Source organism: Jatropha curcas, chromosome 9 (genome assembly GCF_041381405.1).
Source record: "Jatropha curcas cultivar XTBG-Jc1 chromosome 9, XTBG_Jcur_1.0, whole genome shotgun sequence".
Lineage (NCBI taxonomy): Eukaryota > Viridiplantae > Streptophyta > Magnoliopsida > Malpighiales > Euphorbiaceae > Jatropha > Jatropha curcas.
This window is the reverse complement of record NC_143159.1, coordinates 23,639,103-23,781,893: the sequence shown is the minus strand read 5'-3', so window position 1 is coordinate 23,781,893 and position 142,791 is coordinate 23,639,103. Positions and strand designations below refer to the sequence as shown.

The 142,791-nt window shown below is 32.1% G+C and overlaps 11 protein-coding genes and 1 pseudogene across 16 annotated transcripts in view; 4 read left to right on the top strand and 8 right to left on the bottom strand.

Moving 5' to 3' along the window:
- The first annotated feature begins 13,656 nt into the window (after positions 1-13,656).
- Positions 13,657-14,383, top strand: LOC149493853 (uncharacterized; annotated as a pseudogene).
- Positions 14,384-35,499: 21,116 nt separating this feature from the next.
- On the bottom strand, positions 35,500-37,458 carry LOC105640103 (phytolongin Phyl1.1). Its single transcript, XM_012224328.4, has 2 exons — positions 37,323-37,458; positions 35,500-36,927 (listed from the first exon to the last, which is right to left on the bottom strand). Exon 2 carries the CDS (start codon positions 36,562-36,564, stop codon positions 35,728-35,730), a length of 837 nt encoding a protein of 278 aa, XP_012079718.1. The 5' UTR covers positions 36,565-36,927; positions 37,323-37,458; the 3' UTR covers positions 35,500-35,727.
- Positions 37,459-41,694: 4,236 nt separating this feature from the next.
- Positions 41,695-46,783, bottom strand: LOC105640104 (RING-H2 finger protein ATL7). Of its 2 annotated transcripts, none has more exons than XM_012224329.4 (4): positions 45,880-46,783; positions 45,686-45,768; positions 42,797-43,248; positions 41,695-42,230 (listed from the first exon to the last, which is right to left on the bottom strand). In XM_012224329.4, the coding sequence occupies exons 1-4, from the start codon at positions 46,102-46,104 to the stop codon at positions 42,226-42,228; spliced, it is 765 nt and encodes a 254-aa protein (XP_012079719.1). In that variant the 5' UTR covers positions 46,105-46,783; the 3' UTR covers positions 41,695-42,225. The 2 variants fall into 2 exon arrangements, with proteins under 2 accessions (XP_012079719.1, XP_012079720.1); XM_012224330.4 differs by having other exon boundaries at positions 42,824-43,248; positions 45,880-46,778.
- A 2,634-nt stretch (positions 46,784-49,417) lies between these two features.
- On the bottom strand, positions 49,418-54,373 carry LOC105640106 (uncharacterized). The gene is made up of 5 exons (XM_012224332.4): positions 53,888-54,373; positions 53,343-53,413; positions 51,352-51,457; positions 50,964-51,096; positions 49,418-49,801 (listed from the first exon to the last, which is right to left on the bottom strand). Exons 1-5 carry the CDS (start codon positions 53,962-53,964, stop codon positions 49,634-49,636), a joined length of 555 nt encoding a protein of 184 aa, XP_012079722.1. The 5' UTR covers positions 53,965-54,373; the 3' UTR covers positions 49,418-49,633.
- A 9,129-nt stretch (positions 54,374-63,502) lies between these two features.
- GDPD4 (PLC-like phosphodiesterases superfamily protein) lies at positions 63,503-68,909 on the bottom strand. 2 transcript variants are annotated; one of them, XM_012224333.4, is made up of 9 exons: positions 68,582-68,909; positions 68,396-68,482; positions 68,209-68,306; positions 66,472-66,532; positions 65,979-66,059; positions 65,204-65,296; positions 64,648-64,737; positions 64,003-64,130; positions 63,503-63,895 (listed from the first exon to the last, which is right to left on the bottom strand). In XM_012224333.4, exons 1-9 carry the CDS (start codon positions 68,792-68,794, stop codon positions 63,727-63,729), a joined length of 1,020 nt encoding a protein of 339 aa, XP_012079723.1. In that variant the 5' UTR covers positions 68,795-68,909; the 3' UTR covers positions 63,503-63,726. The 2 variants fall into 2 exon arrangements, with proteins under 2 accessions (XP_012079723.1, XP_089582577.1); XM_089726451.1 differs by lacking the exon at positions 65,979-66,059.
- A 900-nt stretch (positions 68,910-69,809) lies between these two features.
- Positions 69,810-73,361, top strand: LOC105640140 (stromal 70 kDa heat shock-related protein, chloroplastic). The gene is made up of 8 exons (XM_089726200.1): positions 69,810-70,512; positions 70,608-70,860; positions 71,043-71,122; positions 71,212-71,354; positions 71,448-71,546; positions 71,679-71,868; positions 72,057-72,455; positions 72,686-73,361. The coding sequence occupies exons 1-8, from the start codon at positions 70,048-70,050 to the stop codon at positions 73,052-73,054; spliced, it is 1,998 nt and encodes a 665-aa protein (XP_089582326.1). The 5' UTR covers positions 69,810-70,047; the 3' UTR covers positions 73,055-73,361.
- A 48-nt stretch (positions 73,362-73,409) lies between these two features.
- LOC105640108 (D-isomer specific 2-hydroxyacid dehydrogenase family protein) lies at positions 73,410-79,448 on the bottom strand. Its single transcript, XM_012224335.4, has 10 exons — positions 79,230-79,448; positions 78,958-79,091; positions 78,703-78,847; positions 78,477-78,604; positions 77,560-77,631; positions 77,001-77,127; positions 76,804-76,928; positions 75,941-75,982; positions 74,124-74,336; positions 73,410-73,754 (listed from the first exon to the last, which is right to left on the bottom strand). The coding sequence occupies exons 2-10, from the start codon at positions 79,066-79,068 to the stop codon at positions 73,686-73,688; spliced, it is 1,032 nt and encodes a 343-aa protein (XP_012079725.1). The 5' UTR covers positions 79,069-79,091; positions 79,230-79,448; the 3' UTR covers positions 73,410-73,685.
- Positions 79,449-93,207: 13,759 nt separating this feature from the next.
- Positions 93,208-96,193, top strand: LOC105640109 (F-box protein CPR1). 2 transcript variants are annotated; one of them, XM_012224337.4, is made up of 2 exons: positions 93,208-93,510; positions 94,683-96,193. In XM_012224337.4, the coding sequence occupies exon 2, from the start codon at positions 94,709-94,711 to the stop codon at positions 95,951-95,953; it is 1,245 nt and encodes a 414-aa protein (XP_012079727.1). In that variant the 5' UTR covers positions 93,208-93,510; positions 94,683-94,708; the 3' UTR covers positions 95,954-96,193. The 2 variants fall into 2 exon arrangements, with proteins under 2 accessions (XP_012079727.1, XP_012079728.1); XM_012224338.4 differs by having other exon boundaries at positions 94,678-96,193.
- An 8,525-nt stretch (positions 96,194-104,718) lies between these two features.
- LOC105640110 (amino acid permease 8) lies at positions 104,719-109,104 on the bottom strand. The gene is made up of 6 exons (XM_012224339.4): positions 108,936-109,104; positions 108,596-108,829; positions 107,592-107,685; positions 106,279-106,642; positions 105,898-106,119; positions 104,719-105,213 (listed from the first exon to the last, which is right to left on the bottom strand). The coding sequence occupies exons 1-6, from the start codon at positions 108,973-108,975 to the stop codon at positions 104,785-104,787; spliced, it is 1,383 nt and encodes a 460-aa protein (XP_012079729.1). The 5' UTR covers positions 108,976-109,104; the 3' UTR covers positions 104,719-104,784.
- Positions 109,105-117,854: 8,750 nt separating this feature from the next.
- On the top strand, positions 117,855-123,893 carry AMK2 (adenosine monophosphate kinase). 3 transcript variants are annotated; one of them, XR_002285115.3, is made up of 9 exons: positions 117,855-118,286; positions 118,364-118,459; positions 120,229-120,357; positions 120,457-120,591; positions 120,827-120,973; positions 121,107-121,181; positions 122,867-123,031; positions 123,568-123,626; positions 123,698-123,893. XR_002285115.3 is itself a non-coding variant. In XM_012224340.4 (7 exons), exons 1-7 carry the CDS (start codon positions 118,053-118,055, stop codon positions 122,969-122,971), a joined length of 921 nt encoding a protein of 306 aa, XP_012079730.1. In that variant the 5' UTR covers positions 117,855-118,052; the 3' UTR covers positions 122,972-123,144. The 3 variants fall into 3 exon arrangements, 1 of the variants encoding a protein (XP_012079730.1); XR_001047152.4 differs by having other exon boundaries at positions 123,568-123,893; XM_012224340.4 differs by lacking the exons at positions 123,568-123,626; positions 123,698-123,893 and having other exon boundaries at positions 122,867-123,144.
- Positions 123,894-126,693: 2,800 nt separating this feature from the next.
- CCR4 (CRINKLY4 related 4) lies at positions 126,694-129,495 on the bottom strand. Its single transcript, XM_012224341.4, has one exon. It carries the CDS (start codon positions 129,263-129,265, stop codon positions 126,926-126,928), a length of 2,340 nt encoding a protein of 779 aa, XP_012079731.1. The 5' UTR covers positions 129,266-129,495; the 3' UTR covers positions 126,694-126,925.
- An 8,615-nt stretch (positions 129,496-138,110) lies between these two features.
- Positions 138,111-142,791, bottom strand: part of LOC105640113 (Leucine-rich receptor-like protein kinase family protein) — a 5,377-nt gene continuing 696 nt past the window's right edge. Inside the window, exons 2-4 of the mRNA XM_012224343.4 lie at positions 142,771-142,791; positions 138,742-141,353; positions 138,111-138,663 (exon numbers count right to left, since the gene is read on the bottom strand). The exon at positions 142,771-142,791 is cut by the window's right edge and continues 29 nt beyond it. Of these exons, the coding sequence (XP_012079733.1) occupies positions 138,293-138,663; positions 138,742-141,286 (2,916 nt within the window). The 5' untranslated portion in view covers positions 141,287-141,353; positions 142,771-142,791 and the 3' untranslated portion in view covers positions 138,111-138,292. The remainder of the gene's footprint in view (positions 138,664-138,741; positions 141,354-142,770) is intronic.

Here is a 142,791-nt window from a genome sequence, read left to right as displayed (position 1 = left end):
TTAATTATTAAAGTAATAATGCTTATATAATAAGAAATTTAACTAATTAATTAATAATTAAATTAAAACTTTTAGATAATATTTTTATTCTATTTTTTAGTCAATAAAATAAAGGGTAATATGTAATGTCCTTTTTTTCTAATTCCAATATTCTCTTTTCCATTCATATTTATATAATTTAATATCTTTTTTTTTCATGTATTTACTCGTTACTCGTTATTTAATTTATAATATTTTATAGTTTAAAAGAATGATGTTTATTGTTATTTTCATTTTCTGTAAAAAAAATCAATAAAATTAGAACTCGAACTCCAAACATTTGACAAAGAAATTTTTTATTTTATTTAATAACAAAATCCAGGAAAAATTTTATATAACCAATGATTAAATCTGTGCAATAGACTCGCTCCACAAACCTAAAACTATTTCAATTCTCCCAAGTCAGGAAACTAGGTTAAGATATACAATCCAAACTCAAACATACCAACGAAGTGAAAATCATTTAGCATTTACTAAAATTTTTTCACTTGGTCATCTAACTCTATTTTATTGGGATCAATATGCATCAAAACGAGTTGCTTTGAATGGAAGGGCCATGCATGGTCACCTCAAGCAACTGATCTGAGTTGTTTTATCTTCCCTTTTTTTTTTATCTGAGTTGTTTTATCTGAGTTGTTTTCTCTTCCCTTTTTTTTTGAAGTAGTTATGGAAACTTCCCCGTATTAAAGTGCAATATCTCCAATTAGAAGTATTTGTTATAATTACTCTTTTTTCTTTCCCAATATATGGCAAATCTGTGCCTATATAACATCAGCATATCAGTAACCAAAGAGCATATTCATATAATTAAGACTTTCTTTTCTTTTTCTCTTTTACAAAATTGTTCTTAGAACTAAAAAGATGGCCCAAGTGAAAGTTTTATGTTGTGTTCTTATCGTAGCCCTAAGGTATGTGGTGATTTGAATGAAGTAGCTGATGCTGGAATATGCTGCGCTGAACATTATGAGCTTGGAAGTTGCATTCCAGGGATTGATGATAATCCTGAGAAAAACGGAAAGTGTTGGGTGTTTTGCGTTGCCGATTGCACCAGAGGAGGCGTTTGCAAGCAAACTTCTGGGAATAACCATCATTGCCATTGTTACTGTTGATTATCTTATCATAACTATTAAATAAAACCTAATAAGCATTACTTGTTACTGTTATTATCGTTAATAGTGTTGATCTTCCTTTCTTGTATCTTAAGACTCAAATTCTTTTAGGGTTTGAGACGAGAAATTTATAAAAGGAGAGAACTATATACTATTTTTAGTATTTTCTAGTAGTAAAATTATTATTGTTACTTCACCGATCATATTGTTAATCGTATTCTTTATCCCGAGTGATTTGATTAATTAATCAGTTATTATGTATTTTTTTTTATTTATTGAGAAGTCGATCGGCTCAAATAACACCTCCGGTAATACAACATGATTGAAACTCTCTGGTGGTTGAAAGGAATCAAACTTGAGACCTCATAATCACACTTCTCACGGTTTAGAATTATTATTGTTATTTCTCTAATCGTTTTCTTAGTCGTACTCTTTATCACTGGTTATTTGATTAATTAATTAGTTATTATATTTTTTTAATTTATTGGGAAGCCAATCAGTCCAAATAATCCTTCAGGCAATATAACATGGCTCAAACTCCTGTAATTGAAACGACTGAAACTCGAGACGTCATACTCCTCATATAAGTGAAAAAAAAACTTACATTTCTCATAGTTAAGAATTAATTTTTCCTATTGTATGGGCTACAAATAATAAAACATAGTTTGTATTTTTTAAAATAATAAAAATATTTAAAAAACATAAATTCAAACAAACTGAAAATATCAATTTGATTCCCTTTTTTCTTCTCCATCTTCAACTATGGGATTGAGATTTTTCTTTATTTTTCTTTTAATATTTTTAATTTTCAAATATTTTTGTTGTTTTAAAAGTAAAAAAAAAAATATTAATATCTATTATTTTCAAAAAACTAGGTTAAAGTTATTATTATTATTATGTTATAACCTATCTATACTATATATAGAAGTGAGAATGAAAAGAGAATAATATGATTTTCTAAAACATTTTTAATGAAATTTAATCTTAAAATATTCTTAGTTATTCGTTATCAATTGTAATTGAACTTTCAAATACTTTAAATCTTATTTTGTGTTTATGCGTAAATATTATATTATTGAGTGTAATCATCATTTCATATATTTAATTTTAATTAGTGCCCACTCAAATAAGTTGGTTTAATTTTATTTTTATTATAATCACTATTATTTATTTTTTTAACAGAAAATCATTATTTTCCATAAGAGAACCATTATTATTATTTTTATTGTTGAGTGGATATCTTCTTATCTATAATACAATTAAATTTTATAAATTGTTTTGAAAGCTTTATATTTCTAAATAGTTTTACTTAAATATTATAGAAAGAACATGAATGTAGAAGAAAACAAATTATAGTTAATGTTTTATTTAATTTTTTGTTAATATTTAATTTGAACAATTAATTTAAAAAATTAAACAATGAAAATTTGATAAAGATAATTAGGTTTAAACAATAAAAGTTTATCATAATCCGATTTAGTTATTAAATTCCTTTTGTAATTTTTTTTAATTACAGTAGCAGGATAAAGGTAATTATTTTTAATAATTTCTAATAATTTTTAATTTGATTATATATATTATAATTAGTATAAGCTATATCTTATTTCACAATAAATTAACTATCTTTATTATAATAAATATATTTTTTAATTGGCATTTCAAAAAAAATCCTATTATAAACAATATTAATTGAATTATAAAAGCTATCTTATTGCATAAGGAATTAGCTTCTTTTTACATAAAAATATCTTATTTTCTTTGGCAATCAAAATTTTATTTGAATTTTTTCCTCAAAAAAAATTTATTTGAATTTCGCTGCGAAAAATGTTAGATTCGGTAGAAATGATATATGGAAGATTTCTTACCGTAATATCGGTGTTCAATATAATAAATTTTAATATTTTTTAATAAATTTTCTGTATTTTAATCAAACAATAATAAATAAATTGTGAAAAATATTTTTCAATAATAATTTATTATCGAGAAATAAGGGGAACTTTAGATTCGCTATCTTTTTGCACTTTGTGAAAGAACAATGTCGCTATTTGATGGATAGTTGCTACATAGAGATGTAACAATGTCGCTATTTGATGGAAATTAAGAATTTTAATGCTTTTCGCTCAGCAAGTTGATTTTCTATATTTAGTTATTTTTTCCTTTAAAGTTGTCAAATACATGTTAATTTTTCTATATCTGATTATAACATTTATCTATAAGAAATTTTATAATCTTCACTCAACAGGTTGATTTTCTGTATTTGATCGTATCATTTCTCTATTACTTCGATAAGAAATTTAGTATTTTTCAGCGACATTACAAATTAAAGGCGGATTAGGATGATATTCAAACCTGGAAATAAAGGATATTTTGCTTTGGCTGTTAGGCCAAGATTTCATTGTTTTATTAAGTTATGAGTTCATTGACATTAAAACAATTAATATTTTTAAGTTAATTCTAAATTTCATTATTACAATCAAATTATAACATTAAATGACTAATACTTAAATTTAATGGCTGAATAAATAAATTGACCTCTGAACTTTACAGATGACCTATTGTGTACTTCTACTTATAAATTTTGATAATATTACATACCTTTCGATACTAATATTAATAATTTTTAAGATTTTTGGATTTTATATGTAAAATTTCAACTTGATTTGTAGTTAGCATGACTTATGGAGCAATAATTTTCATAAATTTTAACTTTTTAATGAGTATTTAATTGATCTAATTTTGAAAATTGAGGTGTTCAATAAAATAAATTTGAAAATTAAAGTGTTTAATAGGTGTAACTTTATAAGTTGAAGTGTTTGATAGATCAAAGAAAAAGTTGAGGGCACCACAAGGTTAAAGTAATAAAGTTTAGAGGTGAATTTATGAATTCAACCCAAACTTAATTGTTATGATAAGGAATAATATTTGTATCTAATATTAAAAATTAAAAAAATGATATTTCAATGTTAAAATTTAATAAAAAAGATAGAGATTATTAATATTTAAATTCAATTGCAAATGCCGGTATTTAAATTTAAATTTATTATTAAGAAATACTAAATCACAAAGTATGAACACAAGTAGATATAATTGCAAAGCACACTTTTAAACTAGTTTTTTTTTTTAAAAAAAAAAAGGGTAAAAAGTAATCTTAATTTAAAATATGAGGATTCTATAGATTGAATTCGTCAAGCTTTGAAGAAAGGTAGGCATAGCTTTCACTTAAGGTCTATTTAGCAAAATTAATTATTTTGGTATCTGTTAGTTGTTTGAGTAGTTTTTTATAAAATACTAAAAACTAAATGTTACATGGGTTAATCTTTTATAAAACGCTACCGTAACCTCTAAAAGGTAGTTTAAAAGTTATATTATTGAATACTATAAAAAAATAATATTTAGAGTTTTAACTGGTCAAAAAGCTAAAAGCTATCTAAAATGTTGTTGCCTAACACAACATTAGCCTATATGAAAAGTTTTGCCTTTTTCTAAAGGCCTTTTCTAGTGTATAGAGGTTAAAAAATTTCTGTATAGATACAGAGTTATATTGAAGTGACACCTCAACATATCAACTTGTATTACTAAGTAAGTCATTCAATAGTCTTCTATTCTTTTCTTTTTTTCCAAACAAATTATGTTATTAATTTTCTTTTATTTTCTTTAGAATAACTTTTATTTATCTTTAAGACTACATATATAATTCTAAATATTTTTTTTATTGAAATATAATTCTAAATGTATTCTTTATTCAAAAAAATCATATATTAAATTGAGAATATGAAATACTCTATTATTATATAAAAACATAAAAACCAATTTCACTTCAAATTAGATGATTGAAAAATTAGATGTAAATACCATAAAATTAAGACTTTAACAAAATATATAGATTAAACAAAAATATAGAAATAGAAATATGTATATATAAAGAGAAATTTAGAAAGTTGATAAATGAAATTTTAGAATTATACAACTCTTTTATGAATTGAAAGTAAAATTAGTTTCAAATTAAAAATTGATATTTTGAACTATTTTTAATGGTTTATTAATTAAAACTTTTATTAGATGCATAAAATTAGTATTTAAATACTTCTTCAGAAAACATTAATATTTAAATAAATTCACAATGAAAAGTTATACATCGATATTAAAATTTTCAGTTGGTTTCTATAAATTTATTCTTTATATGTTCATTAAAAATTGATGTCTCTTTAAATCTCCAAAAAAAAAAAAAAAAAAAACAAATGAATATAACTTGCTTCAAAGGTGGAAAGTCATTTAAATATTTTTAAATCTATGGCTTATATTCAAAGTGTTAAATCTAATGATAGATATGTACTTCTTTATTGGTAAAGAAAATTTTAATTCTGTGCAATAGTTTTGCCCTTTTCCAAAATTGTTTTTGTTATAAAATAATGGATATTATACTAAATGTCAGTTTTTAAAATTTAATTTTTTAAAATATCATTTTGACTTTAAGATTTAAATTATTATCATTTATCATATAAATTTACTATTGTGCCCCTTTTTTTTGTTAGGGTATTAATTTGTTAATATTTCAGTGTTTTAATATGTTAGTGTTTCCTTTTATTTTAATTTTCTATTTCAGTATCTTAATATGTTAGTATTTCCTTTTGTATTAATTTCCTATTTTTACTGTTGTTTTCTTTTTTTTAGTATGTTAATAATATTTTTCTGTTGCCGTTTTTTCAACCTTTATTATTTTCTGATTGTTCTTTCTCCTTTTGCTGCCGTCCATTATTTTCTTATCGTTCTTTTTCCTTTTGCTATCGTTCTTCTCATTATCAGTGTTGTCACGATGTTGTTTGTTGTTAATAAGGTATGTTGATTTCTATTTTTGATATGTTGTTTGTTGTCGTAGATATCTCTGTAGCGATAAGGTAGAAATCTTAATTCTGTTTGGATTGATACGATACAATATATATGTATACACTGTATTTACTTGGCTTGATCCAACGTGTTAATTGGTGTATGTATATCTATTATGTATTTAATCAATTTTGCAATATTTACTGATACAATATATATATACACACACTGTATATATCGTGTATATTGTATTTATCGTTACTGTTGTCGCAGTTGCCAGTTGCGTTATCGGTCATCATTGTAGTGGTTGAATTATATAAGCTGTATAATGATTTGCTTTTATAGATTTTGTATTTCATTGTATTTCATTTTTTATTATTTCTTTTTTTTTTCAGTATTTCCTTTTCTTCCGGTGTTTTCTTTTTTTGGATGTTTCCTTTTTTCGATATTTTCTTTTTTTCTATGTTTTCTTTTTCTAGTGTTTTCTTTTTTAGTGTTTCCAGCGTTTCCTTTTTTGTAGTGTTTCTCGTTTCTCTTACAAGGTCAGTTTTGATATTATTGAAATTTGTTTAACCGAATTTATTAGTATCTTAATAAATATTATTTTATGACATTTTATTAAAATTGAAATCCCATATATCATATTTATTAATGTGCCCCTAAAAAAATCACAAAACCCAAATTCCAATAAACAGATGGGCTAAAAATTTTATCAAAGCCCAAGAACAAATAGACAAAGTAAAACACATTGATCATTCACTTGTTGAATTAGAAAAGCCGAATATAAACCAATAAATTTAATTTGCTATCTATATTGAACCTAGAAAAAAAAAATTTAAGTTGGGGGGCATGGCCCCCTCCCCCCTCCCTTCATCCTTAGAAAGCTATGATATCCCTATGAATCCTCAAAAGACTAATGGTCTGTTTGACAAAATTAACTATTAGTTGTTTGAGTAGCATTTAACTATTAACTGTTTGAGTAGTTTTTCATAAAATACTAAAAGCTAAATGTTATATGGATTAACTTTTTATAAGACGCTATCTTAACCTTTAAAAGCTAATTTAAATCCTATGTTTTTAAAAAGGGTTAGAAGATTAACATGGTTTTCAAAAGGCTATTACTGTCATTTTAAATTAATTCTCTTACCTTTCAATTACTTTTTGACTCATTCTAAAGAAGAAGTGTGAAAAATATGGAAGGAAGAACCAACTAGTTAAACGAAAGTAAACCTCAGGAGCCACTAATGAATTGCCAAATAGTAGGGATGAATTGATTAATTTGGTTAATGTCAGGGACGAAATAATCATTTTCTCAATAAATAATACTCCCTCTGTTGCACCTTAATAGCAATAAATGGACATTTTATTCACTTTGTTTCACTTTAAGTGCTCATTTAGGATTTTAAGAGTATATTAATAATTTTATTTTCAATTTTACACATATTTATTAGGTATAATTTATATTTATGCTTACATTTATTTTCTGTTTTTTATCATTACTGTAACTGTTGTTAAATTAAAATTTTGACTACATAAATAACTACTCCCTCAGTTCCACTTTAATAGCAACATTTGCTTTTTTTCACAAGGATTAAGAAAATGATTGAAATTTATTGATTTTCTAAAAATATATGGTACAATGTCTAAATTGCTTTTTTTAAATGTAAATATAAAAAATAAATTATACCTGATAAATATGGGTAAAGTTGGAAAAAAAAAACATTAATATAGTTTCAAAATCCTAAATGAACACTTAAAGTGGAATAAGGTAAAATGTCTATTTGTTACTGTCACGACCCGAAATCATGGGCCGGACCAGCACTAGGGCCCAGGTAAGCATAAAGCCTCAATGCTCGTAGTAAGCCTGAACCACTAAAATTCAACCATATCATATGAATTTCAAACAATCAACCCATATTGTCATACATAATAAATCTCATATTTACATTGTACTTTGGCCCAAATCTAGCATATCAAACATTTTTAGCTCGGCCCCAATTATAATGCAAAACATTCATAATATGGGCTAACAGATTCATGCATTTACATAAATGAATAACTAAACATCCTCATAAGTTTATTGGTTACGATCCTACAACTGCGGAGTTCACTAATAGATAGATATAAATAAGTCCTTGTACATATAGCTATATAATAAAATTATTATTGAAATTAGAAAATTTCTTTTCTAGCTCTGTGGTGAAGGAAACAGAGCTTTAGCCGGGACAAAGAAGAATCTACTTCCTGGAAAAATTAAACAAAGAAATGTGAGTTTAATAAATGAATAGTAATTATTGCATAACACAAGCATTCACACAAAATGCTTCCTAATGTAATAAAATGAACACATAGCCGGTCAAGCATATGACACAACATCAGCATCCACAAGTAATTGCACCTTCAGGTAATCAAACAAGTGGAAATTGGTCAGTGGCAACATCGAAACCCCTGATGAGCCGTCCTCACACACGGCCCATCCTCTCATGACGTGTGCACCAGGGAGCCGATCCTCCATACATGGCCGACCGGTCTAATCCTCACGTGACCAGTTCTCTCATTTTTTTATACTTTCTTTTTTTTCTATAGTAATAGGAGGCCACCCTGTGGTTTTCCATATAATCCATATCATCGGATGCACACGGGGGCCGCCGATCTCCCCATATATATGGCCAGCAGTATCGAAGACTGCCCTCACAAACCCATGGTGACCTACTTCATCCCAATTCCACGAAAGCAAGGCAAATATATGCACAACACAAATAATCAAATAATGCAATTAAATGCAAGCATATTAAATAATTAAACACTATCATGCATGAGCGCAAATAAACATTCATATACCAACTTAAATGAATATAGGAGCATTAAATAATAATATAATATAATAGGTGGTACTCGAAAATAAATAAATAAATAAAGCCAAAGCTCTATATAGAATGAATTTATGTATAATGCCAATGGTAAATACTATCTATTATTATGTACTACACTAGATGGGAAAAGACTCAAGTTTCGATTCTAACTTGTCGAATCAGTGAAACAACTAGAGTGACTCTAGTGAAATGAAATTCGAAGGAGAGAAAAGAATTAAATTAAACATTCCCCAAAATAATAATACAGGATTATCCTAAATAAATCCTATAACCTATTTACAAGTAAAACTAAATTAACAGTTATCTAATTAATTGACCAGGTCTTTCTAAGGTCACGCTAACTGCTATTTCATCCATTTCTGCAATTTTTCAGTTTAGAAGCCTATATACCAAATTTGCATTACTTTGCAGTTTATTAACTATTCTTAGTTTATTAACTATGTGTCCACGTATATAGAATTAAGTAGCTAAAAAATTCTACGTAGTTTCTGATTATTAGCTACCTTATAACAAGTTAGTTAAGCAATATAAGGATAACTGAGTTCTGGACATTTTTTATTTTAAAAGTCTATACACAAAATATGCGCTAATGAACGATTTAATTATTAATCGAGGTTAGTTTGCAATTCTAATTGTATATTCGGAATCCACATGACAAATCAACTTAATCAATCAATAATTTTAAATTTGGAATTTATGCCAAAAATAAGGAACTAGGTCTTAGAGCATACCAATCGAAAATCGGGCTACGATTCCACGATCCGCGTGAGGAGAAGATGATTTTGCCTCTTGGGCCTCATCGACCGGTCACCAGACTGCCACCATCGTCGTGTACGGTGGTCGAAAAATCAGCCTCTGTTGGATTTGAGCGATTCTTACATTCCCAAACTTGAAAATTCACAAGGAGTTTAAATCCATCCTCTGTTTGCATGTTTCGCAAGCCACCTGGCTGGAATTAAACTCGACAGTCGTCCCTTCACTACCTTCAATGGCGCCTCCACCATACAGGCTCCATCGTCGAAGTCGATGGAGATGAAATGTTCGCACGGGGGAGGGGAGTGGATCGGCATATACATTCACACTGGGACCACTAGAAATGGCATGGATCGCCGGAAAAATGAATCGGTACGGTGCAAAACTTTCGAGCGCCAATTTCTCTTGTTTTAGGCATTTGTTGCGTGAACAGAGACCATGGATGAGTTCCTCTCGTGGAGCACTTGAAGTTTAAGTGCTTGGTTGCTGGATTCCATGGCTAGTGGCCGAGAAATGGAGAGAAAGTAAAGGGAAAGAGGTGAGCAGCACGCGCGAGAGGAAGAAGAAGAAGAAGAAGAAGAAGAAGAAGAAAGAAAAAAAAACTGGGTTTCCAGACTATTGCGATTCGATTCGAACCAGTTTGGTCCAACTCAATGGTCTAGTTCGGTTGCTGCTTGATTTACGGGCTTTTCATTTGATTTCAGAAAGTTCAAACTGACTTACAAGTCTGTTTAGCAATAATAAAATATTTTTTTGCTAAATTTCATTGGTTAAAATTTTCAATTAAATTTTTAAATGAAAATTTTTTTGAAAAAATTTTCCGAGTCGTTTCAGTTACTCACTTTGTTCTCTTTATTTAGAGAAAATTATCTTTTTAAGTGTATTTTTTATATAGAGAATTTTACTCTAACAGTAACTTTGGGATGCAAGCAAGTCAAAAAAACTAAAAAGCTCTTCGAGTATATTTGTTTGTTTTAAGATTAAAGTTTAACAATCAAGAAAAGTAGCAGATATAAAAATTTCCAGCATTTAATGCACGCAAGGGACAAGTTATCAACTTACTTTTTCATTTCTTTTTATATAACAGGTGATCATTTTTATAAATTTGGGCACAAAATTAAAGTTCTGATATTAAAAGTCAAAATAATAGCCACATAAATACAGAGCTAGCCCTTATTTGTTTGTTTGATGAATATATTCCACTTTTATCATTGTAAATTTGGCCACAACTATTGACATCAACAACAAATATATGTTATGCTTAGTTAAGTTTTGAAAATGACCACATTTTGTTTTTAAAAGTGCAGATGTGTTTTGATTATTAAAAAAAGGGAGAAATTAGAGTTAGTAAGCCACTTAGTGCCTTTTATTTTTAGTAGTTGTGCACTTTTTCAATCGTTTTTCTTTCTTTGTGTTAGATAACAACTGTGAAATTCTGGAAGTTATTTTGTGGTCTTTTTTATTATTAGTCGTGCACTTCTATAGTTCATTTTGTAGTCTTGTTATTATTAGTTGTGCACATTTTCAGTAGTTATTGTTTTCTGTGTTAGGCAATATTTGTGAACTTCTGTAAGCCATTTTGTGGCCCCTTTTTATTAGTCGTGCACTTATGTAAACCATTTTGTAGCATTGTTATTATTAGTTGTCCAATTTTTCAATAGTTATTGTTTTTTGTGTTAGATAACATTTATGAACTTTTGTAGGCCACTTTGTGCCCTTTTTATTATTTATCGTGCACTTCTGTAAGTCATTTTGTGGACTTATTATTACTTGTGCACTTTTTCAATAATTATTGTTTTATGTGTTAGGTAACGTAACGGTTGTGAACTTTTATAAGCCACTTTGTGGCCTTTTGTTCTTATTAATCATGCAGTTTTAAAAATACAGTATTTTTCTTTTCAAATCCTTGTAATAATTATACTCTTTTGTAAGACACTTTGTGGCTTTTTGTTGATAGTAGTTATGAACTTTTGTAAGCCATTTTGTAGCCTTGTTATTATTAGTTGTGCACTTTTTCAATAGTTATGGTTTTCTGTGTTAGGTAATGGTTGTGAACTTTTGTTATCTACTTTGTGGCATTTTGTTATTATTAATCGTGCACTTTTAAAAATACAGTACTTTGTTTATTTTTTTCAAATCATTCTAATGTATGTACTCTTTTGTAAGATACTTTGTAGCCTTTTGTTAATAATAGTTGTGAACTTTTATAACTCATTTTATGGTTTTGTTACTGTTAGTTGTGCATTTTTTCAATAGTTATTGTTTTTTATGTTAGATAACGGTTGTCAACTTTTGTAAGTCATTTTGCGACCTTTTATTATTATTAATTATGCACTTTTAAAAATATAGTACTTAGTATTTTGTGGCCTATTATTTCGTTTCTGGGCACATATTATGTAACATGTCTTCATTGTAGTAAAGTGTAATAGAGTTAATAAAAAAGGTTGAATGACGTCCCAAAGGATGCAAGTAGGCAATACATGCACTTCTTGAGACTGCCTTTTATGTCAGCTATTTTGTTTATAATTAATGAAAAAATGAACTCTTCTTAAGGGCATTTTAAGGAGAAAAATTCATTTAATTAACTTTTTTAATCTAAGATTTTTTTTTGTTTTCTCTAAATAAAGAGAACAGAAGGAGCACTATTAAAGTGGAATGGGTGGTGTAAAAGTTTTCATTATATCATGCATGAAAAAGTGAAATGGAAGTACTACTCTAACAGTGGTGCTTTAATATGAGACAAAATTAGCATTAATTTTGTAGTAAAATTAATGAGGACTTTAAGAAGGGCAATTTAGGTATTCTATTATGTATTTCTAGAAAATCAATATATTCCAATTATTTTCTTAATTTTTGTGAATAGATGAAGGGTATGTTCGGTAAATTTAGCTGTTCTAGCTGTTTTAATAGCTGTTAGCTATTTTACCAGTGTTTAACTGTTAAATATTAGTTATTACTAGTTAACAATTATATAGCGGTTTAGAATAAAAATGTTCGGTATAAATAACTGTTTGATTAGCTATTTAATATAAAATGACAAAAAAGATATGAAAGCAAGGAATAAGTTAAAGATAAGTGATGGGTATAGGTGTCATAAAGAAGTCCAAATGTTGCTATTAAAGCGGTAAGGAGGGAGTAATAAATAATGAACACAAATTCTTATTACCCAATCAAATTCCTATTGCATAGCTCCTATTATATTTTAACGATTAATTTTTAATTCATGATCAGCCAACTAACAACGGATTCATTATAGAATAACAAAATATATCAAAATCAAAACTTTAATAGCGAAAACAAAAACTTCTTGATAGCCAAATTCAAAAAAAAAAAAAAAGAATTTTGATTTTTAGTAATATATCAAAATATTATAAAATTAAAACTAATACATCAACGAGTGATTGATAACAATAAAGTGATGAGTTTTTGACATACTCTTATGGCCAAAATAAATAAAATTTAGTAATGAATTTTTTTTTTCTAGATAAAGTAATATATATATATATATATATATATATATATATTGATAATTATAATTCCTAACTAAGAGAGGATAAAATTTATAAAATAGAGCAATATAATTTGTACAATATAATAAATAAAATATATAATATCAGTGTTATAATTCTTGTATAGGTTTTATATATGCAATTAGTAATTGTAAATTAGGTCATAAAGTTTTATAGTCCGGGTATGAATATTATTAGGTGAAAGTGTTAATATGTTAGTATAAATACATCTCAAATATTTAGTATGAATAAATAGTGTATTATAAATAAGAAGTTATATTGTCTATCATATATGTAATATAGAAAGTTATAAACGAATAGTGTTGGAAGAAATTGCTTGAGTTTAGGATTGTTGAATAAAGACCTATTCTTCTGAGTTTGTTAGAGATTTAGCTATCTTATTTCAATCTTGTTATCCAAAACCACTTAACGTAATATGTAGTCGCAATTTTCTCTTTCTTGTTAGATGTAAGGCTATATATAGCCAAGAGCTGTTTCAATAAAATTATCACTTAAAATTCCAATTGTTCATGTTTCTGTATTAGCTATTTTGCTGTTTTAATACTTTATAATTGGTAACAGAGCTCCAATTGGGCTTATACAAAAGAAGTAGTAGACTTTGAGTGATCAAACACTGAGAGGATGAGTGAAGACAAGACTCTGACGAAGATTCCTCACTTCGACGATCATTATGATCACTGGAGTGAACTGATGAAAATCTTCTCAGGGCAAAAGGCCTTTGGAGCTTGGTGGAGAATGGTTTTGAAGAACCAATAGTAGGAAGAGGCTGACTGAGGTGCAATAGGCACAGCTTGATGATGCTAGAACTAAGGATCACCAAATCAAGGATTATCTATTCCAGGCAATTAATCAAACTGTCTTTGAACAAATCCTGGATCGTCACACAACCAAGATTGTTTGGGACTTAATAAAAAGAAAGTTTGGAGGAAATTTAAAGGTGAAGAAATCTCTTCTTAACTTATTAAGAAGAGAGTTTGAGGCTCTCGTAATGAAGAAAGATGAAACCATTAATGATTATTTTGCAAGAGTGATGATGGTTTCCAACAAGATAAGGAGTAATGGTGAAGATATGTCTAACACAAAGATTATTCAAAAAATCCTACGTACCCTAACTGAGAAGTTCACATATTTTGTAGTGTCCATCAAAGAATCAAAACATACTGACAACATGTCCATTGATGAATTACATAGTTCATTGGTGGTGCATGAATAAAAGTTTCAAGGACAAGCAATGATGATAAGGATCAAGTTTTGAAGGTAGAAGACCGATCTGGAACAAGCAACAAAGGAGAGCACCTTACAGAGGAAGGGGACGAGGAAGAGGGAGAACAACTTTCAACAAAGCAACTGTTGAATGTTATAGATGTCACAACTTAGGACATTTCCGATATAAATGTCCAAAGTTGAACAAGGAAGCAAATTATGCAGAGTTAGAAGAGGAAGATGAGCTGTTGTTAATGACATATGTAGAACTACATAAAGCAAGAGGAGTGATGCGTGGTTCTTAGTTTCTGGATTTTCAAACCACATTTGTGGGAATCGAGATATGTTTTCAAGCTTGGACACAACTTTTTCTCACACTGTTAAGCTTGGAAATAATACTAAAAAGATTTATGACATTATGAAGCAGTTAATTTCATGACACAAGCATGCAAATTATGACACAGTTACTATGCTTTTATTTTATCTATTGACATACCATTAATATGCTCCATTGAGGTTGGGTAGAAACCACTTAGATAAGGCTATGTCGCGACATAGGATAGCAGATCTGCGCCCCATACAGTTTGGTACTCCAGCTACAGGCCGTTGAGTGGATATGATTATATAATGGCCATAGCAGCCCAGTCATACAGTATTCATCCAGTTTCATACAGTTTTTCTTATCACTTTGGTTTCACTATAACCTTATGGAGCTATACAGTTATATTGACTACAAATTGCATAATCATACAGTACAATGAGCAGCAAGTATGATAATGAAAGTATCATGATATGTGTGCTTACATTCCATATGTGAGTACATGTTTATTTCTACATATGTATGTGCTTATATGTTTCTTTATTCGTTGCGATATTCACTGAGTTTTCATCACAGTTGCAGAATTCATACAGCATAAAGAACATCAGGTAAGATCATGAAAGTATAATGCTATATATGCTTACAAGTTTATTTATTGAATCTTTGAGGAGCCATACAGTCATGAGATGTTATTAATCATAACTTACATGATGTGACTAAAAGTGCATAAGTCATACAGCATAATGAATAGCAAGTAAGACAATGAAAATATACTGTTATGTATTCTTACATGTTTATTGATTTCATTCATACAACATAATGAACAGCAGGTAAGATCATGATGGTATCATGATATGTGTGATTAAAGGTTTATGTAAAGGAGTTATGAGATAATTTGAACTAAATTATTTATGTTATGCATTAGAAGTTTATTCTTTACTATAAAGATAAATTGATGTTGAAATTTACTGAATCTATGATTTTCAATGCTTTTATGAAATTTGTATCTTAAGTTAGTTGTCATCGCACATTGTTAAGCATGTGAATTATGAGCACCACTGAGTTTTATACTCAGCACGTTGATTTTTATCACGCGTAGGTTGAAGATCGTGGTTGCTACTTGAAGACTTGAAGAGTACTATCAAAGCAGAAGTGATTAATTTGGTCATAGTAGATTGAGAGTTGTATAATTAAGAATTATGGCATGTATTAAGATTTATGGCATGTATAATTATTACATTTGTTAGAGCTTATGTGATTGGAAATATAATTGAAGCATGTAATTATTTTGGTGTAAGTATTTGGAGATAAGAATAATACTTATGAAATGATTGAATATGAAATATTTTACTATAGTTGGTATGATTAGGTCATGAAAACTTGATATAGATCATGAATGCAATTAATTGCTGGATATTAAATGTTATTGAGGATTTATACAGTTATGACTATACATATAGATAGTGTTATTGTGTTATGATGATTAGTTGGAGATATTGGAAGTTTGGAGTTTAATTGGGAGTGTTTTGTATTCATATTTAGCATACAGGATGATATCAGCATGACAACACATAAGTTCAACCAGATTGTAGCGTCTTGGCTCGGTTCATTCGGGTTAACGGGTGGACCGGGAAGGGATGTTACAAGGCGTGAAGCGGAGAAAGCCATCAGTCGAATATTTTCAAGTTTTTGGATGTGTGGGACATGTTCATATTCCAGATACTAGGAGAAGCAAGCTTCAAGATAAAAGTGTGAGTTGTGTCCTATTTGGGGTTAGTGGTGAATCCAAAAGGTACAGAATGTTTGATCCAATTGCTAATTTTAGTAAGCCGTGTTGTAGTTTTCAAAGAAGATCGTGTGTGGGATTGGAATGCAAATTTTGAAGGTGAACAATTAATGGAATTAGAATGGGGGGACAACATTGAAAGGAATGCAAAGGAACAAGAATCAATAGAGAACATAGCTGAAGAAGTAAAAGTCGCAGATGAAGCCGAAATTAATTCACTAGCTGCTGCAGTAGATTTGATAGCAAGGGAGGGCAGAAATCGATGTCCACCTATATGGTCGACAGATTGCACTTCCAGTGAAGGTTTATCAGAAGAAGATGCAGTCAACTTTGCAAACATGGCACTTTTGATGACACCAGATCCTGCAAACTTTGAGGTAGCTGTCAAAAGCCTGAAATAGAGACTGGCTATGGATGAAGAAATCAAATCCATTGGAAAAAAATCAATCCTGGTGCTTGGTGGAACTACCCGATGATGCAAAGAAAATAGAAGTAAAATGGATTTATAAAACCAAGATAAATGAGCTTGGAGAAGTTGCAAATACAAAGCAAGATTAGTGGTGAAAGGCTACACTCAGTAATATGGAATTGATTATACAGAAGTTTATGCACCTGTGGCAAGGATGGATACAGTGAGAATGATTATATTTTTGCGGCTCAAAGAGGTTCGAAACTCTATCAATTAAATGTAAAATCGGCTTTCCTACATGGGGATTTGAAGGAAGATGTTTTTATAGAACAACCCAAATGTTATGAGAAGAAAGGAAGTGAACAGATGGTATAAAAGCTGTAAAAGACCCTTTACGGACTAAAACAGGCACCTAGGGCTTGCTTTAGTCGAATAGAGTCGCACTTCATCAAGGAAGGTTTCAAAAGCAATTCAAGTGAGCATACACTCTTTGTCAAGAGAAAGGGAGGTAAAATTCTCATTGTGAGCATTTATGTTGATGACCTATTATTCATTGGTGATGATGAAGAAATGCTGGATGAATTTAAATATTCTATGAAAAAGGAGTTTGATAAGACAGACTTAGAAAAGATGATATTTTTTTCTTGGAATTGAGGTGATACAAAGGTCTGATTGTGTATTTATATGCCAAAGGAAGTATGTAGCTGAGGTTTTGAGTCGATTTGGAATAGAGAATTACAATTCTGTTTGTAATCCTATTGTTCCAAGACAAAAGATTGATAAAGATGAAGATGGCACAAAGGTGGATGCAACTCAGTACATGCAGATACTGGGAAGCCTGATGTATTTCACAGCCACTCGCCCTGATCTTATGTTCGTTATAAGTCTTATTAGTCATTTCATGGCAGATTTTGCAGCAGTTAAAAGCGTCTTAAGGTACTTAAAAGGGATTGTGAACTATGGTGTGTTTTACAAAAAGGGAGGAGCTAGTGATTTGGTTGGATTTGCTGATAGTGATTATGCTGGAGATGTGGAGGATAACAAGAGTACTTCAGGTTATGTGTTCATAATGTGTGGTGGAGCAATAGCTTGGTCATCTTGAAAGCAACCCATAGTCACGTCAACCACGGAGGCTTAGTTTGTCGCAGCTGTTGCATTTGCTTGTGAAGCTAGATGAGGAGGATACTGAAAGAAATAGGTCATATGTAAATAGAAGGTACTATGTTAGTGTGTAATAATGCTTCGACTATAAAGCTGTCCAAAAATCCACTTTTACATGGTCGATCCAAGCACATAAGGGTAAGATTTCATTTTCTTAGGGATCTTAATAAAGAAAGAGCTGTTAATTAACTATTTTGCAGCACTCGAGATTAACTTGCAGATCTTATGACAAAGCCTCTCAAGTTGGAAGCATTTCAGAAATTGCGTGAAGAACTAGGCATGTGCATTGTTTCAGATTTGAACTAATTCTTTGACAAGAAGAATAAGTTCAAGGAGGGACTATTGGAAGAAATTGATTGAGTTTAGGACTGTTGAATAAAGACATATTCTTCAGGGTTCGTTAGAGATTTTAGCTATCTTATTTTTTTCTTGTTATTCAAAACCACTTAACGTAATATGTGGTCTGAATTTTCTCTTTCTTGTTAGATGTAAGGCTATATATAGCCAAGAGCTGCTTCAATGAAATTATCACTTGAAACTCCAATTGTTCATGTTTCTGTATTAGCTATTTTGCTGTTTTAATACTTTACAAATAGGAAGCTATAGAATCTATAATATATGTAAGTTTTTTGTCCAATGAAATTTAGATTTAAGTAGAAAAATAATATAGCCCAATGAAATTTAAATTTAAATATGGAATTAGTATAATATGACCAATCAAAATTAAATAATACTCATTCCTTAGATTTTGCTTGTACTTTTTAGAGCTTAAGTCTCCCTTATTACTCAAAAAAAAAAAAGTATTTATTTTTTCAACCAATAAATTAAAATTTGTAGTATGTATAAATTTTTTTTTATCCAATAGAATTTATATTTGCCAATCAGGTGTGGTCTGATTGGTCTTCCAATCTCTCGTAGAAGATATAGGAAATGAGAAATCTTGAGTTCGAGTCCTCTCCACCACAAAAGTTATCACTAATTTAGTGAATGTTATTCGAAAATGAGGGTTATATAGCCCACAATATTATTTCGGTCCATTGGGCTTCCCATGTATCAACAAAAAAATGGAATTTATATCTAAGTAGGAAATTGATATAGCTAACAAAAATTAAATTAACTTAATTTTTCTGACTGATAAAAGTAAAATATTTAAATATATTTTTATCAATCCATAAAATTTAGTAGAGTTTTTTGAAATCCCAAATATTACCCTCCATATTTTCACTTATATATATATATATATGGATAAACGTAGAAGAATTGTATATTAAAAGGGGCTAAATTAGCCTCACGAGAATATCTAAAGATGAAGGAACTTCCTTAGTCCATATGAGCTCCTCATAACTAGAAGAGAAAGTTTCCTTAGTTAAGAAATGAGCTACACTATTACCGGCTCCGTACAATTTGCCAAGCTCCTTTGAGCATTTAGCTGCAATAATAATTATAGATTATTATTATTATTATTATTATAGATTATATATAGATATAAATTAGATGATCTCCTATTAAAGTGTCATAATCCTAATTAGGTAAATTTTCTTTTTTACGTATTTAGAATAGGAAAAGGACACACTTCACAAAATCACAGCAATTATAATCCCAATTTGAAAACACTAAGTAGCATTGAAATTATGACCTAATTAATGATCAAATTATGCCTATATAACATGCAATTTCCACAAAGAAAGAGCAAATTGGCATAACCATTGTTATTTTCTTCATAAAATCCAAAAAAAAAAAAAAAAAAAAAAAAAAAAAAGAAAAAGAGAAAAAGATGGCCCAAATGAAAGTTGTCTGCTGTATTCTGATAGTAACCCTAATGTTATGTGCTGATATGAATGAAGTAGCTGATGCTGGAAAATGCTGTGCTGAACATTATAAGCTTGGAAGTTGCACTCCAGGGACTGATGATAATCCTGAGAAAGACGGAAAGTGTTGGGTGTTTTGCATTTCAGAGTGCAATGGAGGAGTTTGCAAGAAAGTTCGCAATACACATCACTGCCATCGTTACTGTTGATCATCTAAGATCAGAACAAAACTATGGTTATGGTTATTATTATCGTTCTTCCTTTTCTTAAGTCTTAAACCCTAATTCTTCTCAGATTTGGGATAAGAAATTCGTAAAAGAAGAAAAATGTTCTATTTGTAATCTTTTCTAATGAGAAATTTTTATTAATAAATCATTATTGTTTTCCATTAGTTGTTATATTTGTTTTAATCTGGATTTGCTTGTTCTTGATTAATATATCTCCGCGAAATATATAATTCATATGCTTTTAGGCTCGTTGAGTTCTACAGATGGCATAGCTAATGATATCAATGTAGTCAATTTTGTGAAATTGAACCGAGAATCAGATGATTTGTCGTTTGATTATCGATAAATTAATTAATCAGTTATTATTTATTTTGTTGCATAACATGTAATTAAAAAAATCGAATTCTGCCATGGCACAATGGCATTACTTAACAAAAAAAGAAAAGTTATGACAAGGTTAAATTTTTTTGCTCATATTGTATTTGCTATAAGAAGGTTAAATGAGTGAGGACCAACGTTCGATTTGAGACTAAAATATTTATTGGATATTTACTTTGGTTTGAATTTATTTTTTAATTTATTTCAGGAAATAAAATTTTGAGTTCAGAATTTATTTATCTTAATTTTAGCCAAATTGTATCAAATACAATTTTTTTACTTTAAAAAAATTATAAATGACAAAAAAACTAAAAATAATTGCATATTTAAAACTGTTCATTTTGATTCCTGTCCTTTTTTTTAATCTTCAACAACGAGATTGAGTTTTTTTTTTATATTTTTATTATTTCAAATTTTAAAATATTTTTATTATTTAAAAGTAAAAGTATAATTTTTTTTTAAACTATCTGGTATCCGGCACCACAGCCGACTAATCCAGTTTCGATTTCATTATGGGAATGACCTTCCCAACCCAGTTTTTTCTATTCACAGCGCCAAGATTCGACCTCTAGACATTACTTAAAGGATCCAACGCCTCATCCCACTGGATCAACTGGTAATTGAAAAAACATAATATTTTTTTTTCAATGATAATATGATTATATATTTAAAAGTAATCTTCAATTAAAATTTTATATATGTCTTAAATTAAACTAAAAGTAAACACAATTTTACTTTATATCTCCTGAGTTATTTTTTATATGGGCTGAGGGTTTGTCAGCCGTTATTTCCAAATATGAAGCGTCGGGTTTATTGCATGGTTTCAAGGTTTCTACAAAATCCTTCCCTATTTCACATTTATTTTTTGCCGATGATTGTTCGTTTTTTTGTGAAAGCCAATATTTTAGAAGCCATAAGATTGAAGCATTGTTTATCGGTATATGAGCAATTTTACAAAATCAACGGTCTCTTGTTAGATTATTTTAATAATCTGAGTTGCCTAAAGGGCTGGTTCTAATTAAGGTGGTCCAAAATGATGATTATTAGGCTTAATGGAATGAGGACTAGTTAGGGTTTTAACACCCTTCCTCTGCCTTATAAAAGAGAAAGTAAACCAATAGTGTAGGTTAAGAAAATAAAAAGAGAGTGTGACGGCTACCTCAAAAACATACGGTAATAGATTGTTTGAGAGAGTGTGAAAAGAAAACTCTCGTGCTGTTAATAATTCTCTGACCATTAGGAGAGCATTTATGGACAAAAGGCTAAAGTGAAGAAATATAGATCTGTTGTTACGGTGAAAATCGAATTGTCACAACGAGGTAATCAATAGCTATGGATCAAGATACGTTTCCGCTTATTGTGTATTCTTATTAAACAAATTCTATGAACTATGACATTTAGGCTATATATTAAAGTTTATTTAACATGTGGTATCAAAGTCTGGTCATGTTCTAGACTTGTTTGATAATCTTTTATTTGGCTTAATTAATGGAAATTAATTTCGTATTGTGAAATTGATTAATCTGGTATAAGCGAAGCCAAAATTATAGAAGTAGAAAACCGTTTGTTTTCTTTATGCTTTATAAATTATTTTACTATGTTATTTATAAAGAAAGGGTATGACATCTTATTGTATACTCTCATTAAAGTTTTGAGATCTTAATTTAATCTCATAAAGTTTTGCATGAATCAATGTTTAATGAATGGAAAACCTGTTAGTCACCAAAGTGGCCTTGTTTGGATTAGTTTAGACATTGATTATGCGGCTTTCAATTGTTCATGTTTATGTGATGACATTAAATTAAATGAAAGATAAAATTTTACAATTGAGATCATTGATTATAATGTTGTTAGGTTACCTAAAGGTAGACCATTATTTATAATCAATAACATTAAAAAGATAACATGAATGTATATCCAAAGATAACATCCATATTGTATGGAGCATTATTGAATAATTAAAGATTAAAAAAAAAGAAAAAAAAAAAGGTAAACTGGATTCCAGAAAGGAGCATGGTTGTGCTGCAATGAGCACGGGCGTGCTATGGACTCCAGAGAGAAGCACGAGGCGTGCTGTAATGAAGCATGGGCATGCCCTGACTTCTAGAGAGAAGCACGGGGCATGCTGTAGTTAAGCACATGCGTGCTTCTCTCTAACTTGCACAAAGACTCGCAAGTTGCTCCGCGTCAATGAAAGTCTATTAAAGTATTTTTCTTCTTGGCATCATTATTGATTAAAGCTATGCATTTAAATATTACCCAAAGGTGAATCTAGATGCATAATTAAGGCTATTATTTGTTTGAATCCATTTGTGTTCTCTCAAAGTATTAACGTATGAGTATATGTATAATGTTGCAGTTTCTTCTACCATGTTTGCTATGGGCATTAGGCTGATTAAGTTTAATAGATTGAACTATGCTGATTGATCTGAACAAATCCATTATCAGTTAGGAGTTTTGGACTTGGATTTGGCATTAGTCTCTGAAAAGCCAGCAACCATTACAGAGACCAGCACTGAAGCTGACAAGTCCCATTATAAGGCTTGGGAGCAGTCTAACAGGCTGAGCTTGAACTTAATGAGGATGACAATGGCTGAAAATGTTAAGCCATCAATGCCCAGAATAGACAATGCTAGAGAGTACATGTTGAAAATAAAAGAGTACTCCCAATCGGACATAGTTGACAAGTCAATCGTAGGATCCTTGATGAGTGAGCTAACGACAAAGAAGTTTGATTGGTCACAATCCATCATGATCATGTGACTGGCATGCAGAATTTGGCAGCCAAACTGAAATCAATGGAAATGTATGTGAGTGAATCCTTTTTAGTTCAATTTATTATTAACTCACTTCCTCTCGAGTTTGGTCAGTTCTAGGTGAATTACAACACCCTCAAAGGAAAATGGAACATTCAGGAAATCAAGGCCATGTTGATACAAGAGGAAGGGAGATTAAAGAAATTGAAGGAACACTCTATCAATCTTACATTTCATAATGGAGCTAGCAGCAACAACAACAAATCAGGGAAGAAAGGCAAGAAAAGAGACAAAGCCCTAATGAAGGGTAATGAGGGCCAAATCCGTAAGGAGTTGAAGTGCTACTTCTGTAGGAAGAATGGTCACTTCAAGAAGGACAGACTTAAAAGGAAGATTTGGTTTGAAAAGAAAGATATACTTTATGTTTCAGTATGTTTTGAATCAAATCTTATTGAAGTGCCTAATCATACCTGGTGGTTAGATTCTGGTGTAACTACTCATGTGTCTCACGTTATACAGGGATTCCTTTCGATCCAACCCATAAATGAAACTGAAAAGTTCCTATACATGCGGAACAGAATGAAGGCACGAATAGAAGGAATTGGGACTTATAGATTGATCCTGGACACTGGTTGTTATCTGGATCTTGAAAAATGTCTCTATGTTCCTGAATGTGCTAGAAATTTAGTTTCTGTAAGGAGGTTGGATAATGTTGGTTTCTGTTTTAAGATTTGCAATGATGTTTTTTCATTATACAAACATAAGTACTATTATGGTTTTGGTACTTGGATTGATGGTTTGTATTGTTTTAATCTTGATGCTGAATTTATTGAATCCTTGTTTAATGTTGAACACAATATAGGTAATAAACGTAGTGCACATAATGAATGTTCTGCTTTCTTGTGGCATCAAAGGTTAGGTCGCATATCCAAAGAAAGGATTTTGAGGTTAGTGAAAGGTGAAATCTTCCCTCAATTGGATTTCACTGACTGGAGTGTGTATAGATTGCATTAAAGGTAAGCAAACTAAGCACACATTAAAGAATCTTGCCACAAGAAGCAGTGAATTGCTTGAACTTATACACACTGATATATGTGGTCCTTTTGATATTCCCTCTTGGGGTGGTGAAAAATATTTTATTACCTTTATTGATGATTTCTCATAGTACGGTTATGTATATTTACTGCATGTAAAGTCTCAATCAGTGGATATCCTTAAGATATTCATTAATGAGGTAGAGAGGCAGTTAAATAGAAAAGTTAAAGTGGTGAGATCTGATAGAGGTGGTGAATATTATGGTAAATTTAATGAAAATGGATAATTTCTAGGTCTATTTGCAAAGTTCCTTAAAAGTCATGGCATTTGTGTAGCTGAAAGGCAGCATCGTACTCTTATGGAAATGGTTAGAAGTATGCTGAATAATTGTACTGTACTTTTATCATTATGAATGCATGCATTAAAGACTGCTGCATATTTACTTAATAGGGTTCCTAGTAAAGCAGTTCCTAAGACCCCTTATGAACTGTGGACAGAAAGGAAACATAGTTTAAGGCATCTTCATATTTGGGGTTGCCCAGCAGAAGTAAGGATATACAATCCACATGAAAAGAAGGTTGATGCTAGAACGGTTAGTGGATTTTTCATAGGATATCCTGAAAAATCAAAAGGGTACAGATTTTATTGTCCTAACCATAGTACGAGAATTATTGAGTCTGGTAATGCTCGGTTTATTGAAAATGGCCAAATTAGTGGGAGTAATGAACCACGTAAAGTGAATGTGAAAGAGATTCAGATTGAAAATCCAACTCAAGTGGATTTTTCTAATGTCTCTTCTTCGGTTATTGTTCCACTTGTTGTATCACCGTTTAACAACATGGTTGAACAACAAAACAACATTTCGAACCCACAAATGACCATGTAAATAATGAACAATTCATGAATGATCAAGTGGTTTCACAAGAAATAGCATTACGAAGGTCACAAAGGCAAAGAAGGCCAGCTATTTCTAGTGATTATGTGGTTACTCACTTGAGCATGAATGTGAATTAAGCATTGATAAGGACCCATTCTCTTTCCAAAAAGTCATGGAATCTGATAATTCTGAAAAGTGGTTTAATGCCATGAAGGAAGAAATGCAATCAATGAGTGATAATCAAGTTTGGGATTTAGTCGAGTTGCCTGATGGGTCAAAACAAGTTGGTTGTAAATGGGTTTTCAAGACCAAACGGGACTCTAAGGGCAGCATTTAAAGATATAAGGCTAGACTTATTACTAAAGGTTACACTCAGAAGGATGGCATTGATTATAAAGAGGACTTTTCTCCAGTTTTCAAAAAGGACTCTTTAAGAATTATTCTTTAGTGGCTCATTATGATCTAGAGCTTCACCAAATGGATATAAAGACAACCTTTCTTAATGGTGACTTAGAGAAGGAAGTATATATGGACCAACTAGAGGGGTTTGTGGTCACAGGAAAGAAAAATTTGGTGTGTAAGTTAAAAAAATCAATATATAGACTGAAGCAAGCTTCCCGTCAATGGTATCTTAAGTTCAATAATACCATCACTTCATATTGTTTTATAGAAAATACTGTTGATCGGTGTATTTATATGAAGGTCAGTGGGAGCAAGTTCATCATGTTAGTCCTATATGTTAATGACATTCTTCTTGTTGCGAATGATGTTGGGTTGTTACGTGATGTAAAGGATTTTCTTGCTAAGAACTTTGAAATGAAAGATATGGGAGAGGCATCCTTTTTTATAGGAATAGAAATATTCTGCGATAGATCATAAGGACTGTTAGGATTGTCTCAAAGAGCTTACATTGATAAGGTATTAGAGAGATTCAGAATGGAAAAATGCTCCATAGGAATAGTTCCAATTCAGAAAGGAGATAGGTTCAGCGAAATGCTATGTCCTAAAAATGATTTAGAATGTAAAGAGATGGAGTCTATTCCATATGCGTCAATAGTTAGGAGCTTAATGTATGTTCAAATATGTACTCGACTGGATATTAGTTTCACCGTAGGAATGTCAGGGCGATATCAAAGTAATCCCAGGATGGACCATTGGAAAGCTGCAAAGAAAGTACTTAGGTATTTACAAGGCACTAAGGATCATATACTCACTTATAGAAAGTCCAGTCATCTAGAAGTGGTGGGATACTCGGATTCAGACTATGCCGGTTGTGTAGATTCGAGAAAGTCTACATTTGGCTACTTGTTTCTCCTAGCTAGAGAAGCAATATCATGGAAAAGCGGAAAGCAGTCTGTCATTGCTACTTCCACAATGGAGGTTGAATTTGTGGCATGCTTTGAGGCCACTGTTCATGCATTGTGGTTACGGAACTCTACCTTAGGTCTAGGTATTGTCGACAGTATAGCTAGACCTTTGAGAATTTACTGTGATAATTCCGCAGCTGTCTTCTTCTCTAAGAATGATAGATACTCTAAGGGTGCAAAGCACATGGATTTAAAGTACCTATCTGTGAAAGAAGAAGTGCATAAACACAAAGTGTCAATTGAGCATATCGGTACTGATCTGATGATAGCGAATCCATTAACTAAAGGCTTACCACCTAAAATCTTCACTGGCCATGTTGATAGGATGGGCATGATAAATAAGTCCTTGTTAACATGAAGTTTAAACTTGTATGTATATACATATGGTTATTTTGCTCATATTATTGTGACACTTGGGAATTCAATTAAAGATGTGTTTTTGCTTATTTATGTGTTATCCACATTATAGATGTATACAATAATGGTTTGGGTGAGATAACAATAACATTGAGTGTAACAATGTATTGTTTGTTGAATCGTTTCTCGATTACAGTTATTATGGATTAAGATGATTTGTGATGTATGGAAGGAATCATGTCGATTAATAACTTGTGAACGCCATAATCCGATCACTTTAATTCTAATTAAGATTAACATGATAGATTCAAGAAATGCACGTGGGCCAAGTGGTCTCTTGTTAGATTATTTTAATAATCTGAGTGGCCCATGTAATTAAAGGACTGGTTCTAATTAAGGTGGCCCAAAATGATGGTTATTGGGCTTAATGGGATGAGGACCAGTTAGGATTTTAATACCCTTCCTCTGCCTTTTAAAAGAGAAATTAAATCAACAGCGTAGGTTAAGAAAAGAAAACAGAGAGTGTGACGACTACCTCAAATACATATAGTAATAGGTTATTTGAGAGAGCGTGAAAAGAACACTCTCATCTTGTTGATAATTCTCTGACCAGTAAGAGAGCACTTATGGACAAAAGGCCAGAGTGAAGAAACATAGATCTACTGTTGCGGTGAGAATCAAATTGCTGCAACGAGGTAATCAATAGCTATGGATCAAGGTACGTTTCCGCTTATTGTGTTTATTTATTAAACAAATTCTATGAACTATGAGATCTACGCTATATATTAAAGTTTGTTTAACATCTCTTTCAATCCTAATACAAAGGAGGAGGCTAGGGAAATGATTATACAGCTGTTGGAAGTTCAACAAGTAGGTGACCATGGGAGTTACTTGGGTATGCCGTCAGTTATCTCTCGGGATAAAAAGCATATTTTTCAGTTCATAGTTGACAAGGTTGCTAAGAGAATTCAGGGCTGGAAAGGAAAATTTTTGTCACGTGCGGGCAAGGATATTCTCATTCGTACAATGGCACAAACGGTACCCAATTATTTAATGTCCTTATTTTTACTTCCTCTAGATATTTGTCAAAAACTTGAAAGTATGCTTAATTCTTTCTATTGGGAGAGTGATAGCAAATCTACTGGAATTAAGTGGATGCGATGGGAACGTCTTTGTTTGGACAAGGAGAAGGGCGGTCTCTCTTTTTGGCGGCTGCATGATTTTAATGTGGCTCTTTTGGCTAAACAAGGTTACAATATCCTAGTTCTCTTGCAGCTCGAGTTTTAAAAACTCATTATTTTCCTTCGATAGATTTTTTTGATGCCAAGCTAGGGTCGAATCCAACTTTTTTGTGGAGAAGTATTTTGGAAGCTCAATCCCTTCTTCAACGTGGTTGTAGGGTGAGAATTGGAAATGGTCAATCGACTTCTATTTGGACAGCGCCATGGCTACCTGCTATTGATGATCCAAAGGATGAAACGGCTACTATAGTTGGTAGGCAACATGCAGTTGTTTCTAGTTTATTTCTGGCTCAACCTACTCAATGGGATGCAGTCTATATTCAACAACACTTTTCTCCACGTGATGCGGAATTAATTTTACAAATTTCATTATCAAGAGTGGACACGGAGGATCGGTGGTTATGGAGTTGGAGAGCCAAGTATATACTCGGTACGTAATGGTTATCGGTTGGCTGTGGATCCTTCAACAAATGCAAACACTACTGTTTCTCTAGTATGGGGTCTAATTTGGAAAAAAAGGTGCCAAAAAAAATTTTGCACTTTGTTTGGCAGGCTGTACAAGAGGTCTTACCTTGTCGAGTGAATTTGTGCAAGAGGAGAATTGATGTTTCCTCTCTATGTCCTTTTTGTGGTTTATATGATGAAACAGCCAAGCATGTGCTACTGGAGTGTTCTTTTGCAAAGGACTGTTGGCTTCTCTCTTTGCTAGGATGGCGACAGGCTGCATCTATGTCAGATTTGATTTTTACTGTCGCTGTTGCAGGTCTAACGAATCTTAGGGAAATGTTTGTCTTGTTGTGGAGTATTTGGTGGTCCTGAAACCAATTGATCTGGCAGCAACGCCCCACTTCTGCTAACCAAGTGCGATTTACAGTTCAGTTACCGCATGAATGCCAGCAGGTACAGTCGCCTTTATCTTCAACTCATGCACAGCAAACCCATCTTACAAAATGGAACCTACCATCTACTGGTACACTTAATAAATGCAATGTTGATGTTTCTCTCGCTAATAATCATTTTGGTTTTGGTATGATTCTAAGAGATCATTAGGGTTATTGTTTAGGGGGCAAATCAATGTCTATTTTGACCATGTAGGATATGAAATTGGGTGAGGCCCTTTGTTTTAGGGAGGCTCTTAGTTGGTTGAAGCAGAAGGGTTTCTATGATGTTAGCATTGAGATGGATTGTTTCCTTCTAGTTCAGGCATTAAAGGCAGATAATCTGGATCTTTCTTACTTTGGTTCGATTGTTATGGATTGTAAAGCCCTTCTTAGTGAGCTTTCATCCTTTACTTATTGTTTTGTTAAGAAATCTGCGAATCAAACTGCTCATGCGATAGTTCGGGCAGCTGGTACTTATGCTAATTTTGAGTGGAGGGGATGCCCTCCTTTACTTTTGTATGTATTTGTGGCTTTTGATTCCATCAATATAAGCTAGCCAGCTCATTTTCTTTTAAAAAAAAAAAAACACAATTTTACTTTTCCATAATTTAATATATCAATCAAATACAATTATTGCAATGTTAAAGTAACTTCATTAAAACTCTATTTACTAAGAAGTGAACTTTCCGATGACTACGGCGATTTAAACTAAACCCGGTTTTAGATATTATACAGAGATAAGTATTTGATTGAATTTATTAAGATAATTGAACAGTTGAAATCTAATTAATTTGATGGATTTTTCAATCAATAATGAGATTCACTAAGTCAACATACTTTAAATAAGAATAGTATTCAAGAATAAAAGAAAGATAAACTTGGAGGGTGAAATGAGGTTAAATAAGGCACAACTGGTTCTTATTAATTTTTAACATTGCAATAAACAACTGAAATAAATTTCTAAAAAAACATATTAAAAAAAAATTTTGGAAAAATATTTCGAAAATAAATGATTTTTAAAAAAACGAACTCAGCCTCAATCATTCCTAACAAGTCAGAATATCACAGCATCAATAAAACACTCTAACAAGTCTCAACAAAATTGTCAATCAGGTAGTGATCTGATTGGTCTTTTCACTTATGTGAAAAGTGGGAGATCTCGAAATCGAGTCCTTTCGACCATAGTTGTTTTTACCAATTTGGTGAGTTAAGAGGAAGGCTACTCTTGTATAGCTTGCAGTGTTATTTCAGCCCATAAAAACCTCTAATAAATTTAAAAAAAAAAAGTCTCGACGAAATTAATTGAATTCTTAATTAATTCTCATAAATAAAGATGTTCTAATACGGAGGGTACATTTGAATAAAAGTTAATGGAATTAATATTGGTTAAATACATAAATTTATTCGTGAATTCTGCAACTTTAACTCTCACAAGTAAAGCTATAAGAATATCCTCAATTTTTCAACTTTTTATAAAATTATTCTATTTTGACTTTTATGTTTTCCGTATCTCCATTTTGAAACTTAGATATATTAGCACTCTGAATACATTTTATGGTTAAAGGTTTAGTATTAAAAAAAAAAAAAATTTATTAGGGTCCATAAGTTAATCTCGGTTAAACTTAACCCACTACCATTAAACACCCGTTCTGAACCCACCATCACATACACTTTCTCTTTATCTAGACATCTCTTTGAATATCGATATCGCACATCTTCTAGAGTCAATCTGCAGGCCAATGATTGAATTTCTGTCCAAAACAGTGCCATTTTTAAATTAGTTCAAGGTCCACAATCACTTATCAAAACAGTTTCACATCTCTCTTCCACTTTCTCTTTCTCTAACTTGGAAACGCATATTTTCCATGGCCGAAAATTACAATTGTTAATGTGTTCTTCTTTGTTTTGCGGTGGACATGGGCGAAGCTAGACTTCAAAATTTGGGGAGTCAAAATAAATTTTTCAAAAATTAGGAGACCAAAGTGAAGAAAAAAATTTATACTAAATTATAAAGTAAATTAAAAAAAAGGAGTATAGAGGGGCCCGGGCTCTCCAGTCCCCCTCCCTCCCTCCTGCCGGATTAATGATCATTTGTTGATTTTTATGCTTTTGCTGACTATTTTGTGCTAGCAAATTCTTTTATTAATTTCATGTTGAGAGTCTTAATTTTATGTTGGTAGATTTAATTTCATTGATTTGTTGATTTTTATACTTTTGTGGATGATTTATGTTTTTTTTTTTCTTTGATTAACAAAACAATGAACCTCGGTTTTATGTTTTTGTTGATTTATTGATTACCATTCACATATTATGCTGCCATTAAAGGATAGTTGAAGCTTTCATAAAGTTAGGGATTCAGCTAGGAGGTAAAAATAGAATGGAGAGAGAGTGAGAGAGAGATCAAGCGATGGACAAAAGAGAATAGATGGTTTATTTTGTTGTGTAAAACGGTGCCTTGAGTTAAGTTAAATAAGATTAACTTATGGATCCAATAAAGTTTTTTTTTTTTTTTTATTTCAAATAAACTACATCCTAAATGCATTTTGGCATGCTAATATATTTATGTTTCAAAATAGAAGTGTGGAAAGTACAAAAGTTAAAATAGAGTAATTCTATAACTAGTCCAAAAGTTGAGTATATTTTTATAGGTTTAGCCGTGACAGTCTGAATTGATGACCAATTATACAGTTATAGATAATTGCAGTTTGAGCAATTAATAAAAGGGAATCTTGAAAATTCCAAGTTTTCTTATAAATAATTATAGTTTGACCAATTAATAAAAGGCAATCTTGGAAATTCCAAGTTTTCTTATAAATAATTATAGTTTGACCAATTAATAAAAGGCAATCTTGGAAATTCCAAGTTTTCTTACAAATAATAATATTTTGATCAATTTTACGTAGGATGCTGAGAGCTCTATTTTTCTATTTTCTCTCTAATTTTCTAACTCTAGTTATAGTTTGGGACCGCCGATATTGATCGGTGGTAGCCCCTATCTTATACTTTCTACTATTTCTTTCGTTTCACTTTCTTTTGCTTTTAATTTTATTCTACTTTAATAAACTCAAATATGTTTTTTATATAACGGATTTGTCTTTTTTATTATGTTATTATTGGTTGTCTCTATATTTGGAGTTTTTTTTGTCGCTTCTTTGTGAGGATAGTCCCTTCTTTATGAGGGTTAATAACTAAATAAAACTATAATATTTGATTTTATTTGATTCGAGACTTTAGATCTTGATTTAAAGTTGTGGATCTTTGATCGATGGAGCCTATTAATACAGCATATTCCTTCATTGGTGCTATTGTAGCATAGTAGCGGAAACTCATATGTATTCGTCATATATTGTAAGTTATTGGAAAAACAATCTAGTTATAGAAGATATAAAGGAGTTATTATTTTGACATCAAAATCAATTAACGGACCAGTTGCTGCTATGAAGATTTATATCTTTTGTCAAGATCAACTCCAAGTAGAAAGATCTAATAGTTTTTTTAATTTTCATTTCATTGTTCAAAAGAATATAAATTCCTTTGTTTTATTAAAAGATCAGCGAACTCTATTAACTACTAATAGTAAAGTTTTGTATTTGATTTATATACTTATTTGTAATTCTTGATATTATTATTAATGAATTACATTTCGAAAAAAAAAAAAAAAAAAACAGTTTGACCAACTAACGAAAGAGTACAATTTGGAGTTCATTCTTTTGAATCATCATATTGCACTTTAGGTGCTATCAAACTGGGAAAAATATTTATATACACCGGATCTATAGCCTTACATATGATGAAAATATAATTTTTTTAAAAATTGATCATATATTCTCTTTTTTTTTTCTCTGTTTATAATTACAAATACCTTCATTTCAACAAAAATTTTATTTTTATTGATTTAATCCATGAGTGGGACCATGGATCCAATTTGGATAAATAAATCCCATCAAATAGAAGACTGATATTCGACAATAGGAGCTTGCTACAGTACCTTCAATGAAAAGTAAGGAAAATTTCCTTACTTTTGCCTTGAGTTATATAAAATTACCACTTACAAAATATTAAAAACTTGACTTATTATAAAGTATTATAAAACTTTTTTTTTTTTTTGAGATTTAAAGTATTATAAAACTTGACTTATTAGAAAGAATTATAAAATATTAATAACTTACTTATTATTTTGTAATTTGGTAAAAAAAAAAAAAATCATTTTGTAGAATTTGTCAAGAAGTATTACAAAATATTGCAATTGAAACTATTATTGTGTAATCTGACAACTTCAAAAAAAAAAAAAAACAACTTTGTATAAAATATTGAGAATTATTACAAAATATTAGTAATCATAGCTATTATTTTGTAGTCCAACTTTACAAGAAATAGTCATTTTCTACAAGATATTTAAAAATATTATAATACATTTACAATCATATTTATGATTTATAAATTATCACTTTTCACAATAAACATCCATCTTTTTACAAAATATTAGTGAAAATATTTATTATTTTGTAAAAATTATTTTTTACAGAATATTATGAAATATTTTAAATTATTATAAATTATTATGTATTTAAAATTTTTAATTTACTATAAAAATTTGATCGTTTTGATTTTCCATCAAGGCAACGTAGAAAACGCCCCGACAATACATTCTATTAGATCCAAATCCCTTCATACTTTGTACCTCTTATACTGCCCAGCATCACCAATAGGGGAAAAAAAAAGCGGTTTTTGATATTGGAGATTTTCTACCTAAACTTTTTAAATCTGAATCCGAGACCTTTCAACTCACAAAATTTAAAATTAAAAAAAAAAAAAAAATCAAAGATCCAAAGAAGAGAAATTGCTGGCCACAAGTTGTACAGACTCGTGACTAATGCAAGTTCTGCCTTGCACATTCAACCTTCTATCCGAGTCCTCTATCCTTGTATCATGTATGAACAAGTCAATCCCTAATATACCATGCTTTGGGAAATGAACATTTGCCTATTTCTCACAAAATTATACCAATTCATATTCCAAAAGTTTTAACAGGTCTGCAACTCGATCTCAAAACATTATAGTTATCAATCCATTACAAAGAGAGAAGACATACATGGGTGTAACTTGATCATCAAATGTCCACAAAATGAACATATATGTATTATTCATTTCCATGAGATTTTATTATACTCTCCATACAATCCACATGCTCCTTTATATTGCGTTTGGACAGAAAAATTGAAATGCGAAATTTGAATTTGATAATGCACACATTTTCCTTGATTGATGACAATCATGAACTTGATTTAGCTTTATGAATATGAAATACCCTATTTGAGTGTATTAAATCTACTTCAAAAGAGTTTGCCACATTCAATGAATTTAGAAACTAATACTAAATCAAAAAACAATCATTCTATCCAAATATAGCATTTGTGAACTTCAAGTTCATACATTTCTAAATCCTGTCTTCGATTTTGCTTTCTCTTTCCAAATTTAATTCTTCGAATACAGACTAAACTAATGATGCAAATGCTATCTCACATAATCAGTCAAAAAGAAATGGTTAGAAAACACAAAGAAAGTAAGATTGATACGGATCCACCACCACTCACCAATGGAAGCATGGAGAACAACATAAGAGATCCATTGGTACTTCCTAGTGGGCCAATTACACAAAGCCGTGCCAAGCACTATGGGGCAGTTATGTCCTCATTTGTTCATGACCAAGTTTCACAAGAGCTTCATGACCAAGTGTTTAACAAGTGTTGTGTAGGACTTGAAGGCACGTCTAGGCTTCTTACATTGTTGGAGGCATGTACTAATTGAGTAGCACGCCCAGGGAGTGCTGGAGTCTACCTCTTGGTAGCACAGGGATGCTAGGAAGCATGCCCAGGGGGTGCTAGGGCCTCACTTGGACGTGTCATATGCCTTAATGCTTTATTTGGCTTAGCCCATTTTGTTATCTTTGTATGAGCCTTTTGTTAATGGGTACCAAGCCTTTTGTTAATGGGTCTATTCCATAGGATAGCCCAATTATGTTTAGTTTTTAGTATAAAAACCTTTTGTTTTCTTTGTAAACACAACTTTTGATCAAATTAAAATACAAAATTGTTCATGGTTTGCATGTCATTTTACTTAGAGTGATTGTGAGAAATTGTTTTCCTCTAATTGTATCAAGAATTAGGTAAACTTATCAATTCGTTATAGCGTTTATCTAATTCTCTTTCTCGATTATTGGTGTTTCCGTTTTTTTATAAACATGGGATGTCATAGAGACCTTTACTCGATTATTGGTGTTTCCGTTTCCTTATAAACGTGGGGTGCCATAGAGAGGAATTTATCTTGATCTTTGATCTGATCCACTGGATTATGGGTTCTAGGAAATCATTTCCTTTGGGTTCCACGTCAAGGATGCAGTAAGCAGAAGAAAATGTTCACAAATTATGTTTCAATAAATAACTTTTATACATGAAAAAGAAGAGGCTTGTATTAAAAATGTTTAGATACACCACTTTTGATAACGTATCTATAACTAGAAATATAGCATAAACACAAGAAGCAGCATAGTAGCACTCCAACGAATATCTAGATAAACATATAAAATTCTCATGTATATACCAGAAAAGCTATTGAACTATATGGACAATCTGTTAATATGTTTCCACTGTCTAATTTCAAGCACATACCTCTGTAGCAGAATTTTAAATTAACTCGTGAGGTTGATGTTGATATATCATCCATTGATTAACAGAGGGAAAATTGATTCTTATATACTCGTTTATAGGCACTCTATCAAGTTTCCAATTTTAGGATCAACGAGTGCATCCAAAACCTCCACAAATTGACACCCAAATTATGAATAGTATCAAGCAAACAGCAGCATCAATTGCAAGAACAATCCTTACTTGGCGCCACCACTTTTTTCGAATGTTTTGAGAGCTCGACCTAATCCTCATTGAACCTAAGTCCTTTTGCAATGAAATTGGAGAAGCTACTCCAACTTGATTACTTGAATCCAATGAAGTTGAGTCAACTTTAACTCCTCTATCAGAGGATTTTCTATGCTCCTCCAACTCGATATCCCTCATTACAATTACATGATCCTTTGACTTCTTCTTCTCTTGCTTGTTAGATTTCCCCAACAAAGGAGCTTTAGTGGAGGTAAGAACTTCAATTTGTCCATTTGCATCACTTGGCGATGGAGAGAGGAAGGAATTGTCAGATGAGGAAGTCTTGGCATTCCAATCATTCCCATTTTGAGATACATGTTCCAATGAAGTTATCAAACGGCGAATAATAGGCACCAGCTGTTCTTGTACATTGATAGAGCTCAAACCTGAAAAACTTCCTCTTGAACCGTTTCTAGCCGCCTTCTTAAATTCATCTCTCACATGCTCTAGAAACTGAAGGACAGCTGGGTTTCCAAGACCTTCATCAACAATTGTGAAATAAACATAGCCATCTTCTATCAAAAACCCAAAAGTCCTCTTGCCAATTGTCTCAAAATACCACTTGTGATATGCAGGAGTCCTTTCCAATGACAATGCCGCCAAATTCTCGATTTCACGATCCCCCCCATTATATACATACAATGTTCGATTTGCTCTAGATACACTACAATAATGAACAGTGTTTTGAATTGAACCCATCTTTCTAAGACTAGTTTCCAGAAGTTTTCAAACCTGAGTTACCCCTTGTTTCTACAGTCCATCAATAAACTCAAATTTCCAAATTCAATCAATGAGCATTACCAAGAATCTAAAAGACTACAATTTGGAAGAATAGAAACCCAATAAATTCCTCAATGGAAGTGGCAAAAATCAAACATAACGCAAGAAATTCATCAGCAACAAAGTCAAAAGCCTCCAATAAATACCAAGAGAGTCCTTCAGCTAAGTATTGAAAGTCAAGAAAAAAGTCCCTCATTCCTTTCTCAGACCCCCACCAAAATTAGCAAGCAGAGCTAAATTGTACTTGAATGCAACGCGACCATCATATTACAAATTCGTAATCTGTCAAGATTGGAAGCAAACCCATAAATTAAAATCTCATTTAAGGTCAATAAACTATAAAATGCACTCAAATTTTAGGGTTTTCCATGAAAAGCATAGCAGCCAACATTATCCAAAAATACAATCTGCATATAAACAAAAACAGACTCGCAAACTGAAACTCCAAAACAAATTCAAAATTCTGAGAAATCCCAATAAAAATTATCAAATAAAGTTAAAGATCCAGCTAACCAACACGAAGTATATGTCAAAATAAAGAATGACAATGAAAACTGTTTGGAAGCCAAGAAATCTAGAGAAAAGATCAAAACACATGCAAAGAGAGCGTAAACTAAACAAAAAGTGAAAATTCGAGCAGATCATAAGATAACTTCCTGGAAGGAATGAATAATTACCTGTGAAGTATTCTCAGAGGCTTGAAAATAGAGGAAACTTAGGTCCGCAGAGAGAGAAAGAGGAAGAAAGTTTCTTTGAATACGAATTGTCAAAAACACTAAAAATAAAGAAGAGTGATTTTATGTTATGCAGAGGGTACAGTTAGTATTAGTATGGATTTTCTAATTTTCTACCGTAGTGGGGTTGACCGTTTGACCCTCCAATCAATCACTTTGCTTTCTTCCTAGTTCAACTTCTCACATAATTACTTTCTTACCCTTTTTTGTTTTTCTTGTTTTATTTGAAATTAAATGGCTTTCAATTTTTACTTTTGAATAAAAATTACATAGATACAATATAATATATAATTAAAAAATATACGCTCAATAAATAAATTTATATAATTCAAAAGTTAGAAATATTTTTTCTAACATTAATTCAACTCCATAAGGTTTTGAATTTAACATCTCTCGAGTGTCAACTATCAAAACCATCCTAAGATTGCATTTTTTTTTTTTAATAAAATATAGTTTATTAAAATAGTCCATTCAAAACTTTGTTTACTTTTAAATCACTTATCTTACACAAATTATTAATTTAATTGAAAAATATTTGTGTATAAAAGAACAATAAAAATAAATTTACACTATTAAATATGTTTTAATTGTTTTTTATTTTATTTTTTAATCAATAGAATTTTAATTTAAATAAAAAATAATATTACCTTTATTTTTTTCAACTAGATTGAAATCTTTAAGATATTTTTATTAATATATGAATTTAGTAGGGTTATTACAAATCTCAATGTTCCCTCATTATCCTCACTTTTATATATATTAATATTAATATCATAGATTATAGATAGGATCAAAATATAAATTATTTTATAAATGCATTTCATTAATAATTTACATGTTTATATTTACATACCACTAGTTTTTTTATAACGTGTGTTGCATGTTGATTATATTTATTATTAGTACTCGTTCAATTCTTTATGTCATTACTTACTTTTACTTATTATTTATACTCATTTTTTTATATTAAATATTGATTATAATTTTTATTTTATATCATTTAGATTTTTATTATATAGTTATTTATATAAAATTTATTATAATTGTATATGTATAATCTAAATATTACCTAATAAATACGTTTTAAAATATATAGATACATAGATATAATAATAAAATATTATATATATATTTAAAATTAAAAATTTCAACTATTCATCATTTCACACACACATATAAATTTTAAAAAATAAAAATTTTAAATTTTAAAAGGCTTAATTATATATATTCTATTTAAAAATTTATTTTTTAAAAAATATATCCAATCAATTATACAAACATAAAGAAAATAATAACATTATAAAAGAATTTACTTTTTTGTTTTTTAATTCTTTCCTAAATAGAATGTTTTAAATTATAATAAAAACATAATTAAATATTTAAAAATATATTCGAGTTGTTTTACGACGTGCGTTGCACTGTTGCTCGTCTGATACTTTTAGTTTATATTTGTTTATTTTCATATACAATATTAACTATTTATTAAAATTTCTCTCTTATATTGTGTATATCTTTTTAATGTTAAAACTTCATCTTTTTATTGTGGATGCATAAATAGTTAAAAATAAATTAAATATTTTAATCAAGTTAAATCTACTAGAGCTTAGATAATTTATATTTAAAATCATTGATTTTAATAATTTGTACATTTTAAATTTAAAAAATTATTTATAAAGTTTATCAATTTTAAAAAAAAATTAATTCAAATATAATCAATTTAATAAATAAAAAATTTAAACTCAGTAAACTTTTACTTATATTAAATATAAAAAAATATGAATTTATATATAAAATATGGAATTCATTTAGACCAAATAAGATTCAAATACAATTGTTAATATTTTATAGAAATTGTGAATAATTATAAGAATTTTAATTTTTTACATGTTTGACCAAATAAGAAAATCATTATATATAATATTGTAAAGAAATTTTGCTTCACAATCTTTAATCAAGTGATTTTACTTAATAAAATGATGGATAACTTTTAAAACTAATTTTAGGTAGGTGAGCATATACAAGCACCTTAATTTGAAAAGACACCGAATTAAATCAAAATTAAAATAAATTTTCAAAATGAAAATAGTCTCAAATTAAATATAGTTCAAAACGTAATTAGTTCAATTGATTTTATATGCACTTTTAGGTTGGTCAATTTAAGCCTTTCACTAAAAAAAAAAAAAAAATCGAATAACAAAATTTCAACTTATCCATGCAAACTAAAAACTAATCTATATCAGTTTTAATATCCTTAAAATTAAAAAACATAGCTAAAATTGCAAAAGAATATAAGTTCTCTTTTTTTGGAGAAATCTTAGACCATTAATTAATATAATATTTAATTAATTAATCTAATAACAATATTTTTGAACATATTAAATAACTCCAACTAAGTGCAAAGTAGGCAAAGTATATTGTACAATTCCTTTCTACTTACTATTTATCATTCTCTTTCTATCTTTATTTTAAGGTATCTGATATGGAATAAATGATTAAACGTGTGTATATATATTTCACATAAATATATTCAGGAGAAGATTAAAAAAAATATCAAATTTCACATAAACTATTAGATCAATTAAATATTTATTATTATTATTATTGTATAAGATTCTTTTTACCTTTATTGGCATACTTGATTATTTCTAAGAATATTATAAAAGAAAAATATCACATATTCTTTTCTATAATAAAAAAATATTAGGTAACTATTTTTTTATCTTAGACAATCGTCTATAAGAAAAAAATTAATTAAATATTCTCATATACACCATTTTATCATGAAATTATATTATTTTTTTATTGAAAGAACTAAAAAAATTAAATATCAGAATATTTATATATTATATAATTTCAAAAATTTATATTTAAAAATTTATTCTATTTGAAAATTTATTTTTAAAAAATATATCCAATCAAATTATAACAACATAAAAAAAATGAATATTAATAAAAAAATTTCTCCCTTCTAAATAAAATACTTTAAATTATAATCAAAATAAAATTAAATAAATAATAAATTTAAAAAATAAAATATAAAAATTTTCAAATGTCTAATTATCATATATATTTATTAAAAAATAAATTTAAAGAAGATAAAATTTAAAATTTTGAATGCTGAATTATCTATATGTATTTATTATATATATATATAAAGAGAAGATTAAAAGAAATATCAAATTTCACATAAATTATTAGATCAATTAAACATTTATTAATCTTATTATTTTATAATTTTTTTTCACCTTTATTGGCATAATTTGATTATTTCTAAGAGTATTATAACAGAAAATATTACATATTATTTTCTATAATAAGAAAAAAAACTATTAGGAGACTATTTTTATTTTAGATAATTGTCTATAAGAAAAAGAAAGTGAAGAAAAAATTAATTAAATATTTTCATGTAAACCACTTTATTATGAAATTATATTATTTTTTCTATAGAAAAAACTAAAAAAATTAAATATCAAAATATTTATATGCAATATAATTCTGAAAATATATATTTAAAATTTTATTCTATTTGAAAATTTATTTTTAAAAAATATATCCAATCAAATTATACAAAAATAAAGAAAAAAGAGTATTAATAAAAAAATACATTTTTTCTATGTTTATCTCCCTCCTAAATAAAATACTTTAAATTATAATCAAAATGAAGTCAAATAAATAATAAATTTAAAAAATAAAATATAAATATTTCAAATGTCTTATTTATCATATATATTTATTAAAAAATACATTTAAAAATAAATTATATCTAATCAACTAATAAATTTTAATTTTTTAATTGGTCATCGTTAAAATATCTGAGAACATTTTAAATTTCATTAACAGTGATAAAGGTAATTCCATTATTCTCTTCATTTACACTTTTATATATAGTATTGATATAGTAAAACTGACATTGTGAACCCAAATCTAGTCTTGCTAATTGGGTTTTTTTTTTTTTTTTTTTTTTTTTAATTTAATATCAATATGGGTAAAGTTCCACTATATATATATATATATATATATATATATATATATATATATATATATATATATATATATATATATATATATATATATCAATGTGGGTAAACTGTACTAACGGTAATCAAACTTTTTACTTAGTTTTTAATGGCTGAACTTTAATTTTTATTTCAACGTGAAACTCACTTGCTGCCAGTATCAGAAATGGCCTCCCTCATTGAAAAGGTAAATCACAATTTTATCATGCAAATTTTGTTCTACCAAATCCGCTTTTGTTAAGAAAAGAAAACAACTATCAACTTTGAATTTATCTAACATGACTTCATCACTCGGCAAATTATACAAAACATGGGAGAATTTAGATCCAATAGTTAACATGAGCCTTGTTCAAAAAAAAAAAAAAATCAGTTAACATGAGCCAACTACATCCAAATTGTCAAAACATAAGACATGATCACTTCTTGTTCAATTTTATACTACATGCACAATTCATAACTAAATTACAATTTACAAAGGTACATACAACCAACATATCACAGCAACTATATGTAATGCAATACAATAGCAACTATATGTAATGCCATTTGTCTATCTCATCACACCCACCAATTATTCTTTCCAACGCAAGGATACCTTCGTGAAGCTGCATCAAGGAATGATTCTCTCGTAGCACCCGATGCAACGCTGGTCGGTCATTGATCATATGATTACTTTCTCTTCTTCAAGAAAAGAAGGACCTCAATTGCAATCTGAACATCATCTTCCAGGTCTTGTGCAACTCAACTTGTTGCTTCGAGAGCTTTGAGCATGATAGTGGATAGATTCATGAAGGCATTGTCAACTCCATTGTATCGGTTCTTGTCTGAGATTACACTGCAAGTGCACAAGGGATAAAGAGAAGGATTTCAATAACTGAAGATTGCCCACACTATTCCAATTAAGAATAAGACTTAATTGTTTGCTAGAAATACAAAGAACTTAGGCCTATTCTTGTACAGCATTGCAGACTGGATAGGCGATAAGAATCCAAAACTTTATCATAAATATTGATTAAAAGTTTAGGCTTATTTGGTATAAACAAATTCCACAAAAATTCATAGAATTTATTTAAAATTCCATGTTTTCGTGGTTGGTACAAACGGAAAAAAAAAAAATGTTCATTTCTGATAAATTCAATCTCATTGAATTCAACAAAAATGAACATAATTCTAAGCATTTGTAAATGAATTCTATACTTCAAATTCATTTATACCAAACATGGGGTTAAAACATATTAACATAATTAGGACCAATATGATTATGCATATAAAGAAACAGTTCTGGCTTTAATTTCCAGAACCACAGTCATGATTTAAAGTGAAATTCGAATTGGTCGAATAATAAAAAATTATGAGTGGAAACATCTCCCAAAATAGAATAGCCAAAGAAAATAAGCAAACCTGGTAGAAAAAGGAATTTCAATTTACCAGAAAATCTTCTGCTGTTCTCATGCTCTTCTGGTTCATTTCTCATATTTCCAGATTCTCTCCCCTCATCAGCACATTCAGGACTTCTTCTGTCTTCCTCAACAGTGTTATGGACAGTCCTCAAGTCTTCATTCTTTGGTTCAGGGATTTTAGATTGTGACTCTTCAGAAGACTCTGGCCCTGATTGAACAGATGTTTCACCACCATTCCCTGCCACAAAAGATTCCTGACCAGTTTCTACTTGTTCACCATTTGGCGATTCACTCTGAACTTTAGCAGATGCAATGAGGGAAAGACGGCAGATAGGGCAGGTACTGTGATTGGCAAGCCAGCGGTCAATGCATTCCATGTGAAATGTGTGACCACAAGCTGGCATCTGTTGAAGCCTATCCTCCGCTTGGTAGTCCCCTAAGCATACCAGGCATCTATAATTATAAAGCAAGCACATCATTAGATAATATAAAAGCTTAGAAATGGAACAATTCTATGACCTAATATATGAATTTATCTGTTAAATTGCCAAAGGCCTAGTAGTCTAGCGGTCAAGTGTATGGCTCTTGGTCTAGAAAGTTGGAGGTTTAAACCCAAAAAAACAAGCATGTCATATAGTATATTTATGCCTAGAATTCATTATGTATGTGTACTGTAACAAATTTGGCACTTTTGTTAACATAGTCCATGCTTAACCACAAAGCTGTACAAGGATTATGCTTCTTTTAGTATCGCATTGAGCTTTTTTATGACATCAAGAAACTGGCTAAAAGAAAAACTGAATCAATGAAAATGAGATTCAATCTTCTAATGTTTAACTATGATTTTAGTGATAACTTAGGTTATTTAGATCCTGTCCAGGAAAACTTAGTTCCATTTTTGCCATAGGATTCAAAGAACTAAGGTGCAGTCTGGTATTATGTTACTAAATGCAACAAAATATATCTTAGTTCATTATTTTAATGTTGAAGTCCACAACTTCTAGGTCAACATAGACCACCGAAGCATGAACAATGTCATTTCATGATAACTTAATGAAATAACAGTTCAACAACTATCATAAAAATAATTCATGCAAGTCTTATGTTCAGAAATTTAAATGAATTAATCAACATTGATTAACTTGGTAAGGTTTTGAACTTCTTTTCAAGAAAAGAACATTGATTCTGTCACAAAATTATATTCATATACAAGATATAATATTCACATAAACTAAAATACCTAAAGTTTTCTTTTGGTTATACAAAACTGATTTCAACAGTCATGAAGCCCTCACATTTCCAAGGGTTAATTTAAAACAAAGTCAGACCTCATGCAGCACAGGAAATACTCCACAAATCAATTTTTTTATTCAATTGATATAAACTTGTCACTATCTATCAGATCAAGTATGATGCAAATAAAAAAAAATTATAACCAAAAAAATATAAATGTTTTGAGATCCAACGCATGTGTATGTGTTGGGGGTGTGTGGGGGGGGGGGGGGGGGGGGGCGTGTGGGGAAGGGGATAAGGGAGGGTATAGTATGTAAACTAACCATTATTCAAGTCTCAGCCAACTTCAGTAATATAGATATAAAGCATATGGCATACATCCTTTCCCACAGGTAGCCATTATATTAGGGTAAACTATCTTGATGTCCATGCATTGTCTAATAATAATATGCTATTTCATAATCTTCGCATAAATAATGGTTCTGATGAAAAATGGTCTCATAGGATCCTAATAAAAAATTAGAAGTTATTTATTTTTAGGAGCGAGGACAAAGAATCATTTTTCCTGCAATATTCCAGAAAAGAAACAACACTGGCAAATAATAATACCAATGAAAAAATTTAGGAACTTTTTTACAGTTAACAGGCTTAAAAAGAAGTCCTTATTAGTTCAAATAGCAGTAATATATGGAAAGATTTTGATATGTTGGTGCAAGATATCATCCCTCAACCAGCAGAATCTGACAATAACAATCAAAACTTATTCCTAACGATAAAATTCCTGTCTTTTGTCTTGCCTAACTCTATTTCATTGATGAAGCTACCATAGAAATCCTGGACGAAATTCTTCATTAGAGATGCCACAGCATGAATAGTACTCGATAGAAAACTTAATAAACAAAATCATTCGAAGCTAAGTAGTAAGATTGCCATAAACAGTCTATTGACATTAAATTGTTACAGTACTATCAAGCAAATGTTCTCAACTATAGAATGATATATTACAATCGAAAAATATAAAGGGGTATGTGCATATTCCAGATAACAAATTTTTTGATGAAAAAGAAAATAAAGAAGTTGTTCAGAATTTTGCCTGCTTCAACAAGCCAGTCAAGTCTCCAAGTTAAAGTTAGCTTTTATTAGCTTTTACAGAGGTTGGTTATTTACTTTGTTTAATGTAGCAAAATAAATACTATAGAATCTCCCCTACAAGATTATTAGAGTGTTTTCTCTAATGATTGTTTCACTTGTTTAAACAGAACTCAAAGTGACATTTGTATCTACAGGATCCAGTCTCTAGGAAACCTAATTCAGCCTACATAATAATCAGCTAGGAATCCAAAAAGGAAATACAACTGATTCTTCTAAAAATTATGATCAACTAGGAATCCAATGTCTTTTCCTTTTCTTTAATAAAAAATAAAAGCTCAGGTAATTTGAATCATTACCATATGCTGATAAAAAAAAAGAAAAAAAAAATTATACATTCTGATTTAAAAGGAGATGGAAATAAAAACTGGCAAAGAAGCGTGGAAATTCAAATCCCACATCCAATAGATAGACACACCTTATAAAATAATCAATAGTCAAATAAGCATGCAAACGATTAGAAATTTAAAAATAAAAAATATAAATCAAACAAGGGAACTCCACTCACTGTGTCTCTCGGACAGAGAAGCTCTCCTTGTATACAATAATGGGTAACATCTCTCTCAGTTCTTTCTTCAAACCCAATTCAGCCTGTTAAACCACAAGCAATAAAGATATAAACATAAACACAAACACATAAAAATTTATTAAAATATCACATTAATTTAACAGAAAAAAAGCTGTTAAAATGAAAGATCTTACTCTAATGATATCGTTGTTGTCTGGTACATTAGCTCGCATTCGAAGAGAGGCCCAATCAACTCTTCTACGGCGAAGATAGAACAAGTAGAACAATAAAAGGAGAATGAAAGTGAAGAAAATTGGCACAGAAAAGATGAAAGCTTGATATAGCTTCAGTTCAGTAGAAGCTGAAGAAGAAGACAATGTTGAGCAACAACTAGGAGGCTCTGATTTGGAATGAGACATTATCAATAATATACAGGACTCACTAAATTATTGAACACAAAATTAAAATCTCAAATGAAATATGCAAGTTTTATTAAAACACCCAGATCAGAAATGACACTTTCAAAAGAAATTGATCTGAAGAGAATATGCCAAATGGAAAAAGTCAAATTGAGAAAGAGAGAGAGGTAATTTTATAGTGTCTGCAGCTGTCAACAGTTTGTAATGTTGTAGAAACTAAAAAGATCAGACAGACAATGCAAGTATTTTGAAGGAGACCCAGATGAGAAAAAAGTGAAAAATACAAGAAAATAACTTTAAAATGGGAAAATGAGAAAAATAGTAATAAACCCAAATAGGAAAAAAGAAATCCAAACTTTCTTCTGCTATGGACCAAGAGAATGAAGCAATGAAAGGAATAAATTAGATCAAAGAAAAAGAAAAGCTGTGGAATAAGGAGAGAAAGAAAGAAATGGAAATACCCTTTGAGTTCTGCAAGAAAGAAAGAAAGATCAGTACAGGCAGGTAAGAAAAATTAAGGTTAGGTAGGTAATGATTTATAATTCACTGCTTGGTATATTTTAAGAAAAATATCTCTAACTATAGAAGAAACGTTTTCAGCCTTTCAGGAGGTGAAGTGAAAAATAAGGTAGGTAAAAGAAGAAGGAAGACAAAACTAACAACTGAAAGAAATTGGCATGTGCAAACGAAAAAGAACAGAAGAAAAAGAAGAAGAAAGGTAGCAATAACTATATAGTTGAAACTTGAAAGGAAAAATAATTTGACTCCTGAATTATATCGAATTAATATATACACTCTATTATTTTCAGAAATTAATTTAATGTGAAATGACACTTATTAAACCTATAATAACAATTTTATTTGCGTTATCCATACTTCTCTTTAATTTTAAAATTTAATTTATTTATCTCAATTTAAATTAAATCGATTTAATTTTCGTTTTAAAATTTTCAATTTATTTGATTTACACTAATTAAACTGGGGATTTTGATAAAAATATTATTTTTGAAAAAACTATTTACTAATCTAATATTTCTCATCTCGTGAAAAGAGAATGTTGCACTAAACTACAAACTCAATTTGACGATTTTAATACAATAGAAGAAATAACTCATACTAATAAGCAGTCAACGAAAAATATTTTAATATAAAAATAATTCATTTGATGGTTTTAGTATGAATACACGAAAAGAATAGTATTTTATAGCGAGTCCAGCAAATTTACTAATAATTTCAATAAAAAAATATTTATTGACTCAAAATAATTTTGGTGTATAAATAATAAAAACATAAATTTCTTTAAACAGTTATAAATCACCAAGAGTAATATTTATTAATGATTTAAAAGATGACCAAAATTCGAAAGGGTCAAATACAAAGATTTGTTGTATGATAGGAAAGTAAAATCGTTTTCACGGTATAATATTAATATGTAAATGATAGGCTTCCAATCCTTAGCTTAGGTGACAAATTAAATGTTTTAATTAGTTAAATAAAATATGTTAAAAGTCTATATCTTTAAGATTTTTTATGCGGAGATTATTTGTAGCAAACTTAATCCTTATCTAATCAAACGCCTCCTTTGTCAAATTTGTCTCTCTCTATTTTATTTTCCCACATTCCATAATTTAATGCTCTCAAGAATCATGTGTTTGTATTAAGTTTTATAATAATAATTATTATTAGTTATAAGCCTGGTCTATGTTAGATCCATATACTTACTTATCGATTAAACCAATTAAAATAAAAATTTTTAAAATTATTCTCATTTTATTAAATTTATTTTTTATTAATTTGGTTCATAATTGCGTGTATAAGCCTGGTCTATGTTAGATATGGACAAATTATTTTTTTTTTCTAATTTTACCTTTATATGTATGGTATAGTTCTTCGTATAATTTTAGCTAGAGAGGCTCCAACCGGTAATTTTATAGATTTCTTAATTCTTTTAAATGGTTTTTGTTATTGAGCTACCCTTCAAATTAATACTATAATTACTTATAGTAGAACATAGAGTGGTTTTCAAGATGAATTACTTGGCAAGCACCTTTGCCTCCGAAGGCGAACGGAAATTAATTAAATTTGTGGACCGTTAAAACAGATACCGATTAAATAACATCCGTATAAAAAAAATTGCTATTTTTTCATTTCATTTTTTCTATTTTTAATTTCTTAGTGTGAGAGGATATTTTTTAGGATATTCTTTTAGCTAAAAAAAGTTATTAATATTTGCAATTCAACATACCAGCTGTCCATCCATATTATTGTTTTATTAGGCAGGTAACATGCTTCCATCTTCCCAATTAGTCTTTTCATGCCATCCTAATCTTAATCTAATTGCAACCTAATTATAGATTAAAATCGTTTTATTGATTGAGATGTAGATTAGCTATTTGCTCACTTGCACGATACATGACTATGGAAAATACGTTTATTTTTGCGTATTCAAATAAAATCCTTTTAATACTACTCATTTTAGGTTTTAAATACCTAATATTTACCGTATTCGGTAAAATTAACCATTTAGCAGTTGTCAGTTTTTCGCTGGCTGTTTTATTAGTGTTTGTCAACTATTTTATTAACATTTTTTTACCTCCAGTTTAACAGATAGATGAAATACCAATCCCTTCCGGGGCGAAGAATGATTACGTTAAAAGCTCTCTTTAAGATGCTAACTCTACGACTCGGTTCTGAGATCACCAAAATGGAATTTAGTGCACTTCAACAACTAAACCAAGTTATATAGAGTATTGTATTTTATTAATATATTTAAAGCGAGTAGCGTTTCATAATCTACTCTCTGGAGCCCTAAACACTAATATTCTACGGACAATTGTTGGCTAAATTTTCCATTCACCTTGATGAGTTTTCTTTTTTCTTTTTCTTTTTATTTTTATTTTTTTTCTTAGCATTCAAATATCCAACCAACATGGGTTTTATTTTTTATTCTCTCTAATAAATTTAACACGGTCTATATCATGCCATTGACTTTATATTATACATAACATAAATATCTTTTATAAGAATATTATAGCAAGTCATAGTCTAAACTACAAATGAATTATTTATTTGTTGATGAGTGTAGCCATTGATTCTTATCCTTATGGCAATGCAAATTTTGATGTCCACTTCTAGTATCCCTCAGGTGAGAAGCTAACTTATATTTAGTTGGACAAGCGACCCACTGAAATTTATAACTTGTAAAAATTATATATAAATTTTAAATAGTTTATGTTATTGGTCTTATTAAAATTTTTATTTTCCTCCTAAAAACTAGGAGTATAAGTTATATTACTGACCTAACTAAAATAAATAAATAAATAAATGCCTCTGATAATATTGAAGAAATCATAATTTCATAATAACATACAAGGATCAAATGGAATACAACAACATAACATTTATATACAGAAAAAAAAATTGTTTTAAGTTTTATGTACATGGATTATAATTATGTTAATCAGTCGCTGCTTTTCCTTCCGAGGAAGATGATGATGATCAAAGGAATTGGATGCTTATACATTGTTAATCAAACATCTCTTACCTTAAGCTTGATTTCTGTAAATGAATTGGATGATTTACTACTTGGGCTTAATGGAACAGAGGTGAACTTGCGAACCAATACCTTGAAAAATGGAAAAAATAGCATGCTGAGTACCGCCAAAATAAACGGTGCTGCAACTAGCCATCCCAGTAACTGCAAAGTCAATGCATTATTAACCAGAATGTTCATTAGAATGAATAAATATCCGAGTTAATGACAATCATGTTAAAGAAAATAGGAACAAGAGATTTTATGTAGTGTCATGACATCTCTAAAGAATTTTTATCATGCTTGAGTACCTACAAAAGAGCCTTGTAATTTAGCCTCTGTGCTTGACTAGGAACTTTATGATGAAAGGAAGATAATAGTAACAAAGCTCATACACTCAGATTGGAATAATCAGTGACCTTATTGTCTGTTAGCAAGGGAGTATTTCTTATGTTGTGATAATGCCTTGTTCAGCATCAGAAACTAATGTTCATGTATCTGGTAATAAAGGCGCTGTGCTAGCAACACGAGTTGCAGCCTAAAGTTCAATTTTCTTGTTTCAAAAGAGATGAAATACAAGAACATCAAAGAAGCAGGGCTAAATTACACGAATATTGCGCTCCTGAGATTTCCATTTTCTTATTTTTCTAATAGATCTAGTCTCCTCATTCTCTTTTGATCTCCTTGCACAATTTTAATTTGCATGGAAATCTGAACTCTTTGCTCGTTGCACATTGCTTCCTCATTCTATAACAGAGAAATATTAAAAATGTATTTGGTATGCAATCTCATCCAATTTATTGATTCCTTAAAATCTTCACCAGCTGAACAGAATTTGTATCAACTATAACAGTTACTCTATACGCCTTCAGGTTTTTAAACCGTAAAAGACCTATCTTTGAGTCTACTCATCAACCGCCCATCGTTTTCCGTGTACACAACCATTTAATCCAAAATATTAGAGCCATCTTCTGCATTGCCACTGCCACTGCCACTGCCACCAACAGTTCCTTAAGGGGTCAAATATTTAGTTCTAATATTATTCTTCAAATTGTTTGGATTTATTAATTCAGTTCCTGATTCTGAGGTGCAGTTTACACAAAATGATTATGTAGCAACATACAATGATATGTAAACCATAAAAGAAATGACAAGTCAGTGGTTTTGCTAGCATTTGCTTTAGATAAGGAGAGGGAAGAAGAGGATGGTTCAAATAAAATAAATAAATAAGTAAGAGAAACAGGAAGCAGATTTGAATACTGAAGATGCACATTTGAGATAAAGCAAGTGAAGAATGGATTTTAAATGTCTCAACTTGGCTACTTACTGCATGGGCAATGCTTATTAAGACATCATGTGAAGCTTGGCCAGTCAAAACCTTCTTCAAAGCATCAGATGTCAATGGAAAATGAGATCCACCAGAGATGACTTCACCAAAGCGCAAGAAGGGTACCACAAGACTTGAAAGCAAAAAATTGATTCAGTATAAGAAAATGAACTTTGTGTGCGTGAGGTACTATGTGGACATGCTTGAACACCGCAGTTAAAAATTTTAACAAATTGGAAAACTGTGAAAGAAAATTAAGCTGTCCAGCATCAAATACTATCACATTTTCACAACATCTCTTCAGTTGTGTAAATGAAAAACTGAAAACTCATATTCAGCATCCATGATAAAGATAAGTCAGCAACAATGATGTAGAAGCAGAAAATACCTCAACTCTATAGGAGTTGCAATGAAATTAGCTAACATCACAGTTGGAGCATGGGAAAGAGGCCCAAGCAATGCAATAGCCATCGCACACAGCAGAACAGTGACCCCTGAGAATGACAACGTCAGGATATTCAAGAAACTCTAGTTGTATTTAGTAAGTCTTATCTTCCCAAAGAATTAGAATCTTTATAACACAAGCAGTAGTAATTACTAGTATTGGCCAATCCACACAACCACTTAAACTTGCCACAGATAATCAAAGACAAGCACCTAAAATCATAACGCAGAAAAGAAGGAATCCCAAAAAATATTCATGGTATAAACTATCACAAGATTAGGGTCTTGTATGACATCCAGCTTATAGATCACAATTTGTCATGGCATATTTATTTAATTTGCAATTGCACAATACTCCAACGGATTCATATTTGCTTTATAGAAAATCATTTTTTACCAGCATAATATACAACTAATAGCCATTTTTTCTCAGGAACTCTATTCCTGTTTTCCACTTAAACTGGATTGAGGGAGCAACTTACAATCTATATAGTGTTCATCATCGCCTTCATAATCCATACTATTGCCTGCGACTATCCCCATTATTGTCATGTAACAGATGTTTTTCCAGATACGGAAAAAGAATGTCACCCATTCCTTGCATATGACAATTGCACTAATTATTCAAACAACAGCTAGAACTGTCATCTCATAAACCAGTCTTGTATAATTGGATTACTAAGGGGTTCATTTAAGAAGAAAATTTTCACGTATTAGATGATATAGAATGAGAAACGCCCAAAAAATTCAGATTGGTTGGTCAAAGATAACAATTGCAACAAGAAGTAGGGTGCAGAAGCAAGAACCTTCAGAACTGAGAGCCAGTAGAGACACAGATAATATTCTATAATGCAATTGTAATTTTTGTTCATTTTTACAGAACCTATCCAACCATTTGGCAAGCTACCTGTTTTCATGATGTTGGTTCCCCGTCTGAACCAAGTGTGCAACAACAAAGCACTCAGGAGCTGCATCCTAGAAAGCTAATATAAATTACTGTTGAACTGTGTGTTTGGAAGCCAATTGCAAGCAAATTATTTTCTTCAATTTATGTCAAACCGAATTACTTCAAGGATAAACCACTTTGAATAGACAAACGTTTACAGAAACATGGCTGAAAGAATGGTCTCTACTGAGCACTGTGACAGTGATATAGATTCCCCCAATGAAATTATAAATCAGGCACAAAGTAGCAAAGGAAGCTATCAAGCTTCAAACTGATGAGACCTGAAGATTCCCTGCCCACAAGTAGTGGAAGCTACCACAATAAACTTCACTGCTACAATTGTTACTAAAATCAAACCTTAATATATTTATAAGAAGTAATCCAACAAAAGTCCTCATTTGCATGAGTCCTGTCCTGTGTGTGGAATCCCTTTTCCAAGTTTTTACTTTTGAGAGAAATGATATGAAATCTTTCTTTAAGGATTCATAATTAGCATTAAAGAACCTTTTCACTAGTACTTACTTTTCTTTTTGATTCCCCCTAGTTTCCACTTTCGATTCTATTCCATATGTTGCATGATTTCAGCTGTCAAGGAAAGGACTTAAAGAAGAGCTTAATCCTGGAATCGAGTTGCTCATAACTCTAATGGAACAACTCATCAATTTCACATTCAAAATGAAGTCTCTTTACAAACCTAACAACTAATCCAAATTGGTGAATATCTGAAGCATATCTATCGATAAGGGCCATAGAAAGGCATGTCAATGAAACTAACCCATCACCAGAAAGAGGAAAGGAAAAAAAAAAATTAAAAAAAAAAATAAACCAGAGAAAATGTTTGTTCAAGCAACAAAGAACATGAGGCACAGTAGCACTACCTCACCAACAAATATTTCTGGAACTTCTAATCAATTCAGATTTAAAATAATAATAATAATAATAATAATAATATAAACTAATACTTTCAACTGGTTTTAAGAATTCCATACCACATATCGGAAATATTCCCAGAGTAAATCCAAGAGCTGCAGAGAATGCCAGTTGCTTTGGCTCTGTACCCCTGCAAAAAGCATAAACAGCAAATAGTTACTAAACCAACAACTTTTCTGAACAGAAAAATAAAACGACAATAAACAGCTACAACCTAACATAAAAAGAAAAATCAATCCTAGCCTTACCAACTACGGCCTGCCCAGAAATTGGTAGTATAATCACTCCAAAGGAATATTTTGAAAATTTTTCTTTTTTTTGAGAAATTCTACCCTCAAGCACTCAAAAATTACGGAGTTCGCAAAAATCAGTATCTTGAAAGATATTACTCCACGAGAAAAAGTTATTCTACAATTGAAATTTTCATGTTCAGAACAGACTGGAAATATTATTCAGAAAAAGAAATCATCCATTAACATAACCATTAGGCATAAATAATTCCAAGTTGATCAAACTTTAAATTAATGCATCAATATATTCAAAATCCAATTGAAGAGGAAAAATAGAACTATCGAAACAGAAAAAGATCGGAAAAAGATAAAACCTGCTAAGAATTAGGTAGAGAGGATCGAGGATCTTCTTCTTAAACCAAGCATTCAGTCCCATCATCGAAACCGCCATTTTAACATGAAAATGGAGCAATTTTCCACTGGTCTTTCTCTGAAATCGAGTTATTTATTTCAATTGGAATAGCAAAAAAAAATTCAGAAAGAAACAATTTAAGCTTCCCTCACTAAATCCTCAAAAAGACAAATTAATTTAACTTTTGGTATTTTATCTGTCTCCCTACTCCTCCTCCTCCTCAGATTACGAAAACGATCAGAGATTCCTTTCTTGGATTCACAAATCTCAGAAAAAAAAATACTAAATAAATATAATATGAATTTGAATTTGTCTTTTACTAGTAATATATTTATTCTATTTATTTATTTTTGGCACACTGGAATTTTATTTAGTCGTCATCTGAGGAAGGAGAGGTGCAGTTAAGAGGAGATAGAAGCTATTACTTTCTGTTTCGCAGATTCAAATGAAAGGTAGATCCCACAAATAAATACAAGAGTAAAGTATTTTGTGATCCCTAAATTATAATCAAATTAACACTTATATCCTCCTATTATTAACAAATAACTTTCATGTCCTTAAATTACAATTCGTGTCATATTTAGGTCCTTCCATCTATTTTGACCCAAATTCACGTTAACTTTCAAAAAAAAAAAAAATCTCGAATACATAATTTTCCCTAACTTTTTCAAAATGTCATTTGTGCTTGTCAACTTTATGTGACCGCTTTCCTTTTAAATTGTGTTTTTTATAGCTTTTATACCCCTTAGCATGTTGTAAAAAACTACGTGAACTAAATGCAAATAAGAGTGTAAACCGCTTAAATTTTGTCCAGTGTGATAAAAACGACATGATTTTACATTCTTAAAATCATAATGACTTCATCTCTCATCCTTTCTCTTAGTTTCTCTCTCTGTTTTTCTCCTTCTCATTCTCTCAACAGATCTATCTCGCTCTTCTTCTTTTTCTCCTCTCAGTTTCTCTATCTATTTTTCTCCTTCTCATTCTCTCTATTGATCTATCTCATTCTTCTTTTTTTTTTTTTTTTCTTCTTCTTCTTCTTCTCCTCCTCCTCTATTTCTCTATAATCAAAACCAAACCAACCTGTTCTAATGATTTTATGGTTAATAAAATCAAAACTATTAATGCAGGTGTGTATGATATTTTTTTTCAATTTGTATTTTTTTCTTGATCTGATTTTGGGTATTTATATTCTCTAGATTATATTGTTGGTATTATGAAATATTTTATCTTAGATTTAGCGTTGATTTCATCACAGAAAACACTTTTTAATTTGAAGTTTAAAATCTGTTTGTGTTTTTAAATTTGATTTATTTTATTTTTATGTTCTTATGTTTCTTTTTTTTTTAATTCTAGAAAAAAACAATATAGTTAAATCATAATTGTATTTTGCGAGAGAAAGGAATTTCAACAAGGTGGAGGCTTGAGATTTTTTATTTTCCTCTCAATTTGGGATTTCAGTTTATGGTAAAGAGGAGTTAAGGTTTTTCTTTTTATTTAATTTTTCGTTTTCTCTTTTTCTCTTTCTCGTTATTTCTTGTACATCTGAAAACTAACATGGTATATAAATTGATGGCAAATCAACTGCTTATGGTACGTCAACGGAGTGTATTTCACACAAATTTTCAATTTGTTTAGGGTACAAAAGTTAAAAAAACGCAACCGAAGGGGATAAGCGGTCCTCCGCAAAGTTGAGGAGCACAAATGGCAATTTAAGGATAATTCAAAGGGAAAATTATGCATTCCGCCAAAAGAAAATATTAAATAAGGAGAGAGAAATATATCAATTTTCCAAAATGCCCTTGTTCAACTCATTCTTCGAAAATCCAATCTTTAATTAATTTTCCTGCCTTTGGCATCTGATTTTTCTACAAAAATAAGATTCATGCATCAAAACACAAGAGATATCTACTTCGTTATAGGTTAAAAAATAAAAAGATAATTTTTTTTTTTTTTTTTGTTTTCTCTATCTTCTTCCATAGCCATAGATGTGTTCCAGCAAAAATCCGAAAGCTTTATAGAGCAATTAGAGCAGTAAGTTAAAAAGTAAAATGATAAAAATTTATTTTTTTTTTTCTTTCTATCTTGTTCTACAGCCATAGATATGTCTAGCAAAATTCCAAAAGCTTTACAAAGCCATTAGAGTAGCAAGTTAACAAAATTAAAAAGATAAAAATTTAATGTTTTTCTATCTTCTTCCATAGCCATAGATGTGTCCAACAAAAACCCAAAGCTTTACAGAGTCATTAGAACAACAAAATCGTAAAAGAAATATAAAAAGCGCTAAGTTTTGGGCTATGATTGGGTGGATATCAAGCCGAAAAAATGGCCGGAAGAGACGCGGTGAACGAGAAATGGAATTTCGTTGGAAGAGATTCATATATTTATCTGAAATTTCAAGCTGGGCCGAGGATTTGTTTGGGGGAAGAAATGGCTTTCTTGCAACTGAAGAGAGTGGTTGTCGGTGTTCTTAATATGTTTAAGGTGGTGCCAGTGGCGGAGATGATTTTCAGTCTGAGGTAATTTGACGAGTTCAAGAACATTAGTTCCGCCGCGAATCAAATAGCGATGACAACCCTTGCAAAAATGGCAGGGCTGAAAAGAGACAAGATAGTTAAATCCCTTATTATCCTTTTTTTTTTTTTTTAATAAAGGTTAATTTTGACACTTTATATCCTTTTAATGGTGAGTTTGAATCAAAATATATGGAATGACCTAATTATAGACATGAAAGCTATTTGTTAATAATAGAAGGACGTAAATGTTAATTTGACTATAATTTAGAGATCTCAAAATATTTTACTTTAAATACAATGTCAAGTCCACTATTTCCCCCAATTTAATATTTTATTGCATTTTTCCCTTTTCGTCCCAAAATATAAATTATTTTGTCTCAAATAAAAGTTTAAAATTAATAAATTATTTTTCTTTTAATTTTACCCTTATTTATTTTAGACTAGATATGATATAATAATGATGAGGGATAAAATAATTAAAGTGAGATAAAGAGTAATTTGGTCAAATTATTTTTAGTTTTGTAATAATTTAAGAGAATTAGTTGCTTTGTTAATCTCCACTTATATTTTAGAATAGGAGTAATTTTTATTCCTACTATGAAACAAAGGAGTAATTTTTCAATTACCAAAATCACTCGAATCCTCTTTTTTTTTTTTTTTTTTTTTTTTTTTTAAGAGAATGCAAATATATAAATGGGAGAAATAATAAGACATCAAGCAATTGGGAACAAACTCCCAATGATGGAAACTAACATAGTTATAAGAAGCTCATGCTAGAAAATGAGCTCTTCTATTTACTTGTCTTTTAATCCGATTAATATTAACATCCATTCTACCTTGCAAAAGAAACTTACAATATTCCGCTATAATTCATACATCAGAAATATTTTGGTGTGACAAATAAAGAACAAGTAAAACATTTTGAAAGTCAATAAAAATGGAATCCAATCTTCAGTGACGGAGTCAGGAATTAAAATTATGGGCTAAAAAAATTTCAAGAGTTAAAGGACAAGAAAATTGAAAAAATTTACTATTTTAAGGGGTAAAATAAAAAAAAATTTAATATTTTATAGGTAAATTCTTAAAAAAAAATTTTGTTGGGGTGGAGGAGGCCACCCTTAGACCTCCCTAGCTCCGTCAATGCCGGTCTTTGGCATATTTTCAGCAATCTATTACAAGGATGAACGAAAAATCAAAACTTCAATCTATGTTGGATCCCCTAATCTATGGAGCAAATTAGAGATGACAATCACTCAAATTGATTTCAAATGGTGGTTTTGTTAAATTGACAATTTAGTTGATTGTAAAATTTTTGAGTCGATTCGATTTAATAGTTTTATAATCAAAAGTGTTAGAATCAAATCAAATCAATATTTTATATATTTTAATTTTATTTATTTATTCATTTATTTTTAGCTGTGAACCTGAACCCACTTACAATGATAAAACATTTTCCAAATTAAACTAAATTGAACAAATTTGAATATTTTTTATAATTTGATCAATATACATTTTTTTATAAATTGTTATTAATTTGATTTGTAAATCTTCAAATTAAACCGTAGAGACCGTTACTCAAGGGCAATGAAACTAGATTAATTATTTCCAAATCTCAAGAATACATCCACTTTTTTTTTTATTTTTTATTTTTTTTTATAGAAGGGAAGGGAATAAAAACCCCAAAGAAAGCAAAACAAACTCAAGAAAGCCCCATAATGCGTGGCCAAGCCACGTCCTGCATGTTCCATCTGAGAACTTCAAGAACTTCCATAGGAGGGTCCTGCAGCACAAAGCTACATTTATTACCAAACACAGCAAGGTTTGCAAGAATATCCATAGCCTGGTTAGCTTCCCTAAAGCAATATCTGATGACAATCAGCCATTGGCGGTGAAGGAGGTTCCGGATACGCAACAGAACATTCGTGAACTGGAGGTGAGTGTCAATCTTGGAGGATATAAGCTGATTAGCGTTCAGTTTCAATATCAATAATATGCAATGAAAAGAGAAAATTATAACAAAATATTATATACCAACAGAGATCCGTTTAAATGATTAAAGTACTAAAATTTGTTTAGAAGAATACTTTTGAAATTTTGATCTACGCTGGCTAGATTATCATAAACCACAAGCCGTCCAAGTGTCTGACATCTAGTAATATCCACACGAATAGACAATCGAAAAACTCTAAATCTATTTTAGAGAATTGAGAGATTAGAGTGTATGATGATGCTAGCTATTATACGCTTTATGTTTAGTTTTGTGGCTATTAGCAACAATAGCTAGTTAGACTGTATCTTAAATTTTATATATGAAAACCTTAGATCATAAATAAATAAATTATAATTATTTATTTAAACTTTTTAAATAAATAAATAAATTATAACTAAAATATATATGCCTATTTATTTATTTAAATAGTTTAAATAAATAGATCATAATATATATGGTAATAGGATTTTCAATTTAATCAATTTTATTTATTTATTTAACTATTTAAATAAATAAATTATAATTAAAATATTAGATTTATTTAATCTAAAATTTATCTTAATAAATTTTAGACATAAATCAATTAAGTGAATACTTAATAATTTAGGTAAAATTGTAATTAAATATAAATTACAATTTTTTGCCCTTACTGTCCCAAAACTAATTTGTAATCAAGTCATACTTGATTCAATTTCTCGTTTTCACTTTATCATATCCATTTTTATATGTGTGACCTTTTAGGTTCCAAATATATAGGCAATTAGAAATTAAATTAATTAATTAATATTTAAAGGTTAAGTACATTGTCTAGCAATATTTCAGACTACCCAAATATTTGAAAAATCAAAGTGATTTGACTTTACTTTTCAGTGCATGATTTATCAGTATAATTAATGTTCCTTTCATCATTAATGTTTTGATTTAGTAATTAGACATGAAGTGAGTCTGCTTTACTAAATCATGTTAGTTTTCTTAATATTAGTTATTGATCATTTGATTGAACTTCCAAATTTAATTTGCTAATTTCATTCTATTTTGCGCAAAGATTTCTTAATCAAAACTAATAAAAATCAATTAGAATATTTTTTTCTTATTTACTTAGGGTGATGAAACCTCTCTTAATTACACAAGTATCTCCATACAATTTCTACTATGTCCAATAAATCATTACTTATTATTTATAAAAGAATAATACGAACGAAAAATCAAAACAGAGTCATCCCAATACAACATAACTTAATAATTTCAAGTCAAAGGATCACTTACACAACCATCACTTGACTATTCCATAGACACAGGTAATTCTCCGTATGAAATTCTCATGCAGGTCAATTCAGTGGACTTATTTAAATAACAAGCACCTACATATTAGTTCTAGATATCACATATATCTCTTCTTTAAGGAAAAAATATAATATGTATCAGTCTCAACAACTCTAATCATTATCCAATAACGAGACAAACATTAACCAGAAGTATTTAGAAATATTGCTTTAATACAAAATAAAACTCATAATTATAACCATATTATAATTTATTTTATAAAATAGTATTGTTTACTTTATCTTTTACCAAGATTCAATCAGTAGAATATAAAAGATAAATAAATGCATTTTTATTAATAATAAAATACTTATTACATGAAATATTAAATCGTCATATAACTAAACACTTAGAAACTAAAGAATCCATTTCCACCTCCAGCTTTCGATACCCAGCTCTCAAGCAAGATTTAAACCTAAGCATAGGGCCTGTAATTCTGCCTCCATGGATGAACAGATCCCCAACCGAGTCGTGTAACCAACCACCCATCTCCCATAATGGTCCCTTATCAATCCACTCATATTACTTGTGTATAAAACATCAATAATATTTTTAAAATGATGCACAATAATATTAAATTTTGATGACTAGAGAAGGAACACTTTTCTTTTATATATAATGCCGAAATAAAAAATATTTTAAAAATGTTGACTTGATGCGTTTCTTTTTCAGCATTTTATATTTTATTTTTTTATAAATATTTGAGCTTTTCTTTTTTTTTTCTTTACATAAATATTTTTTAAAATTAGCATTTTTTTTTTGAAAATATTAGCATTTTATTATATATTATCTACGTTAAATTACTTAAATTGTAAAGATTTATCTTCGGCTTTACTTCTTGTAGCCTAATTATCTTTATCTTTTATTTCCATATAAATATTTTAGCGCATCAATATATATATATATATATATATATATATATATATATATATATATATATAAAGCAATCATTTTCTTTTTCAAAAAGTTAGACACGTGTCATTTCTTAAATGAATATCCCTTTCTTATTCTTGACACATAAGATTTTTGGTGATGATACATGAATTCACAATGCCACATAGGATTCATAAATTCGTAGAAGAAAGTATGATTTATTTGATAACTGACAAGGGAATTTATTTGATATGCGAGTGCTTGCTTGCTTGGAAACCAAAGTAGTAAAAAAAAAAAAAAAAAAAAAAAAAAAAAACATTTATCTAAATTGTGCTTTTCTTATTCGGTATTTCCTTTAGATATAAACCATTGCTATTTTAGAAACGTTGCTATTAATTATTCCTTTCACTATTTAACATCTTTTAACAATCTCGTTAATTACAGTAAATTTCATAGAATTAATAAAATTAAAATATTAATTATTTAATTCATTTTCCAAAAAATACATTATGGATTAGGTTAAATATTGAAATTAAATAATTAGCTAAGAACAAGATTTATAAAAAAATTAGTCAAATGCCAAAAATATATTTATTTTTTCATTTTCCATTTCTTAACTGCACCTTGCCATTAACATGCAGCATCAACTTCTTTCATCATATGCATGAGTTTGTCATGAAAAAAACATTTATTATAATATATGGAAAACAAATCCATTCTATAACTATATAGAAATGGTAATATTGTTTTATACTTTTTATATAATATTTTAGTAATGAGCTAAAAAACTAAAATGTTATTAAATTGAAAAATTATCTCATTTTGATAGAAAATTGAGATGTTAGAGCAAAGCAATTATAAAAATAAAAAAGCTAATCAAATTTTCATTTTGTATGGATTGAATGAATGAAAGAAAAAAAAAAAAAGAATTGAGAGTTTTGAAACAGAATGAAGTGTTGCTGAACAAATGAAAGAAACTAATTTTGAGTCTGAACACATGATATATATTATTATATTACTAAATAATATAATATGAGTATACTAATTCATCTCTCTATCCCAATTCTTTTTCAAAGAAGCGTTGTAAACCTATACGCAACGATCGGATAATTTTGAGTCATTCATTTAGAGCATTTTGGAAAGAAGGTTTAGAGCCGGAGAAATGAGATATTTTCCATACTCTGCATTGCTCTTATTTCTATTTTGGGATAACAATGGATAGGGTTCGATCGAGTTTGAATTTGAGATACGGGATTGAATTTGGGTTTATAATAGTAATATCCACACCCTACCCTTATTCAAAATAAAACTTTCGAATTTTACTATACCTTACTCAAATCAATCAAAATCTTAAAATTTGAGTTTGATTGGGTTCGAGTTGGGTGCATACCCATCGGATCAAGTTGATTTTGCGATCTCTACTGCTATTGTATTTTTTGTATCTTTTGCATTTTTTCTTATTTTTAAGATCAAATTTCAAAGATGGGTTTTGTCTTTCTTTTCTTTCTTTTTTTAGTAAATATTTTTGAGTTTCTTTACAAATACCCCTCCACTAGTTTTGCAGATTTGTGGATGCCCTTCTCCTTTCTTCTATTTTCTCATATTTTTTGTTAACGACTTTTTTAATCTACAAAATTAAAAAACAAAATCTTTTTGTTTGCTAATTTTATATTTTATAGATTTTCATGATTACTACCATGAAATCGTAAGATTTCTTTTATTTCTAAATTAGATTATATTTTATTTTAATATTATTTTACTTTTTTTATTATTTTGATTTGTTGATTGAATATTTCGTTGATTTTGGTTTAAAATTGTGAAGAAATTTTATGATGATGTTTAGCGATGACAATAATCAAGAAGGAATGGTTTGGTAGAAAATCAAACTGTGAGAAGAGGACAAGGGTGTTTTTGTCTCTATTGACTTAATTGCCAAATGGGACGAAATGAGATGGACTGAAATTACAGAGATTTCAAAAGACATTTCTAAAAAAACAATGATTTAAATAGTTGTATTTTAATATACAGAGATGTAATAATAATTTTTGTTGGTAATGTGAACACATGATATATAAAAATAATTAATTATGGTGATTGAAGCATAATTTGATCATAAAATTAAAATGTACCAACTAGAATTTTCTTAATTTTCAATTTATATCTAATTTATCATATAACATATTGAGTTCCTAAAACGCTCGTATTAAGTTTATATGTTAACAAAAATACCATTGGAAATATCATTGAATTTTTATTGGTTGAATCCGGTTTTTGTCCCATTCGGTTTTTTTATTAAATCAGACCAGATTAATAACCAATTCATGAGTTAATCCATCCAACTAGCCAATCCAATTCGATTTTCAAAACTGATCAAAAGAAAATTATAAAAAACATTTTTTTTTCAAAAAATAGATATAAAACTGTAAAAGTTAAAATAAAATAGAAATAAAAAATAAAAAAACAGATGAATTGAATTAATGCTTATGCTTGATGTCATTTATAATAAAATTATCTTTTTTAAATATGCAACCAAATGTATTTAATTAAAAAAATCTCAATTCAAATACTTAATAGGCAAAAAATAAAATCATACCAAACCAAAGTTCACACCGCAATTATAAAATTATTTTCATCTTTTCTATGAAGGCTAAGATGTCTTATTTATATTACATATTTGATCATAACAAATAAATTTATTATTTACTTAATTTCAAATCTTTTACTTTAAATTCTATAATAAAGAGAGGAAGAAATTATAGAGAAAATTTGAAATGAAACTATTTCACCACATGTTTAGTATCTGCCTAATAGAAGCTTCGGTAATGTTATTTATTTATTTATTTATTTTTACGGGTATACTCACACTCTTTGCATATGACTTCTACCCAGAAGAACCATATTTTAATAAATAAATAAATAAATTCTGATTGACCCAAAAACTAACTTTTGCCCAACTATACACATTAAATTAAACAGTGGTTTACAAAATGGAAGACTCAATTCGTGAGGGAACTTGAATCCAAATATCAAATGGAACCTTGAAGGCCACATAAAGTAATCCTGTAATAACCATAAACTTGGAAAATAAAAAAATGGGTATCACCTTTGCCAAGAAAAACCTTCTTCACGACATTGAGTTCTGATATCATGCATAAGCTGTTGTAGTAGACTGGGGTTACTTGTTATGACAGCATCTACACGCTCGAACAACATTCTTCGCATTGAATCCGCATCATCAACAGTCCAAGCATATACCTTTTTGTTTCGCCTGTTATGATAACCAATTGTCAGGACTAAATACAGGTTTACGGTTATGGTTACACACACCAACTGGTCTGTAAAATTTTGACATGGATTTTATTATGCCATCCATACCCATGCAGAATTCTCACAATCTTTTCATCGATCAACGGATGATAAACACCGACCACCCCAGCTCCCTTCATCCTCAATAAATTTGTTCTAATTCCTGTACTGGGATCCACCATGACAATATAGCCCACCTGCATGAAGACTCGACGTCACCAAATTTTTGAAAAATGTTCTGTTACATCTGGTTTCGATGTTCCTTGTCAGAATTTAAATAATAGAGCATTAATAGTCAAACACACTGTTTTAGTGAAGGATCCACTCAGGTGATGCGTTTTAAGTTCAAATGTATAGCTGCTATAAACTACCAGTGGACTACTATATTAGCCAAAAAAAGTCCTAAATTTGCATAAGTTCAGCAGAGGGTTATATTAGAGCTTTATCCTGCAGCTTGTAAACATTCATAGGTATACCATGAGACATTTATCTTCATGAAATGAAACATGAAAACCACAACACAACAGAGGAAGCCTCCAACCCCTAATCACATTATCCAGTAGACAAGATAATTAAAAACTCCCAAGTTTGACTCCCTCACATTCATAATTAAAAAATAATACACTTATTGCAAAGAAAAATCACACCCTACCCCATCAGAAAAGTCATGAAGAAAATTACCATTTAGACATGAAAATAGTCAAACTGAATTACCGTTACATCAGATGATAGTTTGATTACATCCCTGGCTAAACTGTCACTTTTAGCCCAAACCAAGCAATTCTTACACTCTGCTTTCGCAACCTGAAAAACTCAATGACAAAAAAAACAATGTTACGTGCATCAAGTTAGAATGCTTAAATAATTTAGAGTTCCACTGAAAATCATCTGTAGGAACTTTGGTTTCACTGGTAATACATCCATACTACTCAACAACAGCTGTATCACTCAGAGAAATTGTTAGGAGTTAGCTGTTCTACTTCTCATTGCAGGAGAAATTGGTTTCAACTTTCACAAGCGTTCAGTTGGAGCCAAATGTTTTAACTCATTGATATCTAAATACGTGAAAGGACTCTGCTTAATAGTTGCCAGAGTGCATAGATAGAGCATTCAAGAAATACAAAAAGTAAACAAGGGTGTCAAGTCAGGAAACACTTTGTTTGCAAACACCAGGAAGACAATAGTGCATGAGTAAAATGCATGAAAAGAGAAAAGATAATGGGAATCCAAAAGAGAGAGAGTGTGAGAGATAAAGGAGAAAAAAACTCACAGCAGAAAGAATATCCTTTGCAAGGCCCTTTTCATATGATGGAGGCCCAACCTTAGCATCTAGAATAACCTGCCGAACTGAACCTGATACTGACTAAAGAATATGTGAACCAGTAGTCAGTAAAAACTTCGTAATGAGGTTTTGCAAGAATATATAGAGATAATTGGTGCACAGAGTATAAATTTTGATTCAAGTGATATTAGAAGTTGACAGACCAAACGTGTCAAAATAAAGTGCTGAAGCACATCTATCAGAAATACAATATCAATAATTTCTTTGGGAAAAAAGTGGGAAAGGGAAAAAAAGGCCGAGAAATAAAATGAGGCAAAGAATGCAGGGAAAAAAAGAATCTCTCTCCCTCTAATGTTGTTTGGAAGGTGGTGCAAAAATGAGGAAGTTAAAAGCTAGAGGGAAAAAATTTGAAATCATTATTATACCCTTCCCTCCCTCCAGTAGAGAACAAAAGTAGAGGATATAAATGTCATTGTGCTTAAAAGCGCAATTAAATGAGCAATTTTCTCCAACTTTCCCCTCAAATTTGGAGAGAGTTTTTTTTTTTTTTTTTTTTTTTTTTTTTTTTTTTTTAATTTATAATTTTGTGAGCATTGGAGATTATTCTTCTGTTTATTGCCTATTCTCATACTTTTCTACACCATTCCCAGATTGTGGAATCACAAATCTCAATACAGCTCTATCTCCTCCCTTTCACTCCCCTGGTTTTCACTCTTTCCAAACAGCCTGAGAGAGAGAGAGAGAGAGAGAGTCCTCAAAATACCTTCAAAGCATCTTCAATAGTTGGGATTTTTTGAGCATGAAACTCCTCAATAGACTGGTGAGACACATTTAGTTCTTTAATCTACAACCACAAACTAACAGATAGTCTCAATCAACATCACTCGTATATTGTTAAAGCCAAAAAAGCTATATTACAACCTTAGAAAATGCCTAGAAATTTTAAAAGTTGTTATATTGCTATGGTATGTTGCCATTATTCAGAACTGTAAAGTAGCATTACCCACAAAGTGTCGAAGACTACTACAATCTTACTTGTTATATTGATGCCAATGAAGGCACAAATTTTTGCTAAAGAAAATTTTAGTATAAACTCAGTGTTATTGAAGAGACATAATGGCACAGTTAAATAACTAGGAAGGAAGAAATATCTGGTTTCAAGCCAAAAGTGGTAACTAAATCCTCGAGTAAATGGTTATTTATTTATAATAGTGATTACAGATACTTAACAATGTAACGAAGTCAGCAATTCTCACCTCTTTCATATTTAGGTACCCCACTTTAGAAGTATTATTACCAGAAATCCGCTGCAAATCCCTACCTGTGTCATGAGAAAATCAAGCCTCCAGGCAGTGTAAAAATAATTTTACATAGAACCACCTAGGTTCATTTTAATCTAACAACGACATCAGTCACATGACCATGGTCATTGTGAGGATTTGAATGGTAACATGGAATGGTTATTTTGCATATTTTAGGGACAGATCAAGATATATCATGTTTTAAACATTTATGTTGGCATCAGTAAACTAGTAGTTATAAGGGAGATGGACAAAAAATCGAGTGCAGGTAATTTTTTACATGTGAACTATGAAGAGATCCTTGATGCACAGGCATATTACATTGTGGCATGCAATAAGAGAAGACAATAGAAAGCTATGAGTTGCTGTATAATTATCTTTTGCTTGTCTTAAACATTGAGAACTAGATTAAAAACGTAATAATTTTAGGAGCTGATAGCCAATACTGTACAGCATTATATTAGTTGAATGATTAGATTATTAAAGCAAATTATGATGGTGATAATGAAGGTAAAGTCCAATACAAAAGTGTAAGAAAATAAAAATAATAATAAAAAAAAGCTTTAGAGATTGTTACTATACATGGTTTTCCAACCATTTGGAGAGGAGGGAATAAACAAATTTCATTAAAAGTTCATTCTGAAACAATGTTAGTAAAACAAAGAAGTTCAAAAGTGCAAAGCATTCTTTTATTATGCTTATTCTTTTTGCAGGAAACTTGGAAATATTATATGCAAAACAAAAAATGAATAATTCTCAGTTGACATTTTCCAAAACATGTATGCAAAACATTCTTTTCTTGTGGTTGTAAGAAAAAAGCAAGTTGAGATTAATTTCTAGTGTTTAGAGCACACAGTAAAAAATAAAATAAAATAAAATAAAAATCTTGACAAAGAAGAAACAATAACATTTTCACCTACAAGAACTTCATAAAGTCTTCATTGATAGCTGAATAAAGCAGAAAACACACAAGAATGGACAAACAGCAGTGTTTGTAAGTGGTCAGCGGTGGCCAATGGGGTTAAGCTCACCAGTTGACTACAGTGGTCTAATAGACTAATGGCTACATGCTTATGTGATTCCCTTCTATGCATTATGAGTTCATGAATGTGCAAAAAAATGCCTCAGCATTTAAAATCCAAGAACTTATTCTCCTTAAACTGATGTAATTCCTAACCCCCACCCCCTTTCTCTTTTCCCCCTCACCGTCCCTCAACCAAGAGATCATTCATAGTTGAACAATTACTATGCTTAGAAATTACAGCCCACATATATAGAAAATTTTCCAGGAAAATAGAATTAAATTCAGTCAAAATATAAAATCTATGCTTTAGCAATCAAGTATCAAGCCGATCTGGTGCTGTTAACTACAAATTCCCCTAAGCTATTTTGCAAAGAGCACTCTTACGCTCAAACAGACAATACAAAGTTTCTATCCTAATTCAGAGTTTTCCCACCTATTCCCTAACATAATAACAGAATTATAGAAATTCAAACTCTTAATCCATACGTGCTTAGCCCATTTAGGTGTTAAACCTCATTTTCAAGCATGAAAATTGCAAAGCCCCTGGTCTATTATAAATATGACAAAAGCACTATAACAATGTAGAACCCAGCAGATATACAATGAAAATATATGATTTGTACTGGTGATAAAAAAATTTCATAAAACAAGAAAAAGCCGAAATATACCTGTCATGAAGAGCAAACAGAGCTCCATCTAAAGAACGGGAAACATCAATCTCAATACAGTCTGCTCGCGAACGAAGTGCTAAATTATACGCAGTCATCTGCAAAGAGTAACAATGAAATGCCAAATATAACATCAAAGGGTTAAAAATAAAATAAAATTAAAACCTGAAGAAAAGAAAATACTAACAGTGTTAGGAAAGGCATTAATCGAATCACCGCCATGTGCACAAACAAGAGGCGGATTACTCAACCAACCGCACCTTCTCAATTGCATCTACAAACAAAGGAACAATCAAACAACCAAACTTTATAAAATTTATGAAATTTATAACATAATTTGCAAAAATATGTTTAGATCGATTGAAAAATTTACTTGTTGGAAGTGGCGGAGTCTGAAATGGAAGAAAATGGGAGGAAAAAGAGCAATGAAGGCAAGACTGATTATGATCAAACGGAAAGTTTTACGAGAAGAGGGAAGTCTTATTGAGAATCGGTTACTAGTGATGCCTTGAAGATCATTATTGTGTCTCAGTAACAGTGGTGGTAGCCGTCTTCTTCCTCCTCCTAGTCTGCCGGACATCGCCATTTGGAAACTTGACGGCGAACGTTAGTAAGGTAAAACAAGAGTCAATTTATCAATACATCCGTATTTCTTCAGTAATCAACTTCCTGTTCCTGAAGTATACTAGAAAGGTATTTTAGTCTCCTCAATATTGTTAGGTTGTGAAAATAAAGGTTACCTAAAATAAAATAAATTTATTTTTCAATTTGTTAATAAAAAAATTGAAACCAGTTCCAAAAAATTAAAATTATTTTTGCATTAATCCATATAATTTTATCTTTTTATATATAAGAGGCTCAATAAACCAGAGAATATATAAATTATACGAGAGCAGCAACCTTGATAAATTATTTCCGATATACTAATATTTTCTCTCTTTAGTAATTTGTTCATAGCTCCCCTTGTGGATATTGGATTGAGGTGATTTAAAATGCAACTGAAAGCTAATATATGAGGCTACAAATTCTATGAATGCCACAAAGTATAATTCAGTTATTTTGGGAATAAAAAATGGATTGCAAGTTTAGATTGAAGTTCTATACAATGTAAAATTTAAGTTATTTGATTTGTTTCACTTAAAAGGGCGAAATTGAATGTTTTCAAATTAATTTAGGTCAAATTGAAGGCTTTTAGGATTTTGCAGGAAAAATTATGTATAGAAATAAATTAAAAGAGTTTAATTAATTATAAGGTAGAAAAATGAGTAAGTGAAAAAAATTGGATATTTAATTGATATGTTTTATGAAAATACATCAAAGTATAAATATAAGTTTGTGAATAAGTTTAGATTAATTGAATTTATAAAGTAGATTTTTTTAAAGTTAATAAATAATTATTTCCTAAAATATATTTGAAATTAAAAATAGAATTATTATCACGTGTATTGCTCCTAAAGAGTACTTGTTGATAACTAATATTGGTCGGGATGAAACGGTTGAAACTCCATTTCTTTTAAGCAAAATTCTTGAGTTTAAAACCTTAGATATAGAAATTGAACGACTTAACGTATAAATTTTATTTTAGATTGATTTCAGCAATAATACACGCCCATCTGGAAATAAGCACAATAGTGCATTAAAGATCGCATAATCTCCACCACCACCTTCTCGAATTTGCGAGAAGTTGGGAGCGTGTACTTTCGCCCTATCCCTCTCTTTTCACGAACCAACCATCATTCAAGAAACCCCATTTAAGAAACAAGAATAAACAAGCTCTAACACGTCAAATTTTTTAAAAACAGAAAAAACCAGGATCAAAGTTATACGTAGAAAAAGACCATGGCTTGTTTCTTGGAAAGCCGGTTTCTCGGAATTCCCTATTTTTCCAAGAATCCAAACAAAAGTTACCGCCAGGTTCATTATAACAGACCAAGAACGTTAAGAATTAAGTGTGAGAAAGTTGTGGGGATCGACTTAGGGACAACAAATTCCGCGGTAGCGGCAAACGAGGGAGGAAAGCCTATAATAGTAACAAACGCGGAGGGGCAAAGAACGACGCCATCTGTGGTGGCGTTTACAAAAAATGGAGATAGGCTGATTGGGCAAGTAGCAAAGAGACAGGCCATACTAAATCCAGAGAATACTTATTTTTCTGTTAAGAGGTTTATTGGAAGAAAGTATGAAGAAGTTGAAGAAGAGGCTAAGCAAGTGTCCTATAAGGTGGTTAAAGATGATAATGGAAATGTTAAGCTAAATTGCCCAGCTCTTGGAAAGGATTTTTCTCCTGAGGAGATTTCTGCCTTGGTAATTCTGAAATGGGAATTTTATGTAAGACTGTTCTTATTCTTTAGAAACTCAACTTAAATAAGTTCACTATATATATATATATGTTGAATCAGGTCCTAAGAAAGCTTAGTGATGATGCATCAAAATTCCTGAATGATAAAGTTCGTAAAGCTGTGATTACAGTTCCAGCATATTTCAATGATTCCCAGCGAACAGCGACCAAAGATGCAGCTTATATTGCTGGTATAGAAGCTCTAAGGATAATCAATGAACCTACTGCAGCTGCATTAGCTTATGGGTTTGAGAAAAAGAACAATGAAACCATTTTAGTATTTGACCTTGGCGGCGGCACTTTTGATGTTTCAGGTACCCAAATTGCTCTGTTCTTGCCCATATTTACTTTCTAATTCAATGTTAGATCATGCACCAAGTTACCACTGTAATAATGCTAGACATCATGGTTGCTATGATAATTGTAGTGGCATAACACTTGAATATTAGACACATTTATAATTATAAATTATCAATTATAAAATTTTCCTCTACAGTTCTTGAGGTTGGAGATGGAGTATTTGAAGTTCTTTCTACATCAGGTGATACACACTTAGGTGGCGATGATTTTGACAGGGTAAGTACGAATTTTGCATTTTCCATATCTTTTTTGTTACAGATAGATTGACAATGAGTAATGAGTTTGATATTCATAACCTTTAACAGAGAATTGTTGAGTGGCTAGCTGAAATCTTTAAGCGAGATGAAGCAATTGATCTTCTGAAAGACAAACAAGCTCTTCAGCGTCTAATGGAGGCTGCTGAGAAAGCGAAAATAGAGTTGTCATCTTTGAGCCAGACCAATATTAGGTGTATATCTTAATTGTACATCTGCTCTTGAGTGTTGACTGTGTATCTTCCTCTCATTATGCGACTGATAAATTTTTGCGGTTAAATTTCCAGTTTGCCTTTCATTACTGCTACTGCAGATGGCCCTAAACACATTGATGTGGCTCTTACGAGAGCTAAGTTTGAAGAGTTGTCTGGAGATTTGTTGGATAGGTAGGTTTTTTTTTTTCTCCCCCTTTCGAAGGTAGACAGGGAAGTAGTGATCTTGGACAAAGAAAAGAAAAACTAGTATTTGTTTTTGGTTTTAAGCTTAGTAAGTAATGTCTCCATTGTATTGTTGTGAAGACTACAAGCTCCAGTTAAAAATGCCTTGAAAGATGCAAACCTTTCTGTGAAAGATATAGATGAAGTCATCCTCGTAGGCGGTTCAACACGAATCCCGGCTGTTCAGAATCTGGTGAGGAAAATGATTGGAAAAGAACCTAATGTAACAGTCAATCCTGATGAAGTCGTTGCACTCGGAGCCGCAGTTCAGGTTGTTTTTCCTAGTTGTTATTCTTCCATGTTTTTCTTTAGGTAATCCTTATAGTATCATTTATTTTCTGTTAGCTAGGCTCTAATCGGGGGCGTGACTCGTAAAAAATCCTGGAGACAACTTCAGAACTCTTACTGGTCTATAACATCATATTCACGATGGTTTCATATTCATGATTTGAATTGCAGGCTGCTGTTCTGGCTGGAGAAGTGAGTGAAATTGTGCTTCTAGACGTGACACCACTCTCATTAGGGCTAGAAACTAGGGGTGGCGTAATGACGAAGATCATTCCACGAAATACAACCATACCTACCTCCAAAATAGAGGTGTTCACTACTGCTGCAGATGGGCAGACAAGTGTTGAGATTAATGTTTACCAGGGGGAAAGAGAATTCGTGAGCGACAACAAACTTCTTGGAAGCTTCCGATTGGAGGGTATCCCTCCTGCTCCGCAAGGAGTTCCTCAAATTGAAGTTAAGTTTGACATTGATGCCAACGGTATCCTCTCTGTTACTGCTGTTGATAAGGGAACTGGAAAAAAACAGGATATCACTATTTCTGGCGCTAGCACTCTGCCTAGCGATGAGGTATGTGCTTGGAGAATATACTGAGAATATACTGATCCAACAAAAATTTTCAGAAACTTCGTTGTGCAGTAGGGTTACAATGTATTGTGTTGCAGCTTACCCTAACATTGAATCGCAATCTGTTAATTAGTATATTGAGACATACCAAAAAAAAAATGAGCTGATATTTCAACTTCTTGATGAAATTCTAATGATAGTTTCTTCTGCTATGGCTAAATAAATGCTTGCAGGTGGAAAGGATGGTGAGGGAAGCAGAAAAATTTGCAAAGGAGGACAAAGCGAAAAGGGATGCTATCGACACTAAAAACCAGGCAGAGACTGTTGTTTACCAGACTGAAAGGCAGTTGAAGGAGCTGGGCCAGAAAGTACCACTCTCGGTTAAGGAGAAAGTGGAGGCTAAGCTGAAGCACCTCAAGGATGCAATCTCAGGAGGGTCAACTCAAACTATTAAAGATGCAATGGCTGTTCTGAACCAAGAAGTCATGCAATTAGGGCAGTTTCTTTACAATCAGCAGGGGACAGAGGCTGGTCAGTCGAAATCAACTAGAAAAAGTGATGATGGGGATGTTATTGATGCAGACTTCACTGAAACCAACTAATTGGTTTAGATTCTCACTTTGAATATTTGTGCAGGTTACCTTTGTGTATAATAGATTTTATGAGATTTCAGTTCAATAGAGTATGTCTTAGAAAGATTTGGAGTTCTATATTTCCGAACTTCAGGTGCTTTATTGTCAACTTACAAAGTCTGTATTGTCAACCGAAGAAAATTTAGGCAGAGCTACAAACAGGGAAGATGATCTTCATTTGGTGGAGAAGCTTATATGCCCTGTCTGTAAGTACTTTGGATCATGTCTAATTATTATAATCTTTCAGAGTCAAATATAAACACAGCACTTTCCATCATATCTAATTAGTAAAGCCTTTTAGTGTTAAATAAAAAAATGATCAATGTCATACCAAGAACTAATTTGATTGCGTGCAGTAGAGGAACTTTGCATGAAGTAAAGCAACTTAAACAAAAGGCTATGCCTGGCTAAAATAAGGAGAGAAAAAAAGTAGACTAAACAGCAATAAAAATTTAGACCTAACTATGAAGCACACATCGCGATGTACCTTTCTCCTTTTTTTTTTTTTTTTTTTTTTTTTTTTTGAGGAAATCTTGTAAGTGCCTTTAAACATTGAATGAAGGTCAAAACTCTATGAAAATCATAAGAATTACATAATGAATCAGTTAACAATCTCTATGCCTGTCCAAGGAGTGCCTGCATGAAGTTGAAGTGCAACATCTCCAACAACCTGTAATTATGAAATTAGCATTTAGCAGAAATAGATAATAGAGATAAATAAAGCTTTTCTTCATTGGCAATATGTTTTTTGCATCACTTAGGGTTCAACAACAGCTAAGAATTGCTTTAGCCCTAAGAGTCAGGGATTTTTAGACTAGAAAATTGTAGGTCTATTTTCATTTTTGGCAGAATACAGCTCTAGTAAATGGAAAAAAAAAAAAAAAAAAAAGATGGCCAAAGATGTAAATCAAAATTAGAAGATTTAGAATTAGTTTAAAAGGTTGAAATTTTCCTAAATCTTCAGGATTCAATGTTAAAAACCAAGTAGCAAACTCTTATTTAATATTAACTTAAAACTAAGGAAATCTTTTCATCATACCTTCGCCATGGATCTGTAAGAATTTTCTGTTACACCAGCAACATGAGGAGTGATTAGAACATTGTCATACTTTAGAATTGGATCGTCAGGATCAAACGGCTCAGTCCAAGCAACATCAATGCCTAAGCCTCCCAAGTGACCGGACTTAAGGTTCTGTGCAACAGCCTCATAGTCTAGGAGACCTCCTCGAGCAATATTTACCAAGAGAGCACCCTGAAAGAAGACAGACACATCAATCATCCATAAACATAACCACTCGAACAACATGCTAAAACACAGCAAGAATTTAAAGCGAGTTACAGAATTCATTGCAATAAAATTTCTAAATTAATTCATCATAAAAGTTAAATGGATAACCCCAACCCACTCCTCTGCCCCAAAGGGCTCCTTGATGTTTCCAAACCCACACTGAACGAATTTAATTTAAGGTATAGTAGTTTCATCAATTTACTGGAAAACTCATTGCGATTTGCACTTCATAGGAGTTTTTAGGCCTAAAAAAAGTGATTTGCACTACTTGTGATCAATCAAATGGATCTATTTGTGCAAGTGCGATCAGATCTACTTTTAAGAAATCCCACAAAGTGAGAGCAATCCATCGACTCTTCCCGAGAACAAAGCCTAGAGAGTTCAAAGATTTGATCTTGGAGATAATGAATGAAGAATATATTTGAAAAGCAGGAGATGCTTCTTATTCTTATAGGAGCTTAGGAAGGATATTTCAGTGACTCATTCAGGCATGGATTATAGGGTGTCCATATCTCAATGTTGCCAATAGTGCATTGAATCAACCATACCTTTAACACATGATGAGCATAATGGTGGCATATCTAGTATTTACATTTGATTTTCACCTAACTTTAGTCAAGAGAGTTGTGTTAATATCACACAAAGAAGGGTTAAAGGATAAGTATGTCATTGGATTTAGTCTCTATCCTGCAGTTGAACTTAAGAATTCCAAAGAAAAGAAACAACATAGCAGCAAAACCAGAAATCTTTTCCTGGTGTTATGTAGGCCATACTGGATCAAGCTAGGAATTGCTTTTCATACTCTATTCTGGTTTCTTAAAAGAAACCATGGTTCATGGTTTGCTAAGCCTTGACTATTGCAGACAGTTTTCCGAAAGCAGCCTATGGTGCAGAAGGCATGACTATGAGACCTGCCGCCACCATGATATCAAATAAGTCTAGCAGACAATGCAGCCATGAAAAAAACCAAGCAATCCAAAGTTTATCCCGAAGCTTAAAACCAACATAGGAGATTCTTAGTAAAACATTAGTTCAGGTCCAGTGCTAGCAGTGAAAAACAAAGTCCCCATCATTGTTGTAACTTGCAAGTGCAACCAATAAGCTAATGTTTCGAAAGCCTCGAGGAAGAAAGCAAGTCTTCCAACATCCAGTCGAACTTTGCAAGCAAGTGTGCACATGTGAGCATGTAAACACCGTACACAAGTGACTGCATGATTTCCTAAGCAAACCGAGACCGTAAAATGCTGCATGAACAATGCCTCTCCTAGCATATCAACTAGTAAGTTGACATAGTTTATTCCGGTACTATTTGTAAAAAAAGAGTAAATAGACTCACATTTACTTCAATACTAAATAGACTCACATTTAATTTCAATACAGATCAGCATGTATTAAAAATACCATTTCCTAAGTAACCTACAAATGAACCATTTGCTAAAGGTAATCCCACTTAATTTTTCCATTACAGTTATGCATGTTTGCAAAAAGTATCCAGGTCCTAAAAAGACGGTTCAGCACTACGAACAAAAAATATATATTCTTGCATGTGTATCTCATGGGAAACAAACCTTTCTCATTGAAGAAATGAACAATTTGTTTACAATTCCTGCCTGAAAGTCAAAAATCAAAATTTTGGTTAGAAGGTGAATCGCTGAGCCTACAAATATAGAAATAATAATAAAAAGAAGCTAAGAATTTTTGTTCTTTTTTTTAGTTTTTTCGTTTTTTGGGTTTTTTTTTTTTTTTTTTTTTTTTTTTGGAGGGGGGGGGGGGGGGGGGGAGGGTTTGGTGGGTGATGTTTTGCTGCCACATTTCATGTAATTGGCTCCAAAGAATTATCATTAATTTCAAAGATCAATGCCTTTTTCAATAATTTTCATTGGATGAAATTTTTTTCTCACTTGACCAAGGTGTTCTGCTTCTGAAGGGTGTCTTGGCCCACAGAGAGGTTTATTTTATCATAATTCCCTCTTCTTTATTCTCCCTATTCTAGCAGAAGAAACTGAGGCATATAGAATAAAAAAAGACAACATTAAGGGCAAACATTTTGCACCTTCTGTGTTTCGTTTTACATAGAACTTTGACTGCCTAAAAGTTAATATGCCCTGTGTCTAATATTTCATGTAATTACTCGCAGACAGATAGATAATAGACAGATAAAAGTAGAATCATTTTCAATTATAATGAGATGTAACTATGTTTTATTAAGAATTTGTTGGATGAAGTTTTTAGATGGACAAGTAGACCAATTAAATATTTGTTGCCATGCACTCACTATAACTATGTTTTATTAAGAATTCATAGCAGCAACAAGTACAAATGAGTGAACTCCATGTCTACTGACCAGCCATTGATGCAACTCAGACATATGCACACACAGAATATCTTACAAATAATATTATTAAAAGTAACAGAAGGAGCAGAGTCATACTGTATCTTTATTCATAAGCAAGCAGCAAACAACTATATCAGCTTTGCCAGCAAACTCATAAATATCTCCCTGACTGCCCCTCTCATCTACTAAATCATCATTGACACCACTCTCAATGGGGACCCCTGAACGTATAAAAGAGGTAATGAAATGTCTCTAGAAACAAATTTGCTATGTTATAGCAAATGATTAAGTACCATTTGGTTGATTAGGAACTTGTAAATTTGATGTCCAACTCCTTTTTGTGGCAATAATTTTTACGCCAAATGGTCGCAAGCGCTTTGCCAACTCAATCCCTATGTTTCCAAATCCTAATATGAATACCTGCACAAGAAAAGTGGTTATAACATCTCAAATAATGAATAGGATATGAAATGGTAAAGAAAAAGTTCTGATTAAAATATGTCCATTTTTCTGATTAAAATATGTCCAACAATCATGACACTTTGATAAGAATATCATATTAGTGTAGGACTAAGTAACTAAAATAGGGATGTTCTAACTTCTAACCCCCTTCTACATATGATAACACCTGCAAACACTTGTCCAGCCACCAACCTATCCTGGGAAAAAAAAAAAGGAAAAGAGAGAGGGAAGGAAGGGGAGAGAGAGACTCACGAGATAAGCGACACCAATACATCAGGAAATTATTACGATTGTTAGTGAAATTGATAGTAACTGAGTTGCATCTTAGATAAAGGTTTGAGAGAAATCAGAAAGAGGTTCCATCAACAAATAAGGAACATCTGCACTTACTGTCTTGCCCAACAAAGTTTGGCCAATTGGTTCTCCAAGCTTCTTCTGCTTTATAGAAACTTGCATTTCATTCTGCACCATAACACATTAGCATGAGTGCATAATAAATTGCTGCTGGAAGTCAAGGAAACAATCAAATTGAGCATACTGAGGTGCAGAGATGTGAAAGAATATTTATGTGATGCATAGATGGAAAGAAGACGCATGCAAACCCAAACAAAGTAAGACGGAAAAACAAAGATCAACGAACAATCTTGACCAAATCTACATCAAGAACATACTATTGCCTAGCAGGAATGAAATCACCCTGAAAAATGACCAGATGAGAAAATTAGAAACAGAATAATCCAAAATGTTCAGGCTTTCATTCAGGCCCGAGCCTTGTTCAAAACTTTGCAAAAATATGGATGAAAATAACATGGTTGAAGCAACAAATTAGAAACAACAATCAAAACTACATTCAGGTTAACCATCAACTTCCAATAGAATTTCAGTGTGATAAATTATCAGTTCATCATAAAAATGGATGAATATCGATAGGAGATAAAGTCAGAGTTCCCTGGCAAACATGTTAACTTCTGGAATAGAATATAAGGGACACTTCAACATGTTAAGAATCAGTAGAAGCTCATCATTCTAGAAACTTAATATCATAAAAAGGGAAATGTCGACAATTACAATTTCACTGCTGAGAGTCTGATGCATATAAAAAATGGAGTGGTACAATAAAACATTTTGCACTTGCTTCTTTTTCCATTTCGTGTCATCGAGGTTTAACATCCATCATTAAAAATTGCAAAAGAAGTAAAATCTTTGTTAGACCACAAAATATCCCTTAATTTATTTTGTCAGACGATCACATGACAACAAACTGAACTTAAATATTTTTTACGCTTTCCTAGATTAAACAAACCAACCTGCTTTCGAAGTAGGCCCAACATTAGATATATAGCCATTTCAGCACAAGATGCTGCATTTCCAGTATTGACACCAGGAATTCTAGCAACTTTTATTCCAAGCCTTGTAGCAGCATCAATATCAATCCCTTTAAGCAGAAATTTACCAAAGCCAATCAATTTTTCATTGGTAAGATTAAATACCAAATCTCAAAATTATCATACAAAATGAAAAATTAACAATTACCATCTAGGCCAACACCAAACTGCATTATGAGCTTCATCTGGGAAGCACGAGATATAACAGTAGAATCTAGCCTCACAGTTTTGCTAACACAAATATGGTAATTTCCAATAACATCAGGCACATCACTGATCTGAGCAACATCAACCTACAAGACTTGCAATAATAGCATCTCAATACATAAAAGTTTACTCAAATTGGTTCCTATTTAATTTCATTTGGTGCTAAACTCAAAAAATATATGAAATAAAATAACACCTGGATAAAAGGATAGCTTTGCAGGTATTCTTTAGTGTAAATGTGGGAAGCAGGAAAATGGGGGCCACAAAAGAGAACTTTGGTAATGTGCTGATCGTTGGCCCTTTCCATTTCCTCCGCTTTCTGCAATATATCTGCAACAGAAAGACCATAAGGTTTACTCACTAATGCATTCTTGATAAAAATTGAGAGTTAGAAATTCCAGATGGAAATGGAAAGAGAAGGTTGCAGTTAAAGATAGTTTCTTGACATTGAAATTACTCACTGATTACCTGGAGAATGAAAATGAGTTAGGCAGAATTTGAATTGCGTTTTAGTTTTTAAATTGTTTGTGATTGCCACTATAAAACAAGAAAAGAAGACACATGTGTTGCAGAAAGGAAGAAAGAAGAAGTGATCGCGTGCTGCGCCTGCGCTCACCCGAAACGCGAAACTCAGGTTAATATTTGCTTGTTCGAATTCAATTCTATTTACAATATATTCTCTTTCTCAACAATATATTTTATTTCTTGAATTGACCAAGCCAAGAAATCTCCTATGACATCAATTAATATTAGTTACAAATAAACTCAAATAAAATAAAATGAGTGGAACGTGGTGATATTAAAATAACTTAAGGAGGAAAGGCTTTGCTTTTTCTATTTTTTTAAATTAATTTATAAATCGATAAAAATATATTTAAAGTTTTTAATTTTATTAATTGACAAAATTTATATATACTCATTTTTCTTATCTATCTATTACTTAAAAATTTTTAAATTATAATGGAACCTTATAATGATGAAATATTAAATCTTAATAGATATATAAATTAAAATTTTTAATTGTCTATTTAAAAGCACAAAATCAATCAATTTCATTATTCAATTTTAATTTAACATCAAAAGAAGACAAAATTAAACCTGGAAAATTGCCAAATGCACAAAAACCTCAAGCTTTCCTATAGTCCCTTTCGCACACTACAGTCAAATAATTGAAGAGTGTATTTCCTTCAAGACCATGGCAACCTCTCAGGGCTCCCAAAATCCTCTTTCCTCCACAATACAAAGCTCTTCTTCTTAACCAAGTCAAAAAAAAAAAAAAAAAAAAAAAAGGAAGGTAATCTAGATAATGAAGCACTAAATATTAAATTTTGCCTACATCTCATATTCAAAGTAGATAATTCATCTAAAAACTGGATTTTGCTTTCTCTGCTATCAACAACATGTAATTTCTTTAGAAATGAAATCCTACACTCCAAACTTTCCAAATTACCTACCAAAATAATGAGAATTTACAAATAATCAAACACAAATTACAACCTTGATAAACGAAATTCAAAGTAGATAATCAAGAGAGTACATAGTAAATTACTTACCAAGAAGATGCAATTAAAGGCTAAAGACAAAAAGAGAAATCAAAAAGAGAGCAGACAGAAGCAAAATAATATTGAATTCTATTTGGAATTCATTTAAAAATGAATTCTACAACCATGATTTATTTATTCCAAACGGATTCCAGAAATCATAAAATATTTTGCTTTCTATTTAGTGACAAAATTACCTTACAAACAATGTACATAACAACACATTGCGAGCCTAAAAATGCTCAGGATAGAAATGAGTTAGAGAACTCAAAATCAAAGGCCTTGAGAAAAAAAAAAAAATTTTTCATTAGATGAAATATAGATGAAATCCCCTTCAACCTGGGGAACATAAAAAATGGTTGTTGAGGTAATTGTCTTGCCCAATCTAATTTGGATCCAAGTTTTGTCCATCTTGATTTGATCATGCTTGAAAATCAGGCTACATGTTATTGATAGAATTAACCACTTCTATTCGCGCAAGCTCCAAAAGTCACATCAATTAAAGATGATGCCTGAATCAACGATTGAAACTGAAAAGATGCATAACTTTCAAAAAAGCAACCGACAATTAGAGCACACGTGGAAGAGTTACAAGTGTTCGACCAAAATAGATTAAGAAGAGTCAATTGAAAAGAAATGGGGAAAACAAAAAATGGGATGAACAAAAAAGTGGGATGAATAAGCATGTTAAAGATTTCAACCGAAAAAAAAATCATTCGGTATATTTTGGGGGGACTTTTATTAGGAGCAATTGATAAAATGGGCTGAGCAATCAATAGAATGAAATGAGCACTAGATTGGTATGAGCGATCAACAAAATAGGATGAGTAATCAACATAATGGGATGAGCAATAGAATAGTCCGAGCAGAATGCGTCAAGCAACAGAATAGTCCGAGCAGAATGTGCCGAACAACAGAATAGTCAGAGCAGAATATGTCGAGCAGTTAATAGAATGTGCTGAGCAATTAATAGAATGGACCGAGCGTTACTCAAACTAGTTTAAATAGAGGTAACGCTCGATCAAAGAGTTATTAAGAGTCATTTAATTACGTAATTAATGCCCAAGATTCTTGCTCAATATTTATTATCAAAATTCTTGCTAAGTGTTAAGCTCTCAAAATTTGAGGTGTAGTAAATTGTGAAATTAACCCTTTAATGGGGTAAAGTTGGAGTATATATACTGAATTCTGGGTGGTTGTATTAAGATAAGGATTATGAATCCTATATTATTTGTTAATTTGAGTTTATTTAGGATTCTAATTTTATTATTTTAATATATTTCATTAATATATGTTAACAGCAATCCCCCATCATTTGCTTGGTCATTTTATGTCCAAATGTAGTGTTTATGCTCCTTTATTGTCTGCTTATTTCATTATTTATGTGTATACTTATCTATTATTATTTATTGGCAAGCTTTTATCGTGTCGTTTGTTGTAAAGGCTATTGTGATAGTTTTATTTTGTGGGGAATGAGGCATCGGTCTGAGAGGGGAGGGTACTTAAAGAGTTGCCTCATTAAATGGGGTGACCTTTCAGTGTCTCGCTTGGTCTATATAAGGCCCCTCTTTCACTTTATTTGCTTCACTTCTCAACGACTGACCTTCAGAGCATCTCTCTCTAAAACTGTTTCTCTCTCTACCTTCTTGCAAGTAAGTTAATTTTACTTTTCTCTTTCCTTTTTTCATTTTATTGGTCGGGGTCATGGGTTCCTCTGGTGATAAGGATGTCCAAGTGCTACACGATTAGTCTGATGATGAACTTACCAAAGACATGGATTCGGGGGTGGTGCAAAGCTAGAGGAAGAAAAGAGTATGTCTGGATCGCCGACGTGCCATCTAATATTAACGAAGGCAAGCTACTGGATGTATGTTTTACATATAACCTCTCACTAGAGTACAATCTGATTAGACCTTCTGAAAGCATGGGAGTAATCGAGCCATTGGACGAGGATTCCATTATAATGTATGAGGAGAGCTTCCGATCGGGATTCAGTTTCCTTTATCAGAACCCTTGAATCATTTTTCTGTGAGTACAATATTACCATTAGCCAATTGCACCCCAATGGCTTCAGGTTATTGTGTGCTATAATAGCATTGGCTCGCCAGGATGAGTATAACATGATAGCCCGGACATTTCAGGATCTGTACCACTTTCCCGTTCATCCAAATGAAGATCATTGCTTCCTCCAGGCGAAGAACAATTATGATATTTTTGCTAAAAAGTCTAAGATTTCCTTTCTGAAAAATTGGAAATCTAAATATTTCATCGTTAAGCACCCTGGGGGTTCAAAATACCAAACTGTTGGTCTGAGGATTCGCTTCGCCATCTTCCAGCTTCACCCACCCCTTATAATCGAACTTGTGCAGAGTTAATAAAAGCCAGGGGGCTAGTTTGTGTGAACTTAAGGCAGGTGATAGCCGAGGGTTATCCAACATGTTCGTCTAGTGGACCCATGAGACCCAACCCTTCCATCCATGGTAAGCTTTGTTCTTATCCATTTTGCTCTTGGTTCTTTAAACTAACACATCTTAATTTTCCTTTCTTGTCTTTGCGCAGAAATGGCTCCAAAGAAATCTAAGAGCTCTAAGATGGCCAAGGTTGCTGAAGCAATGAAGAAGAAAGCTGCAACGGAGGGTTCGGGCAAAGAGGTACCTTCAGTGGTACCAGATACCCAACCAACCGGAGTTGATACTTCTACAGGGGCCCCCCAATCTAAGCTGCCTCCTTTAAGCCCAACGGTTGAGCCCTCTAGAAAAAGATAAAGGGAAGCACCTATCCCAACTCCCCCTCTTGTTCTTTTAAGGCCTTTGAACATCCGAGCCTACTTCATGTAGAAATATGGGGCAAACTGCAGCCTTCAAGAGGAAGGGCCTAGTCGAGAAATTTCTCGGAACTGTCTTTTCCCTATCGATACTCGTTACTATGACCATCTGGACGATGTGGCAATGCGGGACCTATTGAATCAATGTTTATTCCAAGCTATAAATGCCAACAAAATGTACTTTTCCCGGATATCTAAGTTAAAGGCGAGATATACCGAGATGGAGGTGAAGAACCAGATGGAGGATGCCTTGAAGGATGCTGAAGTCTCCATGAAGGAACAGGAGGCCCAGCATAAAGCAGAGATCACTGCTCGGGAAGCTAAAATAGATAAGCTGAGAGAGGAGAGTTGGGACTTGCTCAATAAGAATAAGGAACTTGAAAGCAAGGTGAAGGAGATGGATGGGGAGTTATAGAGGCTTCGGGAGCAGGAAGTTTCTTAAACAGAGGATTTGGCCAAGGCGTGTTTGAGTTAAGGTCGAACATCTTCACTAGGTAGAGGGCGAGGCAGCTGGAAGTAGACTCGAGCTAGATGAACAAGTTTTACCCTGATAAGGCTGATGAAGATGGTGAGGAGACTGGAATTGATGATGTATCCCAGGATCTGAATGGTTCGCCTCCTCGGCCAAAAGGGGATGCAGATGTCCACGCCATTTCTTCTAAGGGGCGAAATGCTGAAGTAGTATAGGTTTATATTTTTTGCACTTAACTTAGTGTAGGATCTTCTTGTAATAACTTATGTAACATTTTTTTTTTTAATGAGAAGCAAAGGGGTTATTTTCTTTTGTTCATGTGTTTTTTTTTTCTTCTAAGTGTTTCGTTAAATTAGTATTCTTCTTTATTCTATCAATATTTATACTTAGCTTTTTGCGTAAACGAACTGTGTATGTCCAAGCTATGGACTTAGCGAGTAAGACTGCTTAGGTCACTTGGGCGAGCTAGGGATGTCCGAGCTATGGACTTAGCGAATAGGACCGCTTAGGTCACTTAGGCGAGCTAGGTATGTCCGAGCTATGGACTTAGCGAATAGGACCACTTAAGTCACTTAGGCGAATTAGGTATATCCGAGCTATACAAAAGAACATTTAGAGTAAGATCCTTCAGAAAAAAACTCAACGTATCATGGTCCTTGTATCTTTGGAGGGCATGATATATTGAATGAAAAAACCTGAGGCCTTATTATTATTCAAATATAAAACTACTTTACATATTACTGAGTGGAAATACAATATGCCTTTTTTTGATTATCGGCATTCCATGTCCAAGGTAGCTCAGCTCCTTCAATCTTCCTCAGCTTGTATGTGCTGGAGCCTAACTGCTTTGAGACTTCATAAGGACCTTCCTAGTTCTTCCCTCATTAGCCTATCCCTGCCGGGCTTTTGGCGATTTTTGCCTTAAGCCACACTTTGTCTCCTTCTCTAAATTGTCTGTTTTGAACTTGCCTGTTGAAGTATCTCCTCATCCTCTGCTTGTATACTTTAGCTTGGACTGCCGTGTTGCTCTAAGTTCCTCTGCCAAGTCTAAGTTGATTTTTAGGCTTTCATTGCTGCTGAGCTCTTCATACTCTCTTATTCTTTTGTTGGATATGCTTATTTCTATTGGCACTACTGCTTCTGTCCCGTACACTAAGGAGAAAGGGGTTTGCCCTGTTGCTTGCTGAGGGGTAGTTCAATAAGCCCACAGTACACTGTTTAGTTCGCCCGCCCAGTTAGCTTTTTCTCCATCCAACCTCTTCTTTAAGCCTTGCAGGATAGTTTTATTGGTGATTTGGTAAGGCCATTAGTTTGTGGGTAAGCTACTGACGTAAAGTGGAGTTTGATATGCCAGTCTTCAAAAAAAGATCTAAAGGCTCCTGAATCAAATTGCTTTCCGTTGTTAGTAACAATCTTATGGGGTACACCATACCTGAATATCACATTATTCCTGAAAAACAGATAACCAGAGCTAGGGTAATGGTGCTTAGGGCTTCGACTTCTATCCATTTGGAGAAGTGATCAATGGCGACTACCATAAACTTCCTTTGCCCGGTTATTGCAGGAAATAACCCTAGAATGTCTATCCCCTATTAAGCAAAAGGCCAGGTGAACCTAAAAGTTGCGGTTTTGAGGAGGGTTTTCTAAGAATCCGGTCATATTTTTGGCAAGCATTACAATGATGAACGTGTTGGTGAACATCTTTCTTCATTGTTGGCCAGTAGTATCCCAATAGCAGAATCTTTCTAAGCATAGCATCCGAGCCCTCATGTGCCCCATAGACACCCTCATGGGTCTCCCATATAATATAATTGCCATCTTGTTAATTAGATTTTGATCTCCTATAGAGCTTTCCATTTTCCATTTCGTAGTTATTGCTTTTCTCCAAAGTTAGATTGCCTCTTGTTTATCACTTGGCTGAACATCATTCTGTAAGAAATCAATGATTGGACGCATCCAATTACCATCAAGTTGGGATACTAGGACTTCTCTCGTCTCATAACTCGGGCAAGTTTGTGTTCGAGCATCACATCTCTTGGTAACTCATATTCTCGAGTTGCCGCTTTGGCTATGGAATTTGCATCCTTATTATTCTCCCATTCTATTGGTCTCACTTTCTAAACGCAACCCTCTTCCTCTAGGTTATGTAAGAGAGATAAGACCATAGAGTGGTACTTAATTAGGTTCAGCTCGTTAGTGGTGAATCTGCCTGTAATTTGTTTGACCACCAGTTATGAGTGTAGAAAAATATGGAGAACTGAAGTTTGTACCTTGAGGGCCAGCTTCAGCCCTGTAACTAAGCCTTCATATTCGGTACAGTTGTAAGTTACTGTAAAGTTCAGGCACATGACATACTGTATTTTTATCTTCCCTGACCATTGTAGGATTATCCCTACTGTCGCCCTCGAGTTCCCGCAGGCTTCATTTGTGTGTAACCACCAAGCACTAGAATTGGGGCCTAACAGTTTGGCTTGAAGCTCGCCCTTCTCATCTTCACCAGAAAATTTGGCCATAAAATCTGCGAGGACTTGCTCCTTCATCGTAGTACGAGGAGCGTCCCTGATATCAAACTCTCCTAATCTGATCGACCATTCCACCAATCTCCTAGAAGTTTCAGCTCGATGTAGAATCTTTTTGAGGGGTTGGTTAGTTCGGATGATTATAGTGTGAGATTGGAAGTAGTGGTGCAACCGGTTCGCCGAAGCCAGGATGACAAATGCTAGTTTTTTAATATTTGGATATCGCAACTCGGAACCCTTAAGGACTTTACTAATGTAATAGATAAGGTACTGTTCACCCTCTTCTTCTCTAATAAATACTGAAGCCACAAAATTTTCAATAGTAGATAAATACAAGTATGGAGGCTCATCTTTTTTGGGTCTGCTTAAAGAGGAGCGGAAGATAAAAAATTCTTAATCTTTTCAAAGGCGAGCTGGTATTTGTCATCCCACTTAAAACCCTTTAGCTGTTTTAGGGTTCGGTAGAAGGGCATACACCTCTTGGCAGAGCAGGAAATGAATCTCCCTAAAGCTGTGATTCGACCATGCAACTGTTGGACTTCATGGATGCTAGTGGGTGCCTGCATCTCTAGAATTGCCTTGATCTTTTCAGGATTCGCCTCAATCCCCCTTTTGTGATATCATGAAACCCAGGAACTTCCCTGCCTTAACTCTAAATGTGCATTTATCTGGGTTGAGATTCATATTAAATCTGTTCAAGCTTTCAAACGCTTCTTGTATGTCACACCTTACCTTACTGTAAGACATGGTATGTCGCCCGTAATATACTTAATAAGCAATTAAGTCTTATAAATGCTTACTAAGTATACTATAAGGGACTTAATACTGTTGATTCTTTCATTTATATCTTGTAGAAAAGTAAATTTAGTTATTAAATGTAAAACTCCTTTTGGTTCTTTCACCTATTATAAAGAAATGTCTTTTTCCGTAATTTACTAAACATATGAAACATAACTTCCATTAAGCTCAATATGATTTCTTAAACATAAATTATATTATCAAAAACATAAAATGGTTCCATAACCCATAAGCCCATGGATGATTTAATTGCATACTGGAGTCCTTTTTAAACATTAGATACATAACAAATGAAGTGATATTCGGGGTAATAACCATGTCTATATCAGCTGTAAGATTCATGTAATATTATTAAAATCACTGTGGGCAACATTTCATTTTGCAAATACTACTAAAATCATTCAGTCACGGCCACCCCTCATACTACAGGTATTAATTGGCCAACATCCTCCTCTTTCAAGGTATAAGAATAAAAAAAATTCATTTACATATGTCATTAGGTTGTATGCTTTCAAAACAATCTTTTTCTTCTTTAAAAACTTATGAAATCACTAATATGTTTTTGTTATAGTTATAATTCATAAAGCAAATCCATTGAAAATATTTTGCAAAATCAATTTCATTTTGTTTAAACAAAAGTAGGAAAGGAATATTACACTAACCTGAGCTAGAAGGCTACCCTAGCCTTTTTCCTCTAGCAACCACCCTCTCCTCAACTCCCTTACTCTCAGAAGCTGTAGCATGAGATTAATACTCACATTAACTTCATACTACACAATGTACACACATGCATTTTTATAGGAATGCAAATTAAGCATTAGAATGTAGTGTCATGCCTTTTCTTTCATTTTCACTATGCTTGTCCAAGTGTCATATGACCTTACTTTAAGCATGAAACACTTCATATCCAACACTTAACCACATCCTAGAAACATAATAATAACAATTAAAAAAATTGAAGTCAATGGCATGCTAAATTCATTAAATGTTTATGTAATGCAGAATTTCAGCATTTGAGTAGCTTACATTCCGATGGCTATATCTTAAATTCCTCATATTCATTTGCCCTGAAATTTTTACAGCATGTTCCCAACATCTTCAGGTACTGCCCTGCAAAATTTCATAATTTTTAAAGCTCATTTGCATTTTCAAATGACATAATTATACAATCATAATTTACATGTATCTGCTCAAATATACATAGATGTTCTGTTAATGTTTAATACATCATACATACTCCAAACAAAAAAGTCAAATATATAATAGCTACATCAGTAGCATACTATCTACATCAAATAAAAACGATCCTCTTCTAGTTCTTTTTCCTTTCCTTTTCCTGCGACAGCACAAAAACAACTATCGCTAAGCATATTGCTTAGTGGTGTACGAATAAAAACAATAAAGAAGTATAATTCATAAATCGACCATGATAAAGGATATAAGCAAAAACAATACCAGTTAAATCATAAATTCATAAATTCATAATGTAGTCTTTACAACTTTTATAGAGTCCATTCTGAGGGCCATCAGTGTCTAATGTGCACATCTAGACCTGCTATCTACAACCTCAATCTGTGATATGATTTCAATAGAAGAGGGAGCAATCTACAACCTCAACATGGAGGGAGAATTTCATATCAATCATATATCATCTAGTGATGATATCCATGTTCAATCGATCTTAATATCACCTTCAACAAATGAAGTGATATTCGGGGTAAGAACCATGTCTATATCAGCTGTAAGATTCATGTAATAATATTAAAATCACAGTGGGCAACATTTCATTTCGCAAACACAACTAAAATCATTCAGTCATGGCCACCCCTCATACTATAGGTATCAATTGGCCAACTGCGATAATAGGTCAATTAGCTTAGTCAAATAGGTCAATTACAGAAGCTGAATTTCAGGCAACCCAACTGTAACAAGTCCAACAATGATATGTTTGCTTAAGCATTCTCAACTCACTTCTAGCACCAATTCATGCAATTCAACTCTTCTATTACTTACATAACATCATAATATAAGATATATCAGAATCCCTAGGTCATGGCATATTAAGTACAAACTCAAAATTGTCCATCTTGGTGAATTATGCAAATTAGACTTTGAATTCATGCATAACTAATTTCAATCATCTTAACTCACCTTAAAATCAATTCTAATCACTTCAACTTCACCAAATCAGAATGAACAAGCAAGCACCTCACTTCAAAGTTCATGGAATTCAAAAATTAATCCATAGAAAAGAAGGAGGAAGTGAAGATAACTAACCTTTTCTTAAGAATTACTTGAAAATTTCTTGATTTTCACCTCCTTTTTGCTTGGTTTTTAATCAAAACTCTCCTCCTCTCTTCTTGATCGACTTGGACTGCAAAAATGGGTGGAAAATGGCGTGGTTATCTCCACCTCTTCATAATAATATATAATAAACATTATTAAAAATTCCTTCCATGTCCTTTAAATGAAAATTGCACTATAATCCTCCCTTTTGTTTTCCCTTCATCCTTTAGCACTCAATCTTTTTCATCACTTTACTTTAGTCCTAATAGGTATCAACCAAGTGTATTTAATATTCTAAACCCCACTTAAGAAAAGTAATACTCAAATTACTGTTTTTCGAGTAAAATCGTGCTTTACCAAGAAGTCATTCCTCGTTAACTCATTTTTGATTTCCTTTAATCTTTCAAATTGATTTGTAGTCACATTAATTACCATTTAATTAATATTCACATCCTCAATATATAGTGTTTCCCATTATTCTAGGTTTTCCTTTCATTCGGATAACCGAATTCATCGAAAAAGCTAGAATAGCAAGAACTACAAAGTTGAGGATATTACATTGTAGGTCTCTAGGATGGTCAGTAGCTCAAATGCTTTTTATTATCATATCATCTACATATACTTCCACGGTTCGCTCGATCTGGTCTTGAAACATGCTATTGACCAACCTTTGATACGTGGCTCCGGCGTTCTTTAGTCCAAATGGCATGACTTGATAATAATAGATTCCCCTGTCAGTAAAAAAGCTCGTCTTCTCCTTATCCAGTTCGTTCATTCTTATCTGATGGTACCCCACCGCTGCAACCACAAGATTATACACTTCATAGCCGGCTGTTGAATTTACCAGCAGATCTATATTAGGTAGAGGGTAAGGATCTTTAGGGCATGCCTTGTTCAAATCGGTAAAGTCAACACATAACCTCCATTTTCCATCGGACTTCGATACCAAAACGACGTTTGACAGCCATTCTGGATAGTTCACCTCCCTTATAAACCTTGCTTTCAAAAGTTTTTCTACTTTAGTTGCTATGACCTGCTGTCTTTCTAGGCCATGATTTCGCTTTTTTTTTTTTTTTTTTTATCAGTCTAAAGCTAGGATCAATTCTGAGCTTGTGGGATATGGTATCAGGATCAATGCCAACTATGTCCTTCACGGTCCAACCAAAGCTGTTAACATTATCCTGTAAAACTGTCTTAATATTATCTTGTACCTTTCTCGGTAGATCGACTCCTAGCATCAAGTTCTTCCTCTGTTTCACTTTCCATGTAATCAGTCTGCCCACAGGTGTTGGGCTGGAATCTACATTATGTGTGGGAATATCAAAGAGTTAGTGTTCGGTTGGTTTTGTGGGCGGTTCACCTTCTGGCATCCACATGATTGGCATGGCAAGGGGCAACCCTTTCAGTGTTATCATGTATGCTTCCTGAGCTACCTTCTGATCTCCCCTAACAGTAATGACTCGCCCATATCAGAGTAAAACTTCATGATGAGTTATCTAATATATGTGACCACTTCCAGTTCATATAGTGCTGCTTACCCAATATAACATTGTATGGAAAGTGAATGTTCACCACCATAAATTCCAATTTGAGCTTCCTTGACAAGACTTCAGTCCCAAGCTCTAGGGCTACGTCTATGAACCCACACACTGGCACAGGTTTCCCACTAGGCTGACTAATGGGGTTCAGACAGGTTTAAGCCTCGCTGGTCTAGTTTCAAAGCCTTAAATACCTCCATAGTCAACACTGCACTACCTTCATCCACTGACACTCTTTTTACCAGAAAATTTTCCATAATCCCCTCAACTACTAGGCATCATTATGTGGGGCATGTATAAACTCACCATCGGCTTCAGAGAATGATATGGGCAGCCTATTACTCAGCTTCTACTGGGGTAAAATGGAATATATCTCCCTGGCTCTCCTTTTTCTGGTTGAATTTCTATCACCCCCGACGAGCCACCAAATATGGTGTGGATTGTACCTAGGGTGTGACATTCTTTCGACTGCTTGCCCTTCTGTTCATTTTCCCTTCATGCTCTTCCAACGAATTGCTTCAGTTTGTGTATTTATTATTGCTTTCATTGTTGCACCTCCAGTCTTTTTGTAGAAGGCGTTCTATCTCTTTCTTCAATTACCAACATGCCTTGGTCTCGTGGCCTACATCCTTATGGAACTCACAATACTTGCTCTTATTTTGATGGCTCAAGGTATTCTCCTTCATCTTTTTAGGATAATTAAACTAAATTTGATCGTTTGTTCTCTTACCTAAGACAATATTTCCGAGCATGGTCTGCTCAAAAGGGTAAATTCCTGATCTTGATGTGGCTTGCCATCTCTTAAGTATGACATTCAAACAGAATAACTAGTTCATGGGAGCCAAATAAGTGACCTCCTTTAGGGCGATCGTCTCCTCACTGGATATGGATGTCTCTTGTGTCTGTACTTCTTTTCTCTAGGCGATCTGTGCTGTTGAGCCTCATAGGCTTCGTCTAATTTTGTGTATTTGTGGGCTCGCGCCATAAGCTTGGCGAAGGTCAAGGGAGGGTCTATACTCAAACTTTCAAATAATCTGCTGTACTTGTAATTTTTTGCCATGGCGCTAATGGCTACCTCATTATTCAAGTTCTCTATTTGCATCGCCATTTTTTGAAATTTGGATACATACTGCCTCAGGTTCTCGCCCTTCTCTCTTTTTAAATCTACCAAGTCAGACGATATTTTCTTGGATGGTACACATGTTAAGAAGCGGGCTCAGAATGCTATAGCCAACTAAGAGAAGGATGAATGAATCATGTCTTGAGTGTTTGATATCACTCTTGGGTTGCCCCTTTTAGGATAGTCGGGAAGACCTTAAACATTAAATCTTCCGAATTGGTTTGCAAATACATCATAGTTCGGAAGGTCGCCAAATGGCTCTGGGGATCAGTAGATCCATTATAGGATTAGAAAGTAGGAAGCTTGAACTTTGGTGGAAAGGGCCAAAATATCAGCTGATAAGGGTGAGTCCTGTCAGAGTCCATAATCTCCTGTATCTCCTATCTCTTTACACTCCTGAACTAGTTCCTTGACAACATCCCGGAGATTTGCTCTGTCCACAATTGGTTGGATGCAACTTAGTTCTTGGCTGTTGGGGTTAGCTATATTAGGGTCCACCTCTGATTGTGCCTCATGTTATCAATAAGATACTAAGTGATGTCGGTGTTTAAGGGAAGTTGGGGGTAAGCTATGCTCTTGGTGAGGAGGGTTCACCAGACTAGGAGGTGGTATTGGCTCGTCGCTAGGCTGAGGGTTCACCAAGAGGCATTTCAACACAGTGGTGAATTGTGAATAAGCTTGGGCTAAAGCAATTGCTACCGAGGGATCAGTGGTTGATGGAAGGACGAGCGGGGATTACTAGTTGGCCTCGCCATGGGTGTTGTCTTGGCCTTCAAGATTGAGGCGTTTAGTGGGGTTGGTGACCATTGGAATCGAGGAAAAAGTGTAGGGATTTTAAGGTTGAAGGTGTGTTCCATGTTCACCCCACCAATTGTTAAGCTCTCAAAATTTGAGGTGTAGTAAATTGTGAAATTAACCTCTTAATAGGGTAAAGTTGGAGTATATATACCGAATTCCGGGTAGTTGTATTAAGATAAGGATTATAAATCCTATATTATTTGTTAATTTGAATTTATTTAGAAGTCTAATTTTATTATTTTAATATATTTCATTATTATATGTTAACATTAGGCATTTACATCTTTAATTATAATAGGAAGAACACTATAAATATTTGTATCACATCCAATTAGAGAACACATTAATTACACCTCATAATGATTCTGGAGCATTCATATTTTACATCTATAAAAAATGTTACAAATATGTACTAATTATTAAAATTTTTAGTATTAGATGTATTGGATAATTTGCATAAAACTTAAGATAAATGAGATGGTATGATCTTTATTTTAAAATACCAAACAATATATATATATATATATACACACGCACACACGCCCTTTAAATTCTAGCGTAATCGCAACTCACGTAATGGCAAGAGGGATTAGCACACCGAATAATTCCTCGAAGGCTAATGCGACATTGCTCATGCTTCCTTGTAAGTAGTGACACAGTGAGACAATTCCAAGGCCAAGCATTCTCTTTCTTTTGTAATCTTTCCTTCTCCAGATGGTCGAAACCATCCAACGATCATCTGATCCATTGAAAGGAGCCCAGCTATTTAGCCATTGGAGCTTTCTGATTATGGAAAACACCCATTACGAGAGATCGCTCATACAACTCCCAATACAGATATCTGCATAATCAGGTATATGAAATGCTGAAGTCTTTCTTTATTTCTTTTTTATTAATGGTTTTGGATAATTTCTTTGATTTTATGATTCTTGGAAACTGGGTCACCGCTCAATTTCTCTAATTTGTTGATTGGGTTTCGAATGTTTCTCTTATTTTGTTTATTTGATCAGTGTTATGTTACTGGTTCAGGTTCATGGCGATTTCTTGAATTGAGAATTACTGGTTTATAATTGCTCTTATAAAGTCCAGGTTATGTTATGGTTTATTGATAATTAGGCTACTATAATTTCTGTTTTTTTAACTCCTTATATTTATTAAGGACTATTAGGATTCTCTAACTATGCCATTTCATTTTCTTATCACCCTTGTAGCTCCAAAATCTTTGGTTGATATGTTAGAGGATTAAGAGCCATATGCTTTTGGAAATGACAGTATCTATAGATTCTTGGTGTCTATAGGTAGATTCTTGATGTCTGATCTATGATTACTTCTATGAGAATATAATTTCAGTATGATGATCACAGACTTCTTCCTCTTTTAAAGAAACCTTCCATTGGTTTAGGCTTCTTAATGGGCTATACTTGTTTTCACAGGGATCTGCAGAAATTGGAATTATTTAAGGTTTTTGATGATTCAGGTTCCGATAGCATTTCTTTTCCTCTTTTAAATTCGAGTTTGCAACTCAAGCTAAGATATTCCACCTTATCCAACGCTGAGTTATTCTGCTGTGATAATTCAAATAAAAACAGATTGAAGTCTTTTAGGGCCATTAAACAGCAACAGTTGTTGTTTCCACAGTTGGTCTGGTAATGCAAGTAGGCAATTTAGATAAGATAATAGATACTGAATAGAGGAAAATTTACTCATACAAACTAAGAGAGCTAGCAAATTAAGATTCAGGGATTATAGTATGAATTATTTAAAAGCTGAATAGCAGACAGTTGTGCAGTTGTAAAGAATTGGCAAAAGGGTACTGATACGTGCAGAAATATGACAAGGGCACTGGACTGTCTGTTGTGTTAAGGTTCTAGACGATCCAAGGGTTTGTTTAATCATATTGTATTTATTAACTTTATGAATGGTCATTATTAAGGAAGATATAAAATTTTATTTTGTACTCGCTTAAATTGGTCTACACTAATTTTTGCTTGTGCACTAATTTTGACATTGTTGTTTTTAGTACAGTACTCTCTGAGGATCGAGAACTTATAATGGCCAACTCTGGGGAAAAAAAGAATGTGGGCTTATTGAAATCTGTAGAAGAGAGAGCCCTATCCAAGAAGGTAGAAGATGAGCAAAAGCGGCAAAATGTGCCTTATTTTCATAAAGATTGCATCTCAAATATACTCATTCGGCTTCCTCTCGAGTCACTTCAAAGTTCAAGATTTGTTTGTAAGCCATGGTACAATATAATTAATAGTCCCATTTTTATTGATGCCCATCTTCGTCGGTCTGAATCAGTGTTGATATTTCTAGAATCAGTTCAAAATGAAAGATACCCTTATTTGGAAAGATCAATGCCAACACAAAAACCAAACTACTTCTCAGTTGAATCAAGTTTCCTTCAGTCAAAACCTGTCCCCATTTTCGGGCAACCAGTAAATACACTACCAAAATTCCGTATCCAATTCCTTGAATTTAAAGAGGGAAAGAGCAAGGTAACAGAGTATAAGGTGAGCTGCCTGGGTCTTATTAGAGCTACATGCAATGGTCTAATTTTACTTGATAACAAACTGAAGAAAGGAGGACTTCTAGTCATGAATCCTGTGACAAGGAAACTTATGGCGCTACCTCTTGGTACTATATATCCTCCACAAAATGAATCTTATGGATTTGCATTAAGTAACACTACTGGAGAATATAAAGTGGTGCACTTATTTCGGGATGAGTTGGGCTATGTTAGTTGCGAGATATTAAATATTGGGACGAGATTCTGGAGGGAAGTGAATGGACCTTCTTTTGGACTTTTTGGTTGGTTTGGATACGAACCTGTTTCAGCAATAGGAGCTTTGCATTGGGTTCCTCAAGTTGATCATAACGACTACATCGTGTCTATGGAAGTAGATAATGAGAAGTTTCATACTATTCGACTTCCCGAGAATTGCAGAACCTATGATAGGATTATTGAGATGGCTGGGTTGCTGTGTCTTGTTGTCCATGAAGAATTGAACATAGATATTTGGAACTTGAAGAGCATAGGCGAAGGTGTATGGACAAAGCAATATAGCATCACCAGGGGCAGTGTTCTTGATATGGTTCCAATGTTTAGTTTAAGAATTAGTGGAGATATAATATTCAAGAGGGCTGAAGATGGTTCATTTTATGCTTATGATTTTAGATTCCAAGAGATGAGGAAGGTTGAGATCGATAAGAAATGCTTCCCTTTCTCCGGCACGTACCTCCCTCATGTAAACAGCCTTGTCTCATGGATGCCCTCTCAGAATGTGTGTGATTGATTTTGATTTTGATTTTGATTATGGCTTGGATTTTTCCATGGAATGGTAATCAGTGATGTAGTTTTGTTGGCCTATGCACCATATGGTTTATTGTCTGCTTGCTTTGTGTTTTGGCACTGAAGGCTAGTCTTACAATACTGTAACGTGAGCACCATACTCAGTTGTGAATAATCAATCAATCAAATGTAACTGAGTTACTATAATTGAATATTTGTGTATAAATGGGTCTTTTTATTTCTCCTTTTTCCTGTAATTCTTTTATAACCTTCTTTATTTTCAAAATATGGGAACAAAAATGGTGAAACAAAAGACAATCTATTCAGATACAAAAAATTTCGAGCTGATATCTCATTTTGTAATATTTTTCTTTCTGGAATTCATAATTTTTATTTTTTAAGGTTTTGAGAACTTAATAATTTAATTGAAATTGATTAAGCACAACGATCAAGAAAATTAATTAATTTATTTAATAAGTATATTGAATCTTTACTTTGATTTTGAAAATATTTAAGAAAAAATAGAATAAAGAAAACAGCTGCCAAGAAGTTATTAAAAAGCTGAACTTAACAAGGGAACTAATTGACAATTAAATTTCTAGCAAGATAATCCAAACACATCTTTCATTCTCAGCCATTCCATTACTCTTGAATTTCCTTCCAATTTTCACTAATGGAACCCCAAATTACATCATTATTTCCTAACTCCATTTTGTCTTCAAGTCTCTCAACAATAGCTTGTCTGCACCAAAATTGTACATGACCAAGTCTTTTTGATTAGACTGAATGCAATACAATTGAATTATTCCAAGGTCCATTCACAAAAGTTAGCCAATTAACTGAATCTGTCCTAAGCCCGTGTAAAGTTTATCTTCTTTGCTTCTCCTCTTACATCACTCATTTATAATAGAATTCAGAACGTGTTACTGCAACAAATGCTTAATTTTGATGCTGTGAAGTGAAATTCATTACTCTTCTTCCCTTATAGCTTGGACATAAAAGAAAGTATGTATTGCATGCATATGAGAGTTTTGAAAGAGGAGCATTCATTCTTCTATCCTACTGAGATTGCAACAGATATACCTATTTGTTATCTATATTTGCAGGGTGTTTTGGATGATACAACGGCAAAATCATGGCATATGGGCAGACTTGAACTTGTAAGACATATACTCTTGGATGACTTGGAGAGAGGAAGATATAGCTCGTGGAATAATGGTTCTGGCTATAGAGGATATATTATCAGATGTTTCCTCGAAGTCATATTCTGTGTCCGTCTCCTATTTGCAGGTTATTGGCTGTTATAGAAAATTTTGATTCCAAGTCCCTGGTATTGTAATTGGTTCCGTCTATACTAAATTACGGAATAGGCATATCTGTCTAATATTTTGTTCTTAATTATGAAAAATTGCAGTAAATATGGAGACTATATAGGACCTCCATGATCCAACTAATGATAAAATTTATATTGTGGAAGACCCGAAGATATTCTACTCTTTTTGATAAACATAAATAGAATTTAAGAATGCAGAATCAGTTTGCTTGACCTAATCTTCTCCTTTTGTAAAGTTCATCCATCTGCCATTTTATAGCAGTAGCTTGTATGGAATACATGTAAAGTATCTAGCTTCATTACTACAAAATATTATTTCTAACAGCTGAAGTTACAAAAGAAAGTGAGCATTCTTCAAAATTGCAATACTTCGGGTGCCTGACCATATTGGAACTTTTAATGATTGTTCTTTTTTATTTGCGGTTAGTGGTAAAGCTAATTGCTTTCTTGTTTCATCCTTTATGTATTGAGATTTATGAATCCCACATTGCATGTTATTTGTAAATGCTGAAAATAACAGGAACCTGAAGGTAAAAGTTGGGAAACAAGTTATATAACTAAAGATCAATATGAAATAGCTTCGCTTTCTTAAGACTCTCTGAAACACCTGCAACTGAACCTATGCCAGAAATGAAAGTAAAATTCATACAGAACTAAACTCATAGCCTGAAAACACATCCAACGACAGCTTCCTCTTTTGATATTTGTTTGCACCTTATACATATTCAATGGGAAGTAAACTGATAATGGCCAAAAGCAAACAGCTCCAAGAAAACCCAAAATTGCATTGAAGAATGGAAGCATAATTGCCAGAGCAGTTGTCAAAATGACAGATAAAGTGCGAAGGATCTCACCCAAGTGATCGTAGGATTGAGTCGTTAACAGGAGATAAGAGGACACCCCTTTTTTGAGCTTTGAGGGAAGGAGAATTCTGAATCTTTTCCCGGTCGTATATGCATTACCACTAGGTTATACCTTGGTATGTGGTAAGAGGACACTCTTGGTGATACCTAGAATAAGAATATTCAGTTACCAATAATGAAATATGCATTTTAATGTAACAGTATGCCTTACGTACTAAAATTAAATTCAACGAATGTAGGAGATGTCCTAAGAGAAGATCATAGTGTTTGATAAGAGAAAGAGAGAGAGAACCTGGTAAGCTCCAATCAGATGTATAATTACAGAGAGGTTGGCAATGTCAACAAGCCAAAATGGTTTTTAAAAATCCTGAAATCTGTACAAATAATATTTTGCTAACTTAAGAAAATTAAGAAAATAATTTATTCTATGGAAACATAGTATTTTTGTTTTTGTTTTTTTATCAGAGAAGAGATTAGGCTGATTCAATGATTTCTTTATAGATCACACATAGACTAAAAATTAATAAAATGAAATAATTATAAATGATAGAAATTAATATTTAAATTGCCAAGCTTAGTAGCGCCGGCTTATTACTAATTGGGGTTGTAGCTCAATTAACAATAGTTGATCACAACCTTCCTTTTCAAGGAATTGATACCATCCTTCTGTTGTGGTGCCCACTCAAGTTGGACTCACATGTTTGTTACTGGTGTTTTCTTATTGGTGTGGCGGTGCCCACTCAGTGGGACCCATACACGTGATGAAAAGGAAAAAAAAAAAAAAAGATAGGTGAAAGTTGGCATGAAACTTTGACAAAGATGGAGAACCGTTAATGAGTTATACACGGCTCTTTCGTCTTCCTCTCCTATTTATAGAAGAGGATTTGCCTCATTTCAAACACACCAATAAGCGATTGAAATCGCATAGTTAGAGAGTTAGTTTTAAGAAAGGGTTCTTAAAACTAAGGGTATAGAAAAATAGTGAAGTTTATTGGGTATTTTCGGGAAACACTTTTGAGTGCCACTATTTTTGTATTACTCTCTTTGTAAGCCTACTATTTTTAATGGTGGAAGAAATATTCGGAGTTGATCCCGTGGACGTAGTCCTAAACAGTTAAGGGTGAACCACGTAAATTTCTGTGTCCCATTTCTATTTTTCCGCTGCCGTAATTATTGTCGTAATTTTATTGCCGGTGCCCTAACAAGTGGTATCAGAGCCGAAGGTTTTTGACAGGTCCAGCTGGTCAGATAGCGGTACCAGATCCGTGGATATATTTTGAAAATAAATATACCATGACAAAGAGAAAATTACGACGAATCCATTGGTGTTGTCCGCTCGGAAAGACGTTACAGAATCGACTTAGTGATGAATAGTAAAATAGTAACTCGCGGTTGATGGTGAATAGTTACCATTGGCGTTACTATTGCTGAGCCCGTTACTGTTAAGCCCAGCACTATTCACTTATAGTACTATTCACGCATATAGGTACTATTCACATATAGTACTATTTACGTGTACAGTTACTATTCACTCAAAAGTCATGGAAGCTAGGACGAGCAAAATGATCAGTCTAAATGGCGCAAATTACCATATATGGAGAAATAAAATGAGAGATCTCCTTATGGTAACCAAAATGCATTTGCCCGTGTTTGGTTGAAGCAAACCGGAAGACAAGACTGATGAAGAATGGGCTTTCGAGCATAAGCAAATTTGCAACTATATTCGACAATTTGTCGATGATAATGTGTACAACCACATTTGTAACGAGACTCACGCCAGAACATTATGGGACAAGCTTGAATAGCTATATGCCTCAAAATCCGGCAACAACCAATTATTTTATTTGACGAAGCTGATGAATTTCAAATATCAAGAAGATACTTCTGTAGCAGATCACTTGAGTGAAATGCAGGCGACTATTCACCATCTGTCAAATATCGGCATAAAATTTGATGATAAAATCTTCGATCTTATGGTGCTTGCCTCCTTACCAGAGTCTTGGGAGACTTTGAAGATATCAATAACAAACTCTACACCACATAGTGGAGTTAGCTGGGAATTTGTTAAAAAATGTTGTTCTGAATGAAGAAATGAGACGCAAAGCACAGAATCCTTCTTCATCTCAGTCGGACATTCTTTTAGCAGATGCTAACAGAAATAACCATCCTAGAGGGAGGAGTCAATCTAGAAGTTCAAATGCAAGAGATAAGAGCAGGGATAAATCAAACAGATTTGCCAATATTGTGTGCCATGATTGTGGGAAGAAGGGGCACATTAAAAGGTATTTCCGGAAGTTCAAAAGTGATCAGGAGAAGACCAAAAGGCAAAGCAAAGAAAGAAGAAAGCAGTGATGATGAAGCCAATGTTATTGCTGAGTTCCAACTGTTCATTGAAGACACTGTCAACATTGCAGCCTAGGAGACCGGTTGGGTAATTGATCGTGGGGCTACACTTCATGCAACATCCCGGAGAGAAAATTTTCCATCTTACACACCAGACAATCTGGGCGTAGTCAAGATAGTAGACGGCAAACTGTTGAAAGTCATCGGTAAGGGAAATATTTGCTTGGAGACAGAAAATGGTTCGAGATTAATTCTAAAAGATGTCGTACATGTACCAGACATGCATTCTAACAGACTTGATGCTGAAAATTTCTGTAGAACCTTCAGAAATGGTTAATGGAAACTCACAAAAGGTTCCATGGTGGTAGCCAATGGAAGGAAAGATCCAAAGTTGTACATGATGCATGCGAAGCTCTCCCAAGATACTTTAAATGTAGCGGAGGATGACAGTACAGTTGAATTGTGGCATAAACGACTAGGCCACATAAGTGAGAAAGGAATGACAACTCTGGTAAAAAATAACATGCTATCCGGATTGGATAAAGTCCATTTAGAGAAATGTTCTGATTGTAAAACAGGAAAGCAGAATAGAGTAGCCTTCAAGATTTCTTAGCCTTCCAAAATGAAGAATGTGTTAGATTTGGTACATTCAGATCTATGTGGACCATTGACGATGTCATATGGTGGAAATCGATACTTCGTAACATTTATCAATGACCATTCTAGGAAGACCTGGGTATACACTTTGAAGTCTAAAGATCAAGTTCTAGATATTTTTAAACAATTTTTAAACTTGGTTGAGCGACAGACAGGCAAAAAGCTGAAGTGCATCAGAACAGATAATGGTGGAGAATACACTGGGCCATTTGATGCTTTCTGCAAAGAGCATGGTATTCGACATCAAACAACACCTCCCAAGACGCAGCAACTGAATGGTTTGGCTAAGAGGATGAACAGAACTTTGATGGAGAAAGTCAGATGTCTACTCTCACATGCAAAGTTGTCTAAAAGATTTTGGGGTGAAGCTCTTCTTACAGCAGTTCATCTTACAAATCGGTCGGCTTGTGTTCCTCTACAGTATGATACTCCAGAAAGAGTGTGGTCAGGAAAGGATGTTTCCTATGATCATTTGCGGGTGTTTGGCTGCAAAGTCTTCGTGCATATTCCTAAGGATGAGAGGTCTAAGCTTGATGTAATGTGTATTCATTAGCTATGGCCAAGATCAATTTGGTTATAGATTTTTTGATTCAATCCAGAAAAAGATGATAAGAAGTAGAGATGTTGTTTTTGTTGAAAATCAGACTATTGAAGATGTTGAAAAGACTCAGAAGCAAGCTGCCGATAGATCTGAAGATGATTCAACATATGTACAAATAGTTCCTCCAGCAACAGAACAAAGACAAGTTGGAGATGAAGAAACTGTTCCACAAGAACAAGAGCCAGAGTTAGAAAATCCAGAAGTTCCTTATCAAAATGAATCAGAAGAAGATTTTGATGGTGTTCATGTTCAGCCACCAGCACCAGAAGGTTCTCAAACATTAAGAAGGTCTAGTAGAGTCAGACAACTATATACTAGATATTCAGCAAATGAATATGTATTGATGACTGACGGGGGAGAGCCTGAATGGTTTGAAGAAGCAATGGAAAGTGAACACAAAAGGAACTGGATTGAAGCCATGCAAGATGAAATGAAATCCTTGCATGAGAATAAAACATTTGAGCTGGTAAAGTTGCCCAAAGGCAAGAAAGCTTTGAAGAACAAGTGGGTGTTCAGGATCAAGTAGGAAGAACACAGCTCCCAACACGATTCAAAGCTAGACTAGTTGTGAAAGGATTCAATCAAAGAAAGGGTATTGATTTTGATAAAATTTTTTCACCAGTTGTGAAAATGACATCCATTCAAACAGTGCTCGAAATGGCCGCCAGTTTTAATCTGGAAATCGAGCAAATGGATGTGAAGACGGCCTTTCTACATGGTGACTTGGAAGAAGAAATATACATGGAGCACCCAGAGGTTTTCATCGAAAAAGGAAAAGAGAATTATGTATGTAAGTTGAAGAAAAGCTTGTATGGTTTAAAACAGGCACCAAGACAGTGGTATAAGAATTTTGAATTTGTTACGAGGGAGCAAGGTTACAAAAAGACTACTTCAGACCACTGTGTCTTCGTAAAGAAATTCTCTAATGATGACTACATTATCCTTTTGCTCTATGTAGATGATATGTTGATTGTTGGTCAGAATTCTGTCAGAATTAATAGCTTGAAGAAATAGCTAAGTAAGTCTTTTGCTATGAAAGACTTAGGACCAGCAAAGTAGATTCTTGGCATGAAGATTACAAGGAATCGAAGAACCAAGAAATTATAGTTGTCACAGGAGAAGTACATTAAGAAAGTACTTCAAAGGTTTAAAATGGATAATTCTAAAGCGGTAAGTTGTCCTCTTGCTAATCACTTCAAATTAAGTGCAAAATAGTGCCCTTCTAACGATGAAGAGAAGGAAGAAATGGAAAAGATTCCATATGCTTCAGCAGTTGGAAGCTTGATGTATGCCATGGTTTGTACATGGCCAGATATTGCTCACTCAGTTGGAGTAGTGAGTCTGTTTCTTTCAAATCCTGGAAAGGAACATTGGACTGCAGTGAAATGGATTTTCAGGTATCTTCGAGGTACAACCAAAGTATGTTTATGCTTTGGAGATGAGAAGCCAGTATTAGTCAGTTATACCGATGCAGATATGGCTGGGGATGTTGACTCGAGAAAGTCTACATCAGGATATCTAATCACATTTGCAGGGGGAGCCGTGTCGTGGCAGTCCAGATTACATAAATGTGTTGCTCTATCAACAACTGAGGCAGAATTCATAGCATTAACATAAGCTTGCAAGGAGTTGCTGTGGATGAAGAAGTTCTTGAATGAACTCGGAATTCATCAAGAACGATATTTGATATTCTGCGATAGCCAGAGTGCGATTCATCTTGGGAAAAATTCCTCCGTTCATTCAAGGTCAAGGCATATTGATATTAGATATCATTGGATCAGGGATGTACTAGAGATAAAGCAGTTACAGCTTGAGAAGATCCATACAGAAGAAAATGGATCAGATATGTTAACGAAGATTCTTCCAAAAGACAAGTTTGAACATTATCGATTAGCTGCAGGGATGATGGAGAGGATGGCTAACGTCCCCACTTGAGTGTGCATAGGGAGATTTGTGTTTTCTTATTGGTGTGGCGGTGCCCACTCAGTGGGACCCACACACGTGATGAAAAGAAAAAAAAAATAAAAAGATAGGTGAAAGTTGGCATGAAACTTTGACAAAGATGGAGAGCCGTGAATGAGTTATACACGGCTCTTTCGTCTGAGGATTTGCCTCATTTCAAACACACCAATAAGCGATTGAAATCGCATAGTTAGAGAGTTGTTTTAAGAAAGAGTTCTTAAAACTAAGGACATAGAAAAATAGTGAAGTTTATTGGGGTGTTTTTAGGAAACAGTTTTGAATACCACTATTTTTGTATTACTCTCTTTGTAAGCCTATTATTTTTAATAGTGGAAGAAATATTCGGAGTTGGTCCCGTGGACGTAGCCCTAAACATTTAAGGGTGAACCACGTAAATTTCTGTGTATCCCATTTTTATTTTTCCGCTGTCGTAATTATTGTAGTAATTTTATTGCCAGGTGCCCTAACACCTTCATGGTTGGGTAGCAACTCTCTAGAAATCAATATTCAGAATGCCAAGCCTAGTACCACGGCTTATTACCAAGTGGGGCATTCTCCCCCAACCTCCATGGTTGGGTTAGCCAAATTTTTTTTATTTCTCTTTTTTTATTCCCTATTTTTTTTTTACATTTAATATAATATTAATCCCTTAATAACTATTTAATTCCTCATGTTTACTATTGAAGTACTGTTTAGTTCATCACTTAAAGAAAAAAATAATATGTTTGGATAAAAGAATAAGTAGTTTAGGGTAACTAAAATTGTATGTTGTAAATAAGAGGGACAATGTAGTAATCATCACCAAACCTGAAGGACTAAATAGTTCTTTAGCCATTATTATTCATATCAATTTCATTTTTGAGAATCGGAGAATTATACCAAACTAAAGTAATTACTTAAACCGCAGAAGCACTCTTTCCTTTTTTTTTTTTTTTTTTTTTTTTTTTTTTTTTTTTTTTGAGATAAAAAAAAATGAAATTAACTAGAAAAATATCAATCAAAACAAGAGAGAAGAGAAAAGGGAACCTTTTTTTTTTTTTCATAAAGAAAAAAAAGGGAACATGAAGAGACTCTAACTAGAGATCAATATGAAATAGCTTTGCTTTCTTAAGAGAATCTAACATGCCAGCAACAGAACCTACAGCTGAAATGACACTAACAATCAAACAGATTAAGCTTAAAGCTTGAAATCCAATCCAACGGTTACTTCCCCTTTTGATCTTTGCTTGCTCAATATACATACTGACTGGGAAATAGACAGTTAATGGCCAAAAAGAAATAGCTCCTAAAAGACCAAGAATTCCATTGAAGAATGGAAACATCATTGCAATTGCAGTTGTCAAAATGACAAACAATGGCCGAAGAAATAGCTTTTGGAGGGCAAAGCTAAAAGTGGTTTCAAAAATGCATGAGAACTTAATGGTGTGATTTGTAGTGAAGAATGATGCTGGCCATCTTGATGCAACCCACTTCTCATTTATTGCAAATACTGGTTGTGCAAATACCTGAGAGTGACAATGAATTAACTTAGATTAAGATCAAACACCAAAAAATTCAGAATTTTACAGATTTATCATTATTTTGTTTTGGTATTAACAAACGGTATCCCCCGCCAATTGGATAGACATAATCACGACTCGAGAATTGCTGATTTTGATTTCAAACCGTCTGTTCTACTTACAAAAAAGGTAAAACCGAAACCAAAACCGAACTGCAAATGCTTCTAGCCGGTTTTTGGAACGGTTTTGGAGGCGCCGGTTTCGATTTTATTCTGGTTTTGAACTGAAATTAGATAATATATTTCAAGCTTTTTAAAATACTTTTTTATTTTTCTAGCTTGAATAAATAATAATAACTATTGAAAAAAACTAAATCAATTTAATAAAAATTCTTGAAAGTTACTTAAAAAAATTATAATAAAATAAAAAGCAAATTGAAAATTTTTTTAAAAACATGTTTTTTATGGTTTCAAATCAGAATCGACAGATCTAGCTTCAAAGAATAAAGAACTAGAACCGAATACATGGTTTGAAACTAAAAACTGTGTCGACCATGGTTTCAGTAGATCAACCATAAATTTGCTTCGCAGTGTAGGAAATCTCATCATTTCAAACAATTAAAGATTGGTTGAATTAATTCTACGATTGGCAACTATAGTAGAAAGAGAGAAAAGGATATAGAGAAGAAACCTGATAAGCACCGATTATATGTATGATTACAGAGAGGTTAGCAATGTCAACAAGCCAAAATGGTTCATAAAAACCAGCAAGAATATTTCCAGCAACATCATTTCCAAAAGCAGCATAGCCCATGCATGCAACAGAAATGTAAAACAGTGTTGTTCCACTAATTGCATATAACGATACTCTCTTCATTACTTTATTTTCTGGCGGATCTGACTTTAAGGTATCCTGTACAGCAATCAAGTTGATGTGCAGATGTTATTAGAAGACACAATAACGAACAAATATATGCAGAAGTAAATTATTTTCCGAAACAAATGGAGCCATGTTGTTCAAAGAATTGTAAAGACTAAAGAGCATCATTACAGATTAAAAGACAAGAAGAACCTGAATTTCTACAAGCAACATGGAGAAAGTATAGGCCACGGCAATATTTCCAAGAGCTTGAAAAGAATGCCAAACTTTTGTTGATAAGGCTTCATTAATCTTGCTATTTCCCACAGCTACCACCAAACTTCCTTTAAGTTGATGGTCCATGCAAACTTTTGCAGTGCATAGACCCAATGCAATTAGTGCATATGCAAAAGATGTAACAGTTGCAACTACTGAAAGGAAAGCCACTTTCTCTAAGTTTGGACATTGAGAAAGAAGAATTTGGATTGCTCCAAATACGAGCATATATAAATTTCCTGATACCCCACAATTTGCTTTCTGTCCATATGCATGGAAACATATTGTCCTCTTCACAGTCCTGTTGGGAAGAATGGAAGATATATAGTTAAATAGTAATATACTTGAGAGCTTGAAACATTAATTCTAAGTTACTATATTAGTAAATTTTTTTTTTTTTTCCTTTCTTATTACCATTCATCGAAAGGGATTTACTTATGTAGACTAAGTTCATAACCTTAGTTATGAACCAAAGCAATAAAAATTTCTGACCATAGATAGGGACATGGAACTGATCTAGGTAAGTATTTTCCTAGTTATAATTTGGCATTGGGTTTAGGTTAACTTTTGAGTATTGACATGCCATTTCAATAGTGTCTAAGGCAAGCAAGCTATTATTTTGTAAAAAGTGAAAAAAAATTGAAACTTCTCAAATATAATTGAGGATAAACAAGAAAAAAAATTTAAATGATAAATAGGGAAAATCCTTAGTACTTAAACTAGCCTAATTATAGAAAATGTAGTTTAGATTGATGAATATGAAATCCATAGATTTCACAAAATCGTTTAAATTTAATTTTATAGATATGGAAAATGCTTATAATACTTAAATAACCTAATTATAGAAAATGTGATTTGGATTAATTAATGTGAATGGATTTCACAAAATCTATAAAATTTAATAATGTGGATTTTGAAATTCATAGAATTTCATATTCTATTATTTGGTTCGTCAATAAGATTTTGAAACAATTAAAATTCCATCTTGAATAAAAAATAATAAAATTCAGAAATCCCACTAGCAATCATAGAATTTACCAATTTTAGAAATTGTAACTTCTTTTTTCTCAATTAAATAAAGGCATTTGATAATTATATTTCAATTCAATGGTCACTCAAATTCTATCAATCGAAATAATCTCAAAAATTTTAAAATGTATTAAGACCTAATTCCAAACAAACTAGAATCGGTCTGAACCAAAACCATTAGCTATGATTTTGAACCAGATCAAACCGATGCAGCAACTTACGCTACACAAACAGCAGTTGTGACTGTATAGCCAACCATTGTTCCCCATAGTAGTGTATACTGCATTATACCACATAGAAGTTCATTTTTTGGACCTGCATACACATATACGTATGTACAACAATTAATTTACAAGATTATTATTTCTTGAGTACAATATAAAGAAACTGGACCAACTAGAAGATTTTTTACTCGAAAATGAATACATTGTCGGTCGATTTTTTACTCGAAAATAAATTTATAGTACGGTCTCTGTATTTTTACAAATACAATTAAAGATCCCTATGTTTTTTAAAATATACTAAAAAAATATGCCTGTAATCCATTTCTGTCAGATTACAAGATCTTTCCGTCCAATTTTTGTATCTTTTCTGATAAATACGTTATGAAAAGACAAAAATACTCATTTTATCTCTTCTCATCTTTGGTATATTTTTAAAAATATATGGACTGACTAATTGTATTTCTCAAACGATAGACATCATACTGTAATTTTTCTCATATAAAGTTTTAATATTTCTACCTTTTGTTTTATATAATTAATATTTTTGCTTTGACGTTTGTGTTTTTTTATTTTTTTTTATTGACATAACGGACAAAATACAAAAATTGGACAGAAAGACTTAGAAGTACAATGAAACAAAATATTGGGATAAATTAGTGTATTTTTAAAAATACAAAGATTGAATAGTTGTATTTCACAAACCGCATGGACCGAACTATAAATTTCATAAATTGAAATGGATCTTAGATGGAATTGAAAAATTTAAAAAAAAAAAAATTGCAGCACAAAAATATCAAAAGTAAAAATTGCTGGTCAAATTACAAAAGCCTTTAAAATTTAAGCATTATGTTGACACTAAGCTACATTCTGAATTACTGATAAGTAACAATATCAAACCATTAACCCATAAATTAAATTTAACAAGAAAAACAGAATAAAAAATTATATAAAAAAAATCATGTAAAAGATTAAGCTAAATAAATGAAGGACAAAGAGTTTACCTAAAAGAGTTCTAACAGCACCAATATAAGTGTAGTTTCTTCTTCCGTGGACAGGATCAGGAGCTCTGTAGCAATCACATAGCAGGATAGCTGTGTAATATGTGATAATGGCAAAGGAGATAAGAACAAAGCAACCAACGATCCAACCCAGTTGAGCCACGCTCCAAGGCAATGCTAATATTCCAGCTCCAATTATAGCAGTAAATGCATGGGCTGTTGCTGTTGCCAAGGTCCCTGTATAGATTTAAAAAAAAAAAAGGGAAAAGATTATTATCTTTTTGGAATGCAAAAACAATCAGCCTGTTTTCTTTTCATTTTTCCAGGAAAATTTTCAGAATACCTGATCTGATGCGTCCATCGTCTCCTGCATCCACTTCCATTTCCTTTTAACAATCAGGGAAAGAAAGAAGAGAGATGTGTTGAAGGAAAGTTAAAGAAAGCTAAATAGAGATTTGAGTTTAGAAAGACGAATTTAAGTACTGAAAAAGGTTGAAGAAAAAGAGAGCTATTAATTATATGGATTCATGAACCCCGCTGCGTAATACCATATGGCAATAACAGCTCTTTCATATACTGTTGGCCAATTACACTTTAGCACTTATTTAGTGACATGTCATTTATTTGTTACAAATGGAAAAAAGATTTTTTTTTTTTTTTTTTTTTTTTGAAACTAAAGTAATTTGGTGTGAGTTTCTTGTAATTTTGGAAACTGCATTTTGACTTTTCTATTTTAAAATTTTATTTTTCTTTTAATTGCTTTTCTACAATAATTAATAAAATTTATCTAATTGAATTGGCCAGTTTGATTAAGTTCAGATTGGTTTTTAACTTTAATAGAAAATCGAAATTTCATTGATTCAGTTTGAAAAATCCTAAAAATCAAAATGATTTAATTCACAATAGATAAGTCAAAATCGAAAGATTATACCAAAATAAACCTTTCGGTTTGGTTCTATAGATAATTGGTTCTATAGATATTTTTAAAAGGATGAAAAAGCTCATCTTTAGTAAATTTTTTTAAGAATTGTAGAGGTCCAAATCAGTTCTCTGCCCTAATTCAACATAATTTGCTAAATTTTCTAAATTGTATAAAGTAGTTCGTCAAAATCAGTCTAAATCTTCAACGGCTTAATGATGGTTTTAAAGGAGCTGTTCGAGCTTGCGAGCTTCAAGACATGGTAGGGATGGTAGGCCACAAATTCACTTGGGAAGTGGACAGGGTTCAGCAAATTGGGTGTAAGAATATCTTGTTCGAGCCTTTGCATCTTGCAATTGGATCGGTTTGTTTCAAAATGCCACAGTTTATAATCTTAAAGGAGAGCCTTTAATCAATCTCCTATTTTCCTCCAATTAATGTGTTTTGGGATGAGCAAACTTTGGAAAAATCGAAAAATCGTACCAAATCGATTCGTTTGGGTTATTTGGTTCAATTTTTTGGTTTTGGTTTGTAGTTTGGAAAAAATCTTTTTTCAATGCGGTTTGATTTTGAAAAAAAAAAAAATTGCGGTAAACCAAGATGGAGGATGCTGTTGTTTGGAACAGGGAAGGAACGCCTTTTTATTTTTTACCTAAATTAATTTCAACACCCCCATTGTTTTGCGCCACCTCCCTCTTTTACTTTTTTTTTTTTTTTCCTTTTTTGCAATTTTCCCTTCCTCATTTCATCTTCACCGATCTCTCCACTAGAAGCTGCAAAACGGCTTTGCCTTCCTCACCTCACCTCCACCGACCTCTAGGTCTCGCCCCTTTTTTGTCATCGCATGAAAATTACTCACACTTTTATAGGGTGCTATCATGTGACGATATTGATATCAGATGTTACTCTCCGGCGAGTTATATGTGGGAAGTTCTAAAGAGGCTTCTGCCTGCAGGACAATTAGTGGCAGCTAGGATTTGCAAGGGATGAATAGACACGGCCAAGCAGTTGTGGAGGCCACCGTGGAGATCATGCTGAGGGTTCTAACAAAGAGCTCAACTTGGATTTGTTGTGTTTCAAAAGTATCCTGGGGCTTGTTAGGCTGAGTCTTAGGATGAGAAAGGTTTGAGCTATTTTCAATGACTATCTTTGATTCTAGTTTATTGTATCAAGGGTTTTATAGAGTGGATCAATTTATTGTTGTACTTGTAAATTTACTTTGAATTTATGGAATGTTATTGGTATGATTTTATGATCAATTTGTAGCTGGTAGTTATGGGATGCATTACTACAAGCTTGTTAAACTCCTTTACTGTGTTACATTTGTAAAACTTATGTTGACATTGTACTGCATTGAATTAAATATTGGATATTTGGTTAAATGAATCGGCCTGAACAGAAAATTGTAGTTTGCCTTAGCTTAATTTCTATATCGAAATGGTTTGAATAGGTTAATACTTTTTTGTACTTTCTGTTGTGGGTCCCTCAAACATGTGGGACCCACATACATTTGAAAAAATAAAACACATATTTTTTTTAGAAGGAATCAAAGTTGGCAGCGAAAGTTATTCAAAGGTTGACAACCAACCTGCCTATAAATAGAGGCAGATGCACCTCAACAATACATACAGCAGAAAGACGAAGGAAAAATGTAGAGAGAGTCAGTTATCTAGTTTTAGGAAGAGTTTCCTAAAAATAGGGAAGAAAAATAGTGAGAAAATTATTTTGGGGTATTTTTGGGAAACACTTAGTGTGCCACTATGTTTGTATTACTCTCTTTGTGTACCTACTATTTTTAATAGTGAAAGAATTATTCAGAGTTTGTCCCGTGGACGTAGCCCTAAACAGTTGAGGGTGAACCACGTAAATTCTGTGCGCTCATTTCTACTTTTCCGCTGCATTAATTTTCTCTTAATTTTTTATGAGGGCCAATAAGTGGTATCAGAGTTGATGCCCAAAAACTGGTATCAGAGCTGATGCCTAACAAGTGATATCAGAGCTGATACCTAACAAGTGGTATCAGAGCCGAAGATTTCGGCAGGTCCAGCCGGTTAGATAACGGTACCGGATCCGTGGATATATGTTGAAATAAATATACCACGATAAAGAGAAAATTACGACGAGTCCATTGGTGCTGTCCGCTCAGAAAGACGTTGCAGAATTGACTTAGTGATGAATAGTAAAATAGTAACTCAAAGTTGATAGTAAACGGTACTATTGGCGTTACTGTTGCTGAGTCCGTTTCAAGTAAGCCCAACACTATTCACGTGTACAGTTACTATTTACGCATACAGTTACTATTCGAGTATACTGTTACTATTCATGGCACTATTCACATATACTACTTTTCATGTATACGGTTTATGTTGGTGATGATTTTCTGCGCAAGTCAAAATGGATAAGCAAAATGATCAGTCTAAATGGTGGGAATTACCATATATGGAGAAATGAGAGATCTCCTTATAGTAATCAAAATGCATTTGCCTGTGTTTAGTTGAACTAAACCGGAAGACAAGACTGATGAGGAATGGGCTTTGGAGCATATGTCCAAATCTCGGTTGGCAAATTTGATGATGAAGGTTTCTGTAGCACTTTTAGAAATGGTCAGTTGACGCTCATAAAGGGTTCATTTGTGGTAGCGAAAGACCACAAGCTGTATGTGATGCATGCGAAACTCTCCCAAGACACTTTGAGTGTAGCGGAGAATGACAGTACAGTTGAATTGTGGCATAAACGACTATGCTACATGAGTAAGAAAACTCTAGCAAGAAATAACGTACTACCTGGATTGGATGAAGTTCACCTAGACAAATGTCCTGATTGTATGGCGGGAAAGCAAAACAGAGTAGCTTTCAAGATTACCCCTCCTTCTGGAATGAAGAATGTACTAAATTTGATTCATTCAGATTTTTTTGGACCATTGACAATGTCATATGGTGGAAATCAATATTTTGTGATATTTATCGATGACCATTCTAGGAAGACCTGGGTATACACATTGAAGTCTTCTAAACTTGGTTGAGAGATAGACAAGCAAGAAGTTGAAGTGTATCAGGATAGATAATGGTGGAGAATACACTGGGCCATTTGATGCTTTCTGCAAAGAACATGGCATTCGACATCAAACGACACCTCCCAAGACGCCGCAACTGAACAGTTTGGCTGAGAGGACAAACAGAACTTTGATGGAGAGAGTTAGATGTTTACTCTCACATGCAAAGTTGTCTAAAAGATTTGGGGTGAAGCGTTACTCATAGTAGTTCGCCGTTCACTCTGTTTCCCTCTACAGTATGATACTCCAGAGTGAGTATGGTTAGGAAAGGATGTTTCCTATGATCATTTGCGGGTGTTTGGTTGCAAAGCCTTCATGATGTCAAGACTAGACGGTTTGTATTTATTGGCTATGGCTAAGACCAATGTGGCTATAAGTTTTATGACCCAATCCAGAAGACAATTAGAAGAAATCGTGATGCTATATTTGTTGAAGATCAGACTATTGAAGATATTGAAGTAGAGTGTCAATAGATCTGATGAAGACTCAACAAACATACAGAGAGAGTCCCCCCAATAAAATGCAGACAAATTGGAGATGAAGAAAACATTCCACGAGAATAGGTGCCAAAGTTAGAAAATCCAGAAGTTCCTAATCAGAATGAACCATATGAAGATTATGGTGTTCATGTTCAACCACCAGCACCGGAAGGTTCTCAAACATTAAGAAGATCTAAAAGAGTCTGACAACCATCTACTAGATATCCAGTCAATGAGTATATACTAACGACTGATAGGGGAGAACCTGAAAGCTTTGAAGAAGCTATGGAAATGAACACAAGAGGAACTGGATTGAAGCCATGCAAGATGAAATGAAGTCCTTGCATGAGGATGAAACATTTGAGCTGGTGAAGTTACCCAAAGGCAAGAAAGATTTGAAGAACAAGTGGGTGCTCAGGATCAAGCAGGAAGAACACAACTCCCAACCACAATTCAAAGCGAGACTGGTTGTGAAAGGATTCAATCAAAGAAAGGGTATTGATTTTTATCTTTTCACCAGTTGTGAAAATGACATCCATTTGAACAATGCTCAGAATGGCCGCCAGTTTTGATCTGGAAATCGAGCAAATGGATGGAAAGACTACCTTCCTACATGGAAATTTGGAAGAAGAAATATACATGGAGCAGTCAGAGGGTTTCATAGAAAAAGAGGATTGTGTTTGGAAACTGAAGAAGAGCCTGTACGGCTTGAAGCATGCACCGAGACAGTGGTACAAGAAGTTTGAGTCTGTTATGGGGAAGCATGGCTACAGAAAGACTACTTCAAATCACTATGTTTCTATGAAAAAATTCTCTGATGATGACTACATTATTTTTGCTCTATGTGGTTGATATGGTGACTGTTGGTCAGAATTAATAACTTAAAGAAACAGCTAAGTAAGTCTTTTGCTATGAAAGACTTGGGACCAGCAAAGCAGATTCTTGGCATGAAGATTACAAGGAATCGAAGAGCCAAGAAATTATGATTGTCACATGAGAAGTACATTGAGAGAGTACTTCAAAGGTTTAGAATGGAAAATGCTAAAGTGGTTAGTTATCCTCTTACTAATCACTTTAGATTGAGCTCTAAACAGTGTCCTTCTACGAACGGAGAGAAGGAAGAAAAGGAAAAGATTCCATATGCTTCAGCAGTTAGAAGATTGATGAATGCCATGGTTTGTACACGGCCAGATATTGCTCACTCGGTTGGAGTTGTGAGTCGGTTTCTTTCAAATCCTGGAAAGAAACATTGGACTGCAGTGAAATGGATTTTCATGATATCCGATCACATTTGCAGGGGGAGCCGTGTCGTGGCAGTCAAGATTACAGAAGTGTGTTGCTCTGTCAACAACTAAGGCAAAAGGAGAAGTCTGAGCTGTGTGTCAAAGCGCCAAGAATGGAGAATCCCACCATGTCGTCGGGAGGGGGAGAATTGTTGTGGGGTCCCTCCGACATGTGGGACCCACATACATTTGAAACAATAAAACACACGTTTTTTTTAGAAGGAATCAAAGTTGGCAGCGAAAGTTATTCAAAAGTTGGCAACCAACCATGACATAAATGGAGAGCCGTAAGTAACTCACACACGACTCTCACATTACTTCTCTCGTAACCTGCCTATAAATAGAGGCAGATGCACCTCAACAATACACACAGCAGAAAGACGAAGAAAAAATGTAGAGAGAGTCAGTTGTCTAGTTTTAGGAAGAGTTTTCTAAAAATAGTAAGAAAATTTTTTTGGGGTGTTTTTGGAAAACACTTAGTGTGCCACTATTTTTGTATTGCTCTTTTTGTGTACCTACTATTTTTAATAGTGGAAGAATTATTCGGAGTTTGTCCTGTGGACGTAGCCCTAAACAGTTGAGGGTGAACCATGTAAATTCTATGTGTCTCATTTCTACTTTTCCGCTGCATTAATTTTCTCTTAATTCTTTGTGAGGGCCCAACAAGTGGTATCAGAGCTGATGCCTAACAAGTGGTATCAGAGCTGATGCCTAACACTTTCAGTGTCTCGAGTCGCAGTTCAAAACCGAACTGCCATTATACAAAAATACAAAGAGTCAAAGACGTGGGTCGCTGCTAATATAGAATATACTGAGCTTCTTACTCCAAAAAAATACTTTCTAGAAACAAAGGGTTAGGCAATTTTGGTTATCTGAGGTGATCAAAGTAGCACGTTATGTGCAAATTGAAAACCAATTATGGGAGTTGGGTTAATTGGAGTAGTGGCTTGAGGGATTTTATCACAAATGATTTTAGGGACTTATTCATAGCTCAGGGTCATGATAGGGAAGATGTCTTGCATCGTGTAGGTGAATTTTTGATGGTCAAATTGCCAGAATGATAAATTCAGTGCTCCTTTCTCAGTTTAAGAACTTAAAGATGCTATTTCTCTATGCATCTAAAAAATGCTCCAAGGCCTAAAGTTCTTAATCCGGCTTTCTATTAAAATTTTTAGGGTATAAAAAAGATGTGATGAATGGGTGCTTGAAAATCTTGAATAATAGGTTCATTCCTCCTGATCTAAATTAAAGTATATAGTCCTTATTCTAAAAAAGATTAAGCCTAAATTTATAACTGAGATGCGCCCTATATCTCCATAATAAGGTTTTCTATAAGATTATTACCAACGTTATTGCTAATCATTTGAAAAATATTCCAAAGATTTGAAAGATCGCAAAGTACCTTTGACTAAAGGAAGGCTCATAAAGGACAATGTTTTAGTGGCATTTGAGGTCATGCATACCATTAAGAGAAAAATGTTAAGACCAAATTTTGGATATGAGGAAAACCTATAATAAACTAGAGTGGAGATTCCTTACAGCCATTTTGATTTGAATGGGGTTTCAAATTCCTTGGGTAAATTTGCTAATATCTCGCATGAAATCAATTTCTTACAATATGTTGTGTAAAACTATTGAATATGGTCCTATTTTCCCTTCTGGCAAGCCATGTTATTTTCCACCTGTTTTTCGTTGATGACAACCTCCTATTTCAAAGCTAACGGAAGATAAGCTAACAAAATTAGCAAGCTTTGTTAGGATAACAAGCTTGGAGGCTCCTGAAATTCCCTACTTCTCTTGTTGCCCAGATATTTAGAGCAAAATATTATCCTAATTCCTCTTTTTCTTTTTTTCTTTTTTTTTTTTTTTTTTTTTTTTTAAGGCCAAGCTAGTTTCAATCTAACTATGCTTGGAGAAGCTTAACGGCAGCCCAAAATTTTCTTAAGACAGGGTGCTGCTAGAGGTTGGTAATGGAAGAAGCATCAACATTTGGTAGGACACATGGCTTGCAGACTCTAATGCCCCTTTTATCATTTCATTCTGATAGGAAGGAAAGGAAAGAAAATAAGAGAAAAAACTAAGGAATGCACTACTCACTTTCCATTCTTATTTTCCAATCTGTTTAGATTAAAAGAAAAATAAAATTATTTTCACTTGTTTGGGAAAGAACAAATTATAATGGAAAGAAAATGGTATTATTGTAAAATTTACATTTTTACCCCATATACATGAAATATAAATATTATATTAATAAAACTAATAAGTTTATAATTTATTAATTCTGATTATGAAATAAAACAACATAACAATTCAGATTTTTGTTCTATTTATTAATTTTAAATTAAATAATTAGAATTATATATCTATTTCTTCACCTAAATTGACAAGACTTTGAATTTGATAACGAAGAATAGATGATGTTCTTGAACAATAATTTTTCCCCTTGCCTTTTCAATATTTTCTCTCCAAAACACAGAGAATCAAAATTGGTAGACCCAAAGGAAAGTTAATGTTATTTTCCTTCCCTCACTATTTTCCACCATATTCCCAAACAAAGATTTTAACTTTCTTTTCAAATTTTACTTCCTTATTTTCTTTCCTCGCAAAAACACCCTGTTCCAAACAAACTGTAAGATTCTAATCAGACAAATTTACACGTCAGCAATCTCTTGTTGGTGAATGACAAGCAATGGAATATGGATTTTGTTGCTTCACTATTGGAAGAAAAGGATGTTAATTTAATTCAATAATCCTTTTGGTCTCAAGGGTATTTAAATGCAGTAAGAAGAATTGCTTGAAGGTAGGGGGTGAGCAAAAATTCTGATTGAACTGAATTAAAAATCAAATCAATCCATTTTGGTCAGGTGTTCGAGAGATGTTTGGTTAATTAATTTGTTTGGTTTGAACTAAATTTATTATTCAATTTGCAATAAAAAAAAAATTCATTGATTGAACTTAAGACGAACTGAAATGATAAAAATCAATAAAAATAGACCAAACTAGCCGGTTCAGTTTAGTTTAAATTTAAATATCAATTTGGTTCAGTCTGTTATAAAAATTCAGTTTGTATTTTATGGCCTCGGTTCGATTTTGACGGTTTGCTCAGCCTACTTGAACGTACTTTCTTTTTGCTTCCAAGATCCTATCAGTTTAGGAAGATTAATTAGCTAATAATAACTATTTTTTCTAATTGAAGAGATCCTGATTTTTTTTAATAAAACTATATTTTTAATCTTTAAAACCTCATGGAAGGGAATCGAATCAAATCAATATATATAATTATATTAATTACACCAATCCGCCAACTATTGTTCACCAGCACCGATGATTATTGGCCTGTCTTTGTTGACTGCAATATGATTATAAAAATTATTTATATAATCCATTCAATTCATTTATTGTTTTAAATTGTTATAATTTGTCTTTTTTTTTTTTTTTTTTCATTGCCTTAAATATAAAAAACGATATTTTAATATAAACGCGATCAAAATTGTTTTTGCGCGCATAAATACATTCAAACGACAACAGCTAAACGGCCCAAGTTCAATAACCGAAAGCCGCCACCGCAGTACTTTGTTGTTTAGCCAACCTACCTTCCTCACTGAAAGATGCTATGGCAATCCAACTATTTATATCTGAAGATCTCAATGACTCAATCTGTGTACATCTTTGACCACTAACTAGGTAGTGGACAGAAGGAGAGAAAGACAGGGGGGAGACAAAGGAAATGGCAGCTATTTCCTTGTGTGGTGTTAATTTGAGAATCGGAGGGAAGTCGCAACAGCAGCCGCCTCCTTATGCTTCCGCGTGTCCGCCTTCTGCTTCTTCCTCATCGAAGTCAAATAAGCTCTTCTCCTCCTCCTCTCAATTGTCATTTGCTTCTAGTAATTCTTTTATTTCTTTTCGTTCCAATCAAACCCTAGTCTCTCCTCGTCTTGCGAAAATCCCAAATCCAGCGCTGGTAAGCACCGGGAAATTGCTTGTTTTGTAATTGCGTGAAATTGTGGTGGTTGAGCTTCCGTTTATGGCAATGAGCAGGTTGTAGCATCAGCTAAGCCAGAACCACTGAAGATAATGATATCAGGAGCTCCTGCTTCGGGTAAAGGTACTCAATGTGAGATCATCACGAAGAAAGTAAGCTTTTTCCTTTGTATGCCTTTCTTTAATCCCTTCTGTTCTCCCTTTTGGGAAGAGAGTTGTTTTCTTCTCCTTGTGTCAGCTTTTTCTGATATTGCTAAGGGCAGCAGGCGATCCTTTTTTAAATTTATGTTAAGCATGTGTTGATTCAAAGATTGATCTGCTTTATTTCACAACGAGAATTGCCTGGTTTTTTTTCTTAAGATGCATTTGTTCCTTATATTTGTCTTGTCTATTTATTTATCTGTGTGTTAGAGAAAAGGGAAGAAACTGTGAGAATTTCTACATTGAGATATGGGGTTTTAAATTAACTGAGTTGGTTTAGCAGCTCCTTTTACCAGACTGATATAGTTTCTTAATTTCTTTAGTAAGCTTGGAAAGGATGTGCTTCAGTTAAGTGGTCCTTCCATCAAGGCTGTGTAACAGTTTTGTAAGTAGCTCAAAACGCTAGCGTTCAAACTAGCTTTTAGAGGTTAAGGTAGCCTTTTATAAAAGGTTAAACTATGTAATTTTTAGCTTTGAGCTTACTCAAATAGCTAACACCTAAACGCTATTAAAACAACTAACAACCAAAACAGCTAAGTTTACCAAACATACGCCAAGTATTTGATATTTTATCATCTTAAATCCTATGCTTTAATAACACTTAAGATCAAAATCAATTTGTTTCCTACTTTGACATTTGAAAACTCAACTTCTGATGCAAGAGCATCCAAGTTAAATTAGAAATTCTTTAGTTTTCATTTTTTATTTAGGACGTCTATACAGTATATTAATTAATTAGGAATGTTAGTTTCATTCCTATTTAATAGACTGTTAACTATATTTTTCAGTATAGAATTAAGATTTGTTCTAACTAATATAAATAGAACAGCAGCAATAGTTTTATGGATTGTACTTTATCTCTGTGAACTTACAATTTTTATTCTAAAGGGTTTCTTTGAAACCAATTAGGTCCTTTTGTTCTAATCACAATTACCTGTTCTAATCTAATTGTTGAAACTAATTGCCTAATTTGTTCCCCAGTTCCCCTGCTTCCTTTAGTTGTTTCACTTGTTTTGAGGTTGAAGTGTGATTTGTCAACAGAAACTTTTGACCTTGAAAGGAAGATCCTAAAGATTGGGAATTTTTTTTTTCGAGAAAAAAAATTTTGCTTCAAGAAATAGTGAAATATTATTAACAGTCAAACCAAGTTTGATATATGTTGGTTGAAACTTGGAGTCCATCAACTAGCTGGTTTTACATGTTGAGGCTTGGGCAGGGTTTGCAAGTAGTAGTCACACAGTCAGAGTGAGCTGTTCAAATTGATATGTTGATTTGCTTGAAGTAACTGTGGCCTTTTGGGAGAATTGAAAATCTGTTAGTTGCTAACATTATTACATCTCAAAATTCTAAGTTGGCTACTTGCAGTCCTTAGTCAATGAAATGAAGGATTCTACCATTCTTTCCAAGGCCTGATGTTTAGATACTGGTTCTCAAGCTGAGAAGCAAAAAGAGCCTGAAATTCTGCTCAAGCTTGGCTCATTTAGTTTGACCTATTGGGCTTGGTCAAGTCTCACAAACTGAGCTAAATTCTTTAGTGTGAACTATAGTGGTTATTAGTCGAATAGGAATATTAGTTTGAAATCCTGGATTGTGGCTCTTCTTCCCTCTCCCAATGATATTGTGTGATTGCTAATATCAATTACATTATTTACTGCATGATTTCTCATTTTGTAATTGCCAGTGAAGAAACAGATTGAATGAAGTCATCCTGATGAATGCAGTATGGTTTGGTGCATGTTGCTGCTGGAGATCTATTGAGAGCTGAAATTGCATCAGGGACTGAAAATGGGAAGCAAGCAAAGGAATATATGGAGAAAGGTCAGCTGGTCCCAAATGAAATAGTTGTCATGGTAAGCGTGATGCTACCTTCTCATCTTCCCCTTCTCTTTAAAAGATTATTAGCCTTGATCGTTGTAACATTGTTATTTCATTGTTTTATAATCCTAAAGATGGTGAAGGAGCGTCTGTCGAAGCCAGATGCTCAAGAAAAGGGTTGGCTTTTGGATGGATACCCTAGGAGTGCGTCACAAGCAATTGCTTTTGGGGAAGTGGAATTCAAGCCTGATCTTTTTATTGTCCTAGAAGTAAGTTCTGTCATCTTTTGAGAACAGCATGTGATGCTGTTCTTTCTGGTTCTACATTAGAATGATATGAACTTAATGCTGGCAGGCATCTCTGTGGCAATTTTTTTTTTTTTTTTTTTTTTTGAGGTCTACCTGCATGTTCGTAGTAAACAATAATTTTAACTACAGAAAAAGAAAACAAAAAGAAAAAAAAAAAGGTGTAATCTTGTTTGAATCTGTGAACCTTTGTCTGTAGGTCCCTGAAGAGATTCTTGTTGAGAGGGTGATTGGACGTAGATTAGACCCTGTTACTGGGAGGATATACCACTTGAAATATTCTCCTCCTGAGACTGAAGAAATTGCTGTGAGACTTACCCACCGCTTTGACGATACTGAAGAGAAGGTATGTCTTAAATCAGACTACAGTTTGAAAAGTTTTACTTCAGCGAACTCTGTCTTCTTTGTTGCTTTAATCATGGCATGTTATTGGTACCATTTAGGGATTGTTTTTTCTTGTCTTGTATGGCTATATTTAGGTGAAGTTGCGATTGCGTACACATAATCAAAATGTGGAGGCGGTACTTTCAATGTATGAAGATGTTACATTAAAGGTATGTTATCTCTTTATAGTCTCTATCTAACTGACTAGGCCATGTTATGAGTCACACGTACTGTCATAGAAGAATAGTGAATGTCTAGTAACTACTACCATGAGGTCGTTGCTAACTGTGAAATCATTTAAAAATATGTGGCAGAGCTTATGCATAAGTTGCTATTGATGCTAAATAAATATGTTAAAAGTAAAAGCAGTTGTTATTGAAGCTGCAGAAGGACACTCCAAATAAACTTATATGAACTTAAGCATGGGAAAGTGATGAATGAATTTTTGAATGGTTGGGATGTTGGAGAGGTGACATATTCAATTACTTGGCTTTATATTTTTAGGTTATCCAATGTCTGTTGTATATATAATTTTTTACTCTGGGGCTTCCTTAAAGGCAATTGAAATTCTTGTCACAGTAATTGCCGGGACTAATGCTAAGCTGAGAATGTAGCACCTTTTTAGGTAATATAAAATGTTTGTAACACTTGCGATTGGAATATACGAGATACGAGGAAGATCATTAAAAGATTATCCCCATCCGTACAACATCGACTTTTAAGCTGCACTTTTTGATCATGCGTCATTTTGCAGCTGTATCATTTTCGTTAGCACTTGTTCTCATGTTTAATGCTACATGCTTGTACTATCTGGTGATTTTGTTTATAACAAAAAATATAGGAAAATGAATATTAAATGTTGAGCAATATACAAGGGCATTTGTCATTCAAATTCTTTGTGTAACAGGAAAATCTTGGTACTGATATGACATAGTATCTGTAACAATGCAAGCAAGAGGATTTTAAGGGCTGGCATATCTTGCAATTTCTGTTATACTTTTATAGTCTCTATCTAACTGACTAGGCCATGTTATGAGTCACACGTACTGTCATAGAAGAATAGTGAATGTCTAGTAACTACTACCATGAGGTCGTTGCTAACTGTGAAATCATTTAAAAATATGTGGCAGAGCTTATGCATAAGTTGCTATTGATGCTAAATAAATATGTTAAAAGTAAAAGCAGTTGTTATTGAAGCTGCGGAAGGACACTCCAAATAAACTTATATGAACTTAAGCATGGGAAAGTGATGAATGAATTTTTGAATGGTTGGGATGTTGGAGAGGTGACATATTCAATTACTTGGCTTTATATTTTTAGGTTATCCAATGTCTGTTGTATATATAATTTTTTACTCTGGGGCTTCCTTAAAGGCAATTGAAATTCTTGTCACAGTAATTGCCGGGACTAATGCTAAGCTGAGAATGTAGCACCTTTTTAGGTAATATAAAATGTGTGTAACACTTGCGATTGGAATATACGAGATACGAGGAAGATCATTAAAAGATTATCCCCATCCGTACAACATCGACTTTTAAGCTGCACTTTTTGATCATGCGTCATTTTGCAGCTGTATCATTTTCGTTAGCACTTGTTCTCATGTTTAATGCTACATGCTTGTACTATCTGGTGATTTTGTTTATAACAAAAAATATAGGAAAATGAATATTAAATGTTGAGCAATATACAAGGGCATTTGTCATTCAAATTCTTTGTGTAACAGGAAAATCTTGGTACTGATATGACATAGTATCTGTAACAATGCAAGCAAGAGGATTTTAAGGGCTGGCATATCTTGCAATTTCTGTTATACTTTTATGAGATCTATCTCAAAGAGCTACTTTGTTGATTTCAGGTTGATGGAAGTGCTTCGAAAGAGGAAGTATTTGCCCAAATCGACAGTGCTCTTACAAAGTTACTTGAGGATAGGAAGGCAACTTCAGGATCTCTGGCTGCATAGTCATGGAGGTATAGTAGGAAGATGGGAGAAATTGCATGGTTGTGAATTCCCTGTATGGAGGTGTGTTCTAGATTTGTATAATCACTTTACATAAAAGTCAGTGATTTAATTATCGCTTGCTTGGAAATTACCAGTTTATTATACAAAATTTTTGTCGGCCACTATTATTATTCTTTGAAGTGTAATTTGTGGGAAATTAAATTTCATTCTAATAAAATACAAATAAAACAAAGCAAAATTCTTAGACTGCATGCTTATGGTCATGCAATTTAGTTCTAGCCTTCTAGGGACAAAGTTCTAGTCTTAGTGGCATGGCATTTTGTATCATCTTATCACTCTGCCTAGATGCAAATCTGTTCTAGAGCTGCAATTTCTGTTATGCAAGCGAGCAATGCACACTTTGTTGTCAGCTATAATACATTCTGATGTGTGTTTTGATTAGTCCTCTATTTCACTCTAAGCACATACGAGAGTGATATATTTCATAACTTTGAAATTTTACTATCAAACAAAAATCATAATTTAGTAAGTATGTTGTTTTTGCTTGTGTTATCGGCAAAAAATATTGATAATTGTGATGGCAATGGTGGTAGCAGTGGTGATGGCAGCGAAGACAAGTAGACAAGTGGTCCATTGATGGCCTATCATGTTGCAGGTAAGGTTTCATTGATGAAAATTATGGTTTCTCTATTTTTCTGAAGTAGATGTTCATATTTATAATTGTAGGATGGTAAGTGAAATTTAGCCAATTGCTTTTTGAACAAGCAAGACACTTCAAAAACCCGAGTCTGAACTCCACCCCAAACCCCTATGCAACCATTTCTACCACCTGGATATTGTCCTTTTTGTTCAGTGTTGGAATTGAGACGATGAGATTTTATATTTAGGGCTTGTTTAGTAAAATAGTTCTGGTTAGCTGCTAGCATTTTGTGGTTGGGCTTAATTTCATGATTACATTTTTATTTTCGTGAACAAAACCCTTGATGCTTGTCCATGTGTTACGCATGAGTGCATCGCTGCTAGGGATGTGCAAACTAAATCAGTCAAACTGAACTTTTAAAATACAAACTGGCTCGAATTGAAATAGTGCTCAGGATCTAGTTGACTCGAACCAAACTGATTTGAATTGGTTGGCTTTTTGAAGGTATTTTTCGGATCAGCTCAGTTCTAAAGTTTTATTTTAGCTTCATGAAACTGAGATTGAACCTAAAAAGAATTTTAGTTTATCCATTTAAATTGAAAATCAAAGCTCTTATATGAACAGCTTCAAATCGAATCGAACCAGTTCAGTTTAATCAAGTCAACCCCGACTATGATTAGCAAACTCTTATGACAGACATTATAAAACTATGATTAGCTAACTCTTATGACAGAAATTATAAAACAATGATTTAAGAGAATTAAAGAATTGAAACTTATTATTTAAATTTATTGTTGTATTTCCAATAGATGAATATAAAATTTAAAAAGAATATCTTAATTATGAATTATTTAAGAACTATAATTACAATTCAATTAGACATCTTATTAACTTACCACTTTACTGTAAATTACCAATATATATAATTCTTATAAAAAAATCACCACAAAAAATTTTACTTTTCTTTGGCTATAGGGTTTGTTATTATTATTATTATTATTTTACCTTCAAGGTTTTTCTCCTTATCGATTTACTTTGTAATTTTAGAGTTATTATTCTGCCTGAGCTATTATTATTATTATTATTATTTTCACCTTGTTTCAACCATAAAATTTTGTTTTTCCCATTTCAATAATTTTTTATAATATTTATTCTTTTTTTACATATATATATATATATATATATATATATATGTAACATTTACAGTAAAATATTAAATAAACAACATTTAATGTATTTATACTTTTTCTCAATAACTTATTATCATTTTTATTATATTAAAATTTAAAAAAAAAATCGATTAATCAATATTTAAAAATAAAAAATAAAAAATGAGTAACTATAGAGAGTACTAACATCCCGCATACATTAAATGTTAATAATAATATAAATATCTGTTAATATAGAGATGTTAACAATGCAAAGAATTATACAGCTTTGTTCATATAGAGTTGTTACAGTGTAAAATTTTAGAAAAAGATTAAGAAAAATAAATAAATTGTAGAAGTATCAATTCTTACAAATTTGTGAATCGGCTCTTCAATTTAAAAATTAACATGGATATATGCAATAAATGATCATTTAAAATTTTGTCTTTTTTCTTTTAATCTTAATTTTAAGTAAAAATAACTATTTACTTGATAATTAAGGACTTCAATCTAAAATTTAATTAATAAATTTTATTTAAAAGCTTTATGAATTTTCAAAATTGTTCTTGCAATGTTTTTAACAAGTCCTACAAATGTCGTTTTTCTGAACGTTCGATGCGTGTCCGAAAATGTCTAGCACATTGTGAGCGTTCGATACGGTTTCAGCATGGGTATTGTTGGAAGTTCGTTGTCCGAATCAATTACTCCTCAGTTACAAATACTTGCCATATTTATAGATTTTATAAATAATAAATTATTTTTTATTTTTATATTTATATGATCAATAATGATTCTTTTAATTTCTCAATAATTTATTATTAATTTAGATAAATTAAAAATAATATAATCAATTTACTTAATAATTTATTATAACTTAAATAAATTGTATAAGTTTCTTAATGAACATGAAATATCCAAATGTTGCGAGTATTTAAAACATGATTAAATATCAACCGACTATTATAGAACTAACCCCTATCAATGAAAAAAAAAAAGAAAAAGAAAAAAAAATGAGAAGGGTCAAATGCATGTGGTCCACAGCTCTAAGCGGCTATTCATATTACTCTCTTCGTCTCATAATTTGTATTCTCATTTGATTTGCACATGAATTAAAAAATTTTAGTTAATATAGTTAAATAACAATTTTTATTCCATTTTTTCCTAACATACATTTATTTATATCAAGATTTAATTAATAATAATGATTATTATATTACTGACAAGAAGCACGTTAAATAATTATAGTAAATTTGAAATGTTATTAACCAAAAAAAAAAAAACAGAATAGAGCATGAAAAAGGTAAGTAAGAAAAAGAAATTACAGGAGGGAGTGGTAATTATCTATATACTATAAATGAAAGCGTGACGGTGAACCATTCTTTAGGAATGGGAAATACGCAAAAAAAAAAAAAAAAGGTCTTGACTGTGGAGTTGGAAAGGTTGACATCTTCCTTCCTTTTAGGTTCCATTTGACCTCTCAATTCAACAACTAAATATTCAAAAGCCAATTTTATTTATGTTGTTGCAATTTTCTGTGCCATATACATTTTAATTTTTATTATTAAAAACGTAAATACAATATTATCAAAGAAATTATATATATTAAAAAAGAAATTATATTTGAGAGAATTTTTGAATTAATTTATGCATTATCAAAATTAAGTCATTTTTAGTAGATTATTTTATTATTAATAAATTAATATCATTGTTGTAATGTTCCAAATAAAATCAAACCCTAATTCTGTTTGCAGATTTATTATATTATTATTAGTTGTACAAAGAATTAATTTATTTTATATTAATACTTTACGTTCTAAAAATAATCCCAAATAAAAAAAATTAACTTTTTAGGAAACGAAAAAAAAAAGCGTTATAAATTTTTAAAACATTAGGTGTTTTCTGTATTTGTCTTATGACTTTTGTGTATGAAAATATTTATATTAATGAAAAATTCAAAACCAAATTAAATGTACAGGTTATGAGCTGTGAGGCAGAATGAACACCTTTTGTGTGGTAGGTACAACATCATACGCCTTTCGTCCCAGCTCAAATCAATAAATAAGAGAAAAAAATTTTAGTCTACTCTTAAAAAATAAAAATTAAAAAAAAATTTTTGCACGACACGTGTCCGTCGGCCAAGCAACCACTTAAGCTCAATTGGCTATGTCATGTGGAAGACCCGGTCGTCGAACGCGAAAGCGAACTGGGGTTCACCAAACAAGCAGCCAATGCTCTTTCTAAGCTATTTACAATCTCCGTCATCGACGGCCGATCTCGGCCTTCTAACGTCACACAATCCGCCGCCAAATATCCTACGTAAGCCACCGCCTCTATTTCAAACGGTGTTGGAGCCGGTGCTCTCTTGTCCAAAATTCTATGTATCTCATCTTGTACAATGTATGGTACTACAAAGTCAACCACATTTCTTGGAACTCCATTTTCATTCTTGTGAATTGCTTTGTACCCTGATAATAGCTCCAGTAACACTACCCCAAAGCTGTACACATCGCTCTTTGTTGTAAGTTGTTGAAGTCTGTAGTACTCTGGATCCATATAACCTACTGTTCCTGCTGCGCGCAGGGATAGGTGGGATTCTTCATCGTCAGGACCCATTAATGAGAGTCCAAAGTCTGAAACTTTAGCAGTCCATGAGGAGTCTAAAAGAATGTTTGAGGACTTTATATCTCGATGGATTATCGATGGCACTGCATACTCATGGAGGTATTCGATTCCTCTAGCTGCGTCTAGAGCTACTTTGATACGTGCAGGCCAAGTGATTAGTGGTGAATTTTGTAGTTTGTGTAAATGGTCATGAAGTGTGCCATTGCTCATGTACTCGTAGACTAACACTCGTTCGTTACTCTCTTCGCAGAAACCCAGTAGTCGTACGAGGTTTTTGTGGTGGAGACGAGATAAAGATTCGAGTTCATTAATGAATGCATCGTCTTTGTCTTCTTGCCGCTTGGTTCCCACTGCATAGGAATTAAATGTGGTTGATGTTTCTGCTCTTTTGATAGCTATTTCTCGTCCTTCGTCTAATATTCCACGATAAACTGAACCGAAACTGCCTGTTCCAACTTTATTATCTTCAGAGAAGTTGTTTGTTGCTTCAAGTAGTATTTGCAAAGAGAACTCTTCTAAATGGCCAGCATTTCCCATGCTAGCTAATTGGCTAAGACGCTTTTCTAGTACTACTTGTTGTTGCTGCTGCGGTTGCTGTTGCTGTTGTCTTATACCTTCTTCGAGGGGTGCTCCAGTGTCATCCAACCGGCCTGAATCATGGATTCGACTGCCTCTAAACTTGCAGTATATAAAAAGAAAGAAAGAAATTGATAGTATCAATGCTGAAGATCCCACACAACCTACTACAAGAAAAGCAATCATCTTGTTACTCCATTTACTGCTTCCTGATGATGATCCTCCGGGTGGAGGTGGAGGTGGAGATGGGGGCAAAGATGGTGGAAATGATGGTGAAACTACAGGTGGATTATTAGCATTAGCATCACAATACTCACAAATAGATCCTCGTGAGCAAATGTTTCCAGTTCCTGCTAATATACCACAAGGACAGTCATTTCTACAAGGTCCAGGCATTACTTCATCAAACACTATTAAATTAGTGTTCAAAATCTCATTTCCCCAGCAAACCAAAGAAAAATTCGCTTTCAGAACTCCGCAAAAAACATCCCTTTTCGCTTCAATACTAAGAAAAAGACTCTCTCTCAAGCTTTCTTGCAAGCTGAAACTATCCTGCCCCCAACAAACTACTGTTTCATTAATCCTCAAACCACAAACACGGTTTCCTCCTAATGCGACTGAAATGAACTTATCCGGTGGCCAAACGATTGTTGTAGCTCCCCAACAATGCAAATCATTACGATCAGTTATAGCACAGGCATGCCTGAACCCAGCAGCAATCATATTATAATTCCCATTATTAGGTACTTGGCCAAGAAACCTAGAACTACCAATATTTGTGCAATTAATTCTCCCAGAAGATAACCCACAAATAAAATCTTCCCCAACTGCAATTTTCGAAAAATTCGAGGCTTGATATAAGCTAGCGTCAAAATTCCTCCATTGCCAGCATCGGAGGCTACCAGTGGCATTAACTAAGCCACATATATGAGAATAACTAGCTTTAAGCTCTCTAATGACTGGGCCTTGATATATTCTTTTATATTTAGTACCGTTGTTAGAGAATCTCCAACAAACTATAGTTGAGTTAGGTGAGGATGAGAAAGATAGTATACCACAAAGAAACCCATTTCCGGCAACTAACCCGGAATAAGAAAAATTAGAGTTAAAGGCCGGTACTTGAATTCCGGCCGGGAAACTTGAACAATTTAGATAAGATCGCGTGTCCAATGCGCACACCAATGTCTGATTAGAAGTCTGAGATATTGCAACAGTCGAGAGAGAAAAAATGGAAGGAAAAACAGAAGAAGAAAAGAAAATGAATAAGAGGAAAGAAAGAGTAGTTTTATTGGTAAAAAGAAAAGCCATAGAAATGGGTATTGGGATTTGATAATTTCATATTGGTTGGTGATGAGTATGAGATTATAGCAGGTGATGAATTTTGGCCATTTTTAAGGTGGGATTTGGTTTTGAAGAAGAAAAGAAAGGGATGAACGCGGTTTTGAGAGGGTAATATTTGAGGACCAAAGACTGAGTCATTTTGAAAGGAAATAAAAAAGGAGAGTAAAGAAAATTTAGAAATAGAAACAAAAGAGGAGCGTGTGGTTTGGTCAAGAGTGGAAATCTGTAATAATACGACTGAGCATTAGTATGGGAATTTGTTTTCTTTGTTCCCAAAACGACAAAATTGGATTTGTCATTAGAGATTGGAGTGTGATTGTGTATTCCCAAAATCTGGACATTTACATAATGTGAACACAGCACTTGTTTTCTTATATAGTTATAGGATCATAATATTACAATAATGATTCACTTTGATTTGATTTTTATTATTAACACATTCAGTTTACGGAAAAAATCGAAATTTTTTCAATTTTGTTCGATTTTTATGATGTTTAAAAAAAAAAGGTAAAATAATAATTAAAAATTAAATTAATATAACACAATTAAATCAATTTGATTTGATTTTCATTTTAAAAAAATTGAGTTATTTGGTTCGTTTTGATTTTTCATATAAAATCATAAATATGGAAACGGATTAAATTGGGATGGACCACCTTTTTGTGGTAATTCATCCAATAGAGGACAATCATTAAACTATTAATATAAAAAAATAAATTTGTGAATGATAATAGAGGGGAAAAGTAGAGGATGCATGCACATTGAACATTCAATGAGTTCATATCAAATGAATAAATTAAATTTTCATATAAAAAATAAATTAAACTAAATTATTAATAAAATTTAACTATCAAAAATAAGCTATATATTTTGATTAATTGAAGAAAAAAGTATACCCATTTTTCCTTTTTTTTTTTTTTTTTTGAAAATTCAACCCCATAATATTATTTTTATTAATTAATTCTTACTAGTTACATGATTTGTTAATTAGATGTAATGCAGAAGTATATGTCAAAGATCAATTCAATCTGTTGAATTTTCTAATCATGATTTGGGGAAGGTCATATGCAATTATATAGATTTCTCCAAAATTGTAATAAACTATTTTTATAACAAAATTAAGTGGCTATCAATATATAAGATTCTTCTAATTATCATTAATCAATCCCATTAGACAAGGAGCAGTCAACTATACCCAAGTCCACTATTTTGACTAGAAAATTGCAAGACTTGGCAATCTAGATCATATGCACTCTGAAGAAGTTCTAGTGCTCTACTTCTTCTTTATTTTGTATTTTTTAATCCAATTCTGAAGGTCTGAAGCATTATTTGGTATATATATATAATACAAAAGCAATCATTAATTTTAACATTTTATTAATCTAAGGTATCAATATAATTATTGGATTTTTACCAAATAATTTGAATTTTAAGAGTTATTCGAAGTTCCCTTTAAAAAAATACATATCCTACTTTAAAACCCAATATCATTATTTTCACTCTTTTTTTAAAAAAAAATTATATCAAAATTAAAGATTAAAAGTAAAAGACGAATTGATTTGAAACATTTTGCAAATGAATTATCTTTTGAATTTCCATTTCATACTGCTTTGTGCGAGGATCTAAATATGATAATGATAATTCTTTCCAACTAATTTTTCAACTGCTTGTTTTCACCCCCTAATGTTGAAAAAATTAATTCATCAAAATGACAGTCGACAATTTAGCTGTAAATAAATCTCTAGTTAAAGACTCTAAATATTTAATTACAGATAGAGACAATGGCGGAGCTAGGACCTTAGGGTTAGGGAGGGCACTCATATATAGTATATTTTATGAGGGTTTACAAATTATAAATCTAACAATTTAAGAGGTTCACTTTATAGATATATTATTGGTTGTCTAGAAAATTTTTTCAAGTCAGGTGGTGTTTCGTGGCTCCGCCACTGGATAGAGATTCATACCCAATATATATTCTCAATCTCCTTTGAGGATCCATCTTTGCGCGTCGTGGTGGAACAATTGGTACATATATCGCACATCCAAAAATTTTTAGGTGGGAAATATTTGGTTCGTAATCGAAAATCAATTGCAAAAGGAGTATTTATGATAATTTGTTAGCCTGATGCGAATAAGTGATGCCACATGTAAAATAACATGTCCCCAAACAAAAATAGGAATTTGTGTTCTCATAAGTAATGGTCTTTCAATAAATTGTAGTCGTTTAATAAATGATTCTGCCATTTCATTTTGTGTGTGAACATTAGGTGTGTAAATGAGCCGAGCTGGCTTGTGAGCTGTTCGAGCTCGGTTTGAAAAAAGTTCGAAAAGTTTCAGCTTGAATCGAGCTCGAGCCTACTCGTTTAGCAATCGAGCCGAGCTCGAGCCTAATGATGTCCAGCTCCAAAGCTCGTCGAGCTTTATCGAGCTTTTATATATACATATATATAATATTATTTTAGGTTACTCGAGCTTCAAACTTCGAGCTTAAAATTTTTCAAGTTAAACTCAAGCTTGAAGTCGAGTTTGAATTGAGCTCGAGCTTTCATTGAGCCGAGCTTCGAGGCTAGCAGGTTCGAGCTCGGCTCGACTCATTTACACCCTCTAGTGAATATAGGCAACAGGATGTTTAATCAGTATTCCATTTGACATGAAATAATCATTAAAAGCCTGACATGTAAATTTGCCAGCATTATCAAGACGAATTGTCTTAATAGTATAATCTAAAAATTGTGCTCTTAATCGAATTATTTGAGCAAGTATTCTTGCAAATGCTAGGTTTCTAGTCGATAATAAAAATACATGTGACCATCTTTAGATGCATCTATCAAATCCATAAAATATTTAAATGATCCTCATGGTGGATGAATTGGTCCACAAATTTTTCCTTGAATATTCTAGAAATGCATTTGAATTTTACTTGGTGAATACCTAATAATCATTTTGCGTTGAGAACAAATAGGACATGAAAATTCATTAATTTGAAAAAATTTTTGGTTCTTCAATGAATGTTCACACAAGGACTCAAGAATTTTTTGTATCATTATTGATACAGAATGGCTCAACCGATCATACCAAATTATAAAAGCACTTGGATTTATAAGCTACTTGTTTACAACCATAGTAATTTCAATTGTGTGAATATGTATGCTATACAAATCGGAGGATAAAGAAGACAATTCCTCTAACATGACAGTATTTGTAATATGGAGATATTTTATATTATCTACATCTTTTGTGTCAATGTGATATCCATTCAAGTGAATATATTCAACTCAACAAATTTTTGTGAGATTTGGAAGAATAAGGAATCATTAATAATAAAATTTGTCCTATTAGGTAGTAATATATTTGCTCTTTCGAGCCTTAATTATTCTTTTACTACTAAATATTGTATTGACATAAGCTTCAGCCATTATCAAATGGAAAAAGTACTTTTTATCTTTATGTATGGTGTGCGTTATTGCACAATCAATAATACAAAAATCTGTATCCTAATTAATCCAACTAAGGAGGATTGAGTTAAATTCATAATTTTTTATGGATAAATAAATTGAAAACACTCAAATCTTATTTGGTTATGGCAAATCACGAGATAGGATAAAATCGTGTTGATCACATGTTATAAAATAATATAAAACTAAAGAGAACAATGAGAAAGAATAGAGAGCAAAATATGAGAGTGGTTTTTATTGACGAGAAACTACATATATATATATAGGCACATGAGTGACACATAATTATGAAAATAGACTTCTGTATTAAATAGACTTATAAACTAATAATGAATATAGATTTCTAGCATACACGGGACATCCACTAATTTCATAATAAATTTTTCTTAATTATCTTTTGATATTTTCACAACAACCATAATTAAAATCCTACCAAATAATAATTATCGAATCGTTAGTTATCAACTATCACAAATAACTAAATTGAATAGCCCTTGAATTTATACAATGCTACTCAAATTTGAAGGTTCTAATGCTTAAAAAAACAAAAAATTCAAGGCGTAAATAAATAAATAAATAAATAAATAAATAAATATATATATATATATATATATATATATATATATATATATATATATATATATATATATATATATATATTATTTTGAGATTCAAGATTCCAAGTATTAAATCCAAGCCCAATGTCACAATAGTGTAATTTTGTGCAAAGTTGAATTAGAAAAAGAAAAATAGTTGCATTAGAAGAGTGTGAGGTTATTCTAGAATTTAACGACTGCGGCGGATGTTAATCATGTTACCTGTAGGGAAATGAGCTAGTGCTTAAGGAAATTCTTGCCTGCAGGGTAAGAACTCGGTTAACTAAACTCAATTAAATCAAATTAGCTCGATTTTTTTATTCGAATATATTTTATGGTATCCAAATTCGAAACTAAATGTTATCATAATCGATGCAAACTGAATTAAATCGATTTGATTCGCATTGAATTTGGGTTTTCCAAACTAAATAAGCTATTTTAGTTTTAAAGATAAATTTGATTAGTTATATATAATAACCGAATCAAAAATTGAAAACCTACTAGTTTTATATATTCAAATCTATTGGTAACCAAATTTCTAAAATAACTATCCGAATTCCATTGAAATAAGTCGATTTGATTCGATTCTCGAGTAAAAACCGAGAATTGCTCACCCCTAAGTGCAGGCATGCATATGGCTCATTAGAAAATATAATTTTTTTTATTTAAAAGATCATTTTTCTCTAATTTTTAATAGTAAAAAGACATAGAGTTGTATATAAATTTAGAAATTATGTAACTTTATTTCCAAATCATGATCAATCACAAATATAATTTATTTCAATGTGAATATAATTATCTTGTCTAAGAATTCGTAGTTATATTATACTATGAGAAATCAATTCCAAATGAAATAATCTATTTTTTATTTTTGTAAAAAAATTGACATATCTTAATTTATTTTTTCTTAGTTGAAATTCTACAAATTGCGTACAATACACATGCAAAATTATAGAGATAGATAAATGCGTATAAATTGGTTAATTTACTGATTAATGAAATAAACTGCAACTGTTACAACTGCTAATGGTTTCAACTTTAATTATTTAAAGATTAGATTAGATTAGATATATAATTAAAGTCAAGAGAGATTGTTTCTGGAAATTTTTGACTTTGTTTTTGAGTTAGGCAGGAAGGTTCTAGCAAGTTTCATGGTTTTTGCTTTGTCTTCAATCTACAATAATTTGGTCCCATTTGAAATTATTTGGGACAAAGTTTTGAAATTTGAGAGTATAAAAGGTGAAGTACTTGCAACTTGCAATTCAACTTATATCCCTTTGAAACTGACTTTTGAGATCATAACATCTTTATATCTTCACCAAATAAGAAATGTCTTGAATTTTGTTTTTATTTTTAAATATGTGTTTTTCTAATGTTATAAAACTTTTAGAGATCACGTGATATTGTTTTCTAAATATGCAATGTGTAATTATTAAAAAATGAATGGATTTGTATAATAGGGTATATTCATTCAATTAAAACTTTGTTAAAATAATATTGATAACACATATTATATCAACACACAAGTAAGGTATACACAACCTATTACGACTATATTCAATACGAATAATTAAATCCAACCTGACGAGTTTGAAGTACGAGCAAAACTATAGTGGAAAATGATAATATTCTTTATTGGTACAGAAATCTTGTACTATTAGATACTAATCTTTTAATTACAATTCATTGCATTAAATTTTAATCGAGTAACTTGTTACCAACTGAACCCACAGATAAAAGAGAGATGATTCATAGCATACTGGTTTTGTCAATTTTGAAGAGGAACAAAGAATTCATTATCTCAAAGGAAGAATGATATCATTTACTGATTTGAGGGAACAATCATCAACATCCTTCTTCAATATCTTCAGATCTTAACTTGTGGCATGTTTTTTATCCTCATATTTTGAAATGTATCAGAGTATAAATCAATGTTTCCTTGAGCTTACATTGTCTTCTGACAAAATGGAAAAATGGATGAGTAAGCTGCATAACCAGATTATAAATGTCTTAGATAATAAACATATTAGCTAAAACCAATTATGTTGGTTTAAAAGTTCTTTATATTGTAGTTCCTGTTGACCTTTCTATTATATCTAATATATCTGATATGGTTTTGGAAAAAAAAAAATTCCTTGAACTTCCATTTTTCAGATTTTGAAGAACAAACGAGATTAGCTATGAAAGTTTATGTTATCAGCAGTTGATGTCATATGAAAAATCAATTTTTTTTGGCTTTGTTTATGGCATAGTTCCAATTAAAGGATTTGATATTTCTTTATGGCATAAAATTAGCAATTTTCTGCTTTTCTTTGTCATATTATTTCCATGATCTCACTGTTGTTGAAACTGAAAGTTCAATCATAGATTTCCTATGCATGGAGAGTTACGCAGAGGGAACTAGAGTGTTTATTCATAACAAAAAAGAAAGAAATACAAAATTTAAATTTTTATGAAAAAAATAAATAAACCGGTTAAGAAAACTTATTGTTGGTCTCTTTAACACGTGTATCTTAATAAAGCTATCTGTACTGATACAGAAATTTCATATTTGATATAATAGCAAAAGCCTTGAAGTATAACGGGTTGAGTAGGAATGAATCCAATAGATTTGAGTCAGAAGGTTAAAGTAATAAAATTTAGAAATAAATTTATGTATTCGGCCTCTCCCTTTATAATATTAAATGATGGACATCAATTGAAAATATGAATATACATTAAATAGGGGTGTATTAAGAAATTAAATACTCTATCTGTCCCACAAAAGCAATTCACTTTCTATTTTCACACAAATTAAGAAATATAGTTAAAAAATAATTTTATTCATGTAGCTTTCCTTTTATACGCATCTTAAATAACATATGAATAATTATTATATTAAAATAATAACTAAGAATTAATGATAGTTATTGAAAATAAGGTACAATTTAATAAGAATATAGTAGACAATTCAAGGATTAACTATAATACAAAAAAGAAAAGTAGACTATATTTTGAGGCAAACCAAAAAGGAAAAATGAACTATGGAATGAAGGGAATAATAAATGATCTTTTAAAAAAAGAAAATAGAATTACATTTTGGGACAGACGAAAAAGAAAAGTGGACTTATATAATATATGTGGGATGGAGAGAGTATATTTTGAAAATTTTTTGTAGAGTGATTAAAAAGTAAGTTGATGCAAAATAAATTTCTTTAAATTTAAAAAAAAAAAAAAAAAGAAAAAAAAAGGGTAAACTTTCGATTCAATAAGCATATAATAAACGTTAAACGAATTTCTATATTTCATGCACATTAATACCTTAAAAAAACAATCTAATCCATAAACTCTTATGTATGCAATCTCAACATAAATATTAGTAAACATTCACTTTTATCTTAATATATTTTTTTAAATTAAAGTTTTAAAATCTGAAATCTAGAATTAGTATTGGATCTCCTTTATTTGATTGTAGATTTTGTTGGCATCATCTTGGGCCATGCGTGTGGAAGCTTGCTGGTCTGGGCTTCATTTAGGAACTTGGTCTTGAAGCTCTTTTAAACTTGAATGAGTGGAATTTCAATTTTCCTAAGGGAAAAAAAAAAAAAAAAAAAAAAAAAAAAAAAAAAGAGAGAGAATTATCATTACTCATTTAATCAATTGTATGGGAAATATTCTAAAAATGTAATAAATATATTAGGAGTGATTCTTGTGTTTACTAAAGTTTTTCCATATATGGGAGGAAGGAACAAAACATCCTATTAATTAAGCGTATGCATCGCTAAATCATTAAAAATATTCCAAACTTTGCAGGTAGTTTTCATTATACCCTAAATTTAACTTCTTCTCTTAGTACTCTGAATTTCAATTTTAGTTACAATAGCATATTAATTTTAAATTATATCTAATTTAATTAATAAAATATTATTTTTGCTTAATTATACTCTTTGTTATGGTCAGATTAATTAAAAATTCAGTGTTTAACAACGCCCTAATTAATATTAATTAGAAATTTGAATTCATAAAAAGCTAAGTAAAATAATAAATTTTAGTTAGTTATAAGCATAAAATATTAGTTTAGATTTTTGTTGTGCCATTTTTTAAGCATAGAATTTTGTATATATTCAAGTTAAATCTCTTATAAAAATAGGTTTTATTCATTACCAAATCATTTTATTTTTAGGGAATTTCTTTGTTAATATTACATAAATAAATAAAAGTATTTTATTTTCAAGATGAATAGATTATTTTTTATTTTAAAATCTATATAAATAAATATTTATAAGCAGCAATGGTGGAGAAGAAGGCTACTTTAGGGAAAAAAAGTTAAATCGGGTCTCACAAAATACTATTTTATTCATTAAATTGGGTACAATTTGAAATTAGAGTGTTATTGAAACTAAAATTACAGTTCAGGATACTAAGAGAAGAAAGTTGGATTTAGATTACAATTAAAACTACTTGGAAAGTTAAAGTATTTTTAATGATTTAGCAGAGTATGCATTGGAGTTGGCCATCAAAGAAGCTATATTGTTAATTAGGTTGCTTATTATTTTATTTATTAAATATTTTCCAACAATAGGGAAAAAATTAGGGTTCATGTGATCTTATTTAATTTTTCTTTTCTAGCAAAACCTATTTATAATGATTTTATTTTATTTTATTTAAGAAGTTATAAGAAAATCTAATAAATGGTGATATTTTCACCAAGTATGTTTGATTTGTTAGGAAGAACAGAATCAAAAGGAAGTGAAATTTTATTGGAGAAGTGAATAAGTGATATTGGAGCAAACCAAAGCTAAGATTTTTATTTATTTTTCCAAACCAAAACATATATTCACAATTTCACTCCTCTAATTAAGCACTTGATCATACAAATATAAATACAAATACATATAAACTTAGAGTTATTTAAGAATGGATCTTGAAAGATGGACTATTACTAACTAGCAATAAAGAAAACATCAAAGAAAAAGCTTATCATTTTTGTCCAAATTGTTGTCTGGAGACCTGAAACTGCAAGGATCAGCATCAACAAGCATCTTCACTACTTCTCTCATTGTCGGTCGCAGATTCGGAAGCTTTGTTGTGCAGAGAATTGCAATTTTCAAGACTTTAATCATGTCTTCTTGAACAGATTCAGAAGAAATCTTTTCATCAAGAACTTTGAGTACATTTTTGCGATTATTTAGATGTGTCCAAACCCAGTAGACAATGTCTTTCCCTTCTCCATATGCGTCTTCAATAGCTCTTCTACCAGTCACTAATTCTAGTAGCACAACACCGAGACTATATACATCATTCTTTTCCGTCACTTTTAGAGTATATGCCATTTCTGTAATGCAAAAGCAGCATAAAAATTAGAAACCTGGATATTTGGATATGAAAGAAGGAAGAAAGGTTAGAAACTCACCAGGGGCAATATATCCATGAGTGCCAGCAAGACAGCTACTATCACAACTCTTGGAAGAAGACATTTTTGCAAGCTTTGCAACTCCAAAATCAGCAATTTTAGGCTCATAATCTTCATCAAGTAAAATGTTACTTGATTTTATATCTCTATGGATAATTGGTGGACAACAATCATGATGCAGATATGCAATTCCTTTAGCAGCACCTAAAGCAATTTTATACCTTTGACGCCAATCGAGCTCAGGCTTTTCGTCTTTAGTCCTTCGATGAAGTGCTTCTGATAGATTACCGTTTGCCATGTACTCAAACACCAAAAAGCTTGATCCTCCTTTAAGTAAACTTGCATATAGTTTAAGTATATGCCTATGCCTAATTTTCCCTAATATCTCCATTTCTGCTGCTAAAAGCTTAAGACCATCACCTTTCCATAGTTGCTTTACTGCTACTGTGCAACCAAGTCTCTTCAAATCCAACCGATAAACTTTTCCTGTTCCTCCACTTCCAATCAAGTTTTCCTCTTTCAATTTACATATTTCATCTGCATCAATATCCAGCTTATCGAACGATGCGAGTTTCCATTTCGGATCTTTTTGTCCTTCCAAATCCATTTCTGCATTCTTGAAGTTCCTGTAACTAACAAGTAGTAAACCAGCTAAAACAATAACCAATGCAGATATGATGGTAGACAATAAAACCGACTTATCACCTAGTGTTCTTTCTTGACTGTTCTTTTTCGCACAAACATTCAACTCAGAATTCATAACAGTTTTGGAATTTTCATCAATGCAAAGCTCATTATTCCCCATAAATGCTTTATCACCACCCATATTCAAAAGAACTGAAGGAATTCTTCCGGATAATTGGTTAGCGGTCAAATCAATGGAACTTAGCATTAGTTTCCCTATATCCTCCGGAATCAAACCAGTAAGTTTGTTCTGCGAAAGATTGAGCGTGTTTAAAGAACTCATCGATGAAATATCTTGCGGGATAGGTCCATTTAGAGAATTTGAAGCAAGATCTAAATCCACCAATCTAGTACAGTGACTTAGTTTTGATGGTATAGGTCCTGTAAATGAATTTTCCTCCAAATGCAAAGATGTCAACTGCTTCAAAGCCCCAATATCAGAAGGTATTTCACCAGAGAAGCCATTATTATTCAAGTAAAGCTTCTGCAGATTCATCAACTTGCCTAATTCTGATGGAAGCTTACCAGAAAACCTATTGTTACGCAAAATCAACTGAGTTAAACTGGTAGATAATCCAATCTTGGGGGAAATATGACCAGTAAAATCATTGTCACTGCAATCAAGTATAGTGACAAGTGGCAACGCCCAGAACTCATCTGGAAATTGCCCTGTCATTTTGTTCTTATTGATTCTGAACCTTTCTAAAGATTTACATTCTGCGTAAGAATCAGGAAACTCACCAGAAAAATTGTTTCCTAAAGCCAATAAGTACTGTAACTTTCTCCCTTCACACAAATACTTGGGGAAAGAACCTGAAAATTGATTCTCAGATATGTCGAAACTCTTTAGTGGTGAGAACCGGCCAAAATTCGCTGGAAATTCCCCTGAAAATTTGTTTCCATAAATTGAAAACCCATCAAGATTCTTCATATCTCCAAAACCAGCCGGTAGTTCTCCATGGAAGAAGTTGTCGTATAACTGGAAAACAACCAAGTTCTTCAAATTACCAATTCCTTCAGGAATTTTTCCATACATTTGATTCGAAGATACATCAAATTCACGCAAAAGAGTAAGGTTTGCAAGCTCTTGTGGAATCTCCCCAGTCAAGTTGTTGTGAAAGAACTCAATCTTGGAAAGTTTTTGCAACTTGGAAATTGATTTTGGGAATTCCCCTGAAATCTTGTTTCTTGACATATCAAAGGTTTCAAGATTTGTGAGTTGGGAAATGGATTCTGGAATTTCTCCACTTAAATGACAGTCTGCTAGAAACAACAAAGTCAAATTCTTCAAATTTCCAATACTTTCAGGAATTTGACACTCATCGTATTCATTTTGCCCTATAGAAAGAATGGTAAGTCCTGTTAGATTTCCTACCCAAGTAGGAAATCTGCCGGAGAAGTAATTCAATGCCAAATCAAGAATCTCGAACTTTTTTAAAGAAGACAGATCAGGTAAAACTCCAACCATGTGGTTTACTGACAGGTTTAATAATCTAAGATTGCTGCAATTAACAATCTCCTGAGGAAGCTTTCCAGATAGATAATTACTAGACAATGAAAGGGTAGTGAGGCTTTTAAGTTCAGAAATGGAATTTGAAATCTCACCAGAAAGAGATTTGTTGTCAAGTGCAATCGTAGTCACTTTCCCTGTTATGGGATCACAATTGATTCCAGAAAAATTGCATGGAGAATCCGATTCTTTCCAAGATTCCAGAACATTTAAAGGGTCTTTAAGCTGTTTTTTCAATTGAAGCAAGGCCCGAGTCTCAATGTTCAAACCAAAAGTAGGCAAGAAAATTGAGAAGTAAACGAAGGAAAGAAATGAAAGGAATTGAAAAGAAAGAAAACAGTTTCTACCCATTTAGAAAACTGAAAATTAGCTATCTAGCTAAACTGTTCATTCAGTTGTTGCCATGATTACCAACAAGCTGCACAGGAAAACAAAAAATCCATAGTTCAGCGTCCGATGCACCAAAAATTCAACAAAAGATATATTCGGTGTTATTAGATAGGACAGCTTACGGGCCCTCTTGTACCATACTCAGTAACTTACATTATTTACAGACCGACATTATGAGACTGTTTGATTCGGCCTATTAATCGGTTAAACTCATAGTTATTAAATCCGGCCCGACCCGGCAGATCAACCTGAAAACCGGCTTCAAAAGCAGACCATTTTTGCTTTTGAACTATTTAAGAAAGAGAACTGGATTGTACTAGCTGACTACGGTTGAATCAGTCAACCTGCACCAGACCATTGACCAAACTGATTTTTTTGATATTTTTAATTATTTTTATTATATTATAATTATTTTAAATTATAATTATTTAATTAATATATATTATTAATATTTTTATAACCCACCGATTAAATCAATGACTTATCTACTTAGTTATTTAACTGAATCAATATCTGGACCAGGTTACACAAACCTCGCTTCATTAAATTTGGTACTTTTTTAAATTTTATACAAAAAAATAACAAAACGATTAAACCATTTTAACTCTAGAAAAATAATATCAATAAAGTAAATTACTCCTTTATCAGTTATTTAAATAAAATATAATTCCAAAAAAAAAATAAAGTTATAAAAAGTTAATTAATATTTCCTGTGAAAAATAAAATGAAATTAAAAAATTAAAAAAAAAGTGTCAAATTACAGGAGATAGAGGAAATAATGTTTTACTTATTAGAGCCTTGTGCACGGAAAATACTCTTTTGTTTTATTTATTTTTTTGTTTGGAATAACATGGTAGTATTAGTTAGTTAATTAATTAACTAATAATTAATCAAATCAATAAGTATTAACAACTGATGTATAGTGTAAGAATGTATTGTAAAATAAGCAAATAAAATCGAATACAGAAAGGAAAATTAAAGTTATATAATAAGGAAAAGGTAAAATAATTTAGAAGACTTCAGGTTGAAGAACAGACAAGAGAGAGAGAGTAAAGAAAGAGAACAAGGTGACGTTAGAACGTCAATTTTGTCTTTAGCTGTGGATTATTATTATAATCAAGAAAATAAAAAAGAGATTATACTTTGAAGTTACTCATTAATTAGTATTATGGGTTTAATTTGAATAGCAAGTAAAGAAAAGTACCAAAAAAGTAATATTTCTCTTAAAATAGTAATTATTATAATTCTTCAAATATATATCAACTGTTTAATCATGAATAATTCCCACCAAATTAGCAAAACAAGTACAAGAAATCATAACTTTTAATTAGAAGTTATATGAATACTTTCCCATGTTCATCATCCATTTTTGTCTTAATAATTAATGATCCCATCAATCAGGTAAAAAACAAAAGTTCAAAATTAGGAAAATAATTGCACAGTACCTGAAAATTGGAGTCGCGTCA

What these genes read in the sequence shown, in the direction of transcription:
- LOC105640103 (XM_012224328.4), bottom strand. Translation starts at nt 36,564, where the DNA reads ATGGGTTCAATTCAAAACACTGTTCATTATTGTAGTGTATCTAGAGCA.
- LOC105640104 (XM_012224329.4), bottom strand. Translation starts at nt 46,104, where the DNA reads ATGTCTCATTCCAAATCAGAGCCTCCTAGTTGTTGCTCAACATTGTCT. An exon ending in ACAACAACGATATCATTAGA is followed by an intron (nt 45,769 to 45,879) that starts GTAAGATCTTTC and finishes GTGGTTTAACAG; the next exon opens with GCTGAATTGGGTTTGAAGAA. An exon ending in TTCTCTGTCCGAGAGACACA is followed by an intron (nt 43,249 to 45,685) that starts GTGAGTGGAGTT and finishes TTATAATTATAG; the next exon opens with ATGCCTGGTATGCTTAGGGG.
- LOC105640106 (XM_012224332.4), bottom strand. Translation starts at nt 53,964, where the DNA reads ATGGCGGTTTCGATGATGGGACTGAATGCTTGGTTTAAGAAGAAGATC. An exon ending in GGGAATATTTCCGATATGTG is followed by an intron (nt 51,458 to 53,342) that starts GTATGGAATTCT and finishes TGTCATTCTCAG; the next exon opens with GGGTCACTGTTCTGCTGTGT. An exon ending in GCAACTCCTATAGAGTTGAG is followed by an intron (nt 51,097 to 51,351) that starts GTATTTTCTGCT and finishes TTTGCTTTCAAG; the next exon opens with TCTTGTGGTACCCTTCTTGC.
- GDPD4 (XM_012224333.4), bottom strand. Translation starts at nt 68,794, where the DNA reads ATGGCGATGTCCGGCAGACTAGGAGGAGGAAGAAGACGGCTACCACCA. An exon ending in GACTCCGCCACTTCCAACAA is followed by an intron (nt 68,483 to 68,581) that starts GTAAATTTTTCA and finishes CTTTGTTTGTAG; the next exon opens with ATGCAATTGAGAAGGTGCGG. An exon ending in TTAATGCCTTTCCTAACACT is followed by an intron (nt 68,307 to 68,395) that starts GTTAGTATTTTC and finishes TACTCTTTGCAG; the next exon opens with ATGACTGCGTATAATTTAGC.
- LOC105640140 (XM_089726200.1), top strand. Translation starts at nt 70,048, where the DNA reads ATGGCTTGTTTCTTGGAAAGCCGGTTTCTCGGAATTCCCTATTTTTCC. An exon ending in TCTGGAGATTTGTTGGATAG is followed by an intron (nt 71,547 to 71,678) that starts GTAGGTTTTTTT and finishes ATTGTTGTGAAG; the next exon opens with ACTACAAGCTCCAGTTAAAA. An exon ending in GCACTCTGCCTAGCGATGAG is followed by an intron (nt 72,456 to 72,685) that starts GTATGTGCTTGG and finishes AAATGCTTGCAG; the next exon opens with GTGGAAAGGATGGTGAGGGA.
- LOC105640108 (XM_012224335.4), bottom strand. Translation starts at nt 79,068, where the DNA reads ATGGAAAGGGCCAACGATCAGCACATTACCAAAGTTCTCTTTTGTGGC. An exon ending in AAAGCTATCCTTTTATCCAG is followed by an intron (nt 78,848 to 78,957) that starts GTGTTATTTTAT and finishes CAAGTCTTGTAG; the next exon opens with GTTGATGTTGCTCAGATCAG. An exon ending in AAACTTTGTTGGGCAAGACA is followed by an intron (nt 77,128 to 77,559) that starts GTAAGTGCAGAT and finishes TTTCTTGTGCAG; the next exon opens with GTATTCATATTAGGATTTGG.
- LOC105640109 (XM_012224337.4), top strand. Translation starts at nt 94,709, where the DNA reads ATGGCCAACTCTGGGGAAAAAAAGAATGTGGGCTTATTGAAATCTGTA.
- LOC105640110 (XM_012224339.4), bottom strand. Translation starts at nt 108,975, where the DNA reads ATGGAAGTGGATGCAGGAGACGATGGACGCATCAGATCAG. An exon ending in CGATGGACGCATCAGATCAG is followed by an intron (nt 108,830 to 108,935) that starts GTATTCTGAAAA and finishes AAATCTATACAG; the next exon opens with GGACCTTGGCAACAGCAACA. An exon ending in TGTTGCTTGTAGAAATTCAG is followed by an intron (nt 106,120 to 106,278) that starts GTTCTTCTTGTC and finishes ATTGCTGTACAG; the next exon opens with GATACCTTAAAGTCAGATCC.
- AMK2 (XM_012224340.4), top strand. Translation starts at nt 118,053, where the DNA reads ATGGCAGCTATTTCCTTGTGTGGTGTTAATTTGAGAATCGGAGGGAAG. An exon ending in AAATCCCAAATCCAGCGCTG is followed by an intron (nt 118,287 to 118,363) that starts GTAAGCACCGGG and finishes GGCAATGAGCAG; the next exon opens with GTTGTAGCATCAGCTAAGCC. An exon ending in ATCTTTTTATTGTCCTAGAA is followed by an intron (nt 120,592 to 120,826) that starts GTAAGTTCTGTC and finishes CTTTGTCTGTAG; the next exon opens with GTCCCTGAAGAGATTCTTGT.
- CCR4 (XM_012224341.4), bottom strand. Translation starts at nt 129,265, where the DNA reads ATGGCTTTTCTTTTTACCAATAAAACTACTCTTTCTTTCCTCTTATTC.